General features: G+C 39.2%; 5 protein-coding genes across 22 annotated transcripts; 2 read left to right on the top strand and 3 right to left on the bottom strand.

Moving 5' to 3' along the window:
• The first annotated feature begins 11712 nt into the window (after positions 1–11712).
• SRD5A3 (steroid 5 alpha-reductase 3) lies at positions 11713–19007 on the top strand. Its single transcript, XM_054633266.2, has 5 exons — positions 11713–11993; positions 15201–15352; positions 15740–15934; positions 17082–17204; positions 17649–19007. The coding sequence occupies exons 1-5, from the start codon at positions 11785–11787 to the stop codon at positions 17906–17908; spliced, it is 939 nt and encodes a 312-aa protein (XP_054489241.2). The 5' UTR covers positions 11713–11784; the 3' UTR covers positions 17909–19007.
• A 1002-nt stretch (positions 19008–20009) lies between these two features.
• TMEM165 (transmembrane protein 165) lies at positions 20010–29857 on the top strand. Its single transcript, XM_054632918.2, has 6 exons — positions 20010–20280; positions 21874–22099; positions 24475–24650; positions 25326–25508; positions 27585–27690; positions 28965–29857. Exons 1-6 carry the CDS (start codon positions 20101–20103, stop codon positions 29039–29041), a joined length of 948 nt encoding a protein of 315 aa, XP_054488893.2. The 5' UTR covers positions 20010–20100; the 3' UTR covers positions 29042–29857.
• A 4059-nt stretch (positions 29858–33916) lies between these two features.
• CLOCK (clock circadian regulator) lies at positions 33917–98301 on the bottom strand. 14 transcript variants are annotated; one of them, XM_077177535.1, is made up of 24 exons: positions 98072–98301; positions 87889–87990; positions 85652–85738; positions 69145–69255; positions 66832–66922; positions 65098–65157; positions 64546–64694; positions 60359–60450; positions 58964–59053; positions 57546–57666; positions 55857–55970; positions 53296–53414; positions 49456–49538; positions 49130–49236; positions 48532–48679; positions 48250–48325; positions 47224–47365; positions 46755–46855; positions 45756–45845; positions 44434–44592; positions 42890–43048; positions 41619–41827; positions 41056–41326; positions 33917–39478 (listed from the first exon to the last, which is right to left on the bottom strand). In XM_077177535.1, the coding sequence occupies exons 5-24, from the start codon at positions 66876–66878 to the stop codon at positions 39299–39301; spliced, it is 2517 nt and encodes an 838-aa protein (XP_077033650.1). In that variant the 5' UTR covers positions 66879–66922; positions 69145–69255; positions 85652–85738; positions 87889–87990; positions 98072–98301; the 3' UTR covers positions 33917–39298. The 14 variants fall into 14 exon arrangements, with proteins under 14 accessions (XP_077033650.1, XP_054489579.2, XP_077033649.1 ...); XM_054633604.2 differs by having other exon boundaries at positions 42890–43096; positions 98072–98300; XM_077177534.1 differs by having other exon boundaries at positions 42890–43096; positions 44434–44580; positions 98072–98300.
• Positions 98302–99013: 712 nt separating this feature from the next.
• PDCL2 (phosducin like 2) lies at positions 99014–107194 on the bottom strand. The gene is given in 6 exon segments (XM_077176618.1): positions 99014–101931; positions 101934–102073; positions 103630–103679; positions 103681–103774; positions 106736–106826; positions 107176–107194. Coding segments are annotated over 6 exon segments (483 nt in total). The 3' UTR covers positions 99014–101842.
• NMU (neuromedin U) lies at positions 107001–122452 on the bottom strand. Of its 5 annotated transcripts, XM_054633438.2 has the most exons (10): positions 121738–122437; positions 118881–118939; positions 115373–115420; positions 115215–115274; positions 114633–114662; positions 114476–114526; positions 112397–112471; positions 110208–110261; positions 108892–108931; positions 108114–108300 (listed from the first exon to the last, which is right to left on the bottom strand). In XM_054633438.2, the coding sequence occupies exons 1-9, from the start codon at positions 121883–121885 to the stop codon at positions 108896–108898; spliced, it is 561 nt and encodes a 186-aa protein (XP_054489413.2). In that variant the 5' UTR covers positions 121886–122437; the 3' UTR covers positions 108114–108300; positions 108892–108895. The 5 variants fall into 5 exon arrangements, with proteins under 5 accessions (XP_077033637.1, XP_077033636.1, XP_054489413.2 ...); XM_077177522.1 differs by lacking the exon at positions 115215–115274 and having other exon boundaries at positions 107001–108300; positions 121738–122452; XM_077177521.1 differs by lacking the exon at positions 114633–114662 and having other exon boundaries at positions 107001–108300; positions 121738–122449.
• Between the last annotated feature and the right edge of the window lie 21727 nt (positions 122453–144179).

The following is a 144179-nucleotide window of genomic DNA, read 5'->3' as shown; positions in this document are numbered from 1 at the left end:
AATGTCGTTTTTTTCCCCCAAAAAGGTGTTCTAGGGCAAACTTTCATGGAAGTCTCATGTCTTTGCTGGGGATGAAGGTATCCTTTATGTCCACAGAGACTTTGAGTTTATAACTGTCAAAACTGAAGTCACAAAGACACATTTTGATTAGAATTATTTAAAATACTATATACAGGAAAAATAAAAGATAAACAGAAATTATCAATTTATTCTTTTCTCAATTAAACATCATGGCAATACACACATTTTCACAAAACATTCCATAGGAAATGAATCCAAAAAGTGCTCCTAAATCCACTATTGGTAAATTTTAAAAATACCCCATAAACTCTCAGTGCTTGCTGGTGATTTTTCTGTAAAAACCTCCAGTTGAGAGCAATACAAACTGTGATGCTATGAGAAACTCAGGGCTGCACTGTATAGGCAATTTCAAATCAGGCATAAAACAACAGAGGTGATATTTTATATGTGGCATCACTAATGTTCAACAGCTTCTTTAAACACAAACATTTTAAAAACTAGTGTTCTGATCTTTTCTGTTATTGTTTCATTAAGAAACAATCCAAAAGTTGAACAAACTCTTTTATGTCTCCTCCAGAGATTTATCTTTTCATGTCTCTACCATCTATATTCCTTTTGTTCAGACCATAAATCAAGGTTCCAAGCCAGATATTTGTAATAAGTCTATAAAGAAAACAGAAAGAGGTGTGGTGAGTTTATCAGCTTGAACCACACATTTAAGTTTCTGGTGTACATAAAAATTCCAGACTTAAGTCTCTTGACTCTCCCTACCAAAACATTTCCTGTATAGCTGTGAGGAAAAAAAAAGGAAGAAAAAAGAAGAAAAAAGAGACATGAAGAGAGAAAGAGAGAGGGAAATTTCTGGAAGGACACACATTAAAAAGCTACAGCAGCAGACTTTATGAGATGCTCAGCAGCAGCATGGCATGTTCAGAATAGCACAATGTGGTCCACGCAGGCCAGCCTGGCTGCAGGACTCACCAGCCCCATTTGATTTCCAAAGCAGAGAATGGAGCTGAGAAGCAATGCTATTACTGCCTGAGATGTATGCCTGTCCTTCATTTTCATCACAAAATGAAGAAAGAACCCTCTTCTGTTTTTCTGGGAGCACACCAGAGTTTCAGCACAGGCCAGCCTGGGGCTCCTGCAAGGTGAGAGCAGGAGAGCAGCCCCCTCCAGGGGCAAGGGGCTCCTGCAAGGTGAGAGCAGCCCCTCCAGGGGCAAGGGGCTCCTACAAGGTGAGAGCAGCCCCTCCAGGGGCTCCTGCAAGGTGAGAGCAGCCCCTCCATGGGCAAGGGGCTCCTGCAAGGTGAGAGCAGCCCTCCAGGGGCTCCTGCAAGGTGAGAGCAGCCCCTCCAGGGGCAAGGGGCTCCTACAAGGTGAGAGCAGCCCCCTTCAGGGGCAAGGGCTCCAGGCTGCTGCAGGGGACAGCAGTGGGATAGCTCCATGTCAGCCCCACAAACAGGAATCCAAAACCCCAGAGTGGAAAACTTCGTGCTGCACACAAATCCCTTTGTTTTTCCTTCCCTGGCATCTTCAAAAATCCTGTACAGTAACAGCTTAGCACTAGTCACAGAAAGGCTTGAGGAAGCAACAGAGAGCTGCCAAGATTTGTTTTCATTTCCTCCTAAGTAGTGTCTTCTAATTCATCAGATCACTTTCCAAGTCTCTTTAGATCTAAGTGGAAACAACTGCTGCATGCAAAAAAAACTGAGCAGAGAGAACTGTCCACTGTCATTGCATTTTTAGGTGTGACAAACACTGAAACTGCCTCTCCACTACATCACTTCAGCATGGCTCACTGGGAATTAATTCATGCTTTTCCTTAAATCCTCAAGCCAGATGAAAGCTGCTGGTTCAATTTGGAGGTGAGCTAGGGAATTTAGCAGGCTAAAACTGTCTGTATTGGAGTGAAATTAAAAACTATGTTTCCTCAGCCAGGATGAATTTTCAGGGAGCTTATGAACAGATCAGGCATTGAATTCAACCACAGGCAACCTTGATAGTAAGTGCTGAGTCCAGAAGTTTCCAACAGGCCCTCTGATCACTGAGAACTGGAAGGCAGACGAGATACCGCTAAAAATGATTTTTGCAGAGGTGGGAAGAAGCAAATGCTGCCATCTCCAGACACCAGTCAGGCAGGGGCTGAGGGCAAGGAGAGGGGCGCTGCGTGACTGTTGCACTGGTGGTCACAACAAAATGCAGGAGTGACAGGCAGCAGGCTGGCCATTCAGTGGGCATTCACAGCTCTTATATACACTGCCACGACAGTCAGACCTCTGACTATTGTGCTAATAAGTATTAGGAAGGTCCTGAGTTTACCTCTATCCTGTTGAGCAAAGCCACTGAAGCTTGTGTTTAATCCCTTGCTGAACAGGGAGAGACTCCTGAAATAAGATCTAAGTGAGCTACAAGATGATAGAATTTAAAGGAATCAGGGAACAAGGAACTGAGCAAGGAACAAGGAACTCTCCTGCCCAATTAGAGCTCTGGCAGGCCACAGTCTGCCCTCTTGGCCAGCAGCATTTGTACACCTTCTGAGGCCAGCCCATCAAGCCTGGACCCACCATGCAGGATGCCCAGTGCTTACATCCCTATATCCCTGCTCATGACAGAGGAGACAGGGCCACTTCTAGCCCTCTGACATGGGGTGAGTGGCAGTTAAAGAGAGGTGTTTGTCACTTACTGTCCTGTGCCCTGTCTACACTGAGCACTGGCTCAGGCAAGCTTGCTTAGAAGGTTTAATGATCTGGCTGTATTTCTCCTCCCACCCATGGGCTGCACAGTTGGAAAGGAAAACCTAAACTGTTTACACAGTGGTACAAATCATTGTGGTTTTCACCTCTCTCTTCCTTCTGTAGCTGCTTCAGGAGTGATTTCAGCAGGAACAGTATTCTGTGTGTAAAGCTCAGCAGAGCTATGGGTAGAGCACAGTGCTCTGAGTTCCTGGCACATTGCTGTGCTCCTGGCACAAAGGCCAGAAGCACATGCAAATAATACATCCTTATTGCTCTGACAGTCGTCTTGCTGCTCTCAGTCCAAGGGGTTTGAAACCTGTCAGGATAAGATTTCATTAAAAGAGCCAAGAAAACAGCAGTCTGGAGAGCAGAGCCTGCATCTCCTCCTAGGTAACAGTGCCAGCCCCATGTGACCTCAGCTTGTTTTGAGTCCAGACAATAAGAATGTTTATTAACTGCTGTCTCGGCTGCTGAACCGAGATGAATCACACAATGGGGCTGGCAAGCAAGCCGTGCCTTTGGCCAAAGCTGCTCACAGCCTCTGAGCACAGGGGCTGGGATTATTTATCACAGACACCCCCCTGCCTCAGTCATATCTACCCACTCATAACTGTTTATTTTTCTAGCCCTTAGTTCAGAGAGCAGCAGAGCAGCATGTGTCAGTGCAAATACACAGGTAAGGCACTACAAGTAATTAACTTGTGGATGACCTTTCATTTGCTTTAACACTTCCAGGGTTCATTTTAAATTTTTTTCCAGTCATACACATAGATGCCAATGAAGTGGACACCACAATGCTTGTCTAGCTGTATCACAAGAAGCCCCTCTGGCTTCTCACATATCTATCATATCCAGAAAACTGTTTCCACTGGGAGAAGATGCAGAGTATTTTCAAAAGTGCTTTAAAACCAGTGCCAACCCCCAGCTCCTCTGGTTTGCTGCTGCCATTTTAAATTATTTGCCTCTTAATTCTGTGCCCCCAGCTCAGAAGCTAATCCTGTGCCATCATGTGTATGACAGACCTGGTAGGTAAGGAAATCTCAGCTCTCCTACCTAAAAATCACCAGATATTTGTCACTGATTGGCTGCATCTGAACATGCTTGCAGCATGCAGTGCTCTTCAGGCACTGTTACTCTCTCAGCTGAAGCCAGTATTTATCACAATTCTACAGGCATTTGTAGTGTTAAGTCCCTAATAAATATTTATTGAGAAAATTACTAATGTAACACTTTCTCGATGAATATTTACTAGAGATTTTCAGTCAGTAAGCACAACAAGGAAAAAAAAATCCTTTAAAAATCTGTTACTGAAAAACATGAATTAGAAAAGCAAGACAAGATAAAAATTAATCAAACAGCTGGCAAAAAGGAGTACAAAACTTAAGCACATGCCAGCAAGGGAAGAAGTACACAGCAAAGGGTTTGACAGAATAAAAGAAGATGTGTGAGCTAAAGTGGAACTGATTCCCTTCTCAGTCCAGATTTCATTCAGAACTAGACTGGGATTTGTAACAAAAGCTACAGATCAGATAAAACTGATTTCCTTTGAATAAAATACCATTCTCTTGCACCTTCACTTGAAAATACTGCAAAGCCAGCACTAGGTTTGTCTCATTTACCACATCAGACTGAAAGGCTGAGCTCAGATGCAGTTAGGATCAAGTCCTGCTAAGGTAACTAAGCAGTTTCAACTATAAATAATATACTGTTAGCACAGACCTTGCATCTTTTTTGCCCTTTGTAGCAATGTAGCATTAATAAGAAATCAAAGATATTAAATTGTCTTTCCAATATTACACTAAATTAGTTAATCAGGAAGAGTTAATTTGCCCAGATTATATTTATACAATAAGGATAAATGAAAAAAAAATTGAATATTCATCAACAGCTTTCATTTCCCTTGTGACATGTTTACCTTTAGCAACACAAATTATTTTCTACAGCTGTTTTTACAGCTGTTAACTGTACTTAGTAGTTGAAAACCTGAATTTCTTTCTAGTCACAGTCACAGACAGTAAGGGTTCATTGAGTCTCTGCATCCTTCCCAAGGCAGGATCACCAGTAAGTATGAGCACATGCATGAATTTAGCCTGTGGCTTCATGCCATGGCAGAGCACTGATAACGTAGGGAAAATGACACATCTGCATTCTGGAGCAGGGCAGCAGCCTGGCATTTTCAAACCTAATGTTTCCTTTTCACAGCAGGTGATACCCTGGGACACAGCCACTTTCTTTAGCTCCCATACAAAGGGAGAGATACCCACTCCAGATAATGCCCAGTGGAGAAGGTTCTTCTGCTACTCAGTAATATCATTCTCATAGTCCATGACAAATGTGGGTCCTGCTCCTGTTCATGATTTCATATATAGACTGGAACATCTGCCACCCCAGAGAACAGGACCTATGTCCTAAAATTCCTTCTGTTTCTGTGATTATGTTTACTAAACAGGTACCAACATTAAAATACTTTTCATTCACAGTCCCAGAGGGTATAGGAAAAGCCCACTAATGTCATCCATTTCCATGGAGTATATAAAGCAGCATAGAAATGGTCTGTGTTTCCTTGAGGGAACTTTGATTCTTCCCAATTGTGAGATCTAAATGTTGTTATTACTTTTCTCATTGCCTGCCTAGTCTGTTTAGAGCTTTCCTTCTTCAGCTGATATCCCTGAGACAGCTAACTGCCCTCCATTACTTTTATCAGCCTTGGTCTTTCTCCTTTGGCAGGCAGTTAGTGCCTGAACTCTCACACCTTGTATTTGAGTCTGAAAGTTTCAAAAAGAATCTCAGGGAAAAACTTTTACTTTTAAACCCATTCCTGAATGCAATCTGTCTACTCCAGGAAAATCCTGATCATTCTGCAAGCAAATATATTCTGGCAGATTTCTAAATAAATATAAAATATACAGAAGACAGAGACAGGTATGTCCTTTGAAGATTTTTGTACAGAGTCAGATAATAATTTGCTACTCTTAGGGCCTGAATTCTGCCCCTGCCAAGCCCTGTGCTTGTAGCACGGACCAGTGCCCTTTGACAAAGAAATTATTAAGGACTCATTCCTGAAAATTTTAACTTATCTTCCCTGCTCTCATTTTAACCATAACTTACTTATAATCTTAAGTAAAGGTGTATTTTCATTAAGCCATATTGAAAATTAAAGTAATTCAAGTGATAATTATGAGCTTTAGGTAGTTTTCTCCCTTACAAACTTCCTTAGATAATGATAGTTTCTCAAAAATCCAAATGCCAGTTCATATAGCACACAGCTTGCCCAGATTTAGCCTTCACAGCACATTACCAATCTGAGATCAATACCATATCATAAAGCAACTTTTATTCCCAGGGTGAAACTCCAAACTGTCTGAGATTCCAAGTTGACTACATTGGCAAGATACTGGCTAGCTGTGTTTGGTGGAAACTCAGCAAATAATATAGCTGAATGGTGAATAAATCATGTATCTTAGTATCATGGCCCTCAGATATGTAGATGTCACACCTTGAAGTCTGTGGATTCCTGTGCATGAATTATGAATGAAGATCTATGCAAATATAACTGTTTATAACAGTGTTTATCCCAGAAGCATGGCACCAATCCTGAACAGGAGCTCTCATCTCATCAGAGACTGACTCCTGCTTTCTATCAGCTAGTGGAAACACTCACATTTTATAATTTGAAAGCCAAGGGCACATAGTCATCCCTTGAATGGGGGAAGTGCATTTCAGTGTAAGTTTCTCACATCTCTAAGTGTGCTGTTTTTGTGCTCTGTGATTTATGTTTTCTTGGCCACAGCATCTCAGTGTATTCTGCCAGTGACCAAAACCAGTAGACACAGGCTGGCATTTTAAACTTCAAAATGCAGCAATCTGATTGCCTTCTTGGTTTACTTGCCCACAAATTACAGAGATGTATGACTTTAGCCAATTCTGTTAATTAGTTGAATCAAGGAATGTTTTGACAGCTAAGGTTTCTAGACCCACTAGTACCAACCAACTAAATACAGATCATTACATCCTATAAACAAGTGTCTAGATTTTAAAATCCTCACCTGTACTGGCTTTAAGCATTTTGATACAAGTCTGAAAGACTGTGGCCTCTAATTCTACTTTCAGGGTTGTCTTTGTGCTGAATTCACATTTAATCCTGTCTCAGAGATTACCAAGAAACCTAACTGTAGCTATTTAGCTCATAAAGTTTTTGGGCTTCATTGGCAAACAAAAATATTTGTTGGAAAGAAAAGTCTGAACAAAGCAACCAGCAAGAAGTATCTGAGTAACTGAATCATTTCCCTATTCTCCCTTATAAATGAAAAAAAAAAACAAAACCAAAAACAAAAAACCAAAACCAAAAACTAACAAACAAAAACCAAAACAAAAAAAACCCACAAAATCACTATTTATAAGTCTAGTAAGTTTGGAGTTGCAGTGAAATCTGCTGTGGGCTGGCCAGTAAATGATGCTGATTTTTGCCCCTCATGCAGACAAATTCCTCTGAATAATATGATGGCCTGAGTTGAAAATCTCCAAAGCAGAACTTTCCTGTCCCACACCCTACAAGTATTTCATGAAGTTCTATCAGACGTTATGGTCCACAGTGGCCCACACAAGTCCAGCTTTGTGACACAGAAATTTGAGCTCTTGTCTGACCTCTCCAGCTTTTCCTATATGGTTCAGCCAAGCCTTGATCCTCCTTCTCTGCTTTTGCACACCATCTTTCCAGGCTTTCTCTCCATTCTCCATATACTAAAACCTAATAAGTTTTGTTATAAGTGATGTCTCACAGAAACCTATAAACTGTCTGGGTAGGTCTCCTTTAACAGGCAGGAAACACAAAGCAGTTACATTTACAGATAACTCTCTTGCATGACCTGGCCTTTTGTGAAAAAGTTTTTTTATTTAACTTAGTGAAAACCTATTTGTATGACACTCATCAACTCTAGATCCAGGAGCATAAATAGTTTATACCCACTTTTATACTGGATCCTCTGAGACTCTCTTTTCCTCAAGCAGATCTTCAGCAGGGAGGACAATACAGCTCCACAGCTGATACATCCATGCTCAGGAAGAAAAAAATTGGCACTCTGGAGATACCTATCTCCATCAGTTGTATCAGGAACCTACGCAAACAGTTTCATCTATTTACCTAATTTTCAGATGGATAAAGTTAGGTGAGTTGAACTCCACCTCTCGAGACAGAATAAGTGTCACGGGGCTGAGAACAAGTATTTGCCACAGAAAGCCAACAAGCAAACACAAATGTCGGGAATTGTTGAAGTTCAAAGCCTACAAACGCAAAAATCAGCTGTTCCAGACAGCTAACGCGAGGAGAGGCTGCGAGGTGGGAGCCCCGCAGCGCTGCTGTTGGGAGGATGCCGTGAGGATGCAGGGAGGATGCTGTGAGGATGCAGGGAGGATGCTGGAGGGATGCTCGGGGCACTCCAGGAAGCAGGAGCCGGAGCCCAGCGCAGGGTGGGCGGGTTTCGGGAACCGAAGAGTGCTGGTGCCACCTAGAGGGAGTTACTCGCCTAAAAAGTGGGGAAATCGTCACTGCACATGGTGTCACACAATTAGCCACAATTGTACAGCACTGGGGAAAAAGCCCTAGAAAGAAGGGCTCTCTCTTACTGCTGTGCAAACTATTTACACAATATGAGCAGTAGCAGCGTAGAACTTATACCTTCATCTCAGTTTAGCTAGAAATTATAAATGCAGACAGTATATTTAAGAGAACTAACTACTGATTCCTCTTCCCTTCAAACAATTTCCCAGCCACACAGCTGTACTCCTTCCCTTCTTCCTCCAATTATCTGAACTCTGAGGAAATAGCCAACAAGCTGACCACACTGGAGGCTGGATCTCACTTTCCTGTAGCGACAGCCATGGCTGGAGCCAGCTGGAGTGGAGGGTGCCTTGGGTGTCCAGGAAGCACTGACTATGTGGTCAAGAAAGCCTCAGGGATGGAACTCCACAACCCTCTGCAGACCACCAGCTTTTCCAAATGATCCATCTGGAGTCTGGCATCTCCCTGTGTAACTTAAATCTGCTCTGCATTATAAGGGCCAGCACCCACAAGCAAAGGAAGGATTCAAGCATAAACATAAATCGTTGTAATTCTTTCATCATTAAATCTGCCACCTACACCTGTAGGTTTTACCATTATTATAGCAGTGACAATAACTTGCAGGGACACTATGGAGCTGGGGGAAGTGTTGCTGAAGGGTGGACTCTGCAACCCTTTCACAGTAGGTTAAAGCAATTTCTGAGTAAGTGTTGACCAAAACATTGTACCACAGCACTTTCCTTTAAGCTTCTGCACATGATCACTGCCATGGGTTAGTCCATGGGCACAGCATTGATGCTGTGGCTCTTATTTGCCCCATAGGAAATCCTACATGGCATCCGTGCTGAAGGTGATTGTTAAGATATTAAAAGAGACCTGTTCTACCTGTTACAGCTGCAGTTTTCTCAAACACTAATTCTCTCCCTTCCCACCTTTGTGTCCTGGTAGAGTGCAGAACATGTGTGGGGCCAGGCCTACTAAACCCTCTTTGCTGGCTTTGCTGCTCATAACACTGCAGGTAACACACCACAGCTAGCAACACAGCTTGCCATGTAGAAATAGTGCCTCATACACTCATACCCACACCTAGAAGATTCCTGATCTTCATTCCTTAAAGCTTAGCTCATGGAAAGAGGTATTTGATATTAAATATTTGGTAGTTCACTGATCTCCATGAGAGCTGTACCTCCAAGGAGCTGGGTTAGATAAATTTGGAAGATTATTGAAGTGCCAAAAAGTTGAGTACATGTCACCCTAAATGGGAACATGGCAAGATGCACTGCATGTCTTTGGGTATGTAGGACTGTCCTGCTGGAGCCCTGCTGTCATACACCAGATTATTCCCCAGCAGCATACCTGTAGGCACTCTGGCTTCACTGTCTCATGGGCACTGTAACAGCCACATTCCTTGTCCTTCTCTTTACAAACATCCCCAAAGCCCAAACTCTAGAGAAAAATGAATCTGGAGTGCTGTGGAAGCCAAGGATCCACTCAGACTGTTGCAGAGCCATGCCATACACCCAGCCAGGAGTCTTTAGACCATGATTTCATGAAAATAGCAGCTGCACTGGCCAACAAAATTGTTGAGCAAAGCTATTTCAAGTTTTAGAAGGTTGCTGCTCAGACAAGGAAGGACTTGCTTTATAGGCCAGACCATTGCTGCCCCTTGTCTTATCTGTCTTGTGGAAGCTTTAAAAGGAGCAGACTGCAGAGACAAAAATGTTACATGTCTCCTTTTTGTTTCAGAAAGAAAATGAGGCTGAAAAGAAAGAGGTACATCTGCTGTGTTTCAGAGAGATACACTCCAAGAGTGGAGTGGACAATGTCCAGCTGAGGGGAATGTGCAGCACAAGAGCACAGGATGCTTCAAGTCAGGACCTGCAGAAGGACATTGCAGCTGTGACCTGCAGGCTGTCACAGGCAGCTCCCGTGCCATCACTGCTTGCACAGCTGCTCCCTGCTTACACATGCCTTGCTGTGCTGGAGCCAGTCACCACAGCAGCACTCTGGAAATGTGGCTATGTAGAACTCAGAGATAAGCATGGCAAGGCAGCTGCTGGCTGAGCTCGCCAGCTGCAGGGCTGGGAAGCAGGGATGGTGACACTCCTACCTCCTGCCCAGCACATCCTGGGCATGCTCTCCTTCCCCCTGCTCTCACCAGCTGGGGAATTATCCACATATAGTCAGCTCCTTCCTCTCACTCCCCAAAGATTTACACCCACCTGGCTGATATATTCATCTCCTGCTAATTACCAAAACCATTTGGCCATGAAATCCTTGAACCAGATTTAGGTTTCAGTTATACACAATTGACAAGAGAATTACACTGAGCACCAAGCATTGACATAAATGATATTGAATGACACATATTTATTATAACCTGTCATGCAGATATAACCAGAGAGCTACCAACACATTTTAGCAAGAAATGTGAGATTCAATGATTTTTTCCCAAAGCAATGTCACTGACGTCATGAGTGCTTCAGCAGTGCATGTGCTGCTTTGAAGGATTCACTGATAGGATTGATTAATGTAGTCATATCTCAAAATAATCTAGGCAGAATTTATACCTCTGCTTAGTAAAAGTACATTGGTAAAATATAAAATTTGCACCTCAATGTCCTTCTTCTACTCAAGGGCCCAGAAATTAACCCAGCACTCAAGGTGTGGCCTCACCAGTGCTGAGTACAGAGGGACAATCACTGCTGGCCACACTATTGCTGATAAAGGCCAGGATGCCATTGGCCTGCTTGGCCACCTGGGCACATCTGGCTCATGTTCAGCCCCTGTCACCAGCACCCCCAGGTCCTTTACAACTGGGCAGCTTTCCAGAAACTCTTCTCCCAGCCTGTAGCACTGTGGGGGGTTGTTGTGACCCAGGTGTTGGACCCAGCACTTGGCCTTGTTGAACCTCACACTACTGGTCTTAGTCCATGGATCCAGCCTGTCCAGAACCCTCTGCAGAGCCTTCCTGCCTTCCAGCAGATTAACTCTATCACCCACTTGGCGTTATCCATGAATTTACTGGGGGTACACTCGACTCCCTCATACAGATCAACAATAATGATATTAAACAGGACTGTGCTCAATACTGAGCCTTGCGGAACACCACTGCCAGCTGGATGCAGCACCATTCACCCCCACTCTCTGGGCCCGCTCACCCAGCCCGTTCTTAACCCAGCGAAGGGTACAGCTGTCCAAGCCGCGGGCTGCCAGCTTTTCCAGCAGACTACGGCGGGGAACGGCGTCTAAGGCTGTCAGACAACGCGGCCCGGCGCTGCCCTGGGCGCGGGGACAGGGACAGCGGGCAGCGCCCCGGCTCCGCAGCGCCGCTCGGGCTCCAGGGACTCCGCTTTTCCCGAGAACGGGAAGCGGAAGGGACAGCGCCGCCGTCGGAACGGGGCGGAACGGGCCGGGGCGGAACGGGCCGGGGCAGGGGCCGGGGCGGAGCGGAGCGGGCCCGGGGAGATGCTGGCGGCGCTGGCTGCCGCCTGGTCCCTGCTGGCCGCCGCCTTCCTGGCTGCGCTGCTGCTGCTCCGGCGGGCCCCGGCGCCGCGACCCGGCCGCGCTGGCCTGGTGATCTCCGGCCTCTTCCAGGACCTCATTCGCTACGGGAAGACGAAGCGCGGGTGCGGGCAGCTCCCGGGCTGGCTGCGGCTCCTGCAGGTGCCCAAGAGGTGAGGCCCGTCCTGCCGCCGTGGCGGCGCGCAGCGATGGCCGCGTCTCGGGTATCGGCTGCGCGTCTCGGGTACCGCAGCCGGAGGTCGCGGCAGTGAACAAGCAGCACACGCCGAGAGCACGGCGTGGGTTTTATAGAGATGGGCTCAGCTTTGCTGCGAAGTGTTACTCTGGTTCTGCAGATGGAGAACCGAGGAGCATAGAGACTGCGAGCGGTCGTACAGAATCCGTGTGTTCCAAATCGGAACAAAACCCGAATCCCTTGAATCCCAGTCGTATGCGAGGTCTCCAAAACAAACCTCCCTGCAAGACTCAGGTCAGGCACCTGGGAACGTGGAATCCTGAGTGATTGGGACTCTGCAAATGTGCTGTATGTTGACTGTCTTACTCCAGTTGGCAATCGTTGCCTTCTCCCTTCAAGGTTTCTTTTTGAAATGTGGCCAATAACAACATGGCAACACAGCAATCTAGAGCTTGCATGAACAGTCTCTGATAGGGCAAAAGAACCACTGCATTATCCAAATCCACCTTAACAGATGTTTGATGAAACAAAATTAAATATATGTATATGTTTAGATGTGTAATTAAATGAATTAAAATAAATAGATGTTTAGTGAAATCATGGAAGGAGACAGTACCCCCTCCACCCCCCTTTCTGGTTTTATGTATTATGGGATTTCTTATTTTTTAATCAGCTGAGATTCATGACTAGAACTAGTGTTTGACTTGAACATAGAGCCAGACAGGGTCTTGCAAGGCCAGCAGGACAGGACTGGGAGGCTACTTAGCCTGAAGATCTGATCTCCCCTACTGTAACAATCTCTGACACATTTTGTATACAAAGCTTTCAAATGAAAAGTTAAAAAAAGTTTTGTGACACAGCAAGTTATTCATGGAAAGGTTGTAATCTTGGTTATCAGGCTTTATGATACAGAATATACCCAGGGATGTGTTTAAAATGTGCAGTACCCTGAGTGAAAATAAGGATTCATAAAGGCTTTGTCTTAATCACTGTGTACTGCAGCTTCTTGTCTGAGTTGACCTTTCTCCAACAGAAGTTTCCCAACACCCCTGCTTAGGGAGATTGGTGTCTGAAGAATGTGCTTTTTCAAGGAATTGGTCTCAGTATGTACAAAGCAATTCTGTTAGTTAATCATAATAATGACAGTGAATCCATAACACTTCTACCTGAAGGAATAGAGAAGATGTTAAAGGTAGCCACTAAGGCGTTTTCTATTCTTTTCAACTGTGTCTTGTTTCCAGACAAGCATTGTGTTTTCACTAGCCTGGGCTTGTTTTTAACTTTGCCATTCTGTTTTGTAAAATGTTGTGTTGCATTTCAGGTTAGCTTGGCAAATCGTAAAAATTCCTCTCCTTGAAGAGGGATGGCACGTGTACTTGCTGCAGTGCTGGTTTGATCTCTAGGTCAGATATATCCCCACTGTAACTGGAATTGCTGAAAGCTTGAAGGGTGTGTCTCTTTTAAGTTGCCAGGGCTTGTTTGTATGCTGGTAGCAAAAATCAATGTGTGGAGAAAGTTTCCTGGCAAGTGACAAGATATGAGTCAACTGAGTAATAGGACTTCAGGGAAAGAGCTTGAAACTTGGAGGTGATGGTGAGTTTTTATCAATGTACAAATTCTGTTTGTCTTAGAAAGTGAGCGAGGGGAGTTAAATTTTAGTTCTGCTGTTGTGAATCAGCAGAGAGAATGTTGCAGTTTCTGCTTTGTAGGAGAAGGAACTAAGGAGAAATCATAATCTATAGGGAAAACCAGCTGCCAATGGGCAAGGTGCTCTGGAGCAGCAGGGATGCTCGCTAGTGCTGTGATTCTGACTTGATCTCTTTAGTGCTCTTGAGAGATACCCGAGCTGCTCTGGGGAGGGTCATTGGTTTCACTAAGCAAGAGTGTTGTACCCCTTCACTGCCCCAAGAGAAGAGTTTGCATGTTCAACAGAAATGTGGTCTTCACTTGACTATACAGTTATATCCTAGTTTTGTACCTGTAGTTACAGTGTCAAGTCAAGGCTATCTGTGTAGGGGGATACAATATAAGAAAGTAAAGGTAGTATAGAAAGTAATCTTACCCCATTAAGGAGTTGCAGCTGAGCCAATTATTAGAGATTGGGAGCAGGCCTGATTTTAACAGGCCACACCTGTAGCCAATAAGAAGAGTGTTACAAAAGAGTGGATTGGTTGGTTGAAGGGAACTGGAGTTAGTTGGCTACTGCGAGGACAAGGAAGAGTCAGTGCCTAGAGGAGCTGCCTACAATAAACATCAAGGAGGTATAAAACTCTAGCAATATGGAGCACTTGCAATATAATGACATTAGAACTCTTGCACTATAATGACAACGTATCAGCATCTTCCCATGGGACATCTTTTATCTCTTTGCAGATGTTTCCAGAAGTCCTGATTTTTCTTCACTGCCAGAAGGACTTCTAATTTTAAAAGCATAAGGGAAATACTGGATCACCTAGTTTGATCTAGATATTGAAAACAACTGTAGGCTATTTAACTCAGTCCAGTTACCTGCCTTGACTGTCACGCCTTGCATTTTGGTAATGCACAATATGCTTTTATAAGTGCATTATGGGGTTGGAAGATTCTTTGTTTTCTTAAAAAAACCAAATGTGCGGTCTTGCCTTGTAATCACCCAGCAGTGTTGATGGTCACTGCTTCTTTTCTGTATGATTGTTGCAGACCTTGAATTTGCAGAAGGACAAGATATTTTAATGTAGAGCAGGGTAATTACTTCTGGGTTTCTTTGATGAATTTTAACATGTCATGTAATGCACCCACTGGAACTGAGAAAAGTGGGAGTGCTGTGAGGTGCAGCAGCTTGGAAATAAGCAGAAGACTAATCTGGATGTACTTTGAGTTGTGTAAATTATAAAGAAAATGTACATCACAATTAGTTGTAAGCCTTGAGGAGTACTTTTGCAATGTGTGGATTACACTGTCTCCTCTTTAGTGCAGCTATGTTTACTTAGGTAAGCTAAGTTAGGTTATTCCAGGCAGAATTTCACTGGGATAAAATGTGTTAAGGTTATTCCTGCTTGGTACCACTGAAGTCCTGAGTTTTCTACTTGGACATTTATTGTGGACACCAAAATGGAATGTACTCTCCATCAGACAAGCATGTCCTGCAGCTACCTTTCCAAGGAATGATGAGAACATTAATGAAAACCCTTTTTTGTTCCCACAGGTGGTTTACTCACTTTTATGTGGTTTCTGTGCTCTGGAATGGCTTCCTGCTGATCTGTCTTTTCCGAGCTGAGTTCCTTGGAAAGTCACTCCCATCATGGATTCAGGACATGCACCACGCTCTTGGCAGAGATTCTCAGAGCAAGGACACGGGCAAGTATTCCAGATATGATAATGTAGCTATATAAATAAAAAACCTGGACACTGAATTAGTATCCAAGTGCTACTTCATTGGTTGCTTTTCAACTACTCTCCAAATTACTTTCCTGGTACACCAAGTGCCTTTGTCATTATTGAAGATAGAAATATTTATGGATATACAGGCTTTCAGCAGTCCTTTTGACAGAAAAAGCCATTAGTGCCTTCTGGAAGAAATCTTGCTCTGATCAGCAGTGCCTCACCTGTACAAATATTTTTCCTGGTTAATTTAAAATGAGAATAAAATTTTGTTGTGGGAAGAGGGAACAGTCTTTTTGAAGCATTTTCAGGGTGAAATTGTTCCTGTCTGTTTCAAAGTTGCTGGTTTTTGTCTGCAAGCAGATAGCGAGCACTTCTCCACACTCCTGGTTCTCTTGCTCCTTTGGCTGCATAGCTGTCGAAGACTTGCAGAATGCCTCTGGACCAGTGTGTTTTCCAGTGGTGTGATTCATATAGTGCAGTACTGCTTTGGACTTGGTTACTACATTGCTGTTGGCTCAACTGTGCTGTGTCAAGTGCCTACTAATGTCAGGAATGGTAAGTGCCTGCTTAGTTATCATCAAAGATGCAGTTTTGCTCTCATTTGTTTCCATTGTGGCAAATGGTTTCATAGAGAGCTGCTTGTTTGAGAAGTGTGTTAACTGATGAGACATAAAAGTACTTCCTGGCATAGTTCAAAGAAATTACATTTCAGTATATCATACAGTCAGCCAGCATTATACCCAAACACAGGCAGGGAGACACTTTCATGTTAACCGTCATGGTTATCTGCTGAAAGGATATAGATCGTACGCTTTGTGAAGGACAGTAATAGGTACCAGTTCTCAAATGCCACTACACAACTTCAGTTCTCAAACTGAAGAGGAGTTTTTTTGTTGTAAGCTTTCCTGCAAGCTGAGTCTGCAAGGCTGCCTTGGCCACCTCCTTTTTTTCCCATGGAGAACTTGCCACTGTTCTGCCTTGACTCAGGCAGTGTCTTCTTTCCTTTGGTACTGTAATGTTTCCATTAATACATGAGAAATTTGTATTATATGACTTGTTTCTGTCAACATATTCCATTGGGTCTCACAGCTGAGCTGCTAAATCCCCTGCACAGACGAACCATCAGCTGGCTGTAGCACTCCTCCTGTGATTAATTTTTGTGAGGCAGTCATTGCTAAGTTTGGTGAAGTTTTTAAGCACTTTGAACCACGTCAGGCAGGGGTGGTATGTACATATGTGTGTGTGTGTATGTGTGTCACTGTGAGGGAGACAACTGTGTGCTTGCATGTTGACCTGAACCATGACAGCATGTTTAATTAGGATAATAATAGGTACAAACAGTGTTGAATATTGAGGTCTTAGACTACCAGTTATGTGTCGTTGCACATCACACTGTATTTCAAGCTGCTGGATTAATAACTAGGTATTTTAGTATAGAGCAGTCAAAGGAAATGAGCTGCTACCTGGGCACTCAAATGATACAGGATTTCAAAGCCTCTTTCAAGGAATTAGAGGCTCACTACTAGAATTTTGTAAGACAGTAACATTTGAGAAAATGTTATATAGTGTTTTGAGATGTTATATATGTTATATATATATTGCTTGAGATGTAATATATAACAGTCTATGTTATAGAGTGTTTTGAGATGATGCTTGGGAAGTTACTTCCTGGCCATATATTAATAAAACATGTTTCATTCAGGAAAAAAGCTTTCTGTGCAGATCTGCTGGTATCACATCATAGGAGTTATGATGTACATTTGGGCCTCTCTTCACCAACACAGATGCCTTGCAATTCTAGCTAATCTTAGAAAAAGCAGATCAGGTAAGATGTTTCATTTCTGTCAAATATTTACTTAGGGTTTTTTTTTTTCTGGTTGTTTCAATAGGCTTCTGTATCTTCTAATACCTTAAAAACAAGTGTTTCTCAGTTCCTGTAGTATGTAGATTAAATGAGGCTGTTTGGATGGCTGAAGTGGGGGGAGAGGGTGTGGTATGTCTGTATATATAGTTCTGAAAAATGTAATATGAAGCTAACAACTTAAGGATAGACATGGTTTCCATACTCTGTTTGCACAGCCAGAGGTTGCATCTTGTTTCATTAAGTGCAAAGCTGTCAGATCAGATGGAGGTGGATAATGATGATTAATCAGCACATTGCTTATAATTGTGAGAAGATTATGATGATTAATAAGTATATTGTTCTGTAATTGTGAGAACAGTTTGTTTAATGCATCTTCCCAGTTAATTTCTTTCTGTTTGCTTGCAGGAAAGGTTGTAAGTCTGAGCCACAGTGTACCTTCTGGAGACTGGTTTGAGAGCGTCTCTTGCCCTCATTATTTTGCAGAGCTCCTAATATATGTTTCTATGGCCATCACACTTGGAATACACAATGTGACATGGTGGTGTGTAGTGATGTATGTTCTTTTTAACCAGGCATTGGCTGCTGTTTTGTGTCATGAGTTTTATCAGAAAAACTTTAGCTCATACCCAAAGCATCGAAAAGCATTTATACCACTTGTTTTTTAGATAATTTTTTCTAAAGTATTTTCATGCAAACTGGGAATATAAGAGATTAATGGCTTATTAAAACCAAGGTAAAGTCACACACTTTCTCTAATTCTACCTCAAAAGCCCATAATTTTAATGATAATCTCATCCAAGTGACCAATTTCTGAGGAAATGTAAGGTCTCTGCATATCATGTGAGCTAAAAGAGGTTTACTAAAGACCTTAATTCAAAGTAGAGAGATGCTAATTGTGTCTTTTCTCTTTTATAGTTATATCTTATGCATAAAACACTTGCTATTGTGCAGCAAGTCCAAATCATATTTGTGGAAACTATTGAAAGGAGGGAATCATTTGAACTACTGTATTTTATGTAATTTTGACTAATATTGAAGCATATTTCTTTCCAAGTCTCTTTTCTTTGAATCACTTCAGAGGGAGGCAAATTGTGTATCTTTCAGTGCTTCCCTGGTGACAATGAAAACCAGCCACTGCTTTACAACTGGAAGCACAAAAAGCGATGGAGAAAGCTGTGGTGGAGGAGTGACTCATGCTCAGCAGTGGAGATAAACAGACCCATTCGCTGCATTATCTCTTCTGCACCAAAGTGGTTTTGTTCATTGATGAAGACTGCTTTGTCCCTAAAGTGGGAAAATAGTGGAAGGTCCTCTGACTAAAAAGACAGTAGAAGAAAAATTGCAGAAAATTCATGTTCTTTGTTGTGGTTCTGTTGTCTTTATAGTGGGTTTTTGGAGGCCCTCGTGTGTCAGGGGGGACAGCTGTGCAGGATGACCATAAACACAACTACACTGGTTTCTAAATAGATATAATGAACTGCTCGGGCAGAGCACACACAGAAAACAGTACCTAACAAGCATTGCAAAGAAATTCTTTACTGGGGAGATAATGTCATTTAGCACAGGGACTTCTTTTGCACTTAACTATTGAATATTTTGTTCCTTCTCATGACACTGGTCTGAATGATCACTTTGTGTAATGAACTGATATGGGTGCTGGTGTTTCAGCATGTTGTCTACTTACATGCACGTGCTATTTTGTACATAAGAAGTATTTTTATACAATGAAGTATATCTTATCAATTAAAAGTTTATTACACTCTGTTTCTATTTTGAATGGTTTTTCAAAATTGGGCTTACGTATTTGAAAAACATGAGCAATCGCTTTATTGCTCTTCAGGAAGCACATTCCTGTCCTTGCTCCGGGGAGAGCATCAGGGCACACAGCTATCCTGGGAGAGCATCACCTGGAGTGCTGTGTTGAGTTCTGGGCTCCTCAGTTCAGGAGAGACATGGAGCTCCTGGAGCAGGTCCAGCAAGAGCAACAGCGATGGTTATGGGATTGGAGCATCTCTCTTACACAAGGAAAGGTGGAGGAAGCTGCTGGGCCTGTCATCCTCAAGAAGAGACTGAGAGGGGAACTCATCAATGTCTACAAGTATCTAGAGGGGGGCATGGTGCCAAGAGGATGGATTCAGGCTCCCCTTGGTCGTGCCAACCAACGGGACAAGAGGCAAGGGACAGAAACTGATACACACGCAGTTCCACTTGAATATGAGGAGGAACTTCTTTTCTGTGCAGGTGACTGAGCACTGGAACAGATTTCCCGGAGAGGCTGCAGCTATTCAGGACACGGCCCGGGCCGTGTGCTCCGGGTTGGCCGTGCCTGAGCAGGGTCTCGGAGGGGCTTGCCGCTGTTGTGGCTGCCAGCCCGACCCGCTCTGTAATTCCGTGCTCGGGGCCCTGCTGGCCTCACGCATACACGAAGCGCTGCTGCGCACTTGGCCAACAACGAAACCGAGACGTGTCCGGGCCGTTCCTATGCGGATTTTTTTGCCGCCTCGCGCAGCCGCTGCCCGTCCCTGCCGCTGCGCCCTTTCCCTGCCCGTAGGCAACCCCGAACGGGGAAGGGACACGCTTGGACTCGCCCGCTCCGCGGGAACGCAGCGCAGCCACCTTTGCCCGTCGCCTCGCCACGCCGAGAGCCGAAGGAGGGAGGGGGTGCCGACCCTCGCCCCGGCACAGGGCGGCGGGCCCGGCAGCACGGCGGGAGGCGAGGCGGGGCGGGGCGGGGCGGGCCGTCCGCGCGCGGCAGGAAGCGGGCGCGGGCGGGGCGGCAGCGGGGCCGCGGCGCGGGCGGTGACGCGGCGCCCTCAACCGGGGCTCGCGCCGCCCCCCAGCTCCGCGCTCGGCCGCCATGGGGTCCCCGCCGCCGCCGCCGCTGCCGCCGCTCCCGCGGGCCGTCGCGCTGCTCCTGGCGGCCGCGCTGCTGCTGGCAGCCCCGGCCCGGCTCCGCGCCGCTCCCGAGGAAGAGCCCGGCAGGAAGAAGGAACCGCCGCCACCGCCGGCGGCGCAGGGAGCGGAGCCGCGGGCTGAGGTGAGGCGGGGACGGGCCGCGCCGGCTGCCCGCGCTGTGCCCCCCGCGGCAGCGCTCGGCCGGCGCCGCGCTGCGCTTCCGGGGGCCGTCGGGCTCCGAAATTCCCCGCTTTTAGCAGAAAAAGAGGAGGGCTGCAGGGCCACTGCATCCTCCCCTTTTTCTGCTCGAAGAGGGACATCTGTGTGCGACATGGGAAAGGGGTCAGTGCTCTCTTGCCCCCGCAGAAGCAGCTGAAAGCACGCTTTGTTGCCGCTCCAAAGCTGCAGGGTTTTTTTCTCTCAACAATTGATATAAATTCCTTTGCGTTAAAACTTACTCAGCAGTGTTTTCGGTGAGGGAATTCTAGTTTCACTGATCGCACAGAGGGATGGAAAAATTCCTGACGTGTGGCTTGGTGTAGCACATGGAGCACGCCTGGTGTCACATACACAAACCAGAAAACACAGAGTGCTGCAAAAGGTGAAGGAGCTCTGGGAAGTCACAGCGTGTCACACAGAGCGTGGGAGCTAAATATCAACACCAGGAAACTTGGAGCACTGCTGAAAGTGGAATGCTGGGAAGCCGTCATGTCAGAGCAGGCTGCGGGCTGTCTCTGCTGGTGGATGTGCTGAAACAAGCTTTCTCAGCCATCCCTGGTCAGGGATGTGAACATCGGTATGGAGATCTTGGGCCTTGCGTTTGATCACAGATACCTTACTGTGTGTAGAAGTAAACACTTCGGCGAGTGAGTGGGAACTGCAGTGTGCTGGTCTGGTTTCACCACTGGAGAGTCTTAAAGTTAGTTTTCAGCAAACACAGAGCAAGTGCAGAAGAAGCTGATGAAAACTGGCACAAAATTTGGCTTGGGCTCAAGCAGAAAGAGGAGAAGTGTATGCTAGGTAATAGGAATAAATTCTTTCATGTGAGAGGGGTTAGGCACTGGTACTGGGTGCCCCATCCTTGGAAGTGTTCAAGGCCGGGTTGGATGGAGCTCTGAGCAATCTGGTCTAGTGAAAAATGTTCCTGCCCATTGCAGGGGTCTTAAAACTAGATGATTGCTGAGGTTCTGTCCAACCCAACCCATTCTATGAATTTATGAAATTTTAATGCATCTGAGATGCAAAGATTTTGCAAGGGAAGAAAATGATCCTGACCGTTTTTGAATGGGCTATTTTTTTTCCTAAGGTATTTTAGTCACCCAGTTTTATTTTGAAGCATTTACTAATATTTATATCAGAAAGCTGTTCACGGTTAAGGTCATAAAAAATGGGTAGGGATGTTAAAGACAGCAATATTGGACCTGAGCTGACCATGTTTTGTTGTAATGGTGGTTCTCATGTTCTGGTAATAGCATGCACAGTGCAGTAATGTTTTAATAATCAGCAGGATCCTCTTGCCAAGTGCCTAACTGCCAGTTTGAGGTAGGTGGCAGCCAGGAACTAGTTAATGGTCATTAATGAACATGAGAGGTGTATCTGCTTACAATGTCACTCTACACAGGTTGGTATGACAGGAGAAATACAAGGCTTTGTATTTCTGTGTATTAAGCATTCAAGCCTAATTGACGAGTGTTTAGGATTTGTTTTGTCTTTTTCTCGCCCCCCCTTCTTACAGAAAGGCTCCTCCCTAGTTGCTCCAGTCCACATTGTCAGTGAAGAGTCAGCTGACAAGACTAACCTGGGCTTTATTCATGCCTTCGTGGCTGCTATCTCGGTCATCATCGTGTCGGAGCTGGGGGACAAGACCTTCTTCATCGCGGCCATCATGGCCATGCGCTACAACCGCCTGACCGTGCTGGCTGGTGCCATGCTCGCCCTGGGACTCATGACGTGTTTGTCAGGTCAGCACGCTGCTTTTTCTCGTTTGTTTTACCTCTTAAGGAAGTGATGGGTATGTATTTATGCAAAAACCTAAGTGGAATGCAGGTAGTACATACACACAGTTTTCTGTTTGGAGGAGAGTGTGAAGCTTTTCATGTGGAGCGTGGCATCTCAGATGGGGTATTTAGGCTCTTTCCTCTAATGAAGTCTTTGTGTTCCCTAGGCTTCAGCTGGTGTTTAAGGAAGGGGAATGAGATGGAGAGCCTAAGCGCTTCCTTTGATTTTCGGACTGGTTTACTTTTTTTTGTTTTGCTTCTGTTAAACTAGTATGCCTAAAGGGAATGTGGGAGTGGCTTGAGTTTTTCCTCCTAAGGTAAAAGATTCTTTATATGACGCATTTTCCTCATCTGACTTGTATTCCTGCACGCATAGCTGTTTGGATTTGTGCTGGGAGCTGTGTAAGTGGAATATGGAGGGCAGGAGTGGGAAGTAAGGTCTCAGGGGGCACTTGAGGAACCTGTAGCCATGGGCACTTAGGTAGCTGTGATTGTAAAATGGAGCAGCTTCAGGTAGACCAGATGCAGCACAGAGTTTGTCTATATGCTCATTTCTAACCATGCCCATTTCAGAAATCCTTGAAATAGTGGTGATTGGTTTCTATACGCTGGAGACAGCCAGTTCACTGGCACAGGCTGCTTGGCAAGTGTTTCTGTGAATGGTTTTTGGGTGTGTAGCTGTTGCTGTGTACACACACTGCTACGACTGTTGCAGATTTAGTTAGAGCAGTTTCTACTTGCATTGTGTGTAATTTCTCCTGCCCAGTATGGCTCTCTTTTTCTATACAAAATTTTCTTCAAATCATTCTTAATGCTTTCTTATAAAAGCTTCCTTTTTTGCTTTTATCCACCAGTTTAGAGGTTTCCAATTATTTATTCCCTTTTCAGAAAGGAATTTGTTTTGTTTGGTTCTTCCTCCCCCACATCCTTTCCTTCTCCTATCTCTTGCCCTTGTTTTATACAAGCTGAGTTTGGAAATTCCTGGGTGGGGTTGCCCACCTTGATTTCATGAAGACATACTCACTTAAACTCTTTAGTTCCAAGTAATCTACTGGGGATATTTTTTTCAAGCTGTGCTTGACAAAATAAACTGTCTTACAGTTCTGATTATTTCACTGTGTCTATGTTTATATATGTAAGAAATGCTAGGAAAAAGCCTTTTTGTCTAGCTTTCTTGCATTGTTTTACTGCAGTATTTTCAGTCTTTTTAAAGAAGTTTAGTTTTAACTCCTGGTTTATTTAGCTTTGGAAATAGTACTGCTATTTATTTATGTATGTGCTGCGTTTATGAGTAATACGGCTGATTAATTCTGGTCTCATTCTTACTTCTGGTAGTGGCAGTGCAGAATTATTTCTAGATCATGTAATAACTTCTGATTGTATTTTTCAACTAAAAAGGTGTGTACAGAAAAGCACACAAAGCAAATATGCTTCCTTTTATCTAATTGCTTGTGGAATAAAGTAGCAGAAACACTTGTGAGTGTATGGTCCAAACAACCTTGAATATAAGGCGTGGACTTTTTATTTCTTCCCATTTATTCTTCCCATTTATTTTTTCTGTCAAAAAATGCTAAGTGGTGTTACTTTGTGAAAACTAAGTACTTTGTCCTGGATACACATTTCTTATTTAAGAACTTGTTTTGGCTTAGTTTAATCACCCTCAGTTCCTCTAAAAGACATGCTGTGAAGGTTGCTTTTCAGTCTGTAAGAGGGATCTGCCTTTGAAATAAAGAAAGATCGAAGTTGGTCACATTGTGTGTATGTGGGGAATATGGGGAACAAGGAAATAGTAATGTGCATTTGGCAAAGGAAGACAGACATGGATTCACCCAGCTGGATAATTTGTAGATATGCCTGGTAGATTTACCTCATTGAAAATCTTATTCTGACTTTATCTGATAAATGAAATGATTGGAAAGAGATGCTATCCAACATGTAAATGGAATTACCTGGGATACACTATGACTAATCTAACACAATTATAGATGGTAGTTTAATGGTGTGTATGGAGAAAGACAGGACTTGCATAGACCTTGATGGGAAAGATAATGTTGTTTGGATTGGCTCTCAGGAACAGCAGTACCTCAGCTTTGGCTGGAGTGCATTGTCTGTGTCTTAGTGGACTTCAGTCTCTGGCATAACCAGTAATGGTTGGAGTTTCTAGCATGTTATCTTCCAAAAACTTGGAAAATTATACAGAACTAACAAAAGATGCAATATTTATTTATCAGTGGATATTTGAATTGCTGACTTTGCTAGCAAGCATTTCTTAGATGTGGGAAAAACAACTATGATCCTCATGCTTATTTTTTTAAATGACACATTTGTTTTCTTTTCAGTTTTGTTTGGCTATGCCACCACGGTTATTCCTCGTGTGTACACATACTATGTGTCAACAGCACTGTTTGCAATCTTTGGCATCCGAATGCTTCGGGAAGGCTTGAAAATGAGTCCAGATGAAGGTCAGGAAGAGCTGGAGGAAGTTCAAGCAGAAATTAAAAAAAAAGATGAGGAAGTAAGTAATGAAATTGCTGTTGATGACAGTTGGTGGAAGAATTGCAGCTGTGAAGCTGCAGAGCAGCACTGTCATGTTTGGGGTGTTCAGCTGTGTCTGTGACTGATAAACTGACACAGAAAATGTGTGGTAGATGGGGTAGAAGTGGTTCCCTGAAGGCTTTTTCGGCAGGTGATTCCAGTCCTGTGGCAAGCCTGGCTTCTTAAAAGAGAAGGGACCTTCTGGTTAGTGGGCGTTTTTGATGTGATTTTAATGCATTGCTACCAGAGAGGACACCAACAGCTTATTCCTGGCTCTACTTTTATTTCTTCTAATGGTCAGACACTTTATTTGTAAGCAATACAAGATTGACAATAATCAAAGGTTAGAGCTGATTGCAGCTATATATATGTATATATGTGTGTATTTCCACACATGTGGAGATATACACATCTACACAGTATGTGTATATATTATGTATACACAGCATGTGTGAATGTATGCACAGTATGTGTATATATAGCTATTTTTTTGTAATGGTGACTATAAATATGTTGATAATGCAGCAGGCAGTGGCTGATAACATTCTAGAAACAAAATATCTAGCTTTATTGCTAAGTGTTTAATTTGGGTTGTTTGGATGACATTTTTAATTTTATGGCTATTTCTTGGTTTTTTTCCCCTTGACCTCCACAGCTTCAGAGAACTAAACTGTTAAATGGGCCAGGAGATGTGGAATCCGGGCCAGGCACCACTATACCTCAGAAGAAATGGCTACACTTTATTTCACCAATCTTTGTTCAAGCTTTCACTTTAACATTTTTAGCAGAATGGGGCGATCGTTCCCAATTAACAACCATAGTCTTGGCTGCCAGAGAGGTGAGTGTTGCAGAGTCCCTGCTGTTCTTCTGCCTTCTTTGGGTTGCCCATAGAGGGATAAGAAACAAAATACTCTTGCAGGAGGTATCAGATTCACACCTGCTGCCTTGATGTGCCTCACGTGGTTTGTGTCAAGACCTGACAGGAAATGCACTGAAGCTCTGTGTAGTATTAAAACTACTGTTACATGATTGGGACTGCACTGGCATTTCTGGAAATAGCTGCTTCATGTCATGCAGCTGACATCAATTGGGGTTTGTTACAGTGTTGAGAGATGTTACAGAAGAGATGTTTCTTTGCTCTTTGTGGTCATTCAGTTTTAACTGGGTAACTTTAAAAATACTTCCATTCCATCAAGCTTTAAACTGTTAGAAAGATAACCTCCTCAGATACCTCTTGTTAAAATATGAATTAATATGGTTAATATAGAAGGACAATAAACTCTAAACTGCTGGGCACTATGTAATGCTGTAAATTAAATTATATTCATTGTGGTGATTAGAGTGTATATAGCTGTATTACACTTAAAGGAAGATGAAGGCTTATAGTCAAGCTTTTAATAAATATAAGTAGCTTGCATATGCTCTTTCATGCATTGAGATAATTTACATTTTTTTCCCTAGGACTCATGCTTCTTTCAGGTGCACTTTCAGATGTTCCCTAGGGATAAATCAGGGCTGTGTAATGAAGGAGGCTGTAACCTGCAGGAACCTCTTGTCTCTGTTACAGTGTAGGGAAGATGTTTAGAGCTAACAGCAGCAGAGGATGATCTCATTGTTCTTGGAAAAAAAGGAAGCACTACAGCCTCTGCCCAGTTTGCTAGGCAAGTTGCTTAAGCCCATCTTTTTACAGGGGATTGTTGCCTTCTGGTTTGCATTTCCTAAGTGTCCCCTTAGGAAGTGTCTGTCAGACTCCTTAGTCTGGTTTGTGAAGTGCTGAGCATTGTAGTTAAAACCTGTGGGCTGTACCTGTAGAATATGAAATGTTCATAAGAGTGCTACCAAACAAAAAATGAATTGAAGGTATCTTGTTTCTGGCTTTTAAAATCAGTGAATAATTATGATGGAATGAGGGGATGAGATCCACCTTCTGCCAGTGAGGGCTATATAGGTAATTGCTGGCTGTAGGAGTATCCAGGGGTTCTGGGTCCTGCTCCTGGGGGCCTGTTTGTTCTGCTGGCTCAGCCCTGCTTCTTCCTGCCCTGTTTGGTGCTTGCCACCTTTTCTCACTGGCTTGTGGTTTTGGTTCTTTTGGGCTAGTGAGTGTTGTCTTCAAACCACAGAATTTCTTAGACAGTTTTGCTCTTTGCCTCTTTAAGATTTCATGCATTCCTTAGGTGATGGCAGCAGCCTTTTTTCCTTTTGGAACTAAAAGTGTCACATAGAGATGAGCAGGGGACACATGCTGTCCTTAGCTGTGTAATTTCTTAGGAGATCTGAGAAACCTCTATGTACTGCAGTTGTTCACACACTGAGGAGCTGCTGTTACTCAGTGATGTGAAAAGCTGTTGTTGACAGTAAATTTTAAAATAATTTATTATCCTCTGGACTTCAGATCTTTCATGCTTATGCTTCCCCCTTGGGGTGATGGAGTGGGGCAGAGTGTGGAGCACAAGTGGGAGAAGCAGGGCAGAGAACTTGTAATGTTGTAGCTGCTGAAAGCTTTCATTTGCAGTTCAAGGACTTATTTTGCTCTTTCTTTATAGATAGGTGGGTGTTCTTCCAGCTGATGCATATTGTGTTTTTCACCTGCTGCCACTTTCCCTCTAGACATTGCTTGTTGGTTTAACTACAGCAGAGCCATTTCTGGATCTATGATTAAGAACTTAAAGATGCTGCATGGCTGAACATGCTATATGCTCCTATCTTAGGCTGGGTTTAAGTCTGTCTCACCAGCTGATGTTCACTATTACTAGTCTTTAAGACAGGGCTGAGCAGCAGAGCAATCACCAGACAGTATCCTCCATGCCTGGCAGTTTGCAACCAGGGAATCAAAGCACTGCTCTGAGGTTGTTGTAGGACTAGTGGGTTTTCAACAGTGATTATTTATCCCTTTGTGCTTTTTTTTTCCCCTTAGGACCCCTATGGTGTGGCAGTAGGAGGAACAGTGGGACATTGCCTATGCACTGGTTTAGCAGTTATTGGAGGGAGAATGATAGCACAAAAAATTTCTGTTAGGACTGGTAAGTGAAAACTCACTCCAACAAAAAAACTAATGCTGGTAATGCTTGTGGGGTAAAGAGCTGCATGCTTGGGAACAGTGTTTCTTGAAACTTTAGGAAAAACCATAAAAACTGGTGGTTTCCTTTGGGTTATTTGGGGATTTATTTTTGAGTCTGTCTTACACCCCACCTCATTTTACTTCACTATTGGCTACTTCTCTTAGGAGACCAGAGGAAGGAAATACACTATTTTAAATGGTCAGTATTTATTGTTGGACAGTGGATAATAGAAATTCTTTTGCAATTCTGAGTCTAGACTGTCAGGTGAGCAAGAGAACTGCATCCTAATGACTTACACCAGCTATTTAAAAGCCATAAAAACTACTCTCTGTGGCATAAATGGGTTTTTTTATCATACCTGCTAATTGCAACAGGCAGGACCATTAAGGTCCAACATACATTGGGTTGTATGTTTTTCTTTAACTTAGGCTGCAACTTGCTTCCACTGTCAGTCCTATGATGTGCTGAGATTTCTTGCTCCCAAAAATAATCCTGTGAAGCTGTTTCCTATATGTGTTCATTCAGAATGTTTGTGCTGTAGTTGCAGAGGTGGTAAAAAACCAGGTTCACTGCTAAAAGTGAAACATGCAGGCTGTTGTGTTTGTTTGCCAAGGAAATTGGTGACAAAATGCTAATCTAACAATGGTTTAATATGCTGCAAGCACAGTGTGGATCTTGACCCACAGAAATAGCCTTAGATTAAACCAAAGATCCTTCTAGGACATATTAGTTTGTTTAAAGAGTTGGGGAATATATGCAGTGGTGCTTTCCCAGAATTCTGTCCCAGCCTCTAGCAGATTGTGGCCATTGCAAGTAGTTAATGTTTTTTATACTTTTTCTTTCAATACAGGTGCCTAAAACATGTAAAAAATGCTAAATATATGTCAGTCACAATTGATGGCTTCCTCTGGCATGAGAATATCCTGTCCTATTTTCTGCCATACAGCCAAATACTCAATAGCAGATGTTAACCTAGTTTTATACTGGCTCAAGTAAGAGTAAAACAAAGTTTCCTTCTGTGGGCCAGAATATATCCTTGGAGATACTTAGACAGTGGGTTGGCATATGGGCATCCCAGTACTGAGCTAGAGACAACATCCACTGCTTGTAGCCTGAATTTTTAAGTAAGGTTATTTGGGAATCAGACATTTTTTTAAAATAATGTCTGTAATGTGTCATGGAAGATAATTACTTTTTGACATCTAATTTCTTCTTGTTTTGTGTTTTCTTTTCAGTGACAATCATAGGAGGCATTGTCTTCTTAGCCTTTGCATTTTCTGCACTATTTATAAGTCCAGACTCTGGTTTTTAAAATTTTTCATTGCTGTAAAAGAACAAGGATTGGAAGCATCAAGCAGTTATCCTTGTGCATTTTTGTATATAATGTACAGAATTCTAGTTAAACAATGCTGAAGATGAGACACTGAACTTTTTATAGCAGATGATTCATGGGACTGATGCATTTATGGACAGCTTCTGCACTGGAGATCTGCTTATTGTCTGGTTTGTTTGTGCTGTGGTGCCTGCTCCCATGGTGGGATTTGAGTGGTTTTCTCACTTGCTGGACCTGGCTCAGCTCAAGGATCAACTCTCCGAAGTGTTGAGAATTCCTCTTTTCTTCCCCTACACACAACCACCTTTCCTGTTTTTTTCAAGAGCTGATTCTTCAGGCCTCTTGAAGCAGACTGTGTTAAGGAGAAAACTGCTGGCTCCACCTCCAAAGATGGTGGTTCCATGGTGCACCTGAGGCTGGATAATCTAAGCAACAAGAAACCTGGGAGCAGTTCCTACGCCATCCAGTGGCTGAGCCAACCAACAGAGAATGTTATAAACTTAATTTAGAGGGAAAACTTCTTAATCAGGGATTTTTATCAGGAAATTGATGTGGGGGGATTAACAACCTACTGTGTTCAATATGCAATCTGGCTGGAGCTAGTATTATTTGAATTTTTTTTTTTTTTTTTTAATATTAAGGTATACAGAAAGTAATGAAGTGGTCCAACCTAACCATGTTCTATTCCCAGGACTGAGAAGTAATGGTATTCTTAGGTTTAGATGTATTCCTGATTTTTCTTTTTAGGAATAGAAATGTAATCTGGAAGAGTATTAATAAAACATAGTGTCTCAATCTGTGTTATTTTCAGTTTGGTTTTGATGGCTGCCATAGTTCCTGCTACAAAGGTTTACCTAGTGATTATGTACTTTAGGTGAGGAAAGTTTACTAAATTTATTTTTGCTTCTGATAAATACCAGCGTTATGAAGCCTTTGAAAATGCTGAGCACTGAAGATATATGGGTTGTAGAAATGCATGCTTATCTCTGCTCTCCAGTGGTGATTTGGATTCTGAGCCTTTATAATCCACTAAGCTCTGCCTTATAGCAGTCTTGGAAGATAGTAGACATGGTGTCTAATATTATGAACTTGCCCTTTTGTGAAGCTGAAGTACGAATGGAGCATTATAGATTTGACCATTCCATTTGTAGATCAGAAACAGAACAGCCCCTAATCCTTCTCTTAGGTTTCTCTTTCCAGAAAACCCCTTAATGCCACATTTCTCTAAAGACCATAGCAGTACAATGCCAGGCACGCACAGTGGTATGAAAACAGGCTGCCATTTTGGGCTCCAGGTCTACATGCTCCAGGTCTACATCGCCCAAAGGAACTGTTATGCTTTGGTGGTTTGGGTTTTTTTTTTTGGGTTGTTTTAAGGGGTGTTGTTGGTTAGGGTTTTTTGTTTTCTTTTGAAGCAAACTTTATAGCCAAACCTGTAGCCTCTTCTTTCCCACAGTCTAAGAACCCACACTGTCCATGATGAGCTTCACCTCCTGTAGGGAGTGCATTTGTAGCAGAGGTCACGTTAAAACAAGGCAGGAACAGGGATCCACAAGGAAGAGCCTAAACTTCTGTTTGTATTAATGTAACTTCTTGTTATGTTAGTCAGAAGTGGTGCCACTGGACGTTCATACAGATCCCTCCCAGGCAGGGTAACTGTGGTGCCACCTGATTTTTCTTTTTAAATGTAGTTGGGAAAAGACACAGGATTTTTTTTCTGAAAATCCAAAAAGCCAACCCAGTTCACCATGTAGAAAACAGCCGACCCATGCTCTAATTGTAGAAGCTTCCCAAAGTTTATGTGTGCTGCTTAATGCTATGTTTTATATGAAAAGTTAGGATCACAGGATCAACAGAAGAATGAAGCTCTTCAAGAGGTTGTTTGTAGAGGTAAGCATTTATTTGCAGAACAAATCTCTGCAATAGCCACATCTGTATTTTACTATTATGAACTTACACAGATGCCAAGTACTGCTTTTGCCCAGTCATCGCAATGTATTTGGCTGCTCTCAAAGAGCAGCTAGGCAGGTTAGTTTGAATTGTGCTGTTAGAGTAACTTTTTGATTTTTATTTTCTTTAAGCACAAACATTGACTTGTTGGAAGTCTAGCATGAAATTAGATAGCTTGTGAAATTTTAGTAAAAGCTTTGAAAGGTGCTTCAGTAGTTGCTACTAGTGACAGTGATTTAACATTGTCGAGATTTTTTTAACATTTTTCACAGTTTAAAGAATTGAGTTGGAACATAAGGAAAGACTGTTGAAGGTGATGGAGGGATCCAGTGACATATTCTTAGCAGTGCTGTCTGCTGTGCAGTTTCCAGCACAGACTTGGCCTTGTCCCTCCACAGTGTCTCAAAGGCCTTGCACCCTGGCCAGCTCTCACCTCTTGGCTGGTGCAGGGGCTGGATTTTAGCAGTTTTTATCAGACTTCTTGTTGTTGTAGCACATTGCCAGCGAGAGGGGTGTGCTGCTGTTCTGTCTCAAAATACCTGGATACTTGAGATATAAGCAATATAGAATGTATGGGCATTTATATATAATGTAACCAGCTGAAGCCTCGATTGCCACAATCCTGTGTGCTTTCTTGAAATGCAGTGAGTGAGAGCTCAAGTGCTGAAGGGAAGGCTCTGCAAACTATTGTGTCTATAACATGGGAAACAGGTTATATATAACTGTCCACCACAGGTTTCCATCCATCCCGCAGTTTCCCTGCTGGGGTGAGAGCAGCTGACTGCAGTTGCTGCCAAAGGAACCTCAAAAGCAGCATCCAAAACAGGAATTTATAGCTCTGCCTGCACACTGCACCAGCAGAGGTTTGTGAGTGCACTCTGCCAGCAATTCCTCACTTCCACAAAATAGGAGTCAAATGGAGATGATGGTCAGTTCTACTGGGATGGAAAATTCTTACATCAACTGAGATGTTTACAATGAGAAAAGCTTGTGGTTGTTATTTTCAAAGGTGTCTATTCCCAATTCTTAGCTAAAGCCTGTCTCATTACTCTGTATATGGCAAAGTGCAATAAGCCAAGACTAAAGTAAACTAATCTTCCATCCAGGACAAAGTTTTTTACAGGAAACCTGTTGAACCAAAGTACAGGACCAGATCACCAGCAAACCCACTCTGCTGGGGTAAGGCCAGCAGGTGTGTGTGTGCTGGGCTGGTGCCTGGGCTTGCTGTTTTGAGATCTGTGAGTCAGACACCAAGTTGGAAAGCCTGGAAGTGAGAGAGGGGCTGTGTGTGTTCCCTGAGCACTCCAAGAGGCAGCCTGCTGCCATACAGGCTCTCCCTCACCTCAGCTGCCCCTCCTGCCCAGGCTGGCTCTGGAACGCTGCCACCGGATTTACGTGAGCAGTTTTGTTTCTAGAAAGAGGTTGGTAGTTCAGTGTACTTCCATGTTTGTCCCAGATACTGTGCATGTAAAAAACAAAATCCCATCTTAAATCAAGAGGATCAGACTGTTTCATCCTAATATAATCTGAGTTATTCTTAATTTCCAGAGCCATGGAAATAATGATGTAATGGCACTTGCTGTACTGACGTGGCATTTTTCCAGAGATGACCTTGTATGGCCCCTGAAGTCAGCACCCTTGGCACGTTGCAGCTACAGGCTTCTGCTAATGGAGATGCAGGGTCATTTCTGCAGCATTTCCCATTGATGTGGGCACTAGGATAGCTGTATGTTTCTTTGGGATTACTTCCTTTTCCTTCGCAAGGAAATGTACTTGTAAATGGTCTGACAGCGATAGACTGTGCTACAAAGAACACTAGTAAGGCTCTTGCTGTTTTATGTTACCCTCAAACAGCTGAAATCTGGAATTTGTATCACTAATGCCTGAGTCAGAAGTACAACCAACCTTTGGATTGTTAATCTTTACAAGTACTTAACAGCTTCATTCTCTTATAAACATGGGTTTTGTTTTCAAGCTTGCATGACAGCAAAATACCATTTAAAAGAATTGCTACAGGTGTGGCAGCAGTTGTGATTACCACTCTTCTTCATGATAAGTTTACAGAAAAATGTACTGCTCTTTCCAAAGTTCAATTTTAAGAAAATTGACAATCTTGCTTGCTACATGCTCTCAGTCTTATCACTGATGGGTGGTGACAGTTCTTAACTACAGCTACAGCACTTCTACAGCTGATTTTGTTTCACTCCTGGGGAGTAGGGGCCCTATGGCATATAGAAGTAATTTACAGCTTGCACAAGTATTATTTAATTGTCAAAGGCAAAAGATCAGTATCTTCCTCTGGGCATCCAGTGTGATATTACAGAAAAAGAAAATACTGCAGACTGTAAAAATGGCTAACTGTATTTATAATTTTCTCCAGGCATTCCATTTCAATTACACAATTTTCTTCCCATCCTCCTTTCCCTAAACATTTAATTAATGTGGAATTATTAATGTTTACACTTTGATCAGTGAAAAGGGGGTCAGACCACCCTGACAGGTTACATATTATCACACAGCTCTTCCAGGCAGGAGCTACATCCTCTCAACAGGTTGTGGCTGCAGCTAAATGCAAGTCTCTGCTTCCGTGCTCAGTGGCACAGCCAACATTTCAGACCACCTCTCCTCCTTTTAAAATATTGTTCTTTGACATTTCACCAGCAAAAGAAATACCCCGGGAGGGGAGTGGCACCAATTTAGAGAGGCGTGTTTTGCCCATGACAGAAAACGAGGGAAGGGCTCTGCCCAACCAAACCTGCTACAGTGCTCTCCATCCTTTGGCAAGAACAGGAGCTGTAGACATGAGGGTATGAAAGCAGTTTTAAGTTGTGCACACTCAATCAAGTGCTGTGTGAGTAAATTCCAAGGCAGTAATGTAAATACACAAATCAGAGGTCTCTAGCCTTTAGAGTGGGGCATCAGTTTATAAAGAGATACAGAGAGAAGACAAGGAAAAAATACAGTATGCATTTTACTGAAATCTCACAAGTCATTTGTCTGGGTAGGGGAGAGAAGATAAAAGTGACATCAAGCAACTTCTCACAAGTCAGTTCTGTGGGTGGGGGAGAGAGAGTGCCTTTGGTACAGTCGTGGGAAGGGTAAGAGCGCTTCACTGTGAAACTTGGATAAAACTGACATCAAGCAACTCAGAAAAAAACCTCTAGAACCTTAGAAGCTACAGAAAGCAAAATTTTAAATGAGTTACATTTATTCAGTTAAAAAATTGACAGTTAGTAATGGTCACATGAACACCAGGGAACTGTATCTACATTTCCTGACGTCAATATGAACGGCACTAGGGTTTTTCTGTTTGTTTTCTTTTACGTATATAAATCTAATGCCAGTTAAAAAAATACAAAACAAAGCTGAAACCCAAGACACTGTGAAATCAACACTGCTTAAAAACTCAAAATTCAATCTGATATATTTGAAAATAAATATTTTTTACCTTTCTTGTTAGAAAAAGACAGCTCACCGACTGCTTTCAAAGCAGTTACATCTTTAAGACCATTCCCAAAAGCGTTTCATAAATAATTACCCATTGATTGATTGTCTATTAATGCAGCATCTCTCAGTCATAGCTGGGGTCTCTGTTATTAGGCCATAAAATATTTTTTTCAGACACAGTGTTTTGTTCCCCCCCCCTTCCTTTTTATTTAGGTATACTTTCTTTGAATATAGCATATCATGCTGGCAAAATTCATGCAGATGGCATAGCATGAAATATCGCAGAGTTTAAAATCACCTGTTTAAAAAAGACAAAAAAAGAAAAAGACAAGGAATGTAGTGTTAAAAATCATGGTAGTGAAAAAGCAACTACCCAGTCTCATGGACAACCAAGACAATTTCAAATGTTCTCTCACAGCTGTCTCATCTACTATGATTTGTTTAAATATGTCTTTTTTAATCCAAATTCATTTCATTCTCTTCAATTTTTTCCACCAGGGATAAGTAAAAAAATAAAAGGTTAATTATTAAAACTAGTCTCTTTTCCCTTTTAATCAAAATAACCATTTTCCAGCCCTCTGACTGTACATCTAATTTTAATAATTATTTCAAATAGAGAAGCTTATGAATCTGACACGTTTGACATCTCCTGATGCCGTGACATTTAAAACACTCATAACAATACCTGGGTTAAATCTCTGAAAATATAAATGATTCTTGAATCGACTTTAACATTTGAAAAAGGCCACATCTTTAAACCTTAATAACATTTTCACACAATTTATAATCCTAAGGGACACTTAGAATTACTGAGCAGGCAAATGAGCCTCCAGATGATTCTCTCTCATAGGCAACTGTGCAACTTAAAAAGCCTCCTTCCAAGGAAGCTATCATCCCTAATCCCTTCCCCTGGCCATATAAAACACAAAGGCAACTAGTTTTAGAAGCCTTTTTAATTCTGCACTTTAAACCTCAAGGATCACCATAATAAAGAAACATTTTCCAGAAATGTCTCTCTTGACAGTTTTACATGTTATTTCTTGTTGCGCCCCCTTTTTAACAGTTTCACTGACTAAAGAAATAAACTGTTTTTCAAATAGTCTTTTCAGTAAAGTGCTTGTTATTACTCCAAAAAAAAAAAAACAAAACAAAAAAAAACAACCCCCAACCAAAAAGAGAAAGTGCTATTTAAGTCTTAAGATAATTTCTTTTTCCTGTGAAAAACTGCCTGATATATCTTTACTTTATTCATTTTTACATAAAGCTGAAATGAAACCTATTTCTTGTAAGGATGCTGGGTTACTAATTTTGGTGTTTGGCAGTAGGCAAGATGCCCACAGAAGGTGGTGACACACTGGAACCGTAGTGCAGAAGGTAAACCTTCTAGATGAAGTGGAAGGCATATGGAGAGCTCCTACTAGAATCCTTTCATATTTATATACAAATATAATATATATTAAATATAATATAAAAATAGCTATATTCTTTTTTCTCTCTGAAGTTATCCCAAACACTTTTCTTCAAAGCCTCACCCATCGCAGACAATGTCTATCTCCTAAACTCCATGCTAATGCCATCCTCTTCACTCCATTATGTATCACCAGCCCATTTCTTCACAATCCTCCCCTTAACAGACCCCTTCCCTTCTGTCAGAGTCATTCTGCAACAATTCTGCTCCAGAACCTGCAGCATCACAGCACTCACTGTCATGCTACTTATCAGGATGTTGCAAGTAAGTCTGTAGTAAATGAGTCCAGCAGAAGCAAAAGGCTAATTAAGAAAGAGGCAACAGCCTGGTCCTCTTCTCACTAAAACTCAAGGACAGTTCAGCAATTGATTCAGCAACAGGGAAAGCTGCAGATCTGTTAATATACACTTTTTAGTCACTACTTGTGAACAAAGCATCTCCATACTTGCACACAATCTGGACTAAGTTCTACACACTTGCCTTTGTGAAGTTCACCTGATTCACGTCAGGAATTCTTCAAATGTGTGCTGTATTTTTCCAGTTCCTTAGAATTTCTCCATCTTCTATCCTTTCTCTACTAGCTGGTAGTTCTGTAATTGAATGACCTCTCTCTGAGGCTACAAAAAGCTTCTTGATCAAAGCATATGTTTCTCTACTCTCTTTCAGCAGCCACGGTATCCCATAATCTGATTTCTCTCTCCTAGTTTAGCCTTTTTACTGACAGACCTATAGCAGCACACCAGAGTATCTGGGGAGGGGAGAATGGGAAGAGAAGCTGAAATTTTTTTATATAAAAAGCTGCATCATTAACTGTCTGGCTGGTATCTCTAATTTCTGTAATTCTCAGTATAATAGCTTAATACACCTATTTTACCATTATTCAGTAGTTCTAACAGCACTATTAAAGCTCTCCCAGTTTTATTTTTTAGCACTATATTTTTATTGTAATTGGTTAAAGAAATTTGTATCTAACCTATTTTCCATCAGGCAGAGAAGTGATAGCACAGACCTCTAGTCAATGCAGCTTCATATAGAAACAGGTGGAATGGAGTGGTAGGGATAGCAGAGCAAGGCAGGATTTCTTTACATAGAACTTTAGAGAAACAAGTCTCTGACAATTATCCCAGTCTGAAGAATGCCAGAAATCCCTTTAAAGAAGGGAAAGTGTTTCTTGCTATGTTTGGTATTGGCATCTGTTCCTTGCTCCAGGTTGCAATAGGCGTTTTGGAGCAGAGAGCAATCGGATTCTCTTTGGTACTGAGTTTCTCACACTCTCCTTCCTTGTTCACTGCTTGGCTTTTTGGTGCCAAGCACTTGCTTCATGACTGGGGAATAACAAAGGTCTAATGCTGGGACACGTGCAGAGGCAAAGGCTGGCCCCAAAACGTAACCAACGGCATCAAAGGCTTGGCTAAACTGGTATTACCTCCTGCGGGTTTGGTTCATCCAGTAATACAATCAAACTGTTCCACAGTACAAAACAGACCATCACCATTTGTTACATTCATTCAACTCCTCCCTAGTATTCAAGATTAATCCAGCTTTCTCTCCCTAGCACTAGTTTTAACTGCTTTTACTGGTTTTTGTTTCTAATTAATTATCAGATCTATCAGCATTTGTTAATTTTCCTCTCAAGTTCTGGTTTCCACAAACTAGTACCATAAAAACCTACCAACGTTTACTTAAATAGCACATATCTGTTGGAACTTTTTATTTTCTTTATAAAGTGAAGTTGCCTTCTGAAGTCTTAGTTCAGTGATAGCTCTTAAATCAATACCTGGTAGTGTTAAATGCAATCATGATCTCCCCCAAAACACACTTTAAATGCTTCCAAAAACAATTTTAAAACATCAGCTTATTATTCTTCCTTCTGCAAAAGGAGTCCTGTCTTTTAAGGTTTCCTTTTTTTTTTTTTTCCTTTTTTTTTTTTTAAGAGTATTACCTTAAAGATCTGAGATTCTTAAGACTCCTGTATTTCTGGCTACTGTCTGAGGGGGAGTACCAGTCAAAAATATTCATGGTCTCAACTCAGACCACTGTTAAATTAACACAATACAGAAATATCTATGAAGTAGATACACAAGTTTGGTTGACAATGTGCTAAGACTTCAAAATTGAAAATGGTTACAGATTCAAGACATTGTAATTCAAGATGTTCAACATTATCACCTGAATTAAAATCAAGGCACTATGGGTTTTGTTGTTGTTGTTAAAATGACCCTGAATTAGTTCTGACTAATTTTTGAAGGAGAATAAAAAGATTCCAACATGGTTTAACAAGTTACAATTCTCACCACAGAGAAAGTGGTTAAAAAGTGCCCAAAAGGTTATTAAATGTAAATATATTTTTGTGCAAATTACTCCTATAACTGAAACATTCTTGAAAATTACTGTCATTTTTTTTAAACCTTTTACATAAATATTTCCAACTATGAACTATATCAAAAGATAGCTTTGGGGAATAAAATTCCAAACCATCCGCAAGAAAGCAGTGCAAATTCCTATTTTTCAAATAAAATGATGAATTCATTATGAAATGATGGATGATATTTACGAATCTGAATGTCCTGAACCCTGATGCATGATCACCAGTTCAAACAGCTTCATCAATAATTTAACTTCAAGCAGTCAACTTATCAACACACTATACCTCACCGAACAAACCCTGACATCACGGACAAAGCACAAACAAGAGACTTGTGCCCACATTAAGGGTGAAAATAATGATGCATCATGTTGTAAACAAAAGGGTAGAACAGAGGAAAACATTAGTCTGAGTATGGCGTGAGAATTTAGGGAAACATATTCAAACCTACAAATAACAGATTACATTTTCATGCATCATATAAAATATTTTGCTCTTTCTCCTTTTATGCAGACATATACACAATATTTTACAGCATCTGTACAACAGAGAACTGGATTTCACACAACATTTTCAAAATATTTACTGTCCTGTAATCATCTGAAAAAAAATTAGATGGTTTTTGGACTATATTTCTGGCATTTTTTCCTGCTAATTCAAAACAATTGCTCCATGTCCGTTTTAATACTTTAAAAATGTACAGGATTGATAAAAATACCAATATTTTCAGCATCACTCTCTTTTCAGTCACATTTGGAGATTTCACCTGGACAAATTACAACATGGCAGCAAATCCTTTAGAACACAGAAACTGGGGCAACGCTCAAAGTTGGCCATGTCCCCATCATCATCTTGTGGCTTTTCTTAACAGATTCCAGAAGTTAGAAGTAGATCTCAACACCACAGTGCTAGAAAGCCTTCATACTGTTACCTCTGTAGCTTCAGTGCAACTGTTTGTGGGGCAGCCCCTCCTGGCAGTTTGCTTGAAAAAGAGGCAGCGCCCACACTACTGTGGCTGAACTTTGGAAGGATCAGTCATCTTGTCAGTTCTGTGTCGTGACAGCTGCTGCTGCTGCTGAGACTGATGCTGCTGGTGGTGGGACTGAGTGAAAGTGCTTTGTTGTAGTGGGAAAGCAGCAGAGAGAATAAGCTGAGCTGACTGATTTCCATGAAGTAACCTGGATGTCTAAAACATGAAAATAGAAAAAAATTATTTTTTCCTGCTGCACTGAGAAACACGGGCCCAGCTGCTTTTTAACTTTTTATGAGGGTTCAATCAAAATAAACTTCAGATTTGGCCAGTTAAGCTGAGCAAACAATGCAAGGATTTGTTCATACTAATACATTTAACCAGCGCATCTGAATTAATAAAGCAGCTGTAATTGGTCTCTGGAATTTCTGTGGGGATAGGTAGGAATAACTGGCAATTTGTCTTCATTTCACACCACAAAAGCATAGCAGGGTGTAAAGAATCTATTTGAGTAAGTGTAGGTAGCTGTCATTGCAGTCAAATGAAAAAATAGTGCATGATTTGGCACAGATCACATTTATTCCCCACAGACAAAATGCACAGTCAAAGAAAATGGTGCATTTGCAGACCCCAACATCCCTCTGAAGGAGACTTATTACTGTGGGAAATGGTACTTGGTTTTAACAGTATTCTTCTTAGAACACCAAAAAAAGATTACTGAATAAAACAATGAAGGATAGGTACAAATGCACTAGGACATTTAAATCCTGAAATGCTCTGCAGCAGAGAGTAAAGTACATCAACTGCTGCACCTACACAATCAGACTGTAAAAGGCCCAGTGAACAGAAGTAGAAAAGGCACTTTTGTCCTTTTTAAAGAGTATTAACTTCACTTCAAATTCTAGCACTTTAATAGTTTATATAAAAATACTGGACTTTCGCCTAGAGTGAAATTCTAGAGTAGGCACAGACCTTTTGAGATCTTCATATTTCACGTATCTGTTTCACCAGAATTAAGTCAAAATTGTACAAACTTTTAAATTTAGAAACAGAGACACAGACACTACCAACCTGCTAAACAGCCTCTCTAGTGTTCTAGCCACCACTACATCTCCTTTACCAACTCCAGATGCTGGGTGATGCATGTTCCAGTAATTAACTGGAATCAACAAATGGCAACAGATTTCCCCATCAATTCCTTCTACCTTCTGTTTCTTTTAGAGATTTCCTATTTCTAAACTGCTTGGGTTTGTCTTCCTTCTCTTTTGACCCAATCTCTCCTCTTTCTCCACTAAAACAAGGTTCTTCCCTTCTTACTCTCTGCTTACAAAGTTACTTGCTGCTCAGCCTCCCCTGCAGCCCAGACAGAATTTCATGCCTCATATTATTGGGACACGTCTTGCTTTGGGCTGTGTGCTGCTTTCCAGACCAACCATCATCTCTCATACCTTACTGCATTAACATGTAAAGTTAATGAAAGAAAACGTAAACTGTTTTAAAGAAAACATCTGTTTTTTCATCCTACAGTCAATCAAGAGCAGCAATTCAAAGGGAAAAAGATGTAAGACAGGACAATGCATGGAATAACACTGCAGGAAAAACCACCTCTCCTCTAAGTAACAGGATTTTAGAGAACTGCTACAGAATAAACTTACCTCATGCATTTGGCTTTGTCACAGGTTACTATTTTAAGTGCTTTGTTTTCAGGTAAAGCACCCCTGGATAACCTAGTAATGCTGAAAGTAATGCTGACAGAACTTGGGAAAATTTGTAGACAGCTCTACATTCATTACCTGTAGGAACTGCTGGGGGTGCTGGGTCAGCTGTGACTGAGCTGGTTGTTGCACTGTGGTGAGCTGCTGCTGATGGTCCTGCTGACTTTGCTGCTGCTGCTGCTGTTGCTGTTGTGTTATTGACAAAGTCTGTGTCTGCTGCTGTTGGGCAGCAAAAGTGGGATAAGCTGTCACCACCTGTCCCATAAACATAGTACTTGGTACCATTACTGCTCCACATGCTACTGGGGCCGTGACAAGTTTTGTTACAAGTTGCTGACCTTGAGAAAATCTGTTAATAGAAAAAGATATTTGGAGTCTCTTCAGGAAAAAAAAAATGAAGCACCACATACACTTGAGAAAAGCAGATTTCTCAAAGCCATATTTTGCTATAACAACATGGATTTTGAAAAGCCTGCAAACATGTTACTTTGAGCAGTTTCATTTCAACGGTTGTATCCATACCATTGAAACACAAATCACATGATCTTTTTAATGCTGTTTTAGTTCCTTTTGTATATGGTGCAACTGCATAAGCATACTGTTATAAAAAGTTATCTTAAATACAGGTCTTGTAGATTTACCTGATTTGTCTGTCCTGTGTAAAAGTGGTTACTGCAGCAGCATTCTGGTTGTTGTTCTGCGATAAGCTAGAGGGAACCTGCACCACATTTCCTGCTGTTGGCTGAGAAATCACCATAGTGTTGTACAAAGGTGCTGAGACTGTGTTCTGTGACTGACTGGCAAGAGAAGACTGTTGATTGTGTCCACTAAGTACATTTTGTTGATTATGCTGGAAAGAAATTTTGAGATAGTAAGTTGAAAATAGCCAGGTACTACAGCTGTTCTCCTCACTGTCACAGCCCATACTTCAAAACCACCAGTTTTTTTCTATTCAAATGAATTCTTAATTCAAAGTACACAAGTATTTCTACTGACTGAGGATTTAGAGATGGGACTTGACCTTAGACATCTATCTTACATTAACTTCTTTTTCTGTTCAGGTTATTTCTTTTTTCGTAAATTTTTCAGCTATTTGCATACTGTTTATTCAAAATTATCTTTTTACTCCTTTAGCATCTCTGTGCCCAACTTAGAGTAAAATGTACACATAACGTCAAGAATTTCTTACTTGAAAATCTGGAACTAGCCTACTGCTGAGATGGTAAAATGCATCACTAGTCTGCCTTTCCACAAATCTCAAAAAGAAGTATGGAATGTGGAAAAGGGTACAGAGGAGGGTACAGAGGACCACAGAGATCAGATGTTTATGGAGTATTCATACACATAATGGTCAAACCCATTAGAAGTATTCAGCATGAAGAAACAGCTTCTGTGGCGATACATGCTGTTGACTGTTATGCCTCTGCTAAATCGTTAAGGTTAAATTTATGGTATAAGTTAAGAGCTATTTCTTTGTTACATTGTTACATTTAATGTATAAGGTGAATGCTGTTAAGCTTTTAGGCCATGTTCCTTTGTATCTTTACCCTCACAGTCGTTTTGTCACATGCACCCAAACACACACACACAGACACACACACACACACCCACCCCTAGACAGTTCTCAGTTCACTTCTGTTTTGATTGCCTGGATTTTGTTTGGTTTTGTTGCTGCCTGATTTTTTCTTATTGTGCCTTAACTGTCCAGTAAGTAGTAGAGTGAATCTTGCCAACAAACTTTGTCGTGCTACCACTTAATATTAAATCAGGCTTTTGCTGATACCCTTGCCAATGATTTTTAAAGCAATCTCAAACACTCGTTCAATACAGGCGAATGTCAGGGAAGCTGCTGTGTTTCAGATGTGGTTTTGAGCAAATATTCAATCCAGCAAATCGAGTAATGGAATTTTACCTGTGTTGCAGTACTCTGCAAAGGCTGCTGCTGTATCATGTGTGGAGTATTTATATGGCCCGTGTTCATCCCACTTTGAGTCTGATTAGTCTGAACAACTTGACCTTGCATGTTTATTGGTGCAAGTTGCTGAACAGTTGAAGAATTTCCAGAAGGAAGCTGCACAGAACCAAAGTTGAGTCCAGAAGCTGACTGCTGCAAGAACATCTTAAAAAATTCCACAAGTTATAGGGTCAGTATTCAGAGACTCAACTCTTTCTGGTAAGAATCAGAATCCTAACTTCCAGAGTTCTAAACATTAACATTCAATATTTGTTTTAAAGAAAAAGCACCATTCAGAGACTAACCAGTAATGTAGCCTACAACTATCTATTTGTAGACAAACATATTTGAAATGACACTTCTTTTTGTAGGACATTCCTCAGTAACGCTAAATCAGATGAAGAAAATCTCTGAATTAGTAGACCCAGGCATAGCACCAAGAATGTAATCTTCCCTGACAATCAGGAAATCGTAATGATTATACTGAACTTTCCAACACTATTGTAATAAACAGAATTCAGCACAAAAATATTATGTTCTTTACAAAAAGTTAGGCCCAAGTCTACAACAAGGCAGAATGTGCATCACTGAAGTATTTTTTCTAGTTTTCACATTCCTGAACAAGGTCCCTCCACACTGCATGGAAAGGAGAGCTGTGAATCTCTCCTTTTGAGACATGAATAAGGCAGTCTACTGCTGGCATGTTTACACTAAATATCACACAACTGAAAATGGCACACACCAGAAACTCCTACTCTTCCAAGAGAATTTAAGCAACATTCTCAATACTTCCAGGAAGTATTTTTTCTATTCTTTAGTCACAATCCAGACTGAAAATATTAAATTATTTCCTTAAAATAGATCTTAGTTTGAGGTGATCGGGTTTTTTTTTTGTTTGGGTCTTTTAACTAGAAAAACCCAATAGGGTAATTCTTTTCTTCCAAGCATAGCTGCTGAAAAGACAATGACAAAACCAGAAAAATATATACTGGTTAAAAAAAATCAGAAATCATGTAGTCAGCTGCTAGACTGAGTAATGCACCCTCTAGACCTCAGTCTTTCTGGCTCAGGAACTCCTTCAAGTTTACCATGCAAAGTAGAGCCATTCAGCCTGATAGGACAGTTTAAGCAAAGAAACATGGATTTAACATCCTCAGAGCTAAAAGGGAAAAACAGATCCTGCAGATTTTGGATTAATATTCTAATGGCTGCAAAACTTTGCAAGAATGAACGACCACTCCATCCTTTTACATTTAATTAGGTTAAGTGATAAGCTAGGCTTGACCTGCTCAACACTGGGGCATTTCCAGATACATCTGGAAGCAAAACATCAGGTACCTCTGGAACAGCAGCTTCAGACACTATGGATTTTAGACATATATGGCCCAGATGGCAGCTGACAGGGAATATGGAGGATCATGTTGTGGAATTAGATGCCCAAGACACAATTCAGATGTCTAAATTCTCTACAGATGAAACCTGTAAGTGATACAATAACTCACCTGGAGTCCTTGACCATGAACAATTTGAAGCTGCTCCTGGATCTTACGCAACTCTTCCTGCTGCCGATGAATATTTGCCTCTATCATGCGTGTTCTTTGCTCTAGCTGGTCCTTTAGATGCTGCATTGCTCCTAATTGAGCTGAAAACTGAAACACAGGCTGTAGTGCAATCAACAAATTAAAAGCTGAGCAAAAATTACATTTTATTCACAAGAGATAAGTACAGTCCTCCACAGAAGCAAATAAATCAAGCATTGCTCTTCAAACTACTAATAAACCATTATCTGAGAACCAATTAATGCATATGAAAACATCACAGAATCAGAATCAACATTTAGTTGATGTACGAGAATTGGTGAACTAAAAGAATTCCATAGCACAAGAAATTGACTGGTGTCCAAATCACAAACACATGTGTCTGTGCGTGTCTAGCCTTAGTAATTTACATGGTACTGTAGACGTTAAAGCTCTCTCATGTTAAAAATTATAATTGTGCCAGTTTAGGAAAAAAGATTCACCCAGAGCTAAAACATACAAATAACTTGGGAGTACCCTCAGTCACAAAAAGCTGAAGGCTGAGCCCATAGAGAAACTATTAGCCACTTCTGTTTTTCCTCAGACATCTGCTATAGGCCCCAAGTCAGTATATCAAAAGGTTACATTGACTTGGGGCCTATAGCAGATGTCTGAGGAATATATCCTATTCTTATTACACAGAAGCATTTCACAGACCAAGCAGCCTTGTGTTATAAGCATATGCCTGAAAGCTGCCAGCCACATTGATGAATTTTTAAATTCATGCCCTAAAATATTTTAGCTTTAACTGTTTTTATATCTATGTTGCTAATGCACAAGGCTGAAAACTATATCCATACAAATAACAGGAAGAAAAAACTAAAGCAAAAGTGTCAAATTACAGAATTTGCTCATTTCAAGAGAATAATTTGGCACCAAAGGACTCAATTTCTTTGCCTATGGATCCAGCCTATCCAGATCCCTCTGCAGAGCCTCCTTGCCCTCCAGCAGATCAACACTCTCACCCAACTGGGTGTCATCTGCAAACTCACTGATGGTGACTTCAATCCATATCATCAATAAATATATTAAACTGGACTGGCCCCAGTACTGAGCCCTCTGGAACCCCACTTGTGACTGGCTGCCAGGTGGATGTAACTCCATTCACCACCACTCTCTGGGTCTGGCCATCCAAACTGTTTTTTTCTCAGTGAACAGTGCATCCACCCAAGCCACAGGCAGCCCATTACTGCAGGAGAACAAGACTGTTTAAAAAATAGCAAACAATAAATTGAGTTAATCCATACCTGAGTCATTCCAGACTGGAGCTGTAAAGTTGCAGGCTGAGATATTGCTGGCTGTGTTACTGGTTGTCCAAGAGACTGTGAGCTTAAAGACTAGGATTAAAAAAAAATTGTTCCATAATCATAAGAGAATGAACTTCATATTTGACATGAAGTATTTCTTTAAAGAGTCAAATTCAAAACAGCATTATATGAACATATAATATAAACTAGTAAATTGTTTCCTGAAATATCTAACCTTAGTTATTAAGAATTAAGAAAACAAAACCAATTGATTATCTACATAATATATACATAATTTTTCTACTGTTAAAAATATATATAAGCAGAAAAACAGAAATTACAACAAGAAGTATTTCAGAAGTCTCAATTTCAACATGTTTGGAAGTTGACACCTTTGATTTATTCTTAAACTAATGATTTTTAGAACTATTATATATTATATATTATATTAATAGAAATCTAGATATATTAATATACATAATATTGTAATGCATATTTAATAAGCATTCTGTTTATTAAGTGAAAGTATTAGTTCAACAGGAAAACATGCACCAAGTACATGAGGCATGACAATTTCTCATACTACCAAGATTTCAGAAAGGATATGGAAGTATTCACTAATATTCTTAAGTCATAGATTTGTTTGAGTTCTCTACAGGGACACACATAGCATTACACTGGCAATTTTACACGTATATATGTGTGTATTAAAAATCCAGAATCATAGAAAGAAGTTCTGTGTGAGTGAAAGCAGAGATTCATTCACATTCTTTTAAATCCTAATGACAAAACCTAAATACATATATGCTTAATTATTGTATTCCTTTAAAATCTACTACACCAATACCGATGATGCAATTCTAAGACGCGTATTCCAAGAAAAACTCTTAAAGTTTAAACCATGTTTTTAGAAGAAATAAAACAAAGCTTATATGGATTTAATAATAGCTTTTAAAGGTGAACTCCACTCTAAAGTACAACATTCCTCTCTGAAGTTACCTGACTGCTCAGAGATGATCTTCTTTGCGCAGTCTTTTCATGACCAGATAAGCCTTGCCTTGGAGGAGTGCTAGTGTCCACTGTCATTTTAGTTGGTGTTGCTGACAATGTTGAGAGATAGAACAAAAAGAAACATCTTAACTGCTATCTCAATTATGTAATGCAACAAACTAATTACAGGAAGCTTTTAATGAATAAAAGAACTGTAAAGGCTTGGACTTTTTTTTTTCCCCCTGACTATCCACCAGTCTGATGGATTGAAATAGGGTGTACTAGTGTCTGATATTGTACTCTAGAAGTAAAAGTCTTTTTCAGAGTAGTCTGCAGATCTCTGAACCATCACAAAGGGTATTTTCACCTGCACACTTTTCATAAAATGATTATTAACTGCCAGTTATGCATTTAATAAAATTAAGTAGAGAAAGCCCTCCTAAGGAAAGCAATTTTGTTTTCAATAGTTGGTGCTTACATGAATGATCCGATACTGCAGTATGTGAAGATTTTCTTGAACTCCTGGAGGAAGCAGAAGGTGTGGGGCTGGTATCAAACCTTTCCAGTGCTTCTTTGAGACTCACTGTGTTTATGTGATTGTCAGACCCAGAGTCCTGACTCTGAAGAGACAGACATAAAAAACCAATAATTTATCTAATCCAGCACAATGCATATTTCTGTTAGAAAATATCTCAGACCTTTTTGTTTCTAATCAACCCCCTCACACAGGTGACCATGCAGAAGTAGTGACCTGTTTGATGACTGTAATCTCTGTTTCCATTTGAGGCTTTTATCCTTGGAAGCCAAAGCTATATAAGCCCAGAAACCAAAATGCATGCAGACTTAGGCCACAAACTGACTACTGAGCTGAGCTCCTTCTGTAGCCACTCATTTCACTCTGAACAACAGTGTAATGAGTGAACTGCTTATTCTTTTGAGAAAGGATGAGTTTGTTCCATTAGGAGCACTGACAGATTAAACTTGTGAAACTGCCAAAGGAAAACATTTCTGAACTGTCAGAGTAAAACATGTCAGATCATCTCCACAAGCTGATAAGACTCATTGAGCTTCCAAGGACATTAATTCAAGACAAATTTTGTATACTTTTAAGAAGTCAGATAGAGTCACACAATTAAACAGCTTCTACTTTCCTATTGTGAATTCCTTCTTGGTGTGTTGATCTTGGTTTTCAGATTATGGGTACTTCCAGTAAGGGAGACCATTTTTTTAGAAATCTTACACTGCAGAAATCAGATCTTAATAAAAACTTATGGGTGTTATAACTGTTAAAATTACATGCACATTAATTTCTGAAAAGATAAGGGTGTTACAGGCAGAGTTAAACACTCTTTCTAGACTTCCTTGATAATTTTCAATAGTCACATTATTTAGAGATCAAATATTTACTTTCCTGGGGGATAAAACACTATTTGCTGCGATATATTTGCTTGCATATTTTGTTTAGTATGTGAAGATGTAAAATAAGATTATATAAAATACTCACTTTATCTGCTGTTATCTCTGGGAGAGATTCCTCAATACCAAGTTCTCGTCGTCTTTCTGCTCTAACTTCTGCATAACTAGAAGAACAAACCAAAGATAACCACTATATCATGGGATGATTTGAAAAATACACCTCAAAGACCAAACTCCTCAAACCCATCTTGCTTATAAAGTATCTCAAGAAGTTCTCTAGTGATTCTTCACACTGCTATAATTTCTCTACCTCCAAAATACCATCAAGATAGCTCCCATACCACTAGGATTACTTTAAGAAATAACCTACCTTACAACAGTGTGCGTACAGACAATAAACTCTGGCCTGGAATTCCACTGGTGATACGTGATATAGTAGTGAGTTTGCAGCCAAATCCATTGCTGTCCCTTTGTAAGGAATCTGTAGTAACATGACTTCCCTTTCCCATATTGCATTACTGTGAAGATGAAGAATAAAGTTTACTGTCTTGCCAGGTTGTAAATACTCCAATTACATTAAAAGAATATTATTCCCCGGGTTCATATAGCCCAAACCCATGTCTAAATCCAGGATTAAAACAACGACCAACAACAGGTTCAAAAATTTTCCACCAGCTTTTCCACTTATTCAACATTATAAAGCCTTTTAAATGCCATTGGAAGAACTGGAAAAGTATTAGTCATAGAGCTGTGCACTCCAGTTTACCACAATGAAACCCTAGAATTGTAAGATAGAGTTATATCTGTTTTGTAGTTCTGTATCAAAAGAAAAGAAGATATGGAACAGCAGTATAATAATGTCAAACAAACGGGAATAAAGACACTTCATTCAAAATATCACAAAATTTCACCAGAACAAGTGATCAATTTAACAACTTTGCTTCTTTTAGTGACTTGGTTGTACTCACAATGCTCATGACATTTTGCCAGATTATCTAGATCATCCACATGATAATAATCATAGCCTGATGTTCCCAAAACTTCAAATGGAAGATAACCTATTATCGGAGGTGCCCTAATTAATAAAAAAAAAATTAATGTTATTTTCACACACATCTCTAACAAATCAGAACTAATTATATAAGCTTTCTTGTTTACAGTATATGCTCCAAAGAAAATTAAAAAATTAAACCCAACACAAGCTATGAGCAGTTAATGCAGATTAGTGAACTCCAAATACTACAGCCACCACTGTGATTCAGCCGCTATTGCTCCTACACAGAAGGAACTGCACCTGTGATCCAAGAATAGGAACTTCCATTCTAAGCTGTGTCTAGATGTGAACTCTTCGTTGGGTTCTTCAACAGTGCACATTTCCTAAAAAGGGAAAAATTAAGAATCTATTAAAACTGCTCTATTCTAGTACCTAAGCTCTTTCAAAATTCAGACATACCTAAAGTTAGTAGATAATTCCACAATAGTTATAATGTTATTTTTAGACAGCTTCCTTGGTTTTGCTTGTTTAGACGCACAGTACTGAGGTAGAATCTAATCTGAATCTAATCTCAACTGTGCCAAGCTGATGCTTGGTTGATTTAAATGGACTAACCATGTCATGAGAATAAACTCAAATGGAATATCTACAAACACAGTAGTACAAGAAGAAATCCATAGTTCCTGCAGTTATGCTTTTAAATTGTAACACTCAAAAGAAGAGATGAAACATTCCCACCAGTCTGATTATAGTCTGTGTTTTTAATGGGTAAAACCCAACATTAGTAAAATGGTCTCATTACTCGGAGTTTAGGAATATGATTCTTCCCTTTAGTGAACACAAAGTCCTCTAAATCTCTTTGAGTGCACAGACATGTACTACAAATAACACACTATTCTTATGTTTAGAACTCATGAAAAGTAAGAGAACAGCTGTATTTCCATTACAACAGAATCTTAAGGTATTCTGCACATAATTCTAAATGTATTCCACTCAAATGTATTCAGACAACTTCAGCTGACTTCTACTGTCAACATCTACTGTCCCCTTCAAGAAAGGTAAATATGCCCCACTGAGGATTGTGCCTCGTGCAGAGACAGTCACAACACCACGCACCCCAAGCCAACCAATTCCTTTGCAAACTCCTCTAGTACTCCCTTAGGAGAAGGAAGATGGATGATGGAATACATGCACACAAATACACCCCTCAAAGAATTACATTAAAATTAAGAGATAAGTAAATGTTTCTCTTTTGGACACCTGCACACATTTGTCATTTGCAGGAGCTTGCAATGGCATTTCCAGTGCCAGGAGCACACTGGAATCTATTGATGATCAGGTAAAAGAGTTTCCTAAACTGCAATGTGGAAGCTGCTGCTACACTGACATAATACTCATAACAAGTGTGAAGAGACAAGCACACTGCTGCTCTGAAAACATCTGTAACTAAAGTAGTCCTGCAGAAAAATACAGCAGAAGACCAACAGAGGGACCACCTTTCTTTTCATTCTTTCAGGTTGTAATCCAAGGAGTTTAATTGCATATTTTACAGGTTTTTAAATAGATCTAAGTTTCTTCCTATAAAAGGGAAAAGTGACCATATCTAGGCAATGTTTTTCCCTCACATTCATCACTGTAAAATCTAAAGACAATGACTTAGAAAATGATGGAACAATGGATGAATTAGATGGAGGCACTGAACTTAACAACTCTGGGCACAAATTTATGACTGTTGATGTTAACTCCAGACAGCAAGACTTAAGCTTCAAACCTGAAACTACCCCTAGAACCCAAAGCTCATCTACTTTCCTAAAATTACAGCATTTAATAAAGCACCACTCAAAGTAAGAGAAATGACAGAGCAAGAGTATATCCTTGAGATATACCTTTGATTTGTTGCTTATTTTGATCTAAATATTTTGGCACAAGTCAAAACAAAAGTAAAAATCACTGAATGCAGGCAGTAAAACCACAGTAAAAACATAATGGTTAGAGAGGAAATGGCAGCAGGTTAGTATCTAATTACGCAATGCATTTATATTAATAATTTGCAGATATTCCACTGTAAAATACCCCTGGGCAGAAGCCAGCTTGTTCAACAAGGCGTCTTGTTGAAGTTGTCAACAAGGCATCTAGAAAAGAAAGGACTTTCATTTGTAACAAAAAGTATTCTGGTAAAATCCTTTTGGCTGGATTAATCCTGCCTTCTTGATAGAAGGCAATCATCAACTAGCCAAAATGCAAGACAAATGTTTTAAAGAATGTGTACAACCAAATGCCCTCACTAGGGAGCAAAATTTGTGAGATGTTTTGTTGCAGAAGTGGTAGAGTCATATGCATAAAATAAAAACGTGAACTTTAAAGGTGCAAAAAGCATTGCATATCCTGAGAAATTATATTTGAGAAAAAAAAAATCTGGAACCATATGCCAACTGAAAGAAAGAGAGTAAATGACAGAAGAGCAGAAATGTTCTACCTTAAATAAGGCAAGTATTGAAACACACATCTCCTTACTGGCTGCATCACACATTTGTTAGTGAAGTTACTGGGATCATAAAATTCCTGACAGACACTAATTTGCTTAAGTCTAGTCAATGCTAGCCTCAATAATAACAGAAGGTATCAAGTCTTTAATGTAAGCCTTCTTCTTTAATGTGAGTCTTCTTCTTTAATGTAAATCTTCAAAAGATTTCCCAAATAAACAGCATCGGTTGAAAGTCTCAGGAGGATCTTAAAAATTTTATAACATGGAAGCTTCCTTGGGCACACAGGGCTCAGAGGTTCAAGTACAGGAAAGAAACTTTGGCCACAGAATAATCTGTAAGGCTTTAGCCTGCAGGAGACTGAGACACTTGAAGATCATAAATGGATGTTCCTCAGCTTCCAGAAGTAGGAAACATAAAAGTTTTACAATGAACTGTCATACTTTAAAAGACAAAAGCAATTGCAAATGTCAGGTTGGTCTTTTTTTCCACAATTATTTCATGAAGCAAAAATCCCACATATAACATATCTACCAACTGTAGGCATAACAGGAAGAATATTTTTTAGACCTGCATGGGAAGAAAAGTGTCACATGACAGATTTCCATAGCTTCAGAAAGAATAAACTTTCTCTTGCATAGAGTCTGGAGACACAAAATTCCTATTCAGCCTGACAGAACTGAAGAGGTTTATATGATTTCTCCACAGGCTTCCTACTATGCTTTTGAAGTGCAAAGTATATAAACCATGTCTTCAGAAGCTACCACCAACAGTCTTAAACTCAAGACATCAGTGTTTTAAACTTAAGAGGCAGAATGTTTAAATGTTAAGAGTTCTTGTACTACAGCCTACTACAGTAGTTTAACATCGGGCCACATACATTTCATGGCACTACTTTACAGCTGAATTGCAAAACTAAATGTCACATAGCAAACTACCCTGAACCTTGATTCATGCATTTGTATGAAACATATAATTGGAATCACAATCACAGACTATACTGTACTTTATCCTGAGTATTTATTTTGACTGGTTCTGGAAAGAAACAGGATTATACTTATTGAACTACAAGTATCATATGCATTCAATTCTAACCTTGGAAAGGCAACTTCACATTGTACATTAGCAGCTAAGCAAAACGGTAGGTTTAAACTACTGAGTTTCTGAATAACTGCACTGAAACAAAAGATTTCTATTACCTCAAACCTAACTCTTCATTACTGACAAGTAATGTAAGCTTTCATTAAGCCCTCTGAGATTTACTTGTGTCAAACTGCAGAAAGACTACCAGGAACAAAAAATTCACATCCAAGTTTCAACTAAAATCAATCATTTCTCCAGTGAAAGTGGAATCTCAATGTAATCTTTCATGTTGTTTAAGTTCATCTTGCTAAATTATATTCCTGTGGACTTAGAAATTTATTTCATGCATATTCTCTTTACGTTACTATTTAAAATTAGTGTTCACCACAACTTTGTTTGATACTTTGCATAAAACTTAGTTTATTTGAAGTAAGAAACAGACACTTTCAGTTTCATATAACAGGATTCCTTACAGTTTTCATTAGTATTTCAAATGTTGTGTGCATTCTCTCTGAAGTTTTCCCATTCAGAGTCCATTTAAGAATGATATCAAAGTGATTTCATTTGTACATACCTTGATAAATTGAGGTGTAGCTAATCTAACTGTGGCCACAAAACAAACTTTCTCTTCATATGAAGGCCGGTGTGATCTCTGAATAGTTCCTTCAAAACCATTGTGCGCTGAGTTGGGAACTGCGGGCAGACAGAGGAGATGACAACACACATGACAGTGTAAGTATGGAGCAAAATGGCAGTAATACCAGAAGATAAGTGGCCCAATATATATCTGTGGTTTGCTTGTAACTTAACAGGCATTAAGAAAAATGCTCCATCATATCTAGACTTACATGCACAGGAATAGTACCACAGTAGTAGGAGTAGTTACATAGTAGTAATGGGAACATGACCATCAAGTAACTTTCCCAAAGAACTAGAACTGCCACTATTACGATATTATTGCTGACGGAGCATTTTTAAGGAACTAGTAACAGTTCTAATCCTTGCTAACTGGTAAAAATCACTGGATTACACTTTCTTGAAAAATATCTTTATATTTTGGCTATTATTTTCTTTTGAACTCTGAGGCAAGTATTTCTTTTCTAGACGTTCTATCACATTTAAGCAACACATGCTGACGACATAGCAAGTAACAGAAGAATCAAAGGCACAATTATGGAAGTGAAAGAATCAGGATACTGAGCTGGGAACAAATTCCACTTATTGAATCATAGAGATGGAATCAAAAGGAGGCAAATGATGGACTAGACCTCAAAACAGAGTAACCTTATCTTTCATTTCCAGCAGTTACCAATTTAGTTTATATTTACTAAGGTCTAGAGATGATGATTTCAAATCACTTTGAAGGCTTTCCAAAGCCCCAATGGTTTTAATTCAGCTCTAGATTAGAACTCCTACTGAACTTTCTTCATGCAATTTCATCTCACAGCTCCTTGCTCTTTCTATCAGAAAGAAAACAGGCAGTTTCTTTTATTTTTTTCTTAGCCTTTGTCCTTTGTTCTTCAGAGTTTATCTTGCCTTGTGCTAAGTGTACAGTGGGATTATTTCATGTGATTTAGACTATATTTTAGAAAGGCTTTTGCATTTTCTCAGCTTGGTGGCTGGTCAAGGTGATTTGGTCTTGCTCAGTTTACATTCCACAGTAACTCCTTTTCCTAAAGGACTTCTATGTAACTGATTGCAACTATCCCTGTTCATATAGTTTGATATTCCTAAATGTAGTAACTTGCATTATTTCTTAGTCAATTTTTCTGGGTTTTTAGCCCATATTAATTTCTTTTCTAATTTGGGGATGAACTCTTCTGTTGGTTTTGGTGGATTATTTCATAACTGCAAACTATGTTCCATTGTTCATAACATTAATGAAAATACTGATCAAATCCAGAAGTTGTCAATTAAAACTGCACTTTGATGGTGAACACTGGTTAACCTTTTCAATCAGTTCCTGCAGCTACCTTCCAGCAATTTCAATTAACAAGTGCTTCCCTTATATGTTTGTGAGAAGAGAATATGATAACAAAAACATATATTGAAAGTCCATCATTGTGCTTTATCCTCTTATCCACACAGTGTGTTACTCTTTGGTAGAGGAAGCTGAACTGATTTGATGCTATTTCTACCTGAAAAATCCACAGTGATTGCCATTCAATTCCCTGCTAGCTTCCTGAAATTCATATATAGTTAAATTATTTTTACCAGAGTATTTCCAAATATTGAATTGCAACCAATAGGTCTGCAGTTTTCTAACTCCTCATTCCAGGACTAGCATGATATTTGGCTTTTTCAGGACTGTTTCTTGTGTCTCCTATAATATTACATAACTGCATTTGCATTAAGACCCAACCTCTTCTCATTTTGTGAAATACTGGTATCAGATAAAAAAACCCATAGATTTATTTACAACATGCTGGTTTTCATAATATTTTGGGTGAGCTTTCTAAGAATCTACTACTGACCACACTGCAGAACCCACTTGGACAAATAAACAGGCTTCTCAATTAAATAGTCAGCACAACCTGGCCAAACAGATTAGAGATGCAGTACAGTACAGAGAAAGAATATTACACATAGCTAATAAAAATAATTTCAGTGGAAGGGAGTAGGAACTCAAGGCAGAAAACTGTAGGGCCCACCCACTCACCTGAGTGGTAATTCCTGTCAAGTGAAGCACAGAACTGAAATGGGGGGAAAACCTACATTTTCCTTCTCAGCTGCCTGTGTAATGAGAACTGCAGGTACTCAGTACCACAGATCTTCAAGTTAGTCACCTGCTTAAATATGGCTTATGCTGAACTAAATTCAGATTCTTTATGTTAAAGCATTTGCTTAAATTTCTCTTACATTCTTTTGAACAATGCTTTACAGAATACTAGTTTTCCTTAATTTAAAGTATTAACCACATTTACTACATTTTGCATTCAAATACACAGACCTGTAATACATGATAGGCAGTTTTTCTTCTTTTCCATTACACCAATATAGAAGTAACAAAACTGCTTCAAGATCTTCTTTTGAATGCCTGATTTTAGTTCACCTACATTTGGCACCATGGTCCCAAGCCAGTTTAGCTGTGGAGCTGCCTACGTTTTCCATTCCAACACTGCTGAAATTACTTACCATGATTCAAACACTTGAAATTTCCTATAAATTTTACATATTCATATGTAGGTTGCTCTTTTGGATCTATTGTTCCTCGCAGCATATGGCAACAGAATTCTAGCTGATTTTTTGCTAGAAAAAAAATAAACAAAGTAATAGGCTATATGATTGATGAAGCACACATGCAACATGAAATGAAATGCAGGAATAATTAAGCTGAATACAACTGAAATACTGTAAGTGTAGTGATTACAGCTAGCTACAGTGATGCCTTAGAGTGGCTACCTAGAACAGGCTAGACAAGAATAAAAGAATAAAGTGGGTATTTATAAAAGGCCTTCAAACAGGTACACCTACACCAGTCAGAAGCCTTCCAGAGGATACACCCAAGATGGACAATGGTCACGAGTTTTTCAGACAGATATACATTTGGTCCATTTACATATAAGGGGTTAATCCTCCAATTACAGCTTCAGGTAATGAAGTCATATACCCCCAGTTTGCTTCCCCCCACCCCAGTTCACTTTTCTTTACAATTTTTGGGGCCTGAGACTGTAGGGTATTCTTGAATCTCAGGCCTAGACGGATTGTTTTGTCTGACCAATAGTTAACTAACACTTTATATGGAGTTTAGAGTTATGCACTAGTGCCGTACAGGATTTGAAAAATATAAAGGGTAAAATCATAAGGCATCAACATTGGCTGCTTTTAACCAGCATGACAGTAACTAATCTAAAGAACTCCTTTAGATTTTGTGCACAAAGGGCTTGAATATTAGTGGCATGAAAACCTCTGAGACCTAAAGCGGTATTAAAGAAAATGCCCTGAACTTAAGTTCAATAAAGCACACGCTCCCAAACTCCATTAGGCTGCCATGTATTTATACTTGCCAACTGCTAAAAGTGTCTAAATAGAAGCTCTGTAAACAATATGAACATTTCTGTCACACAGGAAATTTACAGACTGAAAGGCAACATAAATTTGAAAATCCTACTCTAGAACAGGGGTGACACAAAGTAACACTTCTGTTCTTCAGGGCTGAAGTATATGTGTCTGCTTAAATAACACTGGAAAAACTGATCCTGTATAATTCCAAGTAGATAGTTTTAACACAACCACTGTACTGGTTTTATCTGGGATAGGGTTAAGTTTCTACACAGCAGCTCACATGGTGCCCTGTTTTGGATTTTGACTAGAACAGTGCTGCTAAGACTGGGATGTGTCCATTACTGCTCAGCAGCCCTTCCACAGTGCAAAGGCCTTCTCTTTATCTGACTCTGATCCGCTAGGGGGGAGGCTGGGGGTGCACCAGCAGCTGGGAGGGGACACAGCAGGGAGAGCTGAATGAAGGGATATTCCACATTGTATGGCATGTGCTCAGCAATAAAAGCTAGGGAAAGGAGGAAGGGGAAGACATCTGGGTTTATGGCATTTGTCCTCCCAAGTAATCATTGTACATGACATAACCCTGCATTCCCAGAGATGGCTGAACAACTGCCTACTGAACAGATGGAGCAAACTAATTCCTTATTTTGCTTTGCTTGTGCAGACAGCTTTTGACTTCACCTGTTAATCTGCCTTTATCACAACCCAAAAGTTTGGTCACTTTTACTCTTCTGATTCTTTGTCCGTCGAACTGAGAGGAGTGAGTGAGTGGCTGTGTGGGGCTGAGCTGCCTACAGGGGTTAGCCAAAAATAACTACTTACATTTTAAGTATTCCGGTGTCAAGGAATCACTTTCCAGCAGATGAGAAGACAATATTTTATAAATTTCTGAATGTTCCCCCTCTGGGATAAAATTAAATACACTCTGATCCACAAGATCAGACTGAAAGAAAAAGATTTAGTAAGCATTAATTCAAGATGTACAATGTCACAAAGCCTACTATTTTAATACAAAACAATGCCACAGTTCCAGCAGGTGGCTTTGTTGAGTCAGTAATGAATACATATTAGTACTTCCCAAGGAAAAAAAACCTCACTCTGATATGCCTGGCCCATGGGGAGTGGTAAATGAATTCCCGGCTTTGACTCACTTGCATACACGGCTTTTGCTTTACCTATTAAACTGTCTTTACCTCAGCCCATGAGTTTTCTCACTTTTACCCTTCCAACTGCCTCCCCCATCCCACTGAGGGGTGATGAGTGAGCTGCTGGGTGAGCATGAGTTGCCAGTTACTGCATTTTATAATCAGTTCCACAGCTATGGACACAAAACTGTGAACAGCAGGAATGGATGCAGCAAAACTGAACAACTACTACATGCATAAATGCATTTGGTTAAGTATTCAAAAAAGAGGAATCATAAAATGTATGTTGAGAATTCATGAATCACCCCTAAACGCCAGAAACAAATGTGTTTCTGAGAACCTGGCAAATTCTACTAAAAGAAAAATTAAAAATCCCAATTACCTGCATGTTTTTAAAAATTCTCAGACTGTTATCATGCATACCTTAAGAGAATTTATTTTGTCTCTTACCACAGTAAGACAATTCACCTTTAAACAGAATTTGTCCTTCTCTTCTAGAAAAGCACTCAATTTATCTCATCAACTGCTCACAGTAATTAATTTGCCTCACTTCAGAGTAACATTATTCAAAGGTAACTTTAAAAACTAAAACGTTACATGTACCAGTGAGCAATGTCACCCAGATTAAAGACAAATGAGTATGATAAACCCAAAATATATACTGACTTAAAATGCAGAACCAGCACCAATGTATTTATCAGAGTGCTCTCACAAAAAAGAAGTAAAAAAGCAGTTAAAAAAAATGCAATTATTTAGATCTTTCATAATACTCTTCTGATTCATGTAGAGGCTGTGAACTCTAAAGGGTCTCCTGCAATCAACTGTGTTAATTCAGTTACACTGAAACTGATGCTAGGCACTTTATAATCCTTTCTAACACAGTGCTGACTGCATTCTGCATTTCCAAAGGAAATGTTTAATATAGAAGTCAGACCAGTAGGAAGCAGTTGTGCTAAAGAAACACCAGAAACATTAAAACAAAGCATATATCTGTCCTACAAAGCCAGAAAGGCCAACAATTAATTAGTACTCCTATCAGAACACCAATCAACTACAGACAAACTGATATGCTACTGAAAGCAATTTGTTACTTACTGGCAAATGTTCAAGTAAGGGAGTTATACTTTCAGACACATATATTATATTTCCATCTGTCATAATTGCTAAAAAAAAACCATCAAGAGCCTGAAATTAAACATAATGGGCAGTTAAATAAAAAAGAAACAGAGCATACTACAAATTTTAAGCTATATTCAATACAGAAAATAATACAGACCAATTTTACTTTAGTTTATTACAGAAATGGGAATGTAAAAATCCTTAATCTTATTTTTACACTAAAAGCATTACAATTTCCATACTGTTCTGTTCTTAAATAATCTGTGGTTTCAGAAGCAAGTACATATATAGACAGCCACTGTTTTCCCCAACTCCCACTCTGCCTTCCTGTTATTTTTAATTCCGTCACCATTTTAGACATCAGAAAGCTCATAAAAATGAGCTAGAGACAAATGCAAGAAGATGTGGGAAAATTATGAGAAGAACAAGTAAAACAGTCAGCAAAATCAATGAATTTTAGTATTTAAAAATCTCAATATTCCCAATCTCAAAGAAAGAAACTTGCAGTGAGATTTTATTGAAAACTTGTGAGATACAATATTGACTGCCTTATCTTCTACTGAACTCAAATTTCTTTCCTCTGAATACAACACGTTTCAGTTGAAAAGTACCAACAAAAGGATGACAGAACTGTATTTCTAAACAGAAAATTTTAAAGCTCACATCTTCGAAAAAACCTCTTACATCAGAGGATTCTTTAAAATATTTTTTGAATACCAAAACCCTGAACTTTTTTTGTATCTGCATCAAAGCAAAGGTTTAACTATGGAATGAAAATTAAAAAAGTTTTTGTTAATTTGTAATATTTTTAACTATTACTAAAAATTGTTTCACTAACAAGATATAAATTACTTATGCTCATTTTTAATGAAAAAATAGCTTATACTTAAAGTTTCTTTCTGTAGTTTTGTAACTAATCAAGTAATCTTCAGCAAAGTAATGTTCTCACAAGTTTTGGAAAGCATAGCAAGTAAAGAAATTAAAACACTTATTGCTCACAAGTTACATGGATATGTTATGCCTTTTTCATAATTAGGATTTTTAACTTATGCCTAATAATTTTTTCTCTAGTACCTTCCTTATGTTGATAATTTAAAATATCCACTTGGACAGTAAATACCTTAATTTACGGTCTTGCTCTGTTACTATGTTTATTTAATTGAAAATATAGTTCAAAGAAAATCTGCTTTTCTGAAACATAATTCTGAAACTCTGAATATATAGGAATTTTGATGGTTTATCTTCATGAAAACATATACTTACAACCCAAATATGAGAATAAAAAGGTATGCCATCAAACTGAAAAATTTCATAATGGAATGACTCCTGGAGAGGAATTATTCTACTCCCAAAAAACCAGAAATAATATACCTCTAACATTAACTGTGTGAACTCTTCATTACTAAGGAATGTTGGTTTCCAGTCCTGTCGAATTTCACTGGCGTCTGATTGTGCAGTAATTTCTACAATCAAACACATACACAGTGTAAGGATTAACACTTCCAAAAGCCATTTTTTCCCCTAAACTACATATACACATTAAAGAAACAGCAGAAGTTCTCAAGTCTCCTCTGCTGTTCATTCATTACATGTAGATATTGCTCCTTAAAAAGAAAATAAATGTCTTCTCCTCTGTCATAATTAAATTTGTTTTCTCTTTCCTTCAACCAGTTTGTGCTGCAGCCCTGCCAGGCTTCAAGGTAATACTGAAGTAATGGACTTTGATAATGAAAAAATACTATGCTTTCCTCTGAGACTGTAATAAAATGTTTTATTAAGAGTGTTGTTTACAAAGGTTTAGAAAGCCAAAATTCCTAATCTGTTTATGTAATTTAAATGGCTAATGCTCAAGTATCTTGGCAAATCCTTGTCATTCTAACCCTTGCAAAAAAAAAATGTCATTGTTGTTTCTCTTCTTCCTGCTCTTTTCTGGTTAAACTTAAAAAAGAGAAGTTTTTCAACCAAGATTGTTAAGTGCTGTATGACAGTCTCCACTCTAGAATTCCTACCTGTTACAAACACACAGATGAACCTGGACACAGAAGTAGAGATTAAGCAGAAATTCCTGAAGGAGTTGAGAAGTATATAGATTAACTTCCATATACAGGTGAGAGAATCAACAGCTGCTAAGCAAAGCCTGACCCTGGGTTCTGAAAGTGATGCTTCCTTATCAACCGATAACCAGAACAACAAGAAGCGAGACCTCACAGTGCTTCAGTTTTGATGAATAACAAGGGCATCACAGAAGTGCTGGTTTTAAGAACAATCTTGGACAAGCAATTAAGTATTCAGACAAATCAAAAGAACCAAACCAATTTTTAAGGTTTTTGATTTTTAAAGGAAAAATCTGCACAAAGATCATAAGCTAGAGTTTTAGTTAAGGTGGGTTAAAGAGCCAGAAAATCTGGAATTGAGTTAAAATATGCAAAGGGCTGGAGCAGTTTGTAATTTTGTTTACCACACCGAAGGGAAAAAACTTTATAAAAGAGCTTTAGACTTAACTAAAAGAACAGCAAACAACAGCAACGTCATGCAAGAAACTGGACAAAAGTGGAAAGCTGCAAGAAGAGGTGAAAAAAACAACAAATAAGACTTTCCAATTATCAGATCTCACAAAACATAGAAATTAATCAGGCTCTTCCAATCTGTTTTGAAATGGCAGCACAAAGCAGAAAGAGTGGGCTGGAGAATAAATAAAACCTAAGCATAACTCCAAATGTAGCTTTTCAGTTAGCACAAAGATACTGAACACTGAAGGGCAAGTCAAAGGACACAAAAATGAAAAGCTCTGCCACCAAAGTGGAGGCAAAATTCCAGGAACTTAGTGCATTCATTCCACAGAACACAGATAATGTTCACTTTAAACTGGGAAAGTCTGATTCACTGGCTCATTCTAGCCCTTATAACCATCCTACTTCAGAATTAAAAAGTCTGTCTTTTGCACTAGAATGGATTTATGCTGAATAAAAGCTGAAGTTCACACCTCTTACACACCATTCTGAAATAGCACAAGTACAGGTGTTCTTTTATATTTTCCATCATTAAAGCAAGTATGACAGAGGCAAACAGAAAGCAACAGAAAGAATCTGTTTCACTTGGTACCTTCAGAGAAATACCTAGAAATTCTGTCAGAAGGTTGCACTCATAGATAAATGACAGTAGAGCCACGTTCCAGAGCTAGGTAACAAAATGAGCATAACCAAACTTGCACATTAAATTTCAGTCTTCAAGTTCTGTATCTGAAGTATGTCTACACCAGCACTGAGAATTCTCTAAAGAAATTGCTAGCCAAGCCAAGATCTGTACCATTTCTCTTTGAGTTGTAGGAGTATCAGTCTACTACTTGCAATTATTCTTCCTGCAGTTAAATTCCTCATTATTTACTAATTCTAAAAAATTTCTTGTTTACAAATTCAAAGAAAGATGACAGGCAGTATTAGTCAAAGAGAAGCTCCCAGTGATACAATTTCAGTATGTTTAGCCTCCTATATTTCCCCAGTGAGAAATCCACACTGGCCAACAACCAATTCAGCTAGTTCATCTGGAGCTGGTGCCAGAGTACCTAGCTTGGATAACGTGGAGATAGTCCAGAAAGAGCCAGAAGCAATGCAGTTAAATCCTGATGGCTGAACACAGTAGGATTTCAACCATAAAGCACCTACTCAGTGCTGAACAATCCATTTATTGCTAGGTCATTCAGCTTTATTGTAACATATCCACGCACTTCAGAAGATAAAATATTCTTCTGAACTTTGCCAACACTTTGTCCAAAAACATTTTAATGTAAAATAGTGCACAGCAATGCTAGTAAGGACTGGCAGCCAGAGCTTTAGGGAACTTAATATGATATGTGCAGTCACACAGAGCTGCATTCTGTCACACCAAGTGAAGGACAGAAGTGCCATGCCTTAAAAGGCAACCATCTCCAGAGCTGCTTTTTGCCCCTTTATTAAAAACTCAAATCTCAGAAAGCATTTTGAAGAAAAAAATAATATGACTGGTGCTGCTGGCTGGCTGACACACATTTGTTCTATGTTTTGTGTCAGGAATCAGCAAGATAAAATAATTTTGAAACAGAACTGATTTTCACAAAGCCTTATAACCTAAATAACTAAATTTTACAGAAGAGGGGCCTTCATACGGCTTTTATTTTTGTCATGAGACACAGGTATCTCAGAAAATTAAAACAGCACAATCAATATTTAATTGGAAAGGAAACCCCCAAATCTATGAATTCTCATATAAATTATACCCCCTCCTTTTTCATTTGAGTTATGTTTACAATTTTAATAGCAATATTCAGTACACATTTGGTGTTGCTGGAAACACAACACTAATGGAAGAGACATGCTAGGGCATGGAAAAACATTTCTCATACCTTAAATTGACACATATATTATTGATAATTATATAACTATTCATCCACTTAATAGCTTTACTTATTTTATAACCTTATAGCTACTTCTTTTGACCATACTGCTTTTTAGTCAGTATGTATTGCAGGAAATTAAAGAATTAGCAAAGGAGTCCATTTTCTTCAGTTTTCATCTTATTTTTGGCAGTGTGAACCACAAGGTGCCATATTAAGAACAAGTGTAGGAGCAGGAACAGAGATATTTTTATATATATAATATCTAACAGCCACAAACAAGAATACACTTGGTGGAAGAATTTTTTTTTCATGACAGAAATAACAACCTGTAATAAACTTCAGTACAACATATCTGGGTATATCCCACCATCAGCTGATGCAAACAGCCAGAGGAACAAAGCATAGCAAGGATGTTCAAGGATATTGATCATTCTGACATTTCACACAACCTTTAAATAACAACACACACACATACACTCAGTGGCTTATACATCCATGCATACATCTTAAAATTTTTTAAAGTTTAGCTAATGTATTTGTAGATTTTTTCCCAGCTAAAAGGAAAAAAAATGCAAAAATGCCTACACTCCTGGTCTCTCTGCCCCAGTACTTCACTTTCTCTTGTCAAGCAACCAACTCAGAAACATTGCTGGAAACCACAATGCCCTACTGCCTTATCACCTTTGTTTAAGCAGCGAGGTGTGCAGGCACTTGAGATGACAAGAAGGAGCACTAACTTCTCTTGGACTAGCTTTTCAGTGATTTATCTTGCTTCATGTAGAACCCAGAGCAACAAATCAACTGTTCAAGTCCGGCTTATCTAAATAACCTAGTAAGTATTTCCAGCAAGTACTTCCAGTCAAAGGGATCAGCAGTTTTCCTGTGAAGCAAAACTTTTAACAACTTGCACCAACATCTGTCCAGAACAAAAAACTTCGTGGTTATTTAAAAAATAAATCTTCTCTTTGCCAAACAGATTTCATTGACAACTATGAGACAAAACAAATAGTCCTGGCTCTTACACAGTTATATCTCTGCTACCTAGATGATCTTCAGAATGTCTTTCTCCAGAAGCGCTTCACAACTTTTTGACAAAATCCTTAAAGAAGCTGCAAAATTTTTAATATTTTTTGTAATAATGTATCACTTAAAAAGTTAAGAATTTATAAATAAGATTTATTGTTACCTTTGTGCTTCCGTAAAAAGTCAATGCTCTTCTGCAGCACAGTGGATTTATCCATCTTCCGAGCATTACCTGGAAGCATGGAACCCAACTCTTTGATAAGCACATTGAACTGATCTCGACGTTTCTTTTCGGACTTGTTTCTAGACACTCTGAAAAGCAAATATGAAAATGTTTTATAAAAACTGTGAGACTTTCTTATAAGCTGTATACTACTTCCAGGTTCCTGAAGCAAACAGCTCCTTTAGAATTTCTGCTGTGATAACTGTCACAAAAACACCTACTCCATATCTCAGACAATATTTTTGAAGAATGGCTTCCTCCTCAAGGAACAGTGCAGTGAAGCCTTTGGAATAAAATATCCTTTTACAAAACACAAATAACTGAACCACAATTACAAATATACAATATACCTGAAAAATCACAGTAGAAGAAATGCTGTTGAGTAATATGCTTATAATTAGGAGTAACCATTTTATTGTTTAGAAATCACACTGATAAGTTAAAGCCTAAAGTATAGAACCTTTCTTAGCTTTAAGTAACTTTGAAATTTACCTTTTTGCTTTATCTTTGTCATCTTCTTCCACCAGCCCATCAAAAATGCTTCCATCATTTCTGAAAGAAACAAAAAGAAATAAATGTTGGAGTGGAAATTCCTCTCCTTTAAAGTCCAATAACAAAGAAGGAGGAAGGGGAAAGAGCTGACCATTCACTATCATCATCTCCATTACATCAAGAAAGCAACTGTCTCACTGTGATGTCTCACAAGGACCATAATCAGTAACCTGGAGCTAAGTCTTCTATGTTCTGTTTGCATTTACTAAAGAAAAAGCAAAAAAAACTTCTATTTCTGACACAACTGTTTCTCAAAAGAACTTACAGCCCTATACAAACACTTAATTGAACAATGATTAAATATGGTTTTGTATCTTTTTGATTACTTGCATTACCTTTCCCTTTTGAAAACACGAGAGAGGACATATGTGATTTATTTTTACTTACTGACAATTTCCATTCCAATTACTGAATATGTATTTTTCTTGAATTCTGAAATCTATTAGTGGAAGAGTGCTAAGGAATATGCTATACTTCATCCACATATTCAATTTCATAAATACACAATTAATATAAATGTTAAACAGTAACTATTCTTTATATTTTCTTCCTCAATAAGTATCACATAACTTTCTTAGCTTGACAACTGTCCATCTACTGCTAAAGAGGTGTTAAAATACCAAAATAAGAATGTGTTTTCCTTTAAAGATGCCTCAGCATCCTTCCTACAATTCCTTTGTTTCACTTCCTTTTGCCTTTAAAGTGAAGTCAAAACTGTTCTTCTGTTTCCCAAAACTGCTGTATAATGGACTTTCACATGTTATTTCTCTAACTTCTCCCTGCTTTCAGTCTGTTTAGTGCTGTCCACACTGAGCTCTGTCTGTCTACCCTGAAATTTCTTATCCTAATGTTCCCTTCCCTTAAGCCAAGTAACTTTTCTACATTGCTTATCTCATCTCTCTGATTTATAAACCATCAGGCAATTTTACTGTACATTATGATAAGCAGTGATGTTAGGAAGTTACTATTTTGTATACTACTACATAAACATCAAGCTTGTAGAAGCAAGTCATATATTTAAAAGGCTGAAGCTGCAGTGAGATGCCACAGAATTTCACTAGAAAAACTGATAAGTTAAACAAGCATTATAGAAATTTTACCTTTTGCTTTTCTTCTTTTCTTTTAAATTGTGTTTAACTTGACACAAATTAGATGCAAGTTTCATTTCCCAAAGTCTCAAAAATGGTAATATACAGGATATTAAATACAGATGTTCACCTAAGCTGCTAAGAGAGTGCAGCTCAAGGAATCAAGCAGAAAACATACCTCAGCTATTACTTTTCCCTTGAAATAGGTTAGCAGGTCACTTTACTATCATCTACAGCAACACTAATCATTTAAATGTATTTGCTTTTCTTAATCAAAAACTGAAGTACTGAAAAATTAATAGTTCAAGTAAACGTTAAAAATCAGCTCAGCTTGCAGAGATGTTGTTCCAACACTGAAAACAAGTAATGCATTTTAAGATTAACCTCAGGCAATTGAAATCACTATTTCCAGTGACTACAAAATGACACATCTAGCAACTACCAAATTAACTTTGTCAAAAATAACCAAAACCTCACTCTTTAATTTTTGCATAAGTTAACATCTAAATGTACTAACTGTATTAAAAAATACTATTAAAGAACTGAACAGCAATTCTCCCAAAACTCTCCGTATCTATTAACATACCTGTCTGCAATGGAGCTCATTTTATGGGTGCTTATGGTAAAAAACATAAAATAGCACACTTTAGTCTTGTGGTAGACATTTGTACGCTTGCCTGTAAGAGAAGAAAAAATATCAAAATGTGACTGAGGGAAAAAAAAAAGTGTTCTTTGTTAAAGCATACTGACATTTTCATTTGCTCCTAATCCTCCCCTCTCTTCCAGCCTTCTGCTCTGCCCTCCTACCTTCTCTAAAGCAGTCTCCATTACCAACATAACCTGGGCCTTAATACCTCATTTTAAATGACAGAGTTCAAGAGAACATTATTAAGGCTGCAGTAAATAAGTCTGTACTAAACCAATACAGACCACTTTATGACTCTGAATTCAGATATAGCTTTTAGTTTATATTTGAACTTTTTCCTAAAGAACCCTCATAAGTTTGAGGGCTGAACAGATGTTAAATACACTTAGCAGTACATTGTATTTAGAAATACTGCAAACAGAAAGCACTTAGTCTTACAACTATAATTTATTCTTACTGTACTTTTTCTTGAGCACATTGTTATCACAGACATGTAAAAAGATAACAAGATACTGATTAGACTGTGATCTATGTACTGTGAGAAATTTAATCTGACTATATCTTAAAGCAGTCACTTACTCATGACAGGAAGTTTTTGGTTTTCCAGATGTGCATTTGACTTTGACTTAAGAATGTGAATGAAATATTAATAGTGAGAGAAGGAATACAACACAGGTTATGAAAAGGCTAAGCTTAAATTCAAACATAAACCAATAGAATTAAACCTGTTTCTTTCATATGAAAAGTCAGTTTTCAGAGGCTGCTCAAATGGAGCAGCAGGATTGTAACATTGGCACTGATTAGGGAACAACTGTTTGCAATATGTTTTATAAGAGCTGAACTTACCAATCTTCAGGAATTTTTAGCAGGCTACAAACTAAATAGTTAATTTAGTGACTCAATATTTTCTGAAAAAGATTTGTTTCTGAGAGTACGAAAACCAGTGGAACTTGCAGTGTCAATACCACAAGAAATACAGCAGCAAAAGCCTGAGGAGTGAACTGAGGAAGAAAGCTTGTGATTAACCAAACTATCTCTGCATCTACAACAGCCACATACTGTGTGGGTTTCCTTCACAAGAATAGCATTTTTCACCAGAAAGTTTCATAACTTGAGTGCAGCAGGAAAGTAAATAGGAGAGCTGTGTTGCAGTAGAATCTCTTTCAAAGCATATCACAAGGCATGCTGGTGTTTCTGCCCAAATGGCCCACTTCTTCAATTAGTATAGACCACCTCTGCCTTGCCTTCACCTCCAAAATCTAGTGCTATGAAGACACACTGGCAGCAAACCACTTCTTCCCTCCAATTCTTCCAAATAACAACTGCACTGGCCATACTGACAAAATAAATTCCCCAAATTACTTTGCCAAGTAACAGAGTTGTGGCGTTTAAAACCAGCCATAAATGGCATGAGAAAAGTGAATTGTGAAGAAGTGTCTATTTCAATTTTTCACAAAAGTGCACAACAAGAGACAGGTTGCTCAGCAGTAAAAGCTAACTATTGTGACTGGCATGGAACTAAGTTTACAATCAAGACAAAAGCTATAAACTTGTTTTCATTTAGCTTACATGGTAAGCACTAATACAACTATGCACTAATTACACTTCTAGCTCTGTGTTAATTTTTATACAGAAATTGCATCTAAAATTATAGGGATCAAGAGTAACATGAAATTCTGTAAGACAAATTATACACTTTCCCTAATCTGCAAAAGAAAACCACCTGTACAGCTAAATACAGAAAACTTTTACTTGTGACATAACTGACATATTCACTATGCAGAATCAGAATTTAAAAATCAGTATTTTTCACTTTAACAGAGCACTCAATTCCCAGAATTCAACAAGATCATTCATTGCAATCTATAGATTCTATGTCAGAACCGACAACCTAGATCTGGTATCCAAGACAAATCGTTTAAAGTACTGAAAAGTACAGGAAATGCACCTGTAGCACACTGGTTTCTCACCTTTCAAGGTCCGACCCTTCTCTCTTTGCATCCAAATTTGCAAGACTCTGAACACTCTCAGTGCTTATACATGCCAAGGATAAGACTGCAGAGATAATGCCACCAAAACCAGTCAAGCTGAAAGCAAACTCTAGGTAAATAAAGGACTATGTCTATTTTCTAAGATTCAAATTCAGTCATGGTCTGGAGAGCAAAAGACACTACTTAACACTGCTACTCAGCCCATCAGTGTTGATAACTGAAAGCCATGGGAACCTTATCAATTATAAGAACACAGTTTTACCTTTTACACTTTGGGACTTGTTGAAGTATGAGTTTTAGGGATGAAACCTGGCTCCCGTGAAGAACAATGTGGAGTTAGAGGTATCCTCTTCAGCAGAAAATAAATTCCAAACTGTCAAAAAATAACAATGAAGAACTTGAAAATCAGTGAATTTAAAAATTATCTACTTCTTCATTTTATAATAAAGACAAGCAATTGTTTTAACGAGCATAATCTCTAAATGCAATATTCTGCTTATCAAAACTAGCTCAAGTATTTTACTATCTGAATTGACATTGCTTTAAAGCTCTTCTTGATAAGCAAGACATTCTGACACAGTTTTATCTTGGCCTTAAGCTATCACTTTATGCCTATATCTTCAGCCTTGATGTCCTTTTCACTTTTGAATTTGGTATCACTCATATCATGTACTTCTTCACATCCACTTACACTACCTTCAAAGTGTATTTATACACCATTATTTAAACATCTTTTCACTGAAGGTCTTATTAGGGTCTCTTCTGGCTTCCTGTGTTACATCTCCTCTCCAAGTCTCCAGAATTATTATTCTCGGGACTCCAGCAAGTGTAGAATGCTGCTGCTGTTCACAACTAGCAAAGTTGCCCAGTTGCATTATTGCTTCTTCCTCAAACACAGCCATTAACTCCTTGTTTAAAAATCCACTTCAAAATCAATTCCTAGAATGTATCACAAACTTGCTTCACAACTGAACTTCTTCCAAACAAGAACTCAGCACTGACATAAGTGATTGCCTACTTCCAGTCTCTTTATACCATTACATTTCATTTATAGTCACTTCCCTTGAACCATGCTGCTTTCCACATTTTTAAGCTACATTAAATCAGTTTTTTCCCTCTCCCTGTTTCTATCTGCCTTGCTTACTGTCCTGAAAATAAAACAAATTCACTACAACGTGTACTTCCTCCATTTCTAAAAAATGTTATTTTAAAGTATATTAAAATCTAAAAAGGAAGCTGGAACCTATAAACTAAGGTTATGCTATTTGTAAATTCATTGATGACTTTTACGGAAAACACCAGAATTACCACTCATTTGATTTTAAAAGTTAAGAGTGCCTTCTCCTGCACCTAACAGAGGTTCTCAAGTGGTTAAAATGCAGATGCAAACATTAACATAGAAAGTTAAAGCATAGCAGAACAATCTGCCAACAGGAGAAAAACAATTACAATGTGATTCAATGAAGCCACTCATTCTTGCCTGGCCAAATAACCTGCTGGCCCATTGACCTACTTTTTTAGGTGTTTACAGCCTCCTCTCCTATTCTGTTTTGTTCCATTTGACAAGTGCAAACATTAATAGTGACAATGAGTCCCATGGAAGTCTGCAACATGAAACCAGTGTTTTTAAACTGCTTGGAGTGGAACAACTCTGCCAACTCTCACCCAGTGCCTAACAGAGTTCTAATGATGAAAATTTTAGACCTCCTCTCTGCAGTATGTAGAGGTGCATTTCTTTTAAATCACAATTACACACTTAAGACAAACTCTACAGGTCCTAATCACAGAACCATCTTTTATAATTTCAAAAAGTGAGCTCTTACACATATTTCAAAAAGGGATTTTAAGAAAAGCAGGAGAGGAATACGCATATATCATAAAAGAAGACAAGTAAGCTTAAGTCAGACCAAAAGAGAAGCTAATCACAGTGGAAAAGCTTTTGTTGCCAAAACCACATAGATCTCTAACTCAGTAGAAATGGCATGCATGTGAAAGCCAGCAGAAAGGTTAAAACGCCTACATGCCAGCACTGGCAGTCTTAAGTGTTCAAAGGTCATCATTCTGTCTCCATAACTCATTAGTTTTTAGAAAAATAAATTATGTGTGTCTGTCGCTTGACACTACGTGTTTTAAACACATTCAGGCATGTTTACCAACTTTTCTGTAACCAAGGTGGCTAGAAACTTACTATCTTAAAGGAAGCTGAGGTCCTCAATCAAAAATCTTAGTTGCTGCCATGGATGTGCAAACCATTACTACACAAAATTGCTCAATCTGTAGAAAAATTACAAAAACTAGCAATACTGCAAATTCTGCACGATACTGACTTATCACTCACGGAAAGGCAATAAGTTATTGGGTCCCAAGTCATTGTTTGGCCAAATAAAAAAGGTTCTCAATAAGTTACAGGGTAAAAAGTCATAATACAACATAAAGTAATAAAGTTAACACCATCTGATAAAGAATTCCATTTTTTTAGACTGAAAGAATTTCAGTACCTTCAGTCCAATTTTATTAACAATATTGGATTGCACATTGGTAATATTAAATATTGAAAACAAATTCAAAGATTGAACAAACTCTGAAATTACTGTACAGTCTTGCTAATGACAAATGTTCTGTCAGGATTGCACTGAAAAATGAGTGGGACAATGGTGAATGCATTGCCTGTATTTCATTTTGTACAGAGCCAGTAACTGAAATCCCTATGTCTCCAGCACTTCACCATAATGGTAACACTGAAAAATATTTTTGAGGAAGAATAAGTATTGCTCTTGTACTGTAAAAAATATTTTTGTACAAATGCCTTGATTTATGTCAAATTTATATCATGGCATACAAGTAATACTTAGATGATTTTGCAGATTACCACCCCCAGAAATAATGTGAGGTGGCTTGTATTATTAAGGCAAATAATTTTACACCAGGATTATCACAGGAAAAACATATGAAGCAATACAGTTTTCCAGCCCTACAGTTTCTTCAAACAGAAATTGATTTACTTCTTTAATACAATCTGATTTCTCTGCTATAATCCAATTTTGCCAGGGGAGCAAAATAGTTATTAAAATCATTGAGGATTAGCTGTAGAGAAGATCTTGTTTAAAGAATCAAAGCCACAGCACCCAGTGCCCTGCAGAGCTCTTAACACTGGTCACTCAGCAGGGTAAGAAAGACCAAGAGCAGAAACATCACACTGAGCAAACAGCTGAGCAGAACCTGACTCCCAGTGTAAGCACAGTGTCAGAAGCCCTCTTCATTATAGAGATTCTGAAGATAATTATAAACCTTTCTGACACTTCTTTCCACGAGCTTCTGATCACTTGGATAATGAATTTCTGGGGTTTTACTCTACTAGGACATCATATCATAATTAGGACAAGCAGAGATCCAGCCATTATCTCCTGCCCAGAACAGAACATCACTATCATTCATATTGTCCATTTTGCTTTTTGCTTCATTGGATCACCTCCAGCCCAGACATTTTTCTCTTTACCTTCCTCTTTTTTGGAGGTGGAGTAGAGGGGAGAAGAAAAAGAATTTGTCCTGCTTTATTTCTCTCCAGGAACCACAGCATTCTGTAGAGCAAGAGATCTTTAGACAGGTAAACCATAAGCACTTGCTATCTAATCACATATATTTTGGCCTAATAGAACAAGTAAGCAGCTTTCAAGGTAGTTGCTCCTTTGCTTGCAATGGTATATATACCAACAGAAAGCAAATTAGGGCAATGACTGATTAATCTTTTCTTGCTGATCAAAGGCTGTCTGTGAAAATACTGGTTTTGTCTCCTTTTTTACCTCAAAAAAAAAGAAAAAGGGCAATTGGAAAAAAATCAAAAGATGGGGCTTAAAGGAACTTCAAGGAACTCTGCTCAAACTTTGCAGCTGAAGAGCTGGTTATTCCAGCAGCTGGGAACAGTCACATATTGCAAGCTTTCCTCTACCACACCAATAAATCAGTTTTTGGTCTGTGCTTGCACAGAAGAGATGACAACATCCTAGAAATGTCATTTTCTGAGATAAAACATGCTATAGCAGCAGGTGTTCATCTTCCAGTGCTTCAGAGGACAAACAATGAGAGGGCTGCTTGTAGCATGGATGGATCCCAGATGGCTTTTAATAGGAAAATTTTGAGTGGCCATGAGTAGTCTGCTGTGAATGAGCAGCTTCCTTAGGTCCATCACCTTCTCAAGGAGTATTCAAGGATATATAGTGGAGAAAGTGCAGTAGAACAGAAGACTGGTGGTGTGGGTTGCCATTACCTGAATAGCAGCCTCACATCTGCTACTGAAGGACTTTTGGTAAGAGGGTAAGTCCAAGCAGTCTACAGGAGAGATTACATGCCTGTTAGAAGGCCTGTTATGGTAGTAGTTAGTGATATCACCGATTTAGTTGATTTATAATGACATTTGAAAGAGTGCATACTATTTGTGTACCATCATACACAGTCCACAGCAGCTAAAAGAGGCTACAGATCCCCTTGAATAGCAGAAAACATGACAACAGAGGTAAAGAGAGGTTAAGTTCTTAGAAATGGTTTGTCACACAGATGTGCCCTGGTCTACTCCCTAACAAGGTAATGGACCTAAACAAGCTACTCAAACAAATTTGCTCAAAAGTCACCACAAATAATATCTTCATAGAAAAATTAATTCTGAGGTTTACAGGAAAAGGCAATTCTCTCCTGCATGCTTCATGTATTAGACTGTCCCACCACCAGGAGAGAGATTTCTCTAGGAATTGGGACTGACCACATTTGCAATTTCCATCTCTCTAGGTCACAGAAAAAGGAGACACTCCTTTGCTCCAGATCATCTGGGCTGATCTCTGCTTGACCAGCTGTTCTGCAGCCACTCTTCTACCCTCCTCTGCAGTCTGTATCTCTTTCCCCTTACTCAACACAGAGATGGCCCCATAGCTCCCTCCCAGATACAGTGCAGCTCCCTAATCCTGGCCCAGACTGCGGTGAAGATGCATGCAAGAAAGCTCTAGTAAGCCTCAGACCTTTACCTGAGCTACAGTGATTACACACTGGTGGAGTTTGCAGTCCAGAGGGATGTGAATCAGGTGAGCAGTAAAGTTAGGCCTCTGGAGCAAGCCAGTACAAACCCCAGGGAAACTGCCCTCAAGGACAAGGGAGAGCAACAAGCTGGCTGATCTGTAAGGATGACCTCCATAGAGCACAAGAGCTAATGATCTCCAGGCACAAGAAATCAGGCAAAGAAGACAAGACTCTAGCAAGGATGAGAAGAGCCTGCTGGTCAAACTAAAGGGCAAGACATAAACGCATCCCTCTACTCTGTCCCAGGACAGATATCCCGGGAAGAGTAGAGGGATGCAGCCCAGTTGTGAAGGAATGGGATGAGGGAGGCCATGGTGAAGCTGGAGCTGAACTTGACAAGGGATGCAAAGCATAACACAAACAACATCCATAGCTATATTAACCAGAAAAGGAAGGTCAAAGAAAGTGTACACACCCACTAAACAAGGCTGGTAAACTGGTAACAACAGATAAGGAGAAGGCTAAGGTACTCAACAACTTCTTTGCTTCAGTCTTGGCTTGCAACCTCTCTTCCTATGCTTCTTAAATGGATGGACTGCAAGACAGAAACTAGAGGAACAAAGTCTCTTCCACTGTAAGGGAAGATCAGATTCGTGATCACCTGAGGAACCTGATTATACGTTAAGTCCATGACACCTGATAAGATGCATCCTGGAGTCCTGAGGGAATTGGTTGATGTATTTGCACAGCCATTCTCCATATTATTTGAAAAGTCATGGCAATCGAGCTAAGTTCCAGGTGACTGGAAAAAGGGAAACATTGAAACCAGATGATCTTTACGGTGCCTTTCAACCTAAACTATTTTATAATACATTCAAACTTGGCCCACACTTGCCCATGTATCCCACTGATCCAGTCTCTGACTCACCAAACTGACTTCTCCAAACATCCTCAGACCTGCTACCTCATCAGGAATTCTCTAGCAATCTGGGCTCTTGGCCTGAGCCTGGCTTCCCTCCAGTTCCCTGGGGGTGACCAGGAAAGCACTCAGCAGGTTGCCAGGTGTCTAATAATTGGTTCTTGGCTGTGGGGTGCTGAAGCACCTACCAGGTCTTTTTCCCCTACATCCCTTTCCAGGCTGTATTATCTTCACCTTCCAAGATTCCAGCTAACCACACTTACAAACAGCTGAGGTGTTGTTTATGTGCCTCCATCAAACCACTAACAAAGATACTAAAAGAAAGTGATACAATACAAATTTTCGGAGTCGTCAATAAACAAGCTCCCCAAATCAGAAAAACAAAAAGGACAATAAGAAATAGTACCAACTCAAGTTTATAAGATAAATTTGAAAGGCAGCATTTAGTAACCTAGCCATCAGAACCAGCCATTATTCTTCTGTAGTCTCGTTTAAAATATTTTCTCAGTTATTTGTATACAGTTCCTTACAAGAGATTCCCTTCCTTCAATAACAAAGCTGTAAAAGTGAGTGAAAGAAATAATGTTTGCAAATCATGTGCAACTAGTCTGTCCAAAAAAAGACAGTGGCTACATGTTATGATCCCACTTGCTCCCATTTTTTTAAGGCCCCACCCTTCCTTGGCTTCCACTGGAGGTGCACATCCCTTTAGCTCTGGTCACATACTGAAGCAGATTTATGAAACTATGTGTTTAAAAGAATACACGTATCACACAATTTTAATAAGAACAAAATAATAAAGAAGACATTTTAAAAGTGTGGCTCCACCTATCTTTGAAAATTGGCACAGCCAAGAAACATTACCCCTCTATAAAGAGCAGGAACATCTTAGCTACATCTCCCACTCCTGGTTCCATAATACGGTACCCTGGGTTAGACTTGAGTATGTGTTGTGTTTGCACATCTAAAATACAATATATATTTCATAATCAAGTCTGGCTTAAAAGTACTCCTACTGTCTCTTTAAATGGTGCTTAACACAAAACCAGTACTTCACAACAGGAGTTTAGGTCAAGATGAGCCAATTACTAACCTGTTAGTGTTACCATTCAAAACTGAAAACTTCCACATCCCTGCGGAAATCTCCATTTCCTTTGATGGAATGCTGAGAAGATACAACCTGTAGTCAGCTAACCCACTGAAGAACAGACCCTTAATTAAAGCTCACTGTGCTGAAGAAAAAAGTGCAATAGATGGTCTAAGATCTGCAGTCTGCTATTCTCTAACAGGACACATGTAAACTTGGTACATTTCACAATGAACAAATAAAACCAAACTTCCTTCTTCCAGTCTCTTAGATGGAATTGAGAAGGTAGACAATTGACAAGTTTTTTCCAAAGTTCAAAAGATGAAAAAATTACACACACACATTCTGAAGTTTAAATTCACATTGAATATTATAACTATCCATAAAATTATTTACTACCTACAAATAATTTTTTCTACAGAATAAAGTTATCAGACAATAAAAAAATCTTTACTTGATGATTTCTCAATATTAACAGAAATTTAAAGAAAAAACTTTAAAATAACACTACCAATATATCTATCCTGGAGTTAAAAACACTTTGATATAATTAATCCAATTAAAAATGTGCATATTTATGAAACTGAGCATTATAAATTTTAGATGTTTGGTATCATACACAAATGTTAGTTTAACAATCAATTTTTCTAAAGTGGTTTGTCACATTTTCATCAAAGCAAAAATACTATGAAGAATCCTAACAAATGAAACCAAAGAAGAAAAATTTATTAAACATTTAATTCCTATACCGGAAAATAAACATGGCAATTCACCAAGAAATGAGACAGATCAGAGTCAAACATTGGTTTTCCTCTACCCCAATAATAAAAGGGAAGAATGACTAGATACAGAAAGTCAACTACTTTTTGAAAACTGTCCTGGAGAAAATTAATTATCTATTTCAACAGACATAATTATTACACATTCAAAGCAAGATAACACCAAGAAAATTCTTCTTCCATTCCATGCAAAATTTCTGTTTGGTGTTGATATAAATGCAGGCTTAAGTTTAGAAAATGAGACTTTATCATTGTTGCTATTACTGCAACAACACTCAGCTATCCACCTCAATTACTCTTCCTGAAATACATGAACCTACATATTACATGAGCACTTCAACCGCCAGACTTTTAGCATGCAGGTATGTCTTAAAAGTTGGGAAAGGAAGCTAAAAAGAGATAATGAAATTCACACAATTGAATCTTTCCAAAATTCAATCCTAGACCAGAAAAAACCACCCAATTAAGATTTATTAGCTTTTACATTCAAATGACCAGTTCTACTTTTTACATAAAGAAAGAGAAAACTTCAGTCAAAATTTCCTGCTGTGTTCTCATTATGCCATTCTGAAACTTTCAGAAATCAAGAAAGTCAACAGTTGACCAAGAGGGTCTGTAAGAAGAGATGCAAATTATTTCTGCACCTAATGCCTTTATGACAGAATCACAGAATGGTTTAGGCTGGGAGGGACCACAGTGGGTCACCCCATCCAACCTCCCTGCTCAAGCATGGTCATCCTAGAGCACAGTGAACAGGGTTGTGCGAGACAGTTCCGGAGTACTTCCAGTGAGGGAGACTCCAAAGACTCCCTGGAAATCTGTTCCTGTGCTTGTTCACCTCCACAGTAAAGAAGTTCTTCTTCTTCTTCCTCTTCAGTAGTTCTCTGGGTTCTCCTTTTTGCCATTTCTGAAGAGCAGGGTGACATCTGCTTTCTTCCAGTCCTCAGGTACTTCTGATTGCCCTGACCTCTCATGAGCAGCCTCATTATAGAGTCCATCAGCTCTCTTAGCACTTGCTGATGCAATCCATCCGGGCCTATAGACTTGTGAATGTTCAATTTACCTGGGTGTTCTCTAACCCAATCCTCCTTGACCTCCTTGAAGGAAAGTCTTCCCTCCAACATTCCTTTACCCAGGTCTCGTGAATCAGATATTCTGGAGAGCTGGTCTTGCCAGCAAAGATCAATGCAAAGAAGTTGTTCACTGTCTGCACCTTTTCTTCATCCTCTGTCACCAGGGTCCCTTTCCATTTAGTAAGACGCCCTCATTATCTTAGGTTTTTCTTTTGTTATTTATGTATTCAAAGAAGCCCTTCTTGTTGTCCTTGACATTCTCAATCAGATTTAATTCCAGGAGGGTCTTGGCCCTTCCTGCCATGTTTCTACTTTGACAAGTACTTTATATTGATTCCAAGCAGTCTGCCCCTGCTTCCATTTCCTGCGTATTTCCTGATTAAACTTGAAAAATGACAACAGTTTTTTATTCATTCATGCAGGTCTCCTGCCCCCTTTGTCCAACTTCTTGCTTATTGTTCTTGAGCCTTAAAGGAGTCATGCTTGAATGCCAACCAGCTCTCTTGGACTCCTGTTCCCATGGGATTCTTTCAAGAAGATCCCTGAAGAGGCAGAAGTTAGCTCTCCTGAAGTCCATGGCTGTAATCTTACTTGCTGCCCTGCTTCATCCTCACCCTTTACAGTCCATAAAGGATATAGTTTATGAGTCTTAAATCAGTTTTAAGAGACATCAAATTATTTTATATCATCAACTTACTCCTTTTAGATACAATTATCTAGTTATCCAGAAACATCTTCCTGCTGCTCAGTTATGCCCACATGAAAAAGTGATGGGAGGGGTCAGAGGGGAACTGGCACACCAGTTCCAGACAACTAAAAAACATGCCAGACAACTAAACAAAATGAACTCAAGGGATTTTTGTAGGTGGTTTTGTTTTGTTGGGTTGGTTTTTTTTTTTTGCTTGTTTTGCCCTCTTTTCTGTGGTTGGTTTTCTCTAAATAGGAGACAAAGACTTATTCCTAACTCATGGTCAGGGTATTTACTACCTAGAATGTGGGAGAAGTAAGACTAAGTACTTCCTCTGAATCTGTCCACAGATAAAGAATTACCACATGAAAGACAGCAAGAGCAATACCCACAGACCACACAGGTAACTACATGGCTATAGAGACCAGGCACTTCACACCCTAACAGCTACTTTTGTTTGAAAGCACTTTTACCAATCTCCTTGATCAAGCCAAAAGTTTGTGTAATGTTAGCCTTTGATCATTACTCTGACCACTCATTTCCACGGCCACATTAAATTTCCTCTCTTCAGCTAGCAAAGACAATCTGATGAATGATTTATACCAACATCAACTACTTGTAACACTTTAAATTGTGCAGGTATACCAAATGGACATAATTTTTTTTTAATTGACAACAGTTGCTAACAGCAACGCCCAAGAATATATGACAGGTGTTTTAGAAAGCCAATATTTTATTTGAAATTTAATTAGCTATATCACACAGAAATGCATACATGTAAGTAAAAACACGTCTAAAAATATTTAGTGCTAGTCACCACTTTACTTTTTACAAGTTGATTGCACAATCCATGATCTGTGCAGCTGTGGAAGTGCTTCTGGTACCTAAATTTCCCAGCATGGGTGACTCATGCACAGCTAAATTATTCTGTTAGGCTCTTGTGAAGAGTGGACTGTTTGCCTGCCTGAAAAATGGAGTAGGCAGTGTATTTCACTGGAAGCATCTTCAAAATGAAAGAAGTGAGACTTCACATTTCCATAAAATGAGACAGTTGGAAAATTTTAAGCTACAACACTGAAGTGCAGTCCAAGACAAAAATTACCAAACAAGCAGCTCCTCCTCCTCCCTACCTCCACCCACCACTTTTCCCAGAAGTCCTGCACATCATTTTGAAGACCAGAAAATGGTAACAAAAGGAAAATGAATGAGGTAACTGAAAAAGGGCAAAACAAAACATGGGAAGCACTAGGGGATGGTCATTTCAGTGTATTTCCACTGTAAGAGAAGAGCAGGTTTGGGACCACCTGATGAAACTGAATAGGCAAGTCTATGGGACCTGATGAGATGATGTTGCCATACCACTCTCCATCATACCTGAAAAGCCATGGCAGCCACACAAAAACCCTGTTGACTGGAATAACAGAAACATCAGTCCTATTTTTTAAAAAAAGGGAGATATGAAGATCCAGGGAACCACAGAACAATGAGCCTCACCTCTGCGTCTGGGAAGATCATGGAAGCAATTTTAAGGCACATACAACACAAGCAGGTGATCAGAGACAGCCAGCACAGCTTTACTGAGGGCAAATCATGCCTGACCAATCTGGTGGCCTTCTATGATGGAGCAACAGCTGATAAGGTTAAGACCAAGCAATGTCATCCAAAGACTTCTGTAAGGCTTTTGACATGGTCCCACTCAAGATCTTTTTCACCAAATTGGAGAGACATAGGTTTAAATGGTGGACTGTTGGAGGGAAAACTAACTGGATGGATGGACACAGCCAGAGAGTTGTGGTGAATGACTCTATGTCCAAATCAAGGCCAGTGACAAGGGGTGACTGTATCCAGCTCTCGGATCCTCAACACAAGAAAGACATGGATCTGTTAAAGCAAGCCCAGAGGAGGCCACAAAGATGATCAGAAGACTGGAGCACCTCTCCTATGGAAGACAGGCTGAGAGAGCTGAGGTTCTCCAGCCTGAAGGCTCCACAGAAAACTCACTGCAGCCTTCCAGTACTTGGAAGGGGGCTTTTAAAAAGGAGGGAGAGCAACTTTTTACACAAGCAGATACAGAACAAAGAGGAACAGTTTAAAACTAAAAGAGCAAAGATATAGATTAGATGCTAGTAAAAAATTCTTTATTCAGAAGGTGCTGAGGCATTGGAACAGGTTTTCCAGAGAAGTTGTGGATGGCCTGTCCCTGGAAGTGTTCAAAGCCAGGTTGGATGTGATCCTGAGCAACCTGATCAAGTGAATGGCATTCCCTACTCATGGAGGAGAGGGTTGGAACTGGATGATCTTTGAGGTCCAAACCAATCCTATGATTCTGTCCAAAAAATATGTGGCAAAACACACTTCTGTATTAGCATGCTTGCTATTATATTCCTATGGTTAACAGGACTTTAACAGGAGTAAAGAACTTAATTTTCTAGCATTATAGTGCCTGCCAGATCTTTCACTTTCTCCCTCAATACAACTACCTGTTATTGAAAAAACAAGCTTACACTGTGAAAAAATCCTCAACACTATACTTAGAGAATGCCAGATTTTAATTTCACTAAAGAAAACACTGGAGTTACTCTTTTGTCAGAAGAAAAGAAGAAGCCCAGAAGAATCTGGGCTCAACTGGAATTACTGTTGCAAGACTTGAGATAAAGGACAAGTACTTCATGTCACAAGGGCAAGAAGTGCCTTAATAGGGAAAGGAACCCCGCCCCCCCCCCCCCCCCCCCAAAAAAAAAAGAAAAAACAAACCCAACCAACCAAACCAAAACAGAAACACAACTCCCAAAAAAGCAACAAACCAGAAGAGTTTTGCAATTGATACAGAGAGGAAATAACTCTTGTTTTGGCTTAAGAATAAACAAAACTAAGACAAAAACAAGTTTAGTTTTATTGTCCCTAGCAACTTTCGGCAAAACACTCAGTAACCACTTTGGATATAGATGCTAAGTATCTTTTTGCCACCCTGCTACAAGCAAGAACCAAAGGAAATAAAACCAGACAGCATCCAGTCACATTGGACTTGTTCAGGTAGAAAATTACATTCTTGTAACAAAAGAGATAGAGCTGCATGAACTAATCAAAAACAGCAATGCAGCAACAGAAAAAAAAGTATATAAAATCAACTCAAAATTTAATTTAATTTTACTATAATCACTCTGCATATATTCTTAAAAGGAAATAAAGGAAGAATATCTTAATTCAAACATTAGAGCACTGAACACAACTGAATTTCTGAATGTTCAGGAAACAAAGCTCTAAGAAAAATTATAGTTTAAAGTAACACTAACATTTAACATTTTTAACAGTCTGTGTTTCTAAAATCTTATTTATGTAGATAACAAATTTTCTCACTTTTCCTTTCTTCTCCTGAGCAGTAGAAGTATGCACTCCCTCCTCTGAAACCTTCAGAGCTTGTGCTAAGTCCAGAAAACCTACTGAAATCATCTTCTGAGGATCACCAAAGAAACAGCAAAGGACAAACAACAAATTCCTTCTTCTCATATACCAGTATCACCTTCAAAATATTGGTTCCAGTCAATTTAATTGTAAATTAAATTGATTAATTATGATGAGAATATTACTCTTCAGGCACAGGGAATTTTCATAATGAAGCCTGTTAATACCTTGCAGACTAATTCAATGCTCATAGTAAAATTCTGTCATGTGTCTCCCATTCCTTCAAAAATATTTTAAGATCATGCTATTGACTCAAAGACAAAACCTATCAGGAAATTCTACACCAAGCTCTTAAAAACTTTGCAGTTACAATATTTAAGATAAGAATTTTCAGGATTAGATTAAGCGTGGGGAAAGGTCAAAAACTCAGCTCCTTTTTTGGAAATTCAGATTCTATTCTGACACCCCATATAAACTCTACAAAGTTTCAAATGTGTCCTCAAAGTGATTTCTGTGAGAACTATTAGTCCTTTTTACCATCTAAAATACCCACCAAAAAGTCATATCAACTACTTAGGGCTACATTTGCGTGCCTTTAAACTCCCTTCCTCCGTTTTTTAATTTTTATCTTCTACAATTCCCAAGTTTTTCTTTCACAGAACATTATTTCTGTGTACCAAGATACTTGTTTCTGAATGCTCATTTCCTGCCCCTCAAAGTCTTCTCTGCACTCTTGAGATCCCAAGGTTTAGGGGAGCTCCCTGTCTGACGGTCCAGGAGTCACACTGGCAGTCACTGCCACCATCAGAGACCCTCCCTGCTGGGACAGAGGCCCCTTCCCAGTGGGTGCTTCTATCCCTCACAGGGCTCTTTGCTCAATTAACAAAACCTGACTTTGGTCATCTAGCACTTAAATCCCTAAAAGCAACACTAAGAAATATTTATAAAAGTATTATAGCTATTTCAATTTACAATGAATATATCAGTTATAAAAAAAACAAAATTACAATCAGGTTTTATTTAATTCCCTCTGCTCACATTGTGAGAATGGTTTCAAAGACCTAGGATCTTGCTAGTTGCCCATGAAACACTGGTACTAAGGAATGGGACAACAAGTTATCAATATTCAAGGAAATCCTGAAACTAAGATGAATTTTATGTTCAGGCTATATGCTAACATGGAAATAAAAACAGCTGTACTGTATTTAAGCACTCATTCAAGCTTGAAACAGTTTACTTATACCAAATACATGAAAAATACACAAACAGAGCACTTCAACATAACAGTGAAATATTCTTAAGGCAAGATTACTTCATGAGGAGTCTTCAGAACTTACTGGCTTATAACTCACATTTTGACTCTCAACATTTTTCTTCAGTTTAAATTGAGGCTTATATCTCAATTCTGAACAAATCAAATAATACTGAAAATAACTTCATTGTTTTTATTAAAGCCAGTGATTTTTTTCAAACAGTTTCAAAATGCTGCTGCTACTTATGCTGTTACAAGCTTAATAGTTTTGGGTTGATATTAATGATTATCTTTTTAAAGACAGTAGGTTGAAACATCCCTATCAACAGAAATCTTCATTGAATATTGGAAATTTTCTGGAGAAAATGCTGAAAGCCAAGGTCGAGATTCTGCAAATATCTAATAAACAAGAAACATAGCTGAATTTAGTCCTAATTACTGGCTTAGATGTGTGAGATATTATACTACAGTTAAGCATGCAAAATTCTTGGGACACTCTGAACTTAAAATTAAACAGGGCAGATGGAGACTACTCTTTCAACTGCTATTTCAAGATAAAATGATTTAACACCAGCACCTAAATATTACTCAGATTTTCAACACCTTAACAACTGAGGAATTCATTCCAGGCCAAAAAAAAAAAAAGTCTGTCATGATTCATGACAGCTAAGGCACAAAAAAGGGTAATAACTGCAAAAACCTGCAAAGACCATCTCTTTTTCATTTTTTGTGTTGCTCTTACTTAATGACTGCCATAAAACACTGGCCTTGGGGTTTTATCAATGCAGATGAGCAGCTCAAGCAAAACACCTGGGGTGGGAAGCATACATATTTTCAAATTCTATACAAAAATTATAAAATTAAAGAAATCAGAAGACTCCTCTGTTTAACAACTTAAAAATACAAGCACGGAAAAAACACCAACTAATCCACCAGAATTACAAAAGGCAGGTACAATTTAATCGTTTGAACCACTGTCATTTACAGAATTTATTTGTCTCATCAACACAGTTTATATTACAAAAATTGAAAAGAAGTATTTCTGGCACTCCAAAACTTTTCAAAATCAGCACCCAAACTCATGGCTGTACTTGAAGCATAGATACATGTCTTAGAGGTTCACTGCCCTCATCTACTGACCTATAACCAAAGTGAACAACTATGGCTCTGTCCCCATTAGAAAGTAACCTGAAACCCTAGAAATGGATCAGTAGATCAAAGCAGCTGGTGCTGACACTCCTATGCTAGCTGTTCAAGAGGCTTTATTTTGGATTAGATTTCATCTGGTCTCCAGAAGCAAACATCACTATCACATGGACCATTCAAATTTTTCCAGGAATTTCATGATTGATGCAGAACTCCATGTCCCCAGTAGAGACAGAACAGCACTCTGCCCCTGCAGCAGAACTCAGACTAGTGTTCTGAGAAAGAAATATAGCTCAAACACACTGAGCCAAGCAAATGGTAAGGAGAGACAACAGTGAGATTTTCTCCAAAGCAGTTTTAATCATCCAAATCGCAATTGTAATGCATACATTGGAGTTAAACCCTACCTTTTCAAACCAGACTAATCAAAAGAGATGTCATGTCATAAACAGAATACTTGATGGCACTGAAAGACTTCAGAAAATTCTGTAAGCAGTCTTCTTAATGCCTCACAATTGAAAAACAAAAACATGATAAAAGACTATTTACTGGGTTCCACAAAAAATTTATTTCCTCTGTGCCACAATTCAGCAGAAGACATAAATCTAGATATCCCTATTTCTTAGGCTTCATTTCTCTTTTCTTCACTTATTTACTTCATCTTTTATGTCCTGTTTTCTCACTTCAAATATTTTACTTCTCTTCTTCTTTCTACCTTATTTCTTTCAGCCTTTCTCTCATTTATTTATTCATTTCCTCCTATTACCTGTGCTATTAAATACAGTAAGGGAAACGTAAATATTCTTGCAACTCTGAACTTTTAGACAGAGGTGTCAGTATTGTTTTTCCCCTGGAAAGTCAGATAGTATAATCTGAGAAAGGTTTGTAAGCACTACCACTGTGATTTAACTTCCCCTAACTCAAATTTTAAAAGGGGTTAAGATGATCATGGGCTTACTGCAATGACTCAAATCGATCTCTAAATCCTGTGCTAACCAACTATGGGAATTGAGAAAAATCAGATTAATGACACAGGAATATTAGTCTACTGTAAGACTGAAATTAGCCTGGTTCTAAACATCATCTCAGAGAACAGCCACAGGAACAAAGAAATACTAAGGGAAGCTCATCAAGGGATCTGTGGAATACAATAACTTCATTAAAGAAACACTAGATAAAATATATTTGGTGTATATACAGCTTTTTACCTAAGATGTAAAGCCAGGAATATACTGCTTAATCTCTGCCCTTTATTTTCTGGGCTATGTAATTTACATTATAATTTAATCCTCTAGATTTTAGGTTATATGCCAGAGTTTCTCCAAGAACTGTAAATTACAAATAGGATTTTTTAACCTTTTTTTTTCACATCCAATTAATTCATTAGTTGCTTAGAATAACCAAAATATTCAGACTTACCTAGTTTCACTGATGTTCAGTACACAAGATCCAAAAAGATTTCCAGAAGACTTTGCAAATGAAAGAATGGGCTTCTCTCTACATTTGCTAAATTTAGATGAAAACAAAAAAAATCAGATCTCTTTAGAGCAATTCCTAAAAAAAAAACTGTCTTTTAAGAAAGATGACACTATACAAATTTTCACATGTACATAATCTGAAAATTTTAAGTATATTATATTGCCTTTCCATTTCAGAACAAATACAGTCTTCATGTTTTAAAAATGTTACTTGAAAAGCAATATCAAAGATGCACAACACATAGAGGTTTTCAGGTTGCTCAAAAAGAAGTATTTCCTAACTTTTAACCACACACAGCCTGCACTGTCCAAAAAAATCAATATTATTATGATAAAATAATGATCTTGAACATTAGAGAATGTTCACATAAAAGCAATAAAGAGAAAAAGCAAAGAATAGAGAAAAACTGAAGGAAAAAAAATCAACAACAGTTATGAAAATATACTGCTGAAGCAGAATTTGAAGGACCAAATCAACAGTGCATGCATGATAAAGTTAAGGAAAAGCACAGAGTACAGAAGAAAATCTTCTTACTCAGTGTTTATACCTGACACTACAATGGAGTCAAGGAGATTAGACCTGTTTACTTCTCACAGTCTAGCTAGAACATGCTCAGTAGCCCTGTCTGCTTATGACTAAAAGGATTTGGAACATATCTACCTCATCTGATTTGGACAGATGAAATGGATTTAGGAAATTCATTGAACTGGTACAAAACATATTTTCAGAAATCTATCACGATGCCTAATGTAAGTGGGATAGCAGAAAAAAATATTGCAGCATAACAATTTGTTTCTCCTAACACCTTGAGTGCTTGCTCCAGCATATGCAGGTGCTTTATTTTTCCAGTGGCAAAATTTTCATTGCATTTTGCATCAAGAAAAGAGTACATTCCTCCCTCTAAACTCATCCTCAGACACAAACTGATGCTTGGTCAAATTTTAGGTGAAGGAGACATAGAACAGAGATTTAAGTCTTAGTAAATTGTAAGCAACTAAAACCAGGGTTCTGTAACAGAAAGCATCATTAACTACAAGCACTGCTACCTGTAACTCCATTCACGACCATATTTCATGTATGACCAAGCACCTCCAATGCATTATAAGCCACTAGGAATACAGGAAGGCTTTCTGCCAGCAAGACAAAATAATCCCATTTCAACAAGATTGGCACAATGTCTGCTCTACATAAATAGACTGATTTCTTGGGGTTTTTTTGACCCAGTATAAAAGTGTATGTTTTGACGCAGTCAAAAAAACAACAGAACATCTGAAAAATAATACCTACTTGGAAAGATGAAACATAAAAACACACACACGAAGTCTACAGAGGGCCATGGCCATGATCCTCATGATACACTGAATCAAAATCCCTTTGTTGCTCAAAAGATGAACCGTAAACAAACTACCCTGCTGCTCTGTGCTTGCCTCTTTGCATGCACAAAGCAATCAGCAACCTTACTGCAAGATACAAGATCGACAAATCTTGCAAAGATGAAAATCTGCACCTCCTGGCCCATCCTCAGCTGGACAGTACACAGTGTCCAATCAAAGAAGCAGGGAAAAGCAACTCTTTCATAAATAAGGTGACATGTGAACAGAGATAGTGGTAATTGAACCCTTTAAGATGCATTCTTCTGTTATATCCTTACATGAATGGGGTATTAAGTCACCTCAACAAGAGCATCTGCAAAAAAAAATCCAAAACAAAACAAAACAAAAGCCAAAAACCAGTACAAAACAAAACAAACAAAAAACCACACCACACAAAAAACCCAAACAAACAAACAAAAAAAACACTCAGAAAAGCAGTGAGCATGGCAGCACATATGCTCAATCACTGCAACACATCCCTGGGAGAGATATTAGATTAGTCTCCAGAAACCACAGGCAACATTAGCATGCTGCACTGCTGGGGACAGTGCCTTCATAAGGTCTGGGCTTTTTCTTCCTTCTAGTTTCCAAGGCAGCTCAGGTACAGTTCAGTTGTTTCATTCCATGCTCCAGTGTACAGGATAAAAGCTTATAAAAAGCTTATTTGAAGTTTATTCTTGCCCACGCACACCATTAATTTAAATCTCAAATTGAAGTGGAATGTCTACCTTGCCTGAGGTTGAAAAAGAGCTGTTTCTCCTTAAAGCATTACTGTTCTAGTAGAAATAATATCTACATACTTACTTAAATTACCTAGAAATACACTGTGCCTTGTAGAGTGGGTGGGTAGCATTAGTAGTCCAAATGTGATGTCATCTGAGTAAAAGTCTTCTTTGGCACGGTCTTCTGAAAAACAACAGAAAACCCATCATTTAATGAAAATCTGTTTGAAAAACCTTTTTGGGGATGAGCCCTTTGATTATTTCTGTTTTCTCTCCTGCCATTTCAGTAATTTCATACGCATCCTTAAATTGTCAAAAAATTCACTTTCTAATTTTTCTATTCAAGAGAATGATGTAAATACTCATGAAGGAGTATTACAACATTGCACACCACCTTTACATAGCTCTAGCACTGTCTGAAATCCAAACCCATGAGACAAATGGTAACACCAAATTTACAGATGTAATGATGTCTACAAAACATCAATATTATAAATATTGCATTACAATTGCTTCAGATTGTATTATGACCTTGCAGAACATTAATAATACACTATGCAAACTTCTGGAAAGAAACTGCATCAATAAAATCTTAACTGTGTGTACTATGGTTCAAACAGCACGCGTGAACTGCCTCAGCACACAACTAGAAACTCTCAGAGAAGATGGCATGCAAACAGCACAAGACTCCCCTTATCAATCAAACTCCCCTCACTAATAAAAAAGCAATTACAGTAAGATGTGCTGAGCAAAAGCTAACTATACAACAGATTTTTATACACAAGCACTCTACTTATTCAACGAAGAAAGAGCTCCCCACCTGCTACAGCTCATTAATTCTGTACTACTACACACCATGCTGTATTTTAAATTCACATACACCAACTTGGTAATATCATCTAACTGATGATAATCCTGCTGGAAAAATCTACTGCTACTGACCGACCCACTGCTGATATTTTCTATTCAGCACTCCCATGTGGCAAAGCATATCCTTTAAGGCATACATAAATCTATTCCCTTCCATTGGATGCAAGGATTGACGGATTTCCTTTGACATAAAATAGCCAAACTTCTAAACCCCTGTTCTTTACCACCTTGTCTCCCAGTACATATAACATAGAAAGAAGAAGCTGTCAGCCTGGGGAAGAAGAATGCCAATGTTTGAAGGAGATCTACTGCCAAGTCTAATGGGATAAGAAATACAGAACATTAACACCTACATATCTATTTTTCTAAGTGGTCAAATGACATATGAAATGTTAAAAATCAATGATTTGAATCAAATACCAGCATGTAGATAAGAAATGGCAAAATATATTCTATAGAGCAGGAAGTTAAGGTGCATTTTTTAAAAAATCTATGCCAGTTTATGAAACATTATTTTTAGTTCCTCTGTTGGCAACATAAAGTTTAATGTAACTCAATCTAAATCAACCATAAATCTAATTGTCTATATAAAGGCAGTACAAATTTAACTAAAATAATTTGGAAAAGCAATTTCAGTTATTTTAGTGAAAAAAGTTTGTAATCCTTTTGACTTGGATAAAACGGTAGTATGTCAATCACCACTGATGGTAAAAACTTCTATAGCCCCACTCTCAATTGTACTGAAATTCATATGAAGTCCTCCAGCTTGCAGAAAAATTGTGTGTAATAGAAGGTAGCAACAGAGCAACAGGAATGACTGAGATGAAATTTTCAGGCACAGATGCCTGTTATTTTGCCACTCACTTTGAAAGCAAGTTCAAGTGACAGCTAAATTTCTTAAAGGGTTAAAAAAAATATCTTATTAGTAGAATTTGTGTCCTAACCTCCCTGCCAAACTGATCAAAACAGTTTGTCATTTTCTCGAATCATTTTCCTGTCTCATTTTTTTTTCTTCAGAAGAGCTAAACCGATCAACATAATCTGTAAGTTTCTATAGATCTTTTTCCTGCTCTATTTCATTAAACCTTCTAGTTACCCCTTCTCTTGATCCAGACTACTTTTCTGATCTCATTATGCTTTCCAGATCCTGAAAAATATTTTGCTTCCTTTCCTCCAAATATGTATATTACTTGGACTTGCTTTATGCTGCCTTTTGCTTCTATATTCTCATATTACTTGTTGCTGATCGATCTTATCATCTTCTTAGAAATGAGAATTTGTTTAATTCACTCACTGTGACTCGCTTATTAACTTGAATCCTTGTCCCCCTTTCTGAGGTCACAGTCATCATTTTCTATGTCAGTGAAATTCAGATCACAAGCTTCTCAAGGCTGAAACTCTATCTTATTATCTATGAAACATCATGAAAAGCTCTAGGGCAGCACAAAATGTTTAGCTAATGCTTCTGAGCTGGAAAAAAAGACTATACTAAAAAATGAAGTAGAACATCTTAACAACATAAACAGTTCCAGAAAAATATATGATATGTAAAATTGCTATCAGTGGAACTACCATACCAGCTCTGAACAGTAGTTCTCAAACACACAACTGCTAGTAGTAGCTTGATTACACATAATGGATGTTGCTGCTGTGGATGGCAAGAAAACTTTATTAAATCATATTACTACATTAAAACTGACAGGAAAGTGTGTGTGTGTGTGTGTGTGTGAGAGAGAGAGAGAGAGAGAGAGAGAGAGAGAGAGAGAATCTGCATTTCTATTCTGACAGTTCTTGGAAGCTGTGATTCATGCTGCTACTTGCTTTTCTACTCACCGTGGAGGAAAACCCTGTTTCCTTTAGAGTATTTGTTGTTACTATGAAAACTACTTTAAAACAAGCACAAGCATAAAAAAACTATTTTGCAGTCAGTTATGATATTTTTAAATGGACCATTTTAATACTTAAAATCGAGAAATTAAAATTTGTGAAGATTATGAGTCTTGACAAGTATATTTTATATTATACAGCAGAGAATTCTCTAGAAACGAAAGCAGCACAAGCTAATGAAGTTTTCTTCACTTTTAGCATTACTAAGATTTTCAGTTTTTCTAAACCAACCAGCAGGACATGCTACATTTCACTACTAAGACTTCATGAAAACCTCCAAGTTGATTTCAGTCTGCTGTTTATTATGATAAATAAGTAATGCAAATACAGGCCAGACAGGAAAGAAGCTGAGAAATGCCATTCTAGACATAAATTCAGTTCCTGCTTTTCCACAAGTAACTCTGTGCTACAAGACAGAGGAGTGGGCTTACTGGAAATCTGATTTGGGAAATACTGTATTTTGTTCTTATGCTGACAGAAAAATATTATTTTTATTATTATTTTGCTATAATGTCACACTATGATATTGTTGGTCCCCCTCCCTTTACAAACAGCCCAATAATTCTCCTCAAGCCCTGATGACACAAACAACTCCTGGTCTCCTACCCAACACAGACCCAGTGCATGTTAAAAATAAAAGGTCAGTACCAAAATCCCACTGCATTATGTCTCACTCAAGAGAGGGCAGTGACACATTTCTCTATATCCAGCTTGCTCATTTTCCCAAAACCTGTGGTAACATTATGGTCTGTGATTTCCATCCCTCCTACAAACATGGCTACAACTGATCAACTATTTCAAAAGCTACTGGTGAATATGTAAGGAAAGAATGAGAGAAAACAAGGAAAAAGCATAAATCACATTTTCTTAGGAAATCAGGCTTAAAAAAAGGCAACTCCCTCCCTACAGCTTTTAATCGAGGAAAATTTCCTAGTTGTTTATTGAGCCAAGGAAAGAAGCAGCTTTTAGCAAAATATTTTTTATCTTTTTACAACTTCACCTGTAGGTTTCAAATTAAGCTTTGGGGAACTAAGGTGGGAAAGTTACCACATGAAACAAGACAGGTTTTTTCTATCTTGAGGCTTTTGGATGACTGGTGAAAATCCAAACATTTAACATATCTCTAACAAGAGTAATCTCAAAAATTACATACCTTCTACCTTAGCACAGGAGGAGTCTACATTCTCTGTATTCACAACCATCTTCTCAACAGCAACCTCTAAACTATTGGAACACTGTTCTGCCAAAGTGCATGTCAGTAACAGCCAAAATCCAACAGGCAGTCACTGACATTACACTTAACATGCAATGAAATAGCCACCAAGCATTTCAAATGCCCTTAAATGCCAGAAACTATTATTAACTACTTCATTAAAAACTCAAACATAAAAATGGAGACTTTTGTTTTATTTGTAACAGCAGCAGGATTCTCAGAATTTGAAATATTAAATTAGCTGTATTCATGTGTTTTGTAGTACCTTTTTTATTAGGCAGCTTAGTATCTCATGCTTTCATTAAGATCGTAATTGAAGATGTAAAAATATATATTTATTTCCTCAGTGTTTCTAACATACATTAGGAAACTCACACATTAACCTCCCACAAGAGCCACTTCTTACCAGCCAACGTGGCCTCTACATTCACAAATACTTGCCTCAATGAAGAAAGTGCTGAAACTTTCTGGAGATCTACCAGTTCAGCAGATAATGAAGTGCTTATGGGATCTGGGATCATTCTTCTGCAAGCAATGGAGATACACTCACAAACTTGTGATGCTGCAAGCTGAAAACTCTTGTAGATGAGGTCACTAGCAATACTACTCCCAGCTAGAAAGTAGTTTAAATTCTGACAGCATGCTGGGTGATCAGCCCATTCCCAGGTATTCCTCCTTTTCTAAGTGTCCCACAGCAAGACCACTACTATGCAGCATGGTTAGCAAGTTCTGTGGCTTGCTCTGGTTGTAGCAGACCCCAAAGCAGCAGAGTCTTCACTAAAACAGGGCACAAAAAGGGGATTCCACACAAAAGGATCTATAAAAAGGATCCAAAGTACCAAAGGATCTTAAGTACCAAAGCCAGGGAGAGTTGCATCATTCAGCAAGACTTTTTCAAAACTTAACAGAGACACAAACTATATTATATAAGCAACCAGTGAACACAGTATTTTGCCCTCACGTGTTTCTGGAGGCCTCGGACATAGGTAAGGTTAGTACTCACAATCCAGGTCCCTGTCCTTGCCATACATATAGCTAAGCTTTTCCCATCAAAGCAGGAGTATTATATTCTTTTAACATGCCAGCAGAGGGGAAGAGATGTGCTCTCATTTGTCCAGCAGCACAGGGTTACAGCACAGTAACCTGGATCACAGAAACTGGAAAGCAAATCTCTAGTCTTCAGGGTTCAAACCCTAATTTCTCAGCAGGCTCTGGATCACACTGAGAAGATGCATCAAATCCTAACTTTTCATTTCAGTGGCAATTTTCAGAATATGGAAGCAAAAATAAAAAGTTTTACTGGACAGAGCAGCACCAGAAGTATGCATGCCTCTCTAAGGCAGCAAAGAAGAGATGTAATTCTAGTCCTAGTTTGTAATGGCATTCAAAATTTTAAATGGAACACAGGCCAGAATATAGGTATATAAATCATATCCTTTTCCTCCAAGAAAACAACTGGCCTAGTATATCTCTTTAGCCCAATTAGACTTCAATCATTTGTCTGCAAGGAAAAGTGAGGTTCCAGGCTTTGGAGTTTTGTTGGTTTGTTGCTTACTTTGGGCGTTTCTTTTTTTTTTACAGGACACATGAACAAAGCCTCTTCCTCCTCACTCCTTTGTGCTTCTGAACAAAAGGGAGAGTCACCACAGGGTTTTGGTCCAAGTCCAATTCCATAGGTGTGCCTGAGGTGTGGTTTGAACATGCCTTTGAACAAGTGAAGGCCTAATTTACAGATTGCCTAATTTATGAATAGTAAACAGATTTAGATGCCAAGATGCTCGGTTACGATAAGATTCTGGAAGATGTGAATGAGAACAAAACTTCAGTGTTCAACTTTGGAAAACTTTACTAGTGAAAACCTAGAAATCCTCTAAGACAGACATCAATTTTATTTGGAGCTAGACACACAAAACCCATCTAAATCAATTTTGACTCCTCCATATTATTTTATGGATCTAACATAAACCAAAACCATCTCAGAGGTACCTGCAAATATCCTTTTTAGTGGAACTCTAGAAAGACCTCTATAGAATAATTATGTCACATGTATTTATTTTAAAAAACCACTTTAACTGGATCTGTCTTACTCCAAGAAGTGTTTTAACAACAGCATAATAATCTAACACCACTTTTCTTGTGGTACCAGGCTGTCATTATTGGTAAAATGACATTAGCTTCAAAACTGAAGCCTTCTCACATACTCTGAGATGATCACACACATAGTTTTAACAAAAAAGCATTGAAGTAGCCACATCTATTCCTAATTTGGCTACATTTTTATCATGAATATGAGGAATGCCCATAGTATATACTGAGCTTCAAAAGCATCACACTCCAAATATGCTATTATCACTCTTGAATCTCATATATATAACTAATTTTTAAGGATCTATATTTAATAAAATATTAATACTATTAATGATGATTTCATAATATACTCAGAACATCAGTACAGAATAAGGAAATTTACTCACTGATTTTAATGACAAAATGCAACAGTTGGAAAGAGTCCAAAGTGTGCAGCTCTAAACCGTTGAAAGAATCTGTGAAACCTTGTTATTTCCACATTATATTAAATGTATGACAACCACAGTGGACCAAAGCATTTTATGTATATGACTATATATTCTAAAAGTAGCTATAATAAAGAATTTATAATACACACAAAAAGTATGGTAAGAGAACACTAAGACTATAAATTAAAACACTCAGAGGTGAGGCATACCAAAATTAAAGTGGCTTTTACATGACAAAGGCATTTTGTGGCAGCAGTAGGGATAGAGAATTCAACCCTTCAGGGCAGCTACATTAACCCTGAGTCTTATTTCTCCTCTGTGATTTTGCATTTCACATCTTTTAAGTCCTACAACAAATAAACAGTGTAACGTCTGTCAGAGTTTCAAATTATTACAGATTCCCACTGAGTTAACAAAATAACCAATGATCCTAGTAAGTTCCTTTCCCCACAGGGACCACCTACAGAAGTCAAAGAGGTACCTTCCTAACAGATCTGCCCAAATTTGCTTGTGCCAGAGTTACAGAGAGACACTGAGATCTTTAATTTCAGATTCTGCTACGGGAATGAAGATGTGCTTCCAACACGTCTTTTTATTCTGAAAGACCACTAAATCCAAAATAATAATATCAATGCTACTAACAATAATTCAGTGTAAGCTTAAGATGAGAGAAACAGTTGAATGGTTTGGTGACTATCTGTAGTCTCACACTTTTTTTGCCTCAGGAGATAAAGCTACTGTAAAACAGCCACTGTTCTCCCAACAGCCTGGTGACTCTCCTGGTCTTGTGCCACCCCTTCAGTGGTGAACCAGTTCACTAACACTGAAAGGTTAAAAATACCTTGCAAAGTAAATAAACAGAAAGTAAGAATGGCAGGAACAATCACTACTGACTTTGCTATGCCACTACCTACTAACATCACCAATCCTCAGGAACAGTTCTACACCTGCTTTCACATTTGGCCTTCACAGTTTGCAGTGCTCATAAAGAAGCTAGTACTTTAAAAAGGCTGAAACACTAAAATGAACTTTTCTTTACTTCAGAGATCTACCAAAGCCTTTGCCTTGAGAAAAAATAACTCATGACAATGTGATGAAAAGGCACCTTTCAGCTGTAATTCCCCTTCTTCTGAACTATATTTTGAATTTAAAACTGTATTAGGATACTAATTTTCTACTTTAAGAGGAGAGCTATCCATAGTCTTCATCTATAAAACTAAGCTGAAACCATGAGGCACTGACAACAAATTATATGTGTCTCCTGAAGGAAAGCATAGATAAAGGAGCTGCTTTCAAATGAGGAAATTACCTAGTGCAGCAAACTGCATTTTTGATTCACAACTATTTTCAATACAAGTTTATTCATTTTTAATAAAAAATTCACAACTTTCCAAGTTGATAAAAATATTTCATATAAAGAACATATGGAGAAGGTGGGGGGCAATACCTCTACTGCTATTTAATATCAACTCACATTTAATATTAAACTTTGTGCAGAAATTTAAAATAGGGAGGAGAAAAAGCAAAAGTTCAAAGCTCTTAAAAGCCGCAATTTCTTTTGCAAGACCAATTCAACCACAAAGATTCATGACTTCTGTGAAATTCTATACTAAGAAGCTAATTAACCAACACTGCAAATTAAATTTAAGGTAATTACCACTCAGTTTTTAAAGTGCTTAGTACAAAGAGACTAAAGTAACCTACAGCAGAGGTTTGGGGGTCCTTAGGAGAGCATTAGTAACGAAAACACACTGCTCTCCTCACATTCTTTTATTTTACCTAAATGTGTTAAAACTTTCCCATGCAAGAACATGAAGCGGAAGAAATAAAAAACAAGGCATGGCTGAATGGCACCTTAAACTATTAAATATCAACCCGGAAGTTTGAGGGTTTTTTCCCTGTTTGAATTGCTTGTTAAGAAGCAGTAACCCTTGCCTTACCAACAAAATTCTCAGGCAAAGTTGCCATATTCTACAAAAGGAACCTAAACCAAATACATTATGTCTGATAATTTGAAAGCATGTCTATAATGAGTTTGAGGAAGTGTCTTAAGTGGATACATATGAAAATTAATATTTTAATTTATAAAAAACAATTAAGACCAGAGTTACTTTCAAGTAGAATCCCTCTGTTACAACAATCAAATGCTGTCCAATTTCAAATAACAGGCCCAAACCCCATAGATATTTATAAACAAAGTCAATATTGTTTCTGTAAAACTGAACATTGTGAAACAACTGCAACTGCTCAGACTGAACTTTGCCAGGACTACCACAGTCGAGGTGTATTTCTCAAGTACTTCTTTCTCTAGGGTATTTGCTTAAACAATCCTCTTGCCTCCTGTCACACCTGTTAGCCAGAGAAATTATACAGGTTAAATATAACCACATTAAAAAGAAAAAACAAAAACATAAAACCATGGTAGTTAATTTTAACCTGGATCATTTCCTCAAGCTAGTTATGGGACACAATTCCACGAACCGTTGTGCTGGTGCAGCTGCAGCAAGGAAGAGGCAGGCCAGGTCAAGTCAATACTGCCACCAAAAGCACTGTTTGTCAACCAGTCATTTAAAAAAAAAAACAAACACCTACTTTAAGGATTCAGAGCATCAGCTTCTATGACTGGCCACTGTGCCTCTACATGCAGTTTCATATTCCAGCCAAAGCCATACCTGACTTTCCCTGTGCCTCTTGGTAGGTTAACTCTTATCAGCACATGAAAACAACGGCCTCAAAAATCTCACTGCAAACATGTTTGATTAGTTCATAAGCACTCCTCCTCATGGAAAAAAAAACATTTCCAATTTATATCGAGGCCTAAAGTATCTGGAATTTGAAAGTGAAACCAACCAAAAATCCTGATCCACCTTAACCCAAACACAAAATTGAAGTACCACGGATTTCCAGTCCCTCGCTGGTCGTATTTCACACCTGCATGCACGGAGTATTTAACACACTGACTTTAAGGCCGTAGGAACTCGAAAACGGACCGGGGCTACTGAGAATCCCGCACGTTTTACGAGAGTGAACACGCTGCAGTTATCGCAATAAAGTTATCGGAACCAAAAAAAATTAAAAAAAAAAAAAGGGGGAGGAGGTGGGTTAAAAAAGCCTACAAGTGCATACGCAACCCCGCAGCTCCAGCCCACCTGCCGCAGGGAGAGCGCGGGGCACGCTCCCGCCGCCGCCGGAGCCCGAGGCCCCGCAGAGCTGAGAGCTGTCCCGCCGCGGGGAGGGCCCGGGGCCGAGCGGGCACCGACCGCCGCCCTCCCGCCGTGTAAACACCCGCGCTCGCAGGGCCGCCGCGGAAACCTCCCCCGCGCGTGGGGCGGCGGGCCGGGCGCGTCCCCCCGGCGGCCGCGGGACGAGTCGCCCCGGGGAGCGGCGGCCGCGAGGGGAGGTGCCGCCCGCGGCTCTGCTCGGTCCGACGCGGCCCGGCCCGGGGGATGCCGCGGAGTCCTGCGCCCGGCCTGCCCGGTTGGCGGGCGCGGGGCCAGGCGGGCAGCGCTCCCGACGCGCCCGGGAGTTGTGACAGGAGCAAAGTGGGTCACCGGGCCTAGCGGGTGCCCCGCGAGCGCCCCCCGCCCCCGGCCGCGGCCGTGCCCGCCCAAGGGCAGCCACTGCACTCCCGCCCCCCCGGTCCGCGGCGGGAGACACACGCCGGAGCTGTCAAACTTCCACCGCTCCCCTCCGCGCCGCGTCCCCGCCTTCCCCTCGCCACCGCACACCGGGGCCCGGCGGGTCCGCCCGCACCGCCCCGCGCCGCGATCGCTGCTCACCTGGCCCCGCGCTGCCTCTGCCCGCCCGCGCTGCCCCGGCGAGCGCCGCTCCCCGCGCGCAGCCCCGCGCCCGCCGCCCGCCGGCACTGCCCGACTGAACCTCCCGCTCCTGCTCCTCCGGCGGCGGCGGCGGCACAGCAGCACCCGGGCCCGGGAGTCCCCCCGACACCACTGCGCCTGCGCCGCCGAGCCCCCACCGCCGCCGGCCGCCGCGGCGCCTCGCGCCACCGCGCGTGCGCCGGCGCGCACTGCAACCCGCGGCACCCCGGGGCCGCCGCCGCCGCCGCGCGTGCGCACGAACGGCACACCGGGGAGGTGATCCCCGCTCCGCGCGCGCGCCTCGCCGCGCCTGCGCAGGGGGGAGGGGGAGGGCTGCGTGCGCTGCGCAGGCGCGGTGGGTGCGCGCCTCCCTGACCTCGGCTCACCTCGCCTCACCTCACCCCGGGCCGCGGGAAATGGCGGCGGCGCCGAGCCGCGACCGGGTCAGCGGGCAGCCGGGTTGCGACCGGGATCTGCGGGCAGCGGGCTGCAGGCGCAGAGCCGCCAGCCGAACCCGCGGAGGGGGCCCCGCTGAACGGAGACTCTTTCCCACCGGCACGGTGAACCCGGCACGGAACGCTGTCGCACGCGCGTTCCCAAAGCGCAACAAGCGACATCCCGAGTCCTCTCTGGGAAATGCGTCCCGGGGTATTCAGGGGTTCTACGAACCCGTCCCAGCGGAGGTCCGTGGTTTCTTTCCTGTCCTTAAACGGGTGAAATTCCCAGAGCGGCAGAGACCAGACGTGTTTGCCTCAACCCTTTTGTGTGTACGAGGCTTGTAATACCGTTCGATAATATGCGGCGACTATTGAAACCTAATCCTGTTGTTATAAATGATCAAATCGGTAGCCAAATCTATGAAAAATTTAACAAAGATTTATTGGATTGATAACAAAAAATAGAATTTCGAAAAGGAACCACCACAGCCTGAACAGCGTCAGCCCCGGGTGCAGGCGCTGTGTGAGCCAGGGTCCAATGACAAAGTGACAGCGTTTCCCCAGGAGCTCACGCCGAGTGCTTCCAGCGGCCAGCTTATATACAGTTTATTCTGCCTGAGGCAGAGGTGACCACACGTTTCTTTGTGTCTCTTCACATGCAGAGCGGGATCCATACATGTGCAGGAACAGACAAAGACGAATGAATCTATAGACTCAGAGGAATGTCTGAGTATCCAGGCAGAAGCTCTATTCACATGTAGTAGAGTGATACCAGTTCCTGAGTACCGCACGCAGGTGTAATCATGCCCAGGTGCAGGTCTTGTGAGTTCCTTGAGACATTCCATTAATCATGGTCCAGGAAGGTCTAGATGCGATCTCCCAGGTGCAGATGCCAGGGGAAATCATCTATGATGGTCCGGGACTGTCCCATTCATACAGTAACAGACCTGATATTATCTTAACGCTGTCCGGGAACTGGTTACAATGAGAATAGAACTCTGCTCCCAGCCAGAGTGCTCAAAGGCATAACTTTGGACCTTCACAATATTTTATACACTCATATATCTATCTATATAGCATGAATTATCTCTACCAGATATTACACTGTATTGCCTGCAGCAGAGCATTGCAGCAAACCGTTTTCTGTAAAATGAAATGCTCAGGATTGTGTATTCTAAGTAACATTGTGAAAGTAATCCCAATTTTTTTTGCTCAGTTAAAAGGATTGTATTTTTCAGTTGATACCTGAGTAGCAATGTATCTAAAAGTATCTATAGAAGTTTAATTCGTGTTTGCGTCTAGAACAAAATAAAGAACTTGACTGCAAATTGTCATGGATTTCCTTTCTGGGTTAATTTTCAGGTAGTTCAGTTTCCCCATTTGATTCACAATTGTGACCAAAGCCTTAGGAAAAGATACTGTAGGGTCAGGAGCTTCTTTACCAGTAGTGCTCCCAAAGAGCTAACCATGAGCTTTTCCACTGAAAGAATTCTGAAAAGCATTAGTAAAAATATTTATTTTTGTTACTTATTCATAATACTCCAATTCCAGCTTTTAGTTGAGGAAAATGTAACATAAGGATAGTGAATAATATTATCTCTTTTGATGAAATGTGGTAGAGCTAATAGGGTACAGCAGGAATGGAACGTCCAGGAGAAAATGTGGGACTATTTTCCAAAAAAACCCCTAATTATCAGAATGAGAATATGGCAAAGAAACCAGGAGGCTACAAATAGCTTCTATCAAATTTGCCAGAAGATCTTTAGTAACCAGTGATAATTCTTCAGAAAAAGTAGGGATGCTGCACTATCTCACACCTTGCATGAATAGGAGCATAACACTTACTTACTGCAATGTTGCAGTGACAAATTGTTCTTTGACAAGATCAGGACAGGCAACACAGCTGTGGAGATAATACACATTTGCATTTTCTGCCAAAGCTGTGGCATAAGCGAGGTCACGTTTTTAATGCTACTTCTCTTTTGGCACTATTTTGTAGGATCCTGAAGGAACAGGACAGCTTAGAGATGATGTGATGGTTTATGAAACTGTTCTCCTAGAAATACTATTGCTCTGTTCTTGTCATCAGTGTGACTTTGCTGTGTAATGATAGTTCTGATTCACTCACACGGGCTATGTGAGAGGCAGCACACCTTTTAAACAATGCCAGATTGGGAGCAGCAGATCTTTTGTGAATTGGTGAATGGTGGGACTGCATTGAGCTGGAAATGCAGAAATTTCCAATGCACTTCCATTAACTATAGCCATATTTCCTAGAGAAATGCCATTGCCATCCTGCACAATGTATTTCAGAGCCACAGAACGACCACCTGCTTAGTGTGTTCCTTTTTGATCCACGCTGGCCTGTTCAAAAGAGGGTCTGTTTGAGGAATCTGGTATTGAAACTAAATTTCACATCACTCCAAAATACTCAAATGAGTGGATGTTGACTTGAAAGCCTGTCACAATCCACATAATCCTTGCAAAGCAAGGTTGGCTAATATTCCTGGAGCCTTTTCTTCCAAACAGTGTAACTGACTCCACACCAGAAACATCTGGTTTTAACCTGCAGATTAGCTTGGATTTTGCTGCTGCTTTGTCGCATCCGATGCTTTAATTACAACCATGTGGTCACTTTGCTTGGACAAAGACAGGGGCACCAAAGGGGAGGTTTGGCTCTTTCCCTGTCGCTCCCACTGTCACACCCGTGCGTGTGTCCCTTGCAGCAGCCACAGGCGTGGGAGGGAGGCTTAGGCTCGCTGCTGAGAGGAAGCAATGCTGCTCTTATAGCAGCCAGCTTTGATACTTGAAGGGACTCTGCCATCGTATCTAAAGTCCCTGATGACCTATTTGCATTTAAAACTACTAGTGTTCTAGTTTGAAGTGGCAGATAACAGCAGATAAGGCATTGTCTCTGAAATGCATCTACTAGTTATCCCTGAATCTGGAAAATAAAAGCTTCCAGCAGTGGTATCTGCCAGTAGGTATCTCCCAGTAGGCTTACCAAAGGAGTAGAAAACCGTATTTGAACTAACTTATGTCAGAACATGTGATCTTAATTTTTTTTCAAGCAATACATGTTTTTATCTCAATAAAATATCTTACCACGGAATTGCAAAATACCCATGCTTAGGCAATATCCTCACCACAGAATTGCACAAATTCTATACAAATTCTTGGCCTTTTTTTCAGATCTTTTTTTCCCTTCAAAAATAATCAAATACCTTTTCATCCTTTAAAAAGTGGCCTTTAGATCCAATGATTACAAACAACGTAGAATTTTTCATAATGTGAATTATTTAGAAACATTCCTAGTGCTTTCTGTTTTCAGATATCTTCCCACATGTTTAGCTATCCCAATGAACCTGCCTTGTATTTCACTAGTTTATATACAAGTATTGTGGGTAAACACCTGTCCTTGGAATTCTGAAAGCAGCAGTTTACAATGGCTTTGAGAAACTTGCCTTCTGGAAACTTTCAGGCCAGCAGGTTGAGGTGTTCATTAACCAGTAAACACACTGGGGTACTAGAAAAGAATAAGGAAATATAATGACACTTCTAGTGTAAATTATTTGTAAAATAACTGAAGTTATTAAAGCATTTGAAGAACACAAGTACCTTTTCCTATAGTCTGCTTCTACTTTAATATGTTATAAGAATTGCAGGACAAATTTTATTTAGCTTCTTCCTAGATCATTGTGATTTAAAGAGCTGTTGAATTAAAAAATACATGGCAGTACTGTAAACAGAATATGTTAGTAAAGTTACCAGACACTTCAAGCACTGTGCCTCAGTTTCATTCCTTACTAAGTTTTTTAAAACTGATTTTGTCCATTGTAGAGTTTAAATGACAGTTTTGAATCTGTAACATACATTTTACTTTATTTAAACTAGATCTTAGTTTAACATTAAATACTTCACTCCTTAAGTAACATCAGGGAAATCTTTGTATACTTTTATTTTTACCATGCCTTACCATGTTCATTATTTTCATAGTTACTATTTAAAATACAATCTATATAAACCCCAAAAACAAACCAATGGATGAAGAAAACACAGATACAGAAAACAACAAAACCAAGAGTTTTTCTCGTTCCCCTTCAGCCCTTTGAGCAATTAGGATCTTTTGTATCTGACTGAAGTTAAATCATCTGGTATGGCCTGTGGACCTTGGAGGTCAAAGGCAGGTGAGCCAGTTTTGTTAATAGTGATGAGAGATTTTGGGGATACTCATACTCATTCCTAAGGGATTACAAGTTTCCTCAGAGGTTTTTATTTATGCAGTGGTAAAATACAGAATTGCTTCTCCATTATGCAAATTAAATTAAAATTAAGAAAGGCCCCTATTTTCTCTCTTCAAATCTTGAAATTTAAATTACTATAATTCTAACAATTTCACTTGGTTGTCCTATTCCTTTTGCTCCTGGAAAAAATATTTGATTCCTGACAATTGAGAAGAAACTCCCTCCCAAAAAAATTTGAAAAGGAGGAAAAGAGAAAACTTGTCTGAATCTAAAAAATGATTAAACATTCTATACTAATTCTCAGTGCTTTCCAAAAACATCTAATAGAATTGCTAACATACACAGAACTAATCATGGGAGTCCTTTGACATTTCTGCTGCATCCTGTCACAACTTCTGCTACCATTAGAGAATTTAAGGGCAGTAGATAAACTAACAAGATTTCCTCAGTTTGCATAACTGAGACTTTTTCTGAGAGGCTTTTGATTTGTTCAAGTCAAAGGGGAAATAAACTTGTTAGACCACTCCTGCTGAGAAAAGAACCTGCAAACAGTGGACACCACTTTCTTAGTGAAACCCAGAGATCTCAGTAAGGTTGCACACATGGTGATAAGCATGCACAGCAAAATAAGTCTTTCATGTGTTTGAACAAAAGTGAACAATTAACTCTCACAAAGTGAATTAACAAATCAAGTAGGTCAGATGCTCTATGATTCCACTGCTTCCAAAAAATTGCTATCTCATTAGTCTTTTGTATTTAATTTTTCTAGATTTTTTTTAATTACCAGTTCAGTTCTTTGTATTGAAGTATTCTACATCATATGCAAGAATGTAATTACCTTGACCAATAAAGGTTAATTATAACCTAAACATCCTCTGGAGCATTTCTATGCTTCTTTTGCATAGTGCTTTCCAGAGCTTTCTCTTAGCTTCACATACTTTTGCCTCCTCTGAAGACATTTCGGTCCCTGCAAGTGTTGCTGCCTAATTAGAAAGTAAAAATAATAATAAGCATCTTTGGAACATTTAACATGCATTTTAAAAGAATGTCTAGTGCATCTCAATTACTTAAATTATTTGAGTAACTCTTGAGCTGTTGGTCTTAAAATTTTAGAGCTAGAATGATATCTATGCCAATCTTTATTCAATAATATAACATTAAAATTAATTTTCTTAATTCATCAATATCAGATTTGGGAAACTTGAGTAACAAACAAATTGTACAAGCATTTATAATTTGAGATGAAGCAAGAAAAAATTAGAGCAGGTACTAAATATTTGTGTGATTCTGAATATGAGATTAGTTTAAGGAGGGATTACAGTACTTATACTAGTATTTACCAGACAGTTTTAAAATAATTAAGGAAAGCTGAAATGTAAAATCAGTAGATGGCAGTCTTTGTCTATAAAAATACTTGCAAGGTAGAAAAGGAAAATGTTTTACTGAAACTTGACGAACTAAAAGCAGCTATTAATTAACTGAAAGCCGCTGTGGAATTACTTTTCACAAAAAGAAAATTAAAAGAAATAATAAATGTACAATGCTATTATACTCTAGCAACAGTACATCATAGTTTTGGTTCACAATTTCCACATATTTATGTGAATTATTTTCTTTCTCTGAGAGTATATTACCAGATACACTGTGTTAGTCCTAGAATTATTTTAGTCATTTTAACAATTCAACAGCAGTAACTACAGGTAGAATCTAGATAGAGAAAATGTTTTGATCACATTAGCTTCTTTATATTGTGTAAACTGCATGCCTCATTTTTCTTAGTTACAATACAATGTTGGGCAGAACTCAGCAGAGTAACTTGTAAAATATGTACAAAAAATACATGTGAATGTCTGGTAAAGCAACAATTGCTGAAGTTGATACAAGGTGCCAAAGTTTTCTGAACCCAAATTTGTAAGCACACTGACTCTCTATGGCACTGTAAGTAAAATGATTGGTGTAGTCCTATTAAATAGTTGAATAAGGTTGATTGTGTCCCAGTTGTGCCTAAGAACAGTGTGCTGTGTATCACAGATTTCCAGAATTGTAGCCTGGCTGGGCTTGGAAGAGAGGTCACCTGATTCAACCCTCCAGCTCAAGTAGCATCAACCTTGGGCAGGCTGTCCAGAGCCATGTCCAGACAGCTTCTGAACAACACCAAGGAAGAAGACTATGCAACATTTCAGTTGTTCTCCCTCACAGTAAAAAAGTGTTTTCTGGTATTCTGAAGAAACCTCCAGCATTTCAGTTTGTGCCCACGTCCTCTGGTCCCGTCATGGGGCACCACTGGAAACACCCTGGCTCTGTTTGCTTTATACTCTCCATTCAGGTACTTATAGACTTGATTAGGTCTCTCCTGAGCCTTCCTTCAATGTAAACTTTAAATGAACATTTTCCTGAGGTAAGAAATAGAAAAGTCATTAAAATCTACTTTGAATAAGAGGCAAACAAAACACAATAGCTGTTTATTAGGGATTCACAGCTGGCTTTTAAAACCACATGAGTTTATAGTCTGGAGCATCTCTCTTATAAGGAAAGACTGAAGGGAATGGGCCTGTTCAGCCTCAAGAAGAGAAAACTGAGAGGGGACCTGTTGACAGGACCTCATCAATGTAAGTATTTGCAGGGAGGATGTCAGAGGATGGAGCCAAGCCAAATTCTTGTCAGGGGTGCCAAGCAATAGCAGAAGATAGGCTGGGCAGAAACCTATGCACAGGAAGTTCCACTGGAATATGAGGAAGAACTTCTTTACTCTGTGGCTGGCTGTGCCCTGGAACAGGTTGTCCAGAGAGGTTGTGAAGTCTCCCTCACTGGAGATAGTCAAGAACTGGCTGGATGCAATCCTGTGCCATGGGCTCTGGAATGACCCTGCTGGAGCAGGGCTGTTGGACCTATGACCCACTGTTTTCTCACCCAGACTGCCCCATTCTGTGATGCTGTGGTTCTGCAGCTACCACCACTACAGCACAAAAATTTTAATGTATGATATAGTGAAACTATAGTAATTATTATAGTAATTCATAATAAATTGCATTTTTATTACAGTAATATATTTAGAAACCATATTGTACTGGAAATGAGTGCTATGCTAGAAGAAGAAATGTATTCTGCTCATAATAGTCAAATTAATTACTTAATCAATTAAAAATTCTGAACAGTTTGATTCCAGCACTAAAATACAGTTTTCTTCTTTAATGGCATGCCATCCTCATATAGGTGGCAAGTACCCCATATGAAAAACATTATCTATCACAAAACTGAAGCCACAAAATACTGTTTTTCCTATTTTTCTTGGGCACACAAGAGAAAAGGGATACCCACAACCAATTGTCCGTTCTTTCTGGCTTGAAATGCACATAAAACTCTATCCAAAACAGGAGGGAGAAAATGGGATTCAGAACTTCTTTACCTGAACATTTATCATCTTTGAACAAAGTCTGAAGACTAGCAGAAAGTGTCTTTAGTGTGCAGAGTCGTCTTTGGTGTGGCAGAGTGAGGGGAACCCTTTAATCAGGCAGAAAGAGAATGAGCCCTACTCGTGTAACTGGGACAAATGTTGAGACTGTAACACTTCAAACATAGCACAGCACCAAACACACCGTGGCCCAATGCATCTTCAGCTCAGCTGAGGATGTGTAACAGTGGTTTCCACTGTGGCCTGTTCAACAGTGTCTTTTAAATATCCAGCTATCAGAGTAAGGAATTTTGCCCTAAGAGAACACCAAAGCAAAATATGATGTAAAACTGTTTCTCTGTGCCACTGGGAGTCAGGAAGAAGTAGGACAGTAATGTGGGTTCTATCTGATGTCAAAAGAGGAGAAAGTAGAAAAAGGTGGTTGTATGAGTCAGCAGATATTACTATTCAACATATTCTGAGTTTATTTTTTAGGAGCATGTACAATAGTGACATGTGCACTGCTAATCTGGATGGATATCTCTCACTACACCTGTACATATCAATAGCTTTCTTATCAGTCTCATCAAAGCCAACTTCAGCTCCCTTTAGTTCTTCAAGATTCATTCATTCATATGGTTTCACTAGATACACAAAAAACCCAAACCAAAAAAACAAACAAACAAAAGAAGTCCACCTTTTGTTCTCCAGAGTCACCAAACATTTTAAATGTATGAAAAGTAATAAGCAGATGTAATGTAGAACTAATGAAAGAAAAATATGCATTTATTTCAGAAATTAGTTAAATTTGTCATAACTCTGGGTAAGAGAGAGGGAACAAAAAGGACTTTATTTAATTATAACTATACAGGAAAATACAGAAATACAGGGGTGGATTGCTACTAATAATTCAGAATGGTAATCTTCCTTAGACTGACTGGCTTCTTTATGAAATTATTTAAGTTCGTTATCTGTACATGTTAGATGTCATACCACTTGTCACTATCTGCATTGTATGTTTAATTCAGGATCCTTTTTGAAATAACTAAGTGAAAATCATTAAAATTAAACCATGAATATTGAACAAATTTTGTTATAACAAGTGTTAATTATTAAAATGCAGAGCAAAAACAAGTGGGCAAGAAGAGGAAAAGGTCTTCTCAATTTGGCTTCCTCTGAGGCCATATTTTTCCAACTACCTTCTGAAGTTTTATTGCTCAGTGCAGAAGCAGTAGTAATGCTGAGGCCAATTCAAACCATGACCAGCCATTACAGTGTTAAAAACTTTAGCCCACTTCTAAACTGAGTCATAGAAGCACAGAATGGTTTGGGTTGGAAGGGACTTAAAGATCATCCAGTTCTGAGTGATTAGTTACTTTCAGTATAATTACAACGTCAACAACATAATTTAACACAATTTTGTTGTGAAAATAAACTTGGAGAGATAAAATGGGAAGACTGTAAGGCTAACTTGTACTTCTGAGTTGAGTTTCTTTCAGTCTCCATCAAAAGCACTTGAGTTTTCAAGTGAATTGTGATCCCAGTTGCAATTAAGTCTTCTAAATGAGAACCATAGTGCATCTGTGTTCTTAATAGCTAAAAAAGCATGCCATTATATTTTAGTTGAAATAAAGTCACAATATTTCTTCAAAACGTGCAGCTTGTTTAGGTTCCTTTTATTAAGGGAAAAGGGATTATCTTTTTTTTTTTTTTCAGATGGTAACCACACAAGTCACAACATATTCTGGAACAGACACAGTAGTCTTGATTGCAAACATTCTCATTAAAACACTGTCTGGCTGAGGGCCTTTATTTAGAAGGGGAAATTTCCTTAACAGGGTTGTTAGAGGCAATGTCTGTTGTGTGCAAGCACTGACTCTTTTACAGTTGAATTACATGTGGTTGTAAACATCATAACACTAGGAAACAAATCATTTTAATATGCTTTTAATATAATCAAGATAGTAAAGACCTTCTTAACAGAATCTGGTTTAAGAATATTTACATTCAAGTGATTTCTAATTGTACATTAATAATGAATAATTATTGTAAGGAAAACAGTATGTCCATGTACTCAGCATTCTTGCAGTTTTAGTTCTAAGTCAGGAATCTATAATCCTGAAAAATAAGATACAGCATTAGCTGTTGATATAACTCTAAGTTGATATAACACTTAAAAATGATGGCAGAATAAAATACATTAGAAAATACATAGTATTGGTCTACATTTTTACATCTCTCCAAATAGTTGCAGGCATTGAAATTAAATCCTGAAGTTTGCACTCAGTTTCAGTATGAGTTTTTTATCTTTGTGAGATTAGGGAATTACCTTCAGGATGTCAGTTTACTTCTCAGCACTCTTTTGACAGGTAGTTGACTCAGTTCTTTCTTAGATTCACTTGTCATCATTAGTATTTCCAAATTGTTTACAAATGTGGGATATTTTCCATTTCTTGCTGCCTGAAACACCTCTGTGCTCTTTGTTCTGGGAACTGAATACCTGCAGCTTCTGTTCACTTCGAAGATAAGTGTAATTAAGACATCCAAGTGTATTTAAAACATCCAGGAAAAGTTTGTGGGTGGAAATCTAAGCTGATTACACAGCTAAAGGCTTTCTGAGACAACTTCTCAACAAAAATATTGTGATCTATTTGGATAAAAATGAACTCATTTACATGTAGATCATGATCAAAAGCATTAAATAAATACCTCCTTAGCGAAAACCCACTGATCTCCTTCCATTACGTGGCTGAAAGACAAATATTCAGTAAGTTATATATTCTGTAAAACTGACAGAATTTAGTAACAAAGCCCCAAACAAATTAGAGAATTTCTCAGTAGTGTCATTGTGATTATTATCAAAGATAGACCTTAGATAAGTTATGGTTTAATCTGTATCTTCCTCTGGAGGAGAATTACACACTAAAATTTACTGCATATCGATTGAGGAATGAATTTTCTATCTTGTATGATTTTATAAGGGGGAGAAAGCCATAAGAGGTCACTTCAAGAGATCATTAACCCTTATTCTTTTTGCATTTTCTTAAAATGTGTTTTCTGATTGTTGTAATTATTTCATTATAAGTGCTTGTTGCTATTAACAAGCAAATACATGTCACTCTCAATGATTTTCTTTTTAGACTGTATTATTTGATGTAGGCAAGGACTTTTTCTATTTTGACTGTAGTGTTTTTCAGAAATATTTTGCACTAGTGAGGGACTTGATACAACCTCTACTAAAGCTGATAAAAATTTCTTCCTGGGCTTAATAAGGATTTGTCTTTTACTCTGGAAGCAAGAATGCACCAATATTAATGTTACCCATAACTTTGGCCTGTCATAACAACTCTAAGGATCCAAGCCTGATATATAAGAAATGTAACTATACAAGTCTCTGATCTTTTCATTTGAATTATAGAATAATTTAGTTTGCAAAAAGGCCTTTAGGATCATTGAGTACAACCCTAGCCACACTTTTATTTAAAGCCATCAGCCACTTTCTTATTTAAGTAGAAATGCCAGAAATTTTGACTTGCCACCTTCTCAATTTTGCTAAAGTGAAGTAAAAAGGCTCTATGGTGCAAAAGATGAACACAGTAGATTCAGTCTCATGAGAATTTCTGTATCTAATTTCTTACCTTACTGGTCAAAACAGAAGGAAAATGGCAAGGTCAGACCTAGCATAGCGTGTAAGCGTGGAATCATATTCATGTCATGTGCAAATACACCCTGCTCAACAATGCTTTATGAAGATTTTCCAAGATGCCATATTTTCTAGTACTTTCTCTGACAAATAGGTACAAAATAACCAATGACTTCTTAAGGCATAGAATGGTATCATGTATACACAAACCTAGGAATGTGATTTTGAAAAAATTCCTACAATGCCTTTATTATAATACAAGGAAATGTCAGGAGCAGACATGGAGATGTCCTATAGGGTGGAATGGTCTAACTTAATCCTTAATCACAGTTTTTTTTAACTCTCACTACAAAACAAAAAAAAAAAAATAAACAAACCATACCCTGTAGAAGAAGTAGCCTCTGCTTTGAATCATTCCAGGTCCTTGAAGTTCTTCCTGAAGAAAAAAGTATTTTCAATTATAGCTACAGCTGTAAATTAATACATACAGAGAGGTTGTTTATATACATATATAAAATATTTCTTCAGTACTACGTACACTTTTACTCCTTAAATGCTTCATGTGCATTTCCCCATGTCATTAACACAGTTTATGTTGTCATGTAGAAATGGAAGAGAACGTATGAATGGAGCCAAATTCCACCTGAAGTTTTAGATCAGCTCAGATTGCTTCTGAATGGTACAGCAATGAGGAACTGAATTGAGGAACAGCCTTTGCCTCTGATTTTCCAGGGTTCACTACCCAGGCATGACAAGAGTGTCTTCATGACAGCAGCTCTACAGATAGAGTTGCTTTTTGCATCTTGCAGGAGGACAAAAATACAAAGTTTAAATATCAGAAATACTTGGGCTTCTCCCAGGAATGAGACCCCAGACTGTTCCCAAAGATGTGCCATAACCACCCCTCTCACATTAACTCCCAAAGAGCAGTACTTGTGATAGTCCCTCCTGTCCATGCTGCACACAGGGTGAAACAGCTGCCCAGTGATCCACATAGCAAGGAGGCTTACAAATAATGAAGAAAGTAGAAATTCTATTTAAATGTAACAAGTACAAAGCGAAGGTATCCAGTTGCTTTAATGAGACCTTCATGATTAGAGAACACATAAGCTTAATCACAGTGTTTTATTTCCTTCTGTTGGCATCAGAGAGAAGTGATGTGTCTGTCCTGCAGGTGGGGAGACAGTAAACTTAAGAAACCAAATAATTTTAGTGTTATGCTTACCAGAACACTAAAATGAAGATGGCTTTTATTTAGCAATGGGAGTATTTCTCAACTAAAAACTGGGGTGCTGTGATCTCTTGGGTAAATATCATAAGGTGAAGTGTCATAGAAAGGAATCACACCTGCTCTCTGCTAATGCTGTGAGAATTGTGTAAAACAGGATGATTCCCATCATTTCCAAACTACAGAAGTAGATTCAATCCAGGGAAGCTTTCACAGGAAGTGGAGTTTAAACTATACATAATTTTTGAGTCTTAATTTTAATTCTGACTTCAATTCATCACATATAGCATTGTATTCTGTTTCTTACTGCACATGAAACATCTGTATTATTTTTATTTCTATTATTCTTCTCATTCTAGCATTATCTGCATTTGAAACAACCATCTTGGATTTATAATCTGATCACTACTATAATTTTTTATATTTCAAAAGCATAAAAATTTTTCTGTACATTGCCATTTGAGTCTTATGGTATTCATATGTAATATTTTCTACTTTTTCTATTCAATGTGTGAAAAAAACTGAAAACAGGAACAAAATAGGCAGCTGTTGCAAGATTAAGAAATTCATCCAGAACAGAAAGAGTAAAATTACTTGTGAGAAATTGTGATTTATGTTAATGTCATTTTCCTCTTACAGCCAGACTCTCCTTAAAGATTACATGTTCTTGTTTGAGTTCATGTCAGAAGTTTGGTATTAGTAAACAGCTGAAGCTAACAATCTGTCATTTTTGTAACACTTGCCTTCTAAACTTCTAAGAGTTTGGAGATGTAAAAAAAACCAAAACTGCCACAATAAATATCAAGTTTATTCACAAACCTGCATATATATATGTACACAGAAAAATATGTATTCATGAAGATGTATGATTACTTAGAGTTTTATTTTAATGCCGGCCCTCTAGAGGGTATTTTGCTCAGTCTCCTATATTGACTAGCCAAAATAATGCTTGACTCTTCTTTCTTAGATCATATTCTATCAGGCAGGCTGTGGCTCAAGAGGAATCAAAGCCGTGAAAAAATCTGGAGCTATTTCAAATTGGGGAGAAAGAATGAATTTAATAGACCATGTTTCCTCCTTCACTCATCCACCTTTTCAGTTCCTTATCTAGTCAGGGAGAGAGGTGGATGTGTTTATGTACAGCAGGTTCTGTTTTTCTTCCTAGTATGAGGAAGAAAAAAGATAACAGCAAGATAACCCTTCCTGAAGCACATTCTGTGACATCAAGATTTGGGTAGACCAACCAAAATATATAAGCAGAAAGGTCTACAAGGGCATTTTTGGAACAGATAATGAATCACAAAGTGTAAGAACATAAGCATGCAGAGTTTCAGTTTACGTACGTCCAGTTTGTATCTCTTCAGTCTTCTCTCATTTAGCTGAGGAACGAGTTGCAGTAAAGGATGCAGGACAGATGACTGAGAGGACATGAACACACAGACATGAGCAACAGTGGAATTTGGCCCTTATGATGCACAAAAAGTCTCCTTCTGCAGTATTGACTCGTGGACCAAACATGCACCAATAAAGGACTAAAGACTGAGAAACTGATTAATTGAAAAACTTATTTTTTTAAAACATTTTGACTTGACAACAGACAGAAATCAACAGTTATATTTACACTACACAGAGTGATGGAGGGCAAAGCTGTGTATCCTCACCTTTGCTAATTGAAAGTTCAGAACCATTTACAGACTCCTGGAATTATTCAAACTTTGTTCAGTCTCTATGAATGGTACTGAGAATATTTCCATACAGTATTCCTACTAACACTTCTACAATTTTCTACTATAGAAGTTAGCAGCTTCAACCTTTGTTGTACTGAGAAGTTCATTTTACTTCAAAATAAATGGCAACAAAAAAAATTGATTTTTTGCTAAAGAACAGTGCACAGTAGAAATCCATTTTCAAGGGACATTTGTAACCATGGCACTGGTCACTCTATCTAAGCTCTGATCATGAAATTCCTTGTGTTCAACAAGACTTTAAGCTTGCAGACAGCCTAATTATGCACAGTGGCATTGTGTGCAGCCTAAGTACTCACCCTGGAAAAACCCAGCTATGTGGGATTCTGGAGAGACGTCCACAGGAAGAAATAAAGTGTAAAAAACCTATGTTCCATTAACCAATTTAAAACTTCAACTCATATAAATGTAATTTAAAAAACAATGCATTTTTGCTGCAATACTGCTTGGAAAAGTAATGCAATTAAGAGAACTATAACCAGAGTTACCAAAGTGTTATTGTACTTAACAGGTAAAAAGAACTTGCTTATTTGTAGCCAATTTTGTGCTATCTGCCTAAGGTCAGCAATATGGGATCATAATACCTAAAAAAAGTAGGAATCTGCTGTGATTGAAGTAGTTAATGAACATCCCAGCTGTCCACTTGGGCTCTGTCGTGCAGCCAGTGGAGAGAGCTTATAAAGATGAGAATGATGGATCTCACCTAAGAAAGTATCTCTGAGAATGGCTAGAAAATTGTCATCTGAACAGCTAAACCAAAAGTGAGAGAGCAGTACTCTCTGGGAGCAGCAGCAATGGTACTCAGGATGGTGGTGCAGTGGAATGCAGTAACCTTTTAAGCAGGACCAGCAGCAGAAATAGCTCATTTCACTGTGCCTTAATTGCCATTAAAGCCTCCAAAGCAGCTGTAGCATGAAAACATTGACACCAATATGAGCAATGTCACTTTCTAGGAAACACACCACATATTTCTGAAGAAATGTAAAGAACAGGTCAAAAATGGACATTTGCATGTAAGAATAATTGTTAAGAAATAAGAAAATATGAATATGTTTAAGTCTCTCAAAATCCTGTGGTGCATAGATGCACACAGATAACAGAGTATGTTTGCATTTCAAAAGCAAGAATGGATCACGTGCTTGGCTTGTTGGTTTATGAGAATACTTTTAGATCAACAATTCTTGGCCATGGTTTAAACTATACTTTTCATTCAAAATATAATCCAATGTCCAAGTAAGACTTAAATACTATTTATGATATGCGCAAATGAATTAAGACACTTTAATTAAAAATTAATAAAAATGCTTTCAAGAGTATCTAATAGTTATGGTCATGTTCTCAGGTCCTGTAAGTCCACATTGTATCTCTGCATGTGCTATGTTCCAATACCCAAAAAGAGTATTTGTTCTCATTCTTAAAATTTGAAACTGCAAGATTAAGATTCAGTCGAGTTTCCATGAATGTTCGGGTGAGTTTGTGAGATTTTTTTTTCCACAACTCTACAGTACTGATCATCCTCTCCCATATTATTAAAACCCCTTCTGTACTGTAAACATGCAACTCCCAGTCCTGAGCTTGCTGTACTGTTGGAGAGACTACTATAAAAAGGAATGTTGCCTTGGTTTTGTATACAAGTCACACATGTACTCACTCATAAGGAGGTGCTATGCTACTTACCATGATGTCTGAGTTCCCCGAGTCATGAGTCTTAGAGTAATGAAATAAGAACTGTTAAAAAAAATTAAAAGTGGGGTTTTACTACAAAGCAGGGCAAGAGTTTTAAGATTTTCTTGCCTTTTTTAGTGTGATTGTAGGACATATATAGACATCTTACCCTTTTGGTGTTGTCTTTCTCATCTAAACCCTGTGGGAATAATAGTTGGTAGAAAGGCTTTTATTCATTAAAATAAAAAGAACAATTGATAATTTTGATTAAATACATAATCTTTTCAGCACTGGGTTGAAATATCCTTCTTCCTTGGCAGATATATTGTATGCCTTGCTTATCAATCTAACTAATAATTTCAGACTCTGTAGAGAGCATTGATTACTCTGCCCTAAAAGAGTTAGATGTGTTTAGCAGATGTTCCCTTGTTCATCCCCTTTACTTAGGAGATTTACTCTCCTAAGTAAATTTCTTTGTCTGTTGAGAATTCATAGTTTTTCTAGTCTAGAGCAATAAAAGCACATAACACTTTGTACTCAACCTGGAGATAATTTTCCAAACATTGATGTATCCCTGTTGTCTTTACAAGGTGTTACATTCTGGCACATGGCATTTCAGAGTAAAAACTGATAGAAGTACTTCCAGTGCTGAATGACACTTTGCATACTGGGTCCTCAGAATTCATTGTAGACAATGGCACAGTAAGAGATCAGGCTTCAAAAATGCTAAGCAGCGTTTTGTGTGGGTTACCTGTGGTTTCTGGAGAAATCCCATGATCAAAAAACAAAGCTCTTCCAGTGTACCGGATACCTAATGCAATGAAAACAGGAACTCAGGTATCACACTTCCAATTCTACTACATATAACAAACAGTATCTAAATAGTAGAGTTACCTCTGTCTGACTCACCTGAGGCTGAGAATCTGTGGACAGGTAAGCAGAACATGCATCATCTATCTGTAAGAGTTCACACAGTGTTTTTAGGAAGTCAGAGTAATAAAAATGAGAGAAATATGCTTATTTTCAGAATGGTAAGTGCAGCTAATGGCATGGCAAGCTTGCCTACTCTAAGACATCCTTATAGGTCCATTCATTAAGTACCTTGCATTTAAAGGGGGAAAGGGCATTAATCATATTAAAAAAAGAAAACAACAACAGCAACAAACTTATATTTGTATGATCTGAACAAACATATGTATCTGTGACTCTTATTCTGTACCCAGCACATACTCCTCCTAACTGCAAACTTCTCAGACTAAGTCATATTTTAAGTTATAATTGTAAGCATCTGGGGCGTGAACTATGAACTTGAATCTCTTCTGCAATATCTTTGAATTATACAAAACTGTGAAGAAAATAACAAAACTAAGGCAAGGGATTCAAGGATCAATCCTCAAACACAACTCTTTCATTGGATTACTGCATCCCTACAGATGTATGACACATGCATCCCTTGAGTGATTATGATACGTGCTGGCACATCTTATGCACACCACTCAATTTGTGCCAGAAGTTTCCTAAACACTGTGTGAAGCACCACTACTGTTTGTCTTTACCAGTCTTTTCAAAGCTGTCTTTATTCCATGCTGTCATGATCTCCATCATCCACCTTCCATCCTCTCCCTACGGTTCATAACCTTGTATTAATTACATCCTCCTTCTGTCTCTTTTCCAAGATGAAAGAATAATGTAATACTGATTAATTTTTACTGGAATTATTAATTGAGAAGGAATAAGAAATGGAATAAAAGGTATTTGAGGTCAGAGAAATAATATTACCAGCACTGAAAGCTTGGAGTATTCTGTAAGGAAAAGTCTCCAGCACTGCAAATGAAGTTGCAGAGTTTAACAATGATGGCAAAAAGCAACTTACAATTTTATTAAGTAACTTCAAAGTTGTATCCTAGTAATCTCAATCAGTATATGCTATTTTTTTCCATGTAATATTTGTTAGTGTTAGACAAAATAAAAAAATTTTGCCACTCATGTTGTTCACAGGCTTTTAAAAACATAGTGGTTTTGGGTTTTTTTTTGATAGAGCAGGCAATGCAATTGTTCTTGCAAATTTTTTATAGAGAAAAAGCCCTAAGTACCATGCATTAGCAAAGAAAACATTAAAGGAAAAAAGAAATTAAAAAAAAAAATAGTGCTTATCTGAGCACTTCGGAACAAGAGATGATTCATTTCTCCAGAGCCAATCTATGAAAAAGCATCAGCAGATATAGTGGAAAAACTAATAGCTCACAGGATTCCCTTTTCAAATAGGTTTTTTTGGTAACACATCCTCTCTGTTCTCTTTTTCCTTCATCTTGCACGTGTTTGAGTGTGTTAGCTCAGCTTCACTACTTTCAGAGTATAGAGAAAGAAAGTGTAGAGGAAGAAGTCAGCAATGAATGAGATAAAATCAAGCTGAAGTAATTTTGGAAGCTTATGTTAAAGAAAGGGCTATTTCCTTTTGGGGGTTGTTTGTGCTTGGGTTTTACTCGTTTATTTACTTGACACAGAGAACTACCACAGTTCAGAAGCAGAACAAGCCAGAGACTGCTTTGTGGTCAACACAATGGTATCTTTCAGCTAAAACCTTTGCAGACAAAGCAAGGGCTGAGGAAAAGCCACCATGTCTGTTAATTCATTTTTTAAAAATTAATAGTTTCTATATTTCATGCTTCTTCTCCAAAATTTTCTCTCTTGTCTCAGAAATGTGGCCTGAGGGTAGAAGATTGCAAGTTGCTTGGGGTTGGTTAATTAACATAAAGAAACAAAAGGAAGTAAGAGACAAGTAATGAAGCAAAATACTTAGTGACAAAGTTCTCATATTTATAAACTCAGAGCCATTCCTGGAACATACTAGGTTTATTTAGAGGCAGGGTCTCTCCTGAATGATCCACTAGCAAAGTAGCAAAGAGGGAAGAATTATTACTTACTTGCACTTTATGACACCCCAGTGACCTAGTGTGAGTGAGTAATTAGGTTGATTTAGGGTATTATATAAATATGTATTATATATTTATATATTATATATTTATATATTATATATATTTATTATATATGTATAAATATATATTTTATATATTATATATATTTATATATATTATATCTATATATCTATATATATCTATATATCTATAGATATCTATATATATCTATATATAGATATATATCTAATTCTCTTTCTTTAGACCCTTTCCAGTCCAGCATAATTCAAGTTCTAATGATCACTTTTATATTGCTTCTATTACAAAATTTTACAATATTTAGTATCTTATGCACACTGTTTTCTTCATTGAAATCAACAGGACCTTTGTCTTGGTTTCCAGGCACCACAGGAACAAATCTTACAGCTAGCACATCTTATCAAGACATGAAGAAATGTATAAAACAGCTTTTTAAATCCAGAATGTAAATAACTAATTTTCAAAAATGCCTTATAGCTGTCAGGTTCTTACTTCCCAAGAGACCATTTTTTTCCCAGGTGAACAACATCTCTAGGGCTCATTCAAGTGCCAGTCTAGAATAGGTTAAGTTTTGAGTCAATGTCCAATTTATGTCCAATATGAACTGTGGGGAGATGACAGTAAGCAGAATGTCTCCTGTAATTGTCTCTGTCAGAAGAAATTTACTCTCTGCATCTGCCCCTGTGGTGAGTCACTTATTTTCCAATGTTATCAAAAGCTACTAAATTAAATGTCAACACAATAGTTGACAGTTGCAGCAACACCAGGGCATGCAAGTTGCAGGACAAACCCTCTCCACATGTTATGCCCTGCCACTCCATCTGTTCCAAAAGGGCAGGGAAGAACCTGTGCTAACACATGCGTCACACTCATGTGTGTCAAAACAAACGTTCATTTCAGAGATGAGGGTGGAAGTTATGATACCAATCAGTAGCCAAATGTTAGAGGGGCTAATTGACACAGTACACTGTCCTTTAACTAGTAAATTGAGAGGCTAGGATAGGATTGAACAGTGTCCCAGCCTTGTGTGCAGAGCAGAGGATGCAAGAAGCAAGACTGGATGAGTTGAAACAATTCCTGAGTATCATGTACAGCCTATAAAACAACTATATAGACTATAAATCTACCAGATGTGAGAAACACTGTGATGTTTCCGGGGACAGTGTCTGCCTGGTCATTGAGAGTTCTCAAACATGGCTCTCCATTGAGACAAGACAGTATCTTCTCAGAATGACATCTCAGCACCCAGTCCCAACATCCTCCTGAAGCAACTGTTCAGATTACCTGGAAAATTAGATATTTCACCTCTTTGCTGATGCCAGTATAGGAGACATACAGGAAGATGTACTGGAAGAAAACACAGATGAACTCTGTGCAAGAGAAACCCTGGATAGTGAGGTGGGACTGTAGCAAGGATGGGCACAGAAGAAATGGGAGAACACCACATGGCAGATGATGCTTACCTCTCTCAACAGCTGCAGATCCTCATCTGACTCGAGTGCTTGGGATGGCATTGGTGCACCTGGAAGCACAAACTGTGCTTAGCAATGCTGTACCCTAGCAAAGGTCATTTTTGTAAGTGTCCCATGTCAGACATACCTAGCACAACTATTAACTGCAAAGGCCAAGAGCTGCTTGGTCCAAGGAAGTCTGTGACCTTGGGGGCTCTCTGTGGTTTGTCTGGTAGATTTTCCCTGCTCTCTTTCAGCAACACAGCAGGATGCTTTATCACAAGTTCGCAGCAGGTATGGATACTCACATGTCTGAGCAATAAACAGTGTGGAAGTTACTTAGGTCTCACTGAGACCTGCTCAGAAAATCACAGTCCAGTTCCTACAACCTCGAGTTTTCTGAGAGCTCTGCTCACCTCCAGTGCATGCACTGTGAGTTGAGCATCTGGGCTCTACTTCTTGCCTTCTTGCATGCTACAGCTGCAGAATTGAACATGCACTACGTAATGGAAGATTGCATATAAATAGTGCCCATGATAAGAACATGTTGTTTTGACAAGGTGATAGACAGTACATCTGTAACTGGATTTGTCTCCTCTGTCTTGCATATGGGACGTGGAAAAGCTTGTCCCTCAGTAGATTAAATGTGTTCTTAATTGCATAATTATGCAGTGAAGCTGTGCTTAACTTGGGGGAGATCCTTTCTCTGTCTCTACCCACCCAGGCTGCAGGCATGGAAGCCACTGTCCCAGCATCCTTTCCAGCTCAATGTCCAGAATATTCCTCTTACCACATTGTTATTTTACCTGGCAGTGTATTTCTGATAGCAGTGCATTGTTAGAGTCTCTGTAAATAGCAGAAATGAGCATCACCAAATTGAGAGTGCGTCAGACACCACGCAATGGTGTCAGTGAGGGGATGTGCTGTAACTCCCTTGGGAGGGAAACTGGTGCTGGACCTCTAGACCTGGATAGAATGTCCAGTGGAGCAGGGAATACATGCCATCATGTTAATTGTTTTACATTTTCTCCTAATAACAATAATCACAATAGTAGTTATTTCCAGGCATTAATGGAACGGGATGGATTTCAAAACCACATTTTTGTACTGGCACCGACTTAAGGTGACTAATTACTATGGATGCTTTCTTTGCCCCAAAAAGAATTAAACAGGCTCTTAATTTCACACTATAGAAGTGGGATTTTAAAAATATGTTTGAATTGTTCACATTACAAGGAAACTGATTTCCAATTTTTTGTTTCATTTCAAAGAAAAATGCCAAATAAATTAAAGCTGCTACAGTTGTCTTATGTTGTCTTCTGCTCTTAAATTAGTGTATTCAAACTGGGGTGTCACCTGGGATTAGTATCCTAGTTAAAAGAGTGGAACAGGGCAACATTTCAAATTAGAACACCTTCCCCATCAAAGCACTGCCTGCCTATCTCTGAACACTGCTTCTGCCATTGACTGGTTCCCAAGGCTTTTCAGGGAGACCTAAAGAAATTTGTTTGCATGCATTAGTAAACCTTAGTGCAACAAGCAGGAAAGCCTGAATATCATAACTTTCTCCTTTATTTTTGGCCTGTAGCATAAACTTCTGGACAGAGAAGAGAAATTGTTTCCCACTCCTCACTTTCCTTTACCCTTCTCTACATATTCAGAAAAGTTTCATTCATGTGCAATCCTATCTGTTTTGTGCACCTAGGACTGTGTTCCTCCAAGGGCTGAGCAGTGTTCCTTCATCACCCCATCCAGAAAAGGGCTGCAGTACCTACAGGACTTCATTCATTTCCACAACAGCACACACAGTGAAATGGTAAGGTTTTTTTGTAATATACACAATAACCATAGGGGGAAGGGGGAAAAAAAAAAGAAGGCAAGAGAGAGAAAGAGAGGAGAGGGAGAAGAGAGAGAGAGAGAGAGTAAGAAAGAAGCATGTGCTATTGAAGAAAAGAGTCCTATTTAAAGGGAACACGGAGGTGGAAATCATTCTACAAAATCAACATCATCCACAGCACATTTGCTCTCCTATCCTTCAATTCTGCCCTCTTTAAGAAATGCAACTTCTTTCAAGGCAGCAGAATGCCATATGCACAGCCTGGGACTCACATCTTACATCTTCTCTTCCCTCTGCTGCATCCCTAAACAAGCTCCTGGCAATCATTTGTATAAGAACAGTGATGAAATACTGTGTGCCACTGCCCTCCATTGTGCTCCTCTTCCTTCCCTCCCCTCTTCCACATCTTCAGAACTTATTTTTAACATATTAAGTATGCTACCATTAGATTTCTTTGGTTATTGGTATTAAAAAAACAAAACAAAGCAGAAAAAACCCCTCACAAGTAGAGCAAATCACACAAATAAAATACAAATAAAATATAAATAGTCCTTGCACAGCATTTTGTAACGTTACTTTACAAGGTGTAAGCAGCTAATCTGTCTGAGGTGGGAAAATAGAGTCAAAAAGAGAGCCTGGTTTGTTAAACAGTCCGCGAGATGTTTCACAAGAGCCCCCTGCTACAAAAATAGCAACATTCGGGATTCCTCACCTGATCAATACTGCTACAGGTTGGAACGGCTGCCAGAGGATCCTAATCTGTCCTGCAATTTTGTGGCACATGTTGTTTCATGTCTTTTCTTACCTTTTTAAATCAGAGTAAATGACACTTAAAATGAAATCTCTTTTAACCAGAGCCTATTCCCCAAGTTGCTGGAGTGTTTTGCCAGGACAGAGTAATCCTGCCGGGATACGGGAAGGAGCCCCCAGACCAACCCCGGAGCCGTGCCCAGCCGAGCCCGCAAGGCTGGCCGGCTGCGGGCACCCTGCTCCGCCTCGACGGGCAGGGATTGCGAGCGAGACCATCCTCACCTTTGCAAGCAGAAATCGAGGAAGCGAGGAGGACGAAGAGGAGGAGGAGCAGCGGGGCCCCGGGCAGCGCCGCGCCCGGGTCTCCTCCGTTCCTCGGGCTGCGCTCGGGGGTGCCCGCGGGGCGCTGCTGGTGGCACAGGTGTCCCATGTCCGCCGAGCTCCGCTCTGCCAGCCGCTCTGCTGGGCATGCCCTCGCTCCCTGCCCCAACTCTTTAAAGCCCCCGACACGTGGGGCTCCGCAGCCCGGCTCGGGAGGGCTGCCCCGCTCCGCGGGTGACTCAGCCCGCTCCGCCCCGGCGCGGGGGAGTCCCTGCTCGGCACGGAGGCGAGGCGCTGGCCAGGCTCCAGGCCCTTTGTTAAACCCCCTCCTTAACAAATCCCCCCACGTTTTCGTGCCCCGGAGCCCGGCAGGAGCGGCGGCGGCTGGCGCGGCGGTAGCGCTGCCGCGGGTGCTCCGAGCGCCGAGGCGGGGGCGGCCGAGGAGCGGGGCTCGCACACTGTCCCAGCCCCGTGTGCCGGGGAGCACAGGCGTGATGTACAGCGGGTCAGTGCGACCCACTGGCTGATCTGCCCCCAGCTAGCCCAACGTGGGAGGAAATCTCGTCGAGCTGGCGTGTGGAGAAGCCGTCGGTGGCTCTGGGGATGGACAGATGGACACCCCTCTGCCTCGGCACCTGCCGACTGGTCACTGAATTTTCTGAATAGTTCCCGGCTGCAGAGGTGTAACTGCCTCCAGACTTTTCCTATGCCTTAAATACACGCACAGTGCCACACCACGAAACAGAACTCAGCGATAGGGTAATATTGAGCAATTAAAATCCTAATATTGTGCTTAGCAAGGTATTTTACTTATAACACAGCTGCAGACCTCGGTCCCAGTTGTTATTCATGCCTGTAGATAATGAAAGCAACTACATTCTATGACAGTCAAAAGTACACAGACTCCAGATCTGTTAAGACACTTGGGCAGTTTAGCCCAGCCATCCCTGAAGCACAACAAGGTCTGGCTTACCACAGTGGCTACCCAGAGTCTGCCGTTCCTCCTGCTGTCAGATCCAGCAAGTGATGATCACCAGTGCCAAGAGTGAGCAAGATGCTCAGGCTAGTGCTGACCTGCTCCTCACACCGAGCCCAGCAGCAAGGTCTGACTTTGAAGTATGGCACATGTCTATCTGTCTCTGCTTTCTCCCCATTTGCTCCAGGAAGATCCTGCACAGATGAGGTGCTGCTCTGATGCTACAGAAGTGGTTTCCCATGGGAGATCCCAGTTTAGAGTCTGCCTTAATGGTTTTTTTCCCCTTCTTTTTACGTTCACTCATATTTTTTTCTCTTGGTTGCGTTTTTCCTAAGGAATGTGACAATAGCACAGTAGTAGAGATTGTCATTTTCCAAAACAACTTTCAGTTCTTTTTACCATTTCTGGGTTTTGACTGGGGGCTAAATAGTATGTGGTGGAGTAAATCTGCCTGACAAGAGCAGTGGCTGTTACTGTGAAACAAAGCAAAATTTTGGTTTATAGCCATAGCATTGGTGTTTGCTCTTTGCATTCACCTATATCAGACGTATGTGAAATAAAGTGGGCTCTGCCACCCTGGACACTTTGATAGGCCATCAAATTTGAAAAAGCTTTGCCAAGCGGAATGCTAAGATGCTGTAGAGTTCTTTTAGTAATAGAAGCATCTTCTTTATCAGATTCAGTTGCAAAGCTTTTCTTTATACGTCTGGGGACAGAACTAATTCTCATGTCAATGGAGAGCCAGTTATCAAACCAGTATATAAACTAAAGAAGCCTATATTTTGTATGTATGATCGTATTTATATCTACCTAATTAAAAGAGGGTTTTTTTAAACAGTCTTAATTGAGGGATTGCATTTAGTTCTGTTTTTTCATTAATAAAAGCAGAACACATTTATTTGAAGAAATTATCATAAATGGGGAGTCATCAGTGATTAAAGGTATCTCCCTAATCTATCTTGATTCAACTCCATGAATCAGTGTCCCAAGCTTTAGCCTAAGGAAAGATTTAATTTGTTATGCATTTTAATTATTACAGTCTTGTTAAATATTTAATAGATGGTGAAATAAAATAATTTACAGTCTATCATGATTTGAGCACTGGATGCCTGTAAATATTCTGAACCTGTTGAAAAGTTCAGAGTGTTTTAAGAACTGAAAAAAAGATACATCTGGACTCAAACTTTAGTTTCAGGTGAAAGGGTTCTGATTAGCCCACTGTGCATTTTTGCACAGTGTGTTTTACTACTGCAAACTGAAAAATTTTGCTGAGCCCACTTGCACAGAAACCTATCAGATTTTGAAGATTATGAGAAAAAATTTCCAGGTAGAAAATTTCTGGTCTTCCATTTACCATTTAAAAAAAAAAATCTCTCTTGCTTGGATTTGTATTGCTTGAAAATCCTTCATCTGAAATGTGAATTTTATTTTCAGCAGACTCCTGCTAATGGGCAAAAGCAGTAGCCATTACACATTCAATCCTGTTTGTGCCATGAGTTACAGTGTCTGAATCCTAACAGGCTACCCTCCTCCAGTACTTCCAACCCAGTATGAACTCCATTTTATTTTTGATTATGCCTTTTTGCTAAGAGCATCAGGGCAGTTTTGCATTTCCTGATACGTGGGTAAGGTAATCTGATTTGGGCATAGTTATAGTCCTCCTTGTAATATACTAGAAAGAAGAATATAACTTCTAACAAAAATGTACATTTGCACTAAGGTCAGACAATACATTATACCAAGATAATATTTCTACTGAAATTGGTGCAAATTTTGACAGAGCAAGTTCACCAAGCTTGAATCTGAGTTTATAGGAAGCTTGCATGGTTTATGACAGTCATTTTTATTCAAGGAACTCACTGAAATTCAAGTAAGCATTCTTGTAAACAGGAGAAAAAAATATGTCTTTCTCTATTGTATCTGGTTTTGTTTTGTTTAATAGCTTGATGAAATTAATGTTACACTATTGCAGGAACAAAACACATCCTCATTAAACGAATAGCTTGGAGGATGTTTTGGATGCTGTAATTAGCTTCTTTGAAATATTTATGTTCTTCCTAATGTTGCTTGAATAAATGTTAATTATGGCTAGTGGAAAAGAAATCAAAGAGCTGAGTATGTGAAAACATCATCTTGTCTGTGTGTGCAAAGGCAGGGTCAGGAGTACGTCACTGCATCCACTCGCTGCATTCACGCACACGCGGCCTCTGACGAGGTCAATGCATGCTGCTTCTTCTACCAATTCAATTTAATCACGATTATGAGAAATCATCCCTCCTACATCTGAACACAAGCACTAGGAGTGCTTTTATCCATACTGCACTTTCTTCACTTTCTATTCCAAAGTTACTGGAGTGCTTGAAATGGCTTGCTGAGTGCAAGCATGAGGATGTTTCTCACAACTTGAGATGGTCCATTAATAACTTGTTAATCCTTCTGTGCAATGGGAAAGTTGTGCACATGGATTTTGTTCTTGCTTGTTTATGTTCTAGACAATTAAATTTTCTGTAGGCAAGTCTCAAAATTAATTAATGGCTGCTCAGATACCGTGCTTCTTCAAGGTATTCTCTCATTTTATTGCTAATAATGAATGCAAATTTTGTGTCAGAACAGAAAAAAGATCCATAAAGAAAAGTCACTGGAGTCTCAATTCAAGATTAAGCATCAGTAAATGGGCTTTTATTACAGTGTTGGCCTAACACAAAGAGATAATCACTCAGTAACAGTCTTTAGGGATGTCTCCCTACAAATAGAAAGCAAACAACAAAACCCAAGTCATATTGGGCATGATAGACCCTGTATTTTCTAAAAAAATTCCTTTTTTTATTTTATCTAAGATGATGCCTCAGCTCTTCCTTCATGAATAAGTAAAACATAAATGACCCTCTAATGAACTAGATCTTGCCTGAACTACTGGAAATGAGGACAGAAAACCCAGCCCCTGTGCTAAGAGAGACTCCACTAGGGAACAGTGATGGGACTGATTGCAGCAAGTGTTTTCAGGGCTCTCTTCAAGAGTTACAGAGTATTTTGCATAAAAAATTCTTTGTGTAAAAGAGAGATGACCGAACCCTTTAATGACTAAAGAAAATCTGATGACAATAACTAAATTCATGAAAAACATGATAATCTTTCCAAAATGGTGGCTACCTGTGAATACCCAGAAGAAATGTGTAATTTTTATGGGCTTGAGTTTGTTTTAGAAGTGGAACAGGTCACAGATGATAAACCTTTCTCCACCAAGCTCACACCATTTTCCATATTTTCCACCAGCATTCACCATTTATTCTATACAAACACAGAACTGGAAACAGAAGAGATTGTTGTTTTATGAAGTCCTGATGATTAAAAAAAAATAAATTTCTGTTCAAAGGAAAGCAATAATTATCTATTAAAATTACTGTGAAAAAAGTATGGTTGCATGAATTTTTTTGAAAAAGGCTACTCTTCAAGATACTCTCATCTCACTTTTCTCTCCTCAATATTGCTTTCAGAATCTACAGGTTTTATTAACTTAAAAGACCTTAAACAAGAAAATAGAGGAGTGAAGGTAGATGAGTAATGACACTTAGAAAATGTAATTTTGTTTTCCAAAATTTTGTTCTTTCTGTGAGATGTGTTGGTTTTACAATGGGATCATTTCTCTTGTAATGAGAGACAAACTCATATCATGACCTCACAATGCTTTTCTGTAAGTTTTTCACAATATGCACATAAATCAAATAGAAAGGAAGAAATCCTGAAAATTTGGTTTATAAAGTTCATATTTTGCCAAAAGTTTTGTATTGTCACTGGCTTCAGAAAAAAACCCTGCATAATCTTGGGCTAAATTTGGGCTCTGTTTTAACTCTAGTACTTCACCAAAAGTCTCCTCCCTCCCAGCTTCCTAGTAAGGTACGACTAATGCCAGCTGCAGGAAATTTCTTTGCATGGATGCAGCATGAAAGCACTTGCTTGAAAGTTTGAAGGAAAAGACCATAAAGAAATAATTTGGAAGAACGGACTAAAATCCTGAGTGCCTTCCAGTTTGGATCGTTCAGAGATTCTCAGCCCAAACTGTGGAGCAATGGGATCCCTGTGGTCTGTTGTTTGTCCTGTTTATCTGCTCATTGTCTTCCTAAGACCAGAGCACTTGGCTCATGCCAGATTTACTTAGAAATTGTATTTATTAATAGAGCAGAAAACTGAAGAAAATTCATAGATATTGTTATGTCAAAATAATGATAAACAAAAACCCAGTTCTACCAATCCCTTCATTCTTACCCCAGCACCCCAAAGCCGCTCTTGCTGTGGGTTAATCAGCAAAGAACCTTACTGTGCAGGATATTATTTCTGTACAGAGCCCACAACATTTTTTTTTCATTGTACCAACCACTGAATGCAGAAGAATGCCAAAACCCGCCAGTAGAGTCTTTGCCCTCAAAACTCAAGAGATTGCTCTTTTCTTAGTTTTAGATTTTTTGGAGTCTGTCATAAGGTGTTTTACCTGTCTAATCCGAGGCACTATGATCAAACACGTGAACTTTTCAACAGCTTTACAGTAATAAACTGCAACTCACAAAACACTAAAACCTTTTAGACACACCGCATTCTTTATTGTCTTAAAAATTGAATAGTTTTCTGTGCAGATTGATCAAATATATCACTGATGATCAGTTCAGCATCCTTGCCCACTCCTTCCAGATTTTGTTGAAAACCCTCTCATCATAAATCTGGCTGCTCATAGTACATGATGGGTCACGCAGTTACTTCCAGGAAAAATTGAAGGTGACTTTCCTTGTAAAAATGCTACTTATCAGGAAGAAACATTTGCAAATTATGAATAGTACAGGTTATTACTACTGCTATGAGTGGCAGCACTCCCCATAACAGCAAATAAAACCCAACTCTCTGCAGTTTCCATCTCAAATGACAGCCCTGGAGTGAGTAGGATCATTATTTCTTATTCTTATAATGGAAGTGAGCCCACAAGGGCTATAAAATGTACTGTGACTTAATAATTTAAAATACTGTAATAGGTTAAAAATGGATTAATGCCAGGAGAAAGACATGGTTTTGGTTTTGGAGGATTTTTTAAATACCCTTAGAAATTTAGGACAATGTACTTTTAATTGTCTTAAAGAAGGATCATGACACTGTCATATTCTTCAGGGGAAAATCGGTCCGTACGTATGAGATTTTCATTCCTAAATTCTTTTAATTCTGATTTCATATTGCTGTCTTCCCAGTTAAAGAACTCTTCAAATATACACATCATCTATGAAAAACCTCCAGTTTTACTGATGACATGAGATTTTTAAAAAAACATTCTTTATTTCTGTTGGTGAATATGATCAAAGAATGCTGCAGAAATCAAATATGACAGAACAACTGCAATAAAATTACAAAGTTGTGAAGTCCAATAAAAAATAATAAATTAATTAAAGAAGTTCATGTTTAAAAATACAGAAATATTCTTCAAATGGGCTGAAAACTGACATCAACTTATGAAAATAAAAATTATCTGCCTAAAGCACAGCCCCTAAAATTGAAGAAGGCTGAAATGCATAATACTGCATAATAGGCAAAAATATATACTAGGTCAAATTGTGTCTTTTCTTGAGGAGACATGATGAAATTATCAGAAAGGATTATGTAACAAATGTTACTAGAAAGGAGGTTGTATAGAGGTTAAAGGGCTAGACCACACTTCTCTCTCCAGAAGATAGTTCATCATTTCTGTGTGCATTGGCACAAAGAGGTCATGTACAGGTTATTTTCAGACTCGCCCTGGGCTGAGCATGTTTTTTGTAGAATAATGTAATGTAGTCCTTCCCAGGTGAAAAGAGAATGCAAAGCACTCTTAAATCAAAATGAAAACTGCATACAACTTTTCTGCAATAAGAAAATTAGGGCAGAAAACACCAACTTTTTCAGTCAGGCCCAAATCTACTGTTGATTTACATTCTGGAGATGCCAGCATTAAAGCGACTTCCCTTTGAGATTGAAGTCCTCAGTGTTGTGCTTCTGAGTAACAACCACCATAAAAAGGCCTAAGAATTTCAGTCAGGTAACTTCCAACTAACATATGCAATCTGAAATCTATTTATACTCATTAAGGAACCAAAATTGATTTACAGCAATTTTTGGCATTTAAAGTTAATATCATTTAAGATTTAAACAAAACAAAGTTTGCCTGAGCTTGAGTCACCATGCAAATTAATGGGGTGCTTGAAAACAGAAGTTCAAATAATAACAGCACTCAGTGACACATAATCCTGGGGGTTTTGTCCTTTCTGGGCAGTCTTGTAATAACACAGAGAACATGGGCAGCCATCAGCTCCATCAGGAGTGACCATGAGCTGATGCTTCTGAGCTCTGCTTTTGCCAGGCTTGTTTTCACTGTGGCAGATTTTTACTGACAGGTCAGCTGTATCTCATTACTTCAAGGAGTCATGCTTCAGGAAGTGAACACCTTGAAATGTCACGACCTTTCCCTGACAAGAAGAAATGTCACCAAGAAAACACATTAGAAGGGAAAGACAGAGACCAGGGATCACAACTAATGAAAACACTTTTATTGCACTCTAATAAAGTAATAGACTTTTAAATGGAAATACAATTTCCACTTGAATGGCAGGTATAGAGTACATACAGTGGTTTACCAGACTGTCAGTCCCTTGTGAAAGAGCATCTACTGCTCTGCTACTCTGGTTTGTCACATGTGAAGCAGAGAACTAATGGAGTTACACTGACTTTAAACTGAGACCAAGCCAATTGTTAACATATTCTGTTCTGGAAATTCTTATTCTAAAGCTACAGCTGCAGTGTGTGTCAAAGAGGGAGAGCTAACATTTCACTAGACATTTTGCTAGACATACATGACCTGACAGCTCCTGGAGTTAGGTCCTTGTGACAAATGCTCTGAATTTAGAGACAGCTTCTGATTTTCAAAAATATTAAAAGGAAAAAAATTCAGCTGCTGTGTTGCCATGAACCACACAGTTATGCTAAGAACAGGTTTCAGGGGACTTATATGAAATTACACTAGCTAAAGTTTAGCTCCAGATAATCTTACTGCCTGGTGGCTTAGGGCTGAACCCTCTATATAATAATCTATGCAGAGTGTTTCTCTGTATTTATATGCAATATTTAATGCTGTATATAGAATTTTTGTACTCCTTTTTTTTTTTTTTTTTTTGGTAGAACAGATGTTTTGTAGCATTTTGTACTTAGAATATTTCATATACAGTATTCTGTGCTGCATATAGAGGTTTTTCTCCATCTTCCTCCCAAATAGCAGCAGAATTTTGGAGCTGATGCAGCAAAGCAATGAAGCATCAGTTTTGGCTTTCCTTAGTGGCCAGCACCAGCTCTGATGTCTTAAACTGGAATTTAGGCATGTGACTCAAAGCTGAACAAAGTCCTGGGCAGGTATGTGAGGGCAAGGGCAGCCACAGGGTGAACTGTCCTGTATTATCCTTTTAATTATGCAGTCATCACCATATGCAGGATCATGCAACATGATAACCCAAACTCAAATGAAAAGTATTATTTTTCACTGATGAAAGTGAGATCCCATAGAAGTTACATGGAAACATTCCCTAATTGGCCAGACTGCTTCTGTTATCATTGAAGAGCACAATGCCATGCCCTGCTTCCTTTTCTGGACTATGTTCCTCTGAAAATTTTTGTGCATTTTCCAGTGCCATGGACAAAAATATTTGTGCAGGATAGTACTTCTACAGGAACAGATACTTAAAGAGATTAACCACTCCTGGTGTGCCCCAAGAAGGAAAGTAAAATAGAGTATGTGTTACCTACTTTTCCCAAAACCAGAGAACAGAGCTAGAAATTATTCATCAAAGGCCAACAAGGACAGCCAGTAAGGTTTGAATGCCTTGTCTTGATTTCAAAATGTGGAAGCTTACACCCTTCCCCTATCTACTACAAGAGAAGACCACAAACCACCACACACACTCTATGTTACAAACAGGCAGGCAAAAAAACCTTCCTTCCTTCCTTCCTTCCTTCCTTCCTTCCTTCCTTCCTTCCTTCCTTCCTTCCTTCCTTCCTTCCTTCCTTCCTTCCTTCCTTCCTTCCTTCCTTCCTTCCTTCCTTCCTTCCTTCCTTCCTTCCTTCCTTCCTTCCTTCCTTCCTTCCTTCCTTCCTTCCTTCCTTCCTTCCTTCCTTCCTTCCTTCCTTCCTTCCTTCCTTCCTTCCTTCCTTCCTTCCTTCCTTCCTTCCTTCCTTCCTTCCTTCCTTCCTTCCTTCCTTCCTTCCTTCCTTCCTTCCTTCCTTCCTTCCTTCCTTCCTTCCTTCCTTCCTTCCTTCCTTCCTTCCTTCCTTCCTTCCTTCCTCTTTTTGCTGTATCCAAGAAGGTTTGAAGGGCAGGAGCACTGATGACAAACTCCCTGTAACAGATGCCCTGGTTGCCTGTGCAGAATGACTGACCAGTGTTTGCAATTTCCTCCTTTCAGATGACATGATTTTATGACTTTCTGTCTTAATCTTCTGGCCTGTTTTGGGATTGAAGTGGTAATTTTTCTGTCTTTTTAAAGTTTGATTGAGAAGTGGGAGTTGGGATATCATCTTCCACAAAAAGTAACACACCACAGACATTTTGAATTGATTTAAATCACACTGCACAATTCCAGATTAAAGATCTGAAAAATTGTAAATGCCTCTGTGTGTTAGACAGATGTAGAATCTTTCCTAGCTGAAGGACACTTAGTCTTAATGCTCATATAGGCTTAATTCCATATACCATGGGTGACTCATTCTTTCCTCCTTTTTAAAACCTGAGTTGGTTACTGTCATAAAGCAGCTGTAAAATATATGTTATGCCTGTGCAATGGGTAGAGTACCTAAAACTAAGAATGCAGTTTTATTATACATTTATTGTTTGAAAATAAAGATTTTTACTTCGATTTTTATTTTTCCCACCTTTTCCCCTATTATGGCAGTTTCCCTTTCTGCAGCCCCAAACATACAAGTCTTCTGTTTGGGATTCCTTGATATGTCTCCAGCTATGTATGATGCTTTGACATGTCCACAACTGCAGCCTCTCTGCCTGCAAACCATTTCACTTACATGGTAGGTAGAAGATTAAAGAGATTTTTCCAGCCTCTATGTCTCTTTCAGTTCACCAGTCCTGATTCATCCTGAATTACAATACACAGAACCACTTAGGAAAAGATCTTTGAGACTGAGACCAGCTGTTAACCGAGCACTAAACCATGTCCCTGAGTGCCACATCTACACGGCTTTTAGATACCTCTGAGGACTGTGACTCCATCACTCCCCTGGGCAGCCTGTTCCAGTGCTCAGAAACACTTTCAGTGAAGAAACTCTCCCTAATACTGAATCTAAACCCCCCCTCCAATGGGCATTGCATAAGCATTTTCACCATCTGAGTACAAATTTTGTTTAGAAAACGAAGTCTTAGAAATAAGTGTACCCAGGAAGCAGGAAAATTATGTTACAGTCTCTAAAAAATCTGTTACTTTCTCACTATCTCTAATGACTTCTAAGTATTTCTTCATCTGGCAGTAACAATGTAAAAGCACATCTTTCTTCTTCTGCTGCTGCAGGCATATGGGGTGATCAGGTTCCTTGTACATCATCTTCATCTCACAAAAAAAAAAAAAAAAAAAAGCTGTTGAAAAATAATGTCCCTGAAGTCAGCTGATACTAAAAGTCAAGCATGAGTTAACGTCTCCTCCCTGGGCAGATCTAAGTCTTTGAAATGTCTTTTATAAGGGCTGCAACCTTTTCCACTGTGGCTCTCTCCTTTTCTGAATTGCTTGATGTTCCTGGTGTTGTCAAGGAGACAGTGGGATGATTACAGTCCAAACCCAAGGAACTCGAACATAATGCTGTGTTCCAGCCATTTAAAAAGCAGTAGGCTTGTGATGTAGGAGTTTGAAATGAGCTTTTATACTTCAGTTGTATTTTCAGAGATTTAATACCTGTGGAGAATAATGGTTGGAAATTGGGGTTATAACAATATATATTCAAATACTGTTCAAGAAGTCTGAGCTCTTGATTTCAATCTAGAGAAACACCACACACAACTATTACAGGCCAGTTCTTTTCTTTCACATTCTCAAGATACACCTAAGGAAGCAAGTCAGTGAGCTTTTAAAAATAATGTGTCTGATGAATTTTTTTATTGCTAGTACCTAAAAAAAAGATTTTTTAGAAGTTTTTTTTTTTATTTTACTAAAACCAAACTAATTTTAAGAAAAGGAAATAATTTTTGGGAAGGAGAAATATGAGATATCCTTGGGTTTTTTCCCAAACTTGTGATCTTGAATTAATTTGACACATTTCCTTGCTGAGCCCTCCAATCACCCCATCCAATCAGGTGGATGTAGGAAAACCTCAGCAATTTGTTCATCTTTACTGGTGAAATAACTGATAACACAGTCTCAAGCTGCATCAAGGGAAATGTAGGTTGGATATTGGGAAAAAGTTTTTCATGGAAATAGTGACAAAGTTCTGGAATGGCCTGCCTGGGGAGGTGGTGGAGTCACCATCCCTGGATGTGTTTGAACAGAGACTGGATGTGGCACTCAGTGCCATGGTCTAGTCGAGGTGCTGGCACAGGGGTTGGACTCGATGATCTTGAAGGTCTCTCCCAACCTTGTGATTCTGTGGATTCTGTAAATAAATATTTTAGGTGAATTCTGTGAATAAATGTTTCTGTGAACACAAGTTTTAGGTAAGAATGTTTAGAACAGCAGAGTGGAAAAATCTCTGACTTCAAGAAGGCTGCATTATTATTGAAAATAAAAAGATGATAATAAGAAAAAACTTGAGCCATTAGCCTAAATTTATGCATGGAATCAGTGTGGATACCCTAATATCAGTTTTTTCCATCTTTATACCAGATTCAAATGTAGTACAGTGTCAAAGCAAAAGTGGATAGTTTTTTAATGCTGCCAAGTAATCTTGCACTTTCACACCAGATCATTTTCAAGGACATCAATTGACATGATGCCAGCTACATGAGACAATGTTCTGGGCTGCAGAAATTTGAATTTAAAAAATGCAACTGAATTATATAGGTACATGGACTGCTAGCAATAGAAATTAAGCATAATGAGAGACGAAGCATTCAGATTAAAGGAGTAAATTTGTTGCTAAATAACCAGTGGAGTCGCACATCAGCAACTGTTTTCTGCATAAGAAAACAGCGGGAGATGAAGATGCACAGTAATCCCCCCTCCTTCTCACTGCTAAGAAATTACCTGCTTTCCCTGGTCACCAGAACAAGACCAAGGTGTACCAGCTCCTGTGCTGCAGGGATTAGGTCACCACACTGTTCTCCTGGTACCTCGGTACTTTGGGAGATACTTCACGTTCATCAGCTTGTGAATGGGGACACTGGAGGACCGCAACCTCCACTGCCTATGTCATGCTGAGAGAAGATTCTTTAAAGGTGACTAATTCTGTGTTGCCTGGACAGCTTCTCTTGATCTCCAGCAAACCTTGCTTTTCCTCTCTTTTCTGACCAAATGTCAGAAAATTATATCCTGCAAGCAAGAGTTATCCATTATAAGGCTTCATGCTGGCTTTCAGTTAACTTCCAAGGATAGGAAAGGTACATGTGCCTTACCTTGGTTAGTTAGGAGAAGATTTATAAAGCAGGTAGGGCAGCACAAGCACTGAAGTGACTGTCAACATGCCTGTCTGTAGGATTTAGCAGTACTAATAGTGGAAGAGAAAATAATAGAAATAATAGACTAGAAAATAATACCAATAGAAATAATACCAATTTTCAGCCTGCCTTGAATTTGTTTATTTCATGATATCAACAACACATATTGAAATTTTAGTAATAACACATATACATTTTTAACAATTTAAGTTCTTGGTGCTCAAACTGCAGAACATTAAAGAAGAGCTCAAAACTATAATTATGAGTCCTCAGACTAATGTTCTCTCCTTTTATGACACTCAACCAAACTGCTAAATTTTTAATGATGTGATGAGTGTAGGATGGGCCAATTTAATTTCTCTCTACTTGGCTGAGATGGCTCTTTTGTTATCCTGTGCATGTGGCATTAGCAGTCGTGTATCATTAACCAGAATGGCAGATAACAAGTTCATCTGCACACCACTCCAATAGCCCATTTTCCTACAGCTCTAAAGGCCAAGTTTCTTCCAGATATTTTCCTCAAGTGAAGAACCAATGTCAGGTTGACTTAAGAACTGTTATTTTCTTAATTTTCTTTGTGATTATGTTTTTTCCTAGCTTGTAATAGGATTCTTCTCCTAGCTAGACAAATACAATTTGTCTTTGAGGGTAACTGTTATAAACCACCTCCCTGCAACTCACGGTGCCACAAACTCCTCACACACAGCTTTTTAGCTTTTGCCTCCCTCACTGGTGCAAATGGTTAAATACACTAGGGTATTACTTCAAGCAGCCTAAATATGATACATATGAAGTGGTGACTCTACAAGTGATGCCCAACACCTTAAGCATCCCAAAGTACTTTTAGAAACAGCATTCCCTTTGGACCAGCTCTGCTGTAGTTTATAATCTAGCATGTGTCATCTAAATTCATGCTCCTCTTTCCAAGAAAGAGGGGAAGTTAATGCACTCAGCCACAAATGATGCAAAGGTAACACAGCTGTTACAGCAACAAACCGTTTCATCCTGAGGTGATAAGGGGCTCTGACACACCTGCAGGGGTGATGCTCCTGAACTGATTCTGACAGGCTTCTCTCTCACACCTACTCCCCTTTGCTCCTTTGGAGAGGGTCAGAAGTTTAAAAAAGGGATAGAAATTGAGCACCATCTAATTTATGAGAGGAACATAAGAGGAATTTTCCATCCTTCAAATATAATCCCACACTGAAATCTGTAAATGAATCCTGCCATATTCAGACATGTTTTCAACAATGACAAGCATACTCTAAATTATAGATGATTAAATCAACTACAGATTTACACAGAGAAAACTGTAATAAAGTAAAATAAGTAATTCATTCCCCTAAAGACTCAGGGAGAATTTGATGTACTATGTGAGAAGGTGTTTCAGGGGCAAACTGTCCATTGAACATCTTGAGATGCTTAATAAGCCCTCATCAATTCTATACTTAATAGTTCACCAGTGGAAGTCTGCAATAGACATTAATTCCCACCAAAATTTCAGGCTTTTGGTCACTGTCAGACTGTAAAAGTAATCCTGAACCTGTAATGGTGTATCCCAAAACTGTCCCTATAACTTGACAGACAGCCTGGAAAAGCAAGGTTTTGGGAGGGACCCTGGAGGCAGCAGAGGGCAGAGGGCTCCAGCTGGGCCTGGGCTCCAGCTTATGGGCTGTTAGGGGCAGGACAGCTCTATTAACTGGGGAGGTTGTCTCTCCTGCAGATGCTAAATACATCTGCATGGCTGATGCCTCTTAAACAGCTTTTGGCTCAGTGCCCCAAGGCCCTGGGCCAGGCTCCCTGGAAAAGCAGCTGGATTTGGAGAATTTAGCAGAGGCTGTAGTACAATTAGGATAGCAGTGATATAAGGACCTGGCCAGGGATGCAGCTTGGAGGATAATCCTGAGGTGTCCTGGGATTATTGGGCTGAGGCTGTCCCCACACACCCTGCCCATAAAGTTAAAGTGCAACAGTTCCCTCTGAAAGAGTGCCTTGCCTGGGAAACAGAGTGTCTTGGAAAACAAAATACAAAACGCCAGTTTCTGCTGAATTACACCTGAACCTTGAGCCTAACCACAGCAAAAAGAATCCAGAGCAAATCATCTGTCTTCAGTTTAGCCCACGCTTGGTTTGGTAATTTATTCTTTTTTCTTTCCTGCTACAGCTCAGAGCAGAGTATGGCCCCCAGCCTGATGAATAATAAAAATAAGAAAGATGACAAGGGCAAAAACAGTTTGGTTCATACCAGAGTAGGAAAGTTGTCCTGAATTATTTGCCCTGCAGCTTTTCCTTCTCTGTTGTTGTTGCACTCCCATGTTCACACTGTGACACTTCCAATAAATTTACCTCCAGTAAACAAGTAAAACATACACGATCTATGCTATGTGGAACCAGCAGTCAAATGTTTGAGTTTTGAAAGCTTTCTCCCAAAATCTGTATTTCAGCACTATTTCCAGCTGCCTGCCTGTTGTTCAGAGGTCCCAGAGGACCTGTTTTACTGCTGCCTTTCCATTTGCCCAGCCTGGAGCACCACCACAAGAAGCACAGCCCGTGGAGGAGCCCTTTGTGGCAGAAGCCCAGATGCAGGAGAAGCTGCTCCAGCAGCTGCCCACAAAGTCCTCCCATGGGAATTGCTGTCACTCCTGTCACTGCTCTCCCCTCCTCACAGCTCACACTTAAGAGCTCTTTGGGCACAAGCTTCTACTCATTACATGAATACTAATTACAGCATTACATGCAAAATAATTGAAGTTGCTGTAATACTTCCCAACTTTCCCAGCTTTGCCCTGGAGCTTAGCTCATCATGACAATTCCCATATCTGCCTGCTCAGTGTCTTTCTGACCCAGGGTAAAATTGGTTTCTCATAATGAATGCACTCAAGCACAGCCATGGAGCTCTTAGCCTTATTCAGCAGGGGTTTTTTAATATTTTTTAAAATTAACTGCTCTGTAATCACTATCCTAAAGTAAAATCCTAGAGCTCTGGTAAACATTGTCTGAGTAAAAGGGTGCAGGTAGCTGTTGGGAGAGTCCCCCCACGTATACTTGGGATTTTGACATCTGAAGTGTTTTGGGCTGTGTTTATCCCATGGAGCACTAAAAGTTCCCATCCTGGCAATAGGAGCCTGACTTCTGTGCTAGTGTCCCTGGCCAGGTTTCACTTAGGTCACACCTTTCAGGCAGCAGAAATGAAGAATCAGTGCAGGTTTAATTTTCTTTGTGGATTCAAGACACAGCTGAGGTACATACCTCATTTCAGGAGCCAGGAAGGACTAAAGTAATGAACTTAAAATACTTAAATACTTAAAATACTTAAAATACTCATGCAAACCCACAGTTTGGCAGTGCAAGTCCTCAGCTGAAGAGAGGACAAGGGTTGACATGGACTAGGACCACAGGAGGATGCAGTGCAAGAGGTGCAGCAAAACTGCACCAGGGACAGCTGAACTCCTCCCGAAGCACAGGTCCACAGGAGGCACAAACACAGCCCAGAACCCCAGGCAGGCTGCTCATGTTGGTGTGGCTTAGCCCAGGGTCAGCTAATCTGTGGACATCTGCAGACCTTACACATGCACAGCAAGTGTAGAAGCTGCAGCACCTGTCTCTCCTCATTGTTATTCCAGGCACGATCCTGTGGGATACGTTAATAGTAAGAATGATTTTTTAAATTACGCAAATCTCTCAAGAGGCACCTTCTATTTCTGGAAGCACGTTGTAAAAGACTCCTGAGCCTATTCCTTCAAGAGAATCTTTAAAGGTCTCATCAGGAAAGAACAGAATTTGACTTTATTTAGTTCTCTCTTTTCCAGTGGTACTATTATTTTTGAGGGCATGTTAATGGATCTTGAATGTAACTTTTCTCTTGCCCAGGTTCTGGTGGTGGATTTGCCTAAAAACCCATGAAATTTCAGCTCAGTATTCTTTGAGTGAGAATCATGAGGGAAGGGGTGTAATTCCAACTTCAGTAGCCCTCATTTCATGATATAAAATAAGACAATAAAGTAACTGTCAATGGCAACACATTGTTAAGAGGTTTGCTCACCTTCCTCAAGGGGCAATAATTTTTATAGACTGACTCACAGTGGACAAAAAAGAATTTTTATTTTCGAGGGTCTGTCCCACCTCTCATAAAAAACCTTTGGATTTACTTGATTCCTATATCTGGGAAAGCAATTTATCTCACTTTTTATGAGGATACTGGAAAACAGGAAGTTGTGTGTATCTTCCTAGCACAGGCAGGATCTTCATGAACACACCTTTCAGGTTGAAGCCATAGTGCTTGAGGCCATTTTTTAAAAAGAGTGAAATTGTGCGTACAACCTACAAACATTATGTCAGCACATGCATCCAAATCATATGATGGCTCGAAATTAATAGTTGGAAAAAAAAAATCTGTTGTCATTACTCTGAACAGAGGCTGCTCAGAGTTGTGTGCCACTTTTTAAGATAAACATGAATGTTCCTGTTCTGCCTTTGTTCCCATGCTTAAGTGCAGAAAGATTTTGGATTACATATTGAGAGGTCTCCTGCCTGACCTGCAAGATGTCAGATGGTGTGGTAAATCCTGCCAGCTCTAAATATGTTTCCTTACAAATGGCAAGCCTTCCATTTTCATTGTACTACTATTGGGACTGACAATATTAGTGACATCAAATTCTTCTCCAGCCCTCTCCAGCTTTCTTTGCATTCTCCCAGAAAACAACACAAGTCTGTGTGGCTCAGAAAGAGTCACTTCTTACATTGGAAGAAATTGCTTCTGTTTCCAGTTACTGGAACATTTTATGGCATTTTATGACTATTTTCACATAACACATGTATTCTGGTAAAAAATCCACTATTTCCCAGTTGTTCACATATAAATATCACAGTTTACAACTTCTACACTTACACAGCTACATTTACACTAACTTTGCAAACTACTTCTAGACAAATGCTGATCCAACTCAAATATAGCTGAGCTCCACAATCCCCCCCCAGTTCCAGTGAGAGTTTCTCTGACAGGATGGTAGTCCTGTGATTGCCTGAGGCAGCTTCCCACAGTACTGCTTTGATATAAGTCATAACATACAGAGACTGACCCTAAGGATACAATCTGAGCAAAGTCAGTGAAGACAGAGGCTAAAATACACTATAAGACATATTAAACACCATTTACTGTTTTATCTCTGACAACATATAATAGGATATAATTGCAAACTCATTTTTACCTACCAAGTAGCAAAAAACTCAGAACTTCAGCTCATGCCATTACAGAAATATCAAACTGCATGTAGAACATCTGAGATGTTAAACCAGCACTGCAAGGTACTCTAAGTAAGTGTTGTGGTTAGGAAAGTATTATGACTCCCTACAGAGATAGGTTAAGCTAATGCTAGATGGAGTGGAAACAAAGAAAGTGTTATTTTGAAGCAGAATGGTTCCTAATTTCCCTTTGCACAGTAATTGGACATGCAACCCTGCCACAGTGCAGAGGAGGGAAAATGAGCCTTGCAGGGTACATGGAGATATGTAGTCTGGTACACCAGGAGTCCAGGAGTCACGATGCAGTTTGTGGTGGCTGGGCTGCAGACCTGCTCCCTTGGGTACTCATGGACCAAGAGCAAGAGGCCAGGGCAGCCATCCAGCCACATCTTAGCCCACCCTACAAACTCTTCCATCTCCAGTGTAAACACTACTAAAATACTAGTATTTTGCTGGGCATCACTGGTTTGAGAAATCTGCTGGTTTTTCTGCTTGTTTCAGCTGTGAATCCCTAAGGACCCCCAGCACATGCTGATCCATGGTGTTTTGGGCAATGACAGCCATCAGATAATCAACCCCTTTGCCCTCTGCTGCTCAGTCTGGGTCTGACACTGCATCAATAATTTAAGCTCCACGTATTAACCAAGCACATGTCAGCACTGCTCTGCACACACGTCACATCTTACAGCTTTCACCACAGGCACAAGCACCAGGGCTGGGGCCCAGAAGTGAACTGGACAACCTTCCAGTTGTTGTCCAGTTGTCCAGTTGTCCAGTCCCTTCACCTTGAGTGAACTGCTGAGGCAAGCAAATGGAGTGGTTCTTAATGGGGGGGGAAAAAAAAAAAGTGACTTTTCAAGGAAAAAGCCTGCTGTTCAATTGAAGCCCTACCCTCAGCCATGCTGCAAGCTCAGGGAAACACAAGACAAGCTCTGTCTGAGATGGTCTGCTTTTGCCTTGTGGCATGTATACACAGCTACCAACCATCACCCCTCAGAAACACATGTATGGTCAATCATTTTCCTCCTTTGTTTTGGTGCCCATAATGTCTTTATAATATTAATATGAAGTAATTCAGTATTAATTTCATTCATCAATATTTTGTTGTTAATTTAACAGCTAACTTTCTAGACAAAATCTGTATTTCAACCTCTATTAAACTTGTATTTTAAATTGTAATATGCTAATTTGCTAATGCCTGCCTCATTTTGAATCATGGGAATGTTGAACACCAGCTCACATCTTGAACAATACAATGTGAAGCATCATCTACTGATAAAACTGGTAGGAAAAGCCATGGTGAGCAATGGAAGGAATCACTCCACAGCCTATGCAGGAGGACTTAGCAAAGTGTCTCAATGCACTGTTATTATTCTCAGTCTTGCAGTAATCTTTGTCAATGAGGCATCACCCTCTCAAGAACTAGTACATGCAGCAAACAAACAAGGGCCAGAGTTCAAATATATGGAATCAGAAAGACAGCAACAGTTTTGGGTTGTGTTTTATTTTTTTGTCTGGAATATTTATTTTGGTTGGAAAGGGCTGATTTGTTGCAAGCAAAACACTTGCAGTTTGAAAGTTAAAAGTTGCAAAAAAACCCCAAACCATGGCACAGGGAGAACAAGGAAATTGGGAGAGGATACTGGTGAGCATGGCAATCACATGGTTAATATGAGCCTGGCATCAAGCTGGTTTTTAGGCTTGTAGACATGCAATGTCAATAATCTAATGCATATTATTTTTGTTGCAGCTCTCCACTATTCTGCACTTATTAAAAGAAGGAGTATTTTATTTGCTTTTATGCCAGCCTTTGTTCATTTAGCATATTGTATGTGTGCTTGTGTGTGTGTGCACAAACACTGAAGAGCTCAGATGTTTTCTCTAACAAACAGTCAGTTCCCAATCTCTTTTCCTCCTTTCCCACAGAAGTATTAGTCTCTGAAGCAGGATGTAGTATCCACAGCATCAGCTTTACTAAAGAGACAAATTTCCATTTAAAGCCACAGGAGACTGTATATTGACAGTATCTCTAAAAATTCTGTTCATCAAGCTTGTATTTGTTTTTGTGAAAGCAGTCAGGATGACATGAAAACAAAACATTCCCCAGATTAATGAAATGCTGAGCACTTTAAAACATTTTACCATTCCAATAAAGAGCAAAGAAGTTTGCAAACTAATTTTCCTAAATGCACATTGACAAGATTCACAAGGGAAAGCTTTTTATTATTTTACTCCTCAATAAAACAAAATGGCTTTCAACTTAAAAATCCCCACAAATCTGGCTGACAGCAATCTTGGTAATGTTCTAGAGGCTTACAAACTGCAGCAGAATAGAGGCCACTGCTTTCAGGGGTCAACAAGTAGGTGCAGAAACAGCACCTTGTGATCCACTTTGGAGTTCCCATTGCAGCAGCAGCAGCAGCAGAGCTGGAGTGCTGCAGCTGAAGCCCTGATTCTGCAGGGGGACTGATGGATGCCTCTGTCTGTGTGCTGGGGGCTGCAAGGCTCCCAGGAGAGCACACAAGGGGTAGGATCACTGACAGCTCAGAGCCTGGCTGGGGGCTACTCTTGGCTTTGGCAGACATTTCCTTGACTTCTTGATTTAGAGCGTTAGAAGCCAGCTGCATCTCTGACTGTAAATTCTACTTTTATCTGGCAAGACACATTGAAAAGTGTCAGCTCACTTTGATTTGCCAGATATTTCCATGCCTCAGTCATATGGCACAAAAAGCAAAGTGACTTTGGATCCCTTTTGCTGTTGTATTTTATGATCATGAGAATACACTCCCCTGTTGTAACATTAACCTGCTTCCTCCATGGCCAAATTTTCTAGTTTTCAATGTATTATAGTTATACTATTTTAAAAATTATTTTCTTGATACTTAACAGCCTATATCCCTCTGTTAAGTAGAAAATCATCCTCTTAAACATCCACTTCACTATACCTTCACACAGATGTACAAAACTTTACAATGGGATCTCCACCAGCTAAAAAGCATTACAGCTGGTGTTGGTGAAGATACTGGGACTAAAAACCTGAATATGTCAGCAAAACAAAAGGTGTGTGGAATAGAAATTATCTCTAATCTGAACTATTCTAGGTACATAAAACATTACAAGGAGTATCTGCAAGTTGACCATCAGATTGAAATTATTATTCAAGCCTTATTTTCAAATGGTTCAGGAAGCAATAGGCAATACCTGTGAGGAGAGAGGGGTTGCATGATTTATTTTAATTTATGCCTTTTGGGAGGGAAAAATAGTAAGCAAAGAAGGAGAAGAAGGGAAAATAGTGGGATGTGCTTTTAAACTGTTGTAGAAGTGCAATAAAAGCTAAACCTACCTGGTTTAGTAGCTGCCTTATCTCTAAAAGGTTACAGTACAAAAGTACAAAAGTGGATGTGACAACTTGCTGGACTCTCACAGTCGTGTGTTTATTTAAGAGTATTAATTCTTGTGAAAATAATGACACAGAGAGAGACTCTTGGGGTAAAATCTTCATCTACACTGCCAACAAAACATTTCAAGGCAGGCTGTGCAGTTTCACAGGTAAAAGAAATATTTTATAAGGTGATTGAAGAGCTCAATGCTGGGCACAGGAGCAGACCTTATTTGAAAACATGGCTCTTGAAATTGTTGCTGGCAACACAACAAATCCTCTAGCAAGAAATTTTTAAGTATTTAAGGGGGTAAAAAAGGCTTTTACTACTATTTCCTTAGCTTCGTAACTGCATTTAAGTTAGTAGAGTTATGAGGAGTCTCTGGCTTTGACCATCTGCTGATGATGAGGAAGATCTGCCCTCACTCAGAAGCTCTGCTTTCACCCTTTGGCTTTCCAGCAGAGCTGTCACTTCCCAGAAAGGCTGCCTGCTGTTTGATCTGCCTGCCATGCCTCGCTACCTCTCCCTGCCAGGTCTCCCAAGGCACCTCTGGTGAGCAGAGAAGGACACGGTGCTGCCACTGCCCATTAAACCAATTGAGTAAGATGTTACAAGGAGAAAGTGTTTAAAATATTCATTAGTTTTTAGAAGCACATATATCTTCTTAATTAGCTTTGTCACTGGATCAAATTAACAAGGCTTTAATGACAGTTAGTAAGTGATACATTCATTAATTTAGGAAATGATTCATTTTCTCTGACTTTTTAAATTCCCTTCTAATAAAATAAATTCTGGCATGAGTTTTTCAATTAGGCATGATGTTCTTATTTCACATGCTGTAACACTGCAACTTGAACACCAGGATAGGGTGAGTACATTCAAGCAAAAAAAGTGATTAATTCTAAATAATTGTGTGACCCCTGAAGTAAAGATTTTACAAAAAAGTCCTACAAAATTTTATTTTACAAAAAAAAAAAAAAAAAATCATTTTTGGCTAAAGATTTACCAGCACATTTACTGTACTTACAACTCTTCCATACCAACCTAAAATATGCTTATGTATCACTTGATTAATATTATATCTTACACATTTTTACGTATGCTCAACATCAGCACTATCCAAAGAAAGAAAGAGAGAAAGAAAAGAGAAACATTAATCATA

Source organism: Agelaius phoeniceus, chromosome 4 (genome assembly GCF_051311805.1).
Source record: "Agelaius phoeniceus isolate bAgePho1 chromosome 4, bAgePho1.hap1, whole genome shotgun sequence".
Classification (NCBI taxonomy): Eukaryota; Metazoa; Chordata; class Aves; order Passeriformes; family Icteridae; genus Agelaius; species Agelaius phoeniceus.
This window is presented reverse-complemented; position numbering and strand designations above follow the sequence as displayed.

Bases quoted from the DNA above. Each gene is read 5' to 3' on its own strand.
- TMEM165 (XM_054632918.2), top strand. From the start codon at position 20,101: ATGGGGTCCCCGCCGCCGCCGCCGCTGCCGCCGCTCCCGCGGGCCGTC. The intron at 22,100-24,474 runs GTCAGCACGCTG...TTTTCTTTTCAG, and splicing joins ACTCATGACGTGTTTGTCAG to TTTTGTTTGGCTATGCCACC. The intron at 27,691-28,964 runs GTAAGTGAAAAC...TTTTCTTTTCAG, and splicing joins AAAAATTTCTGTTAGGACTG to TGACAATCATAGGAGGCATT.
- SRD5A3 (XM_054633266.2), top strand. From the start codon at position 11,785: ATGCTGGCGGCGCTGGCTGCCGCCTGGTCCCTGCTGGCCGCCGCCTTC. The intron at 15,353-15,739 runs GCAAGTATTCCA...GTCTGCAAGCAG, and splicing joins TTCTCAGAGCAAGGACACGG to ATAGCGAGCACTTCTCCACA. The intron at 17,205-17,648 runs GTAAGATGTTTC...GTTTGCTTGCAG, and splicing joins TCTTAGAAAAAGCAGATCAG to GAAAGGTTGTAAGTCTGAGC.
- NMU (XM_054633438.2), bottom strand. From the start codon at position 121,885: ATGGGACACCTGTGCCACCAGCAGCGCCCCGCGGGCACCCCCGAGCGC. The intron at 115,421-118,880 runs GTAAGCATCATC...GAACTCTTACAG, and splicing joins ATCTGCAGCTGTTGAGAGAG to ATAGATGATGCATGTTCTGC. The intron at 110,262-112,396 runs GTACGTAAACTG...TTTTTTCTTCAG, and splicing joins TGAAGAGATACAAACTGGAC to GAAGAACTTCAAGGACCTGG.
- CLOCK (XM_054633604.2), bottom strand. From the start codon at position 66,878: ATGTTTTTTACCATAAGCACCCATAAAATGAGCTCCATTGCAGACAG. The intron at 43,097-44,433 runs GTGAGTTATTGT...GAATTTTTTAAG, and splicing joins TTCATGGTCAAGGACTCCAG to ATGTTCTTGCAGCAGTCAGC. The intron at 39,479-41,055 runs GTAATGAATGTA...TTCATGTTTTAG, and splicing joins ACCCCCAGCAGTTCCTACAG to ACATCCAGGTTACTTCATGG.